Source organism: Agelaius tricolor, unplaced genomic scaffold, assembly GCF_023055355.1.
Source record: "Agelaius tricolor isolate 1412-34295 unplaced genomic scaffold, bAgeTri1.0.p SCAF_35, whole genome shotgun sequence".
In the NCBI taxonomy this organism is placed as follows: Eukaryota; Metazoa; Chordata; class Aves; order Passeriformes; family Icteridae; genus Agelaius; species Agelaius tricolor.
In genome coordinates this window covers 5,643,659-5,757,945 of record NW_027269295.1, presented here as the reverse complement: position 1 = coordinate 5,757,945, position 114,287 = coordinate 5,643,659, and the positions used below count along the sequence as shown (strand labels likewise).

At 52.7% G+C, this 114,287-nt stretch overlaps 7 protein-coding genes across 16 annotated transcripts; 3 read left to right on the top strand and 4 right to left on the bottom strand.

Moving 5' to 3' along the window:
- Positions 1 to 1,962: 1,962 nt before the first annotated feature.
- LOC139602623 (CMRF35-like molecule 2) lies at positions 1,963 to 6,911 on the bottom strand. 2 transcript variants are annotated; one of them, XM_071452599.1, is made up of 7 exons: positions 6,814 to 6,911; positions 6,378 to 6,713; positions 5,491 to 5,626; positions 4,424 to 4,527; positions 3,823 to 3,896; positions 3,111 to 3,248; positions 1,963 to 2,830 (listed from the first exon to the last, which is right to left on the bottom strand). In XM_071452599.1, the coding sequence occupies exons 1-7, from the start codon at positions 6,851 to 6,853 to the stop codon at positions 2,696 to 2,698; spliced, it is 963 nt and encodes a 320-aa protein (XP_071308700.1). In that variant the 5' UTR covers positions 6,854 to 6,911; the 3' UTR covers positions 1,963 to 2,695. The 2 variants fall into 2 exon arrangements, with proteins under 2 accessions (XP_071308700.1, XP_071308701.1); XM_071452600.1 differs by having other exon boundaries at positions 3,111 to 3,245.
- Positions 6,912 to 7,490: 579 nt separating this feature from the next.
- On the top strand, positions 7,491 to 31,846 carry RAB37 (RAB37, member RAS oncogene family). 5 transcript variants are annotated; one of them, XM_071452696.1, is made up of 10 exons: positions 7,499 to 7,632; positions 21,840 to 21,950; positions 26,035 to 26,145; positions 28,146 to 28,187; positions 28,334 to 28,400; positions 28,486 to 28,538; positions 29,019 to 29,084; positions 29,834 to 29,890; positions 30,150 to 30,226; positions 30,337 to 31,846. In XM_071452696.1, exons 1-10 carry the CDS (start codon positions 7,558 to 7,560, stop codon positions 30,440 to 30,442), a joined length of 765 nt encoding a protein of 254 aa, XP_071308797.1. In that variant the 5' UTR covers positions 7,499 to 7,557; the 3' UTR covers positions 30,443 to 31,846. The 5 variants fall into 5 exon arrangements, with proteins under 5 accessions (XP_071308799.1, XP_071308797.1, XP_071308800.1 ...); XM_071452697.1 differs by lacking the exon at positions 7,499 to 7,632 and adding an exon at positions 15,992 to 16,300; XM_071452698.1 differs by lacking the exon at positions 26,035 to 26,145 and having other exon boundaries at positions 7,491 to 7,632.
- LOC139602754 (protein CD300H-like) lies at positions 8,836 to 10,607 on the bottom strand. Its single transcript, XM_071452881.1, has 4 exons — positions 10,435 to 10,607; positions 9,718 to 10,050; positions 9,422 to 9,509; positions 8,836 to 9,211 (listed from the first exon to the last, which is right to left on the bottom strand). The coding sequence occupies exons 1-4, from the start codon at positions 10,571 to 10,573 to the stop codon at positions 8,836 to 8,838; spliced, it is 936 nt and encodes a 311-aa protein (XP_071308982.1). The 5' UTR covers positions 10,574 to 10,607.
- A 2,063-nt stretch (positions 31,847 to 33,909) lies between the features above and the next one.
- Positions 33,910 to 43,781, top strand: NHERF1 (NHERF family PDZ scaffold protein 1). Its single transcript, XM_071452689.1, has 6 exons — positions 33,910 to 34,375; positions 40,329 to 40,490; positions 41,243 to 41,396; positions 41,937 to 41,977; positions 42,495 to 42,593; positions 42,723 to 43,781. Exons 1-6 carry the CDS (start codon positions 33,983 to 33,985, stop codon positions 42,873 to 42,875), a joined length of 1,002 nt encoding a protein of 333 aa, XP_071308790.1. The 5' UTR covers positions 33,910 to 33,982; the 3' UTR covers positions 42,876 to 43,781.
- A 2,386-nt stretch (positions 43,782 to 46,167) lies between these two features.
- On the bottom strand, positions 46,168 to 49,606 carry NAT9 (N-acetyltransferase 9). 2 transcript variants are annotated; one of them, XM_071452761.1, is made up of 6 exons: positions 49,260 to 49,606; positions 48,465 to 48,574; positions 47,365 to 47,499; positions 47,085 to 47,144; positions 46,812 to 46,906; positions 46,168 to 46,725 (listed from the first exon to the last, which is right to left on the bottom strand). In XM_071452761.1, the coding sequence occupies exons 1-6, from the start codon at positions 49,334 to 49,336 to the stop codon at positions 46,579 to 46,581; spliced, it is 624 nt and encodes a 207-aa protein (XP_071308862.1). In that variant the 5' UTR covers positions 49,337 to 49,606; the 3' UTR covers positions 46,168 to 46,578. The 2 variants fall into 2 exon arrangements, with proteins under 2 accessions (XP_071308862.1, XP_071308861.1); XM_071452760.1 differs by lacking the exon at positions 47,085 to 47,144 and having other exon boundaries at positions 49,260 to 49,419.
- A 370-nt stretch (positions 49,607 to 49,976) lies between these two features.
- Positions 49,977 to 93,850, top strand: TMEM104 (transmembrane protein 104). 4 transcript variants are annotated; one of them, XM_071452587.1, is made up of 10 exons: positions 49,977 to 50,114; positions 51,394 to 51,518; positions 53,318 to 53,439; positions 55,310 to 55,391; positions 56,280 to 56,382; positions 56,773 to 56,853; positions 61,099 to 61,198; positions 61,978 to 62,083; positions 78,446 to 78,539; positions 90,282 to 93,850. In XM_071452587.1, the coding sequence occupies exons 2-10, from the start codon at positions 51,474 to 51,476 to the stop codon at positions 91,040 to 91,042; spliced, it is 1,494 nt and encodes a 497-aa protein (XP_071308688.1). In that variant the 5' UTR covers positions 49,977 to 50,114; positions 51,394 to 51,473; the 3' UTR covers positions 91,043 to 93,850. The 4 variants fall into 4 exon arrangements, with proteins under 4 accessions (XP_071308688.1, XP_071308685.1, XP_071308687.1 ...); XM_071452584.1 differs by having other exon boundaries at positions 61,975 to 62,083; XM_071452586.1 differs by lacking the exon at positions 49,977 to 50,114 and adding an exon at positions 50,290 to 50,313 and having other exon boundaries at positions 61,975 to 62,083.
- Positions 93,851 to 97,235: 3,385 nt separating this feature from the next.
- Positions 97,236 to 112,460, bottom strand: GRIN2C (glutamate ionotropic receptor NMDA type subunit 2C). The gene is made up of 13 exons (XM_071452576.1): positions 111,841 to 112,460; positions 107,325 to 107,748; positions 105,218 to 105,813; positions 104,554 to 104,668; positions 103,785 to 103,996; positions 103,501 to 103,669; positions 103,005 to 103,158; positions 101,546 to 101,671; positions 101,230 to 101,459; positions 100,861 to 101,021; positions 100,113 to 100,300; positions 99,358 to 99,590; positions 97,236 to 98,981 (listed from the first exon to the last, which is right to left on the bottom strand). The coding sequence occupies exons 1-13, from the start codon at positions 112,458 to 112,460 to the stop codon at positions 97,572 to 97,574; spliced, it is 4,638 nt and encodes a 1,545-aa protein (XP_071308677.1). The 3' UTR covers positions 97,236 to 97,571.
- Between the last annotated feature and the right edge of the window lie 1,827 nt (positions 112,461 to 114,287).

The following is a 114,287-nucleotide window of genomic DNA, read 5'->3' as shown; positions in this document are numbered from 1 at the left end:
GTGAGAGTGAATGAATGTGTGTGAGCTAATTAATGTGAGTAAATGTGAGTGTGAGCTAATTAATGTGAGTGTGAGCTAATTAACGTGAGGTGAACGAATGTGAGTGTGTTAGTAAATGAGTGAATGACTGTGTGTGAGTGAATGAATGTGTGAATGTGAGCCTGTGAATGAATTTGAGTGTGAGCATGTAAGTGAATGTGTGACTGAATGGGAGACAATATGAGTGTGAATGAGTATGAGTGAATACGAGTGAATGTGTGTGGGACTGTGAGTGATGTGAGTGTGCACTGGGGTGCACACATGGTTGTGTGTGGCCACCTGTGCACTGCTGTGTGTGCCTGTGCCACTGGTGTCAACTCCCCTGCCACGGCAGGGACACCTTCCACTACCCCAGGTTCCTCCAAGCCCTGTCCAACCTGGCCTTGGACACTTCCAGGGAGGGGGCAGCCACAGATTTTTTGGGCACCCTGTGCCAGGGCCTCCCCACCCTCCCAGGGAACAATTCCTTCTTAATCCTCCATCTAACCCTGCCCTCTGACACTGTGAAACCATTCCCCTTGTCCTGGCACTCTGGGCCCTTGTTCTAAGTCATCCTCCAGCTCTCTTGGGCCCCCTTTAGGCACTGAGGGGGCCTTTTGGGGCTCTGAGGTCTCCTTGGAGCCTTCTCTTCTCCAGGCTGAACACCCCCAACTCTCTCAGCCTTTCCCCTGTGAAAGCCCCTGGGGGTGGAAGTATTTCAGCAGAAGAAATAGGAAGCAGTGGCTGGGTGGTGATAGCAGCTCCTGGGAGTTCCATGACCTCCTGTGAGCTCTGTGGGCAGATTCTGCTGATAAAGCTGAGGGAACACTGCAGCCTCAATGGCCCTGAGGGTTTTAAGAGGAAGAACTTTTGATAACAGGGGCCTCCCCAGGCTGCACAAGGGTTCTGAGCAGCCTGCTGAGCTCTAGGAGGACTTCCCCTTTGATAGGAGCAATTTAGTCCATGCCTCAAGAGCTGAGAGCAACAAGATTGCATCAGCATCTCCACACCAGCAGGAAAAGGCTCCCTACCTAGAATTCTTTAGAATTCTAGGTGCAAAAGACCCCTAAGAACATCAAGATCATCCATTAACCCAGCACCACCAAGGCCACCACTAAACCATATCCCCAAATGCTACATCTACATGTCTTTTAGACTCCTCCAGGGATTGTGACTCTACCATTTCCTTCACAGCCCTGGAAGAAATTTTCACTAATATCCAATCTAAACCTCCACTGGCACAACTTGTGGAGTGTTTCCCCTTGTGGCATCCTGTTTCCTCTTGTCCTGTTGCTTGTTTCCTGAGTGAAGAGACCAACCCGCACCAGACTACAACCTCCCTTCAGGTATTTGTAGAGAGTGAGAAGCTCCCACTTCAGCCTCCTCATGGTTGTGGTATAAATCAGCATCCCTGCCCTGAAACCAGATGGGTTGCAAAAAGCTACAGTGCCCAAATTCTCATGGCAAGGGAGAATCCACCTCTTTGTGCAAAACCACTTGCACGGAACCATGTATGTGTAAGAGCTCAGGTTTTCTGCTCCCAGCCCATCACAAATGGACACCCATCCCTATGGCCTCTTTTTTGTGGGAGTGGATGGAAAAATTGTCTGGCACTGGGCTGGAGAAGAGTGAACACTCATGGGGAAGGGCACCAGCATGCCAGGGCCAAGACTGCATGGACTGTTCCAGCGGGGAGTGATGCTGCAGTAGCTGGTGGTGGGGCTGTGGGTTTGTGCTGGAGCCCCAAGAGTCCTTGTCCTTAAAGATCTGAGTTCTCACACTGCTGGGCACCAGCAAGGGGCAGGACCTGCTTTCAGGGTGACACTCTGCAACAAACCCTTTAGCAGGTGGGAACCTGCTGTACAAACACAGTCACACACCATGGCCAATGCTATCAGATTCTTGGTGTCACTGATAAAGCAGCAACAATTCACACAGAAAGTATTTAGTGGGTGCCAGAAAAACAGTTATCAGCAAAGCAGAGAAGAGCAAGATGATGGTTACAGCCCATCTGTGTGCTCCCAGGCTGGGGGTAGTGGGAGAGAAGGAGCAGGAGCAAACTACCTGGGGGCCTGTGGTACGAGGGGTTGGGGGACATGCCATTTCTGCACCAAGATCCTGATACACCTCACCCTCCACATGAGCATTCCACACAAATGCACTTGGATATAACATTTCCCCCTGTCCTGATTCCCAGGAGCTGCCAGCTGGCATTAGCATGAAAAAATGTCAGAGGTGAACAGTGGGTTTGGGAGCCTCAGCCCACATGAGCAATGCAGCCAAAGGAGCAAGTGGGATGAGTGGTGAGCAAAGGGAGCCAGCTCACTCACCAGCCCAGCCTCACCTCCCCTGCCCACCTCTCCCGTCCTGCCTGGTGGGTCTCTGGCCTGGACTACCCCACTACAAGGGGGAGAGCTTTATTCCCAGCACCACTGCTGTACGGATGAGGACTCCAAGTTGCATTTGCAAAGGCATGACTTTATCTTCAACCCTCTCTGTGCCTCCACATAACCTCATCCTCTCTGATGTCGCCTCAAAGAAACATCCAAACCTCAGAGAGCAACAGCTCTGCTATCGAGCTGGCTCCTACCTGAGCAGAACATCAACCCCATGTCCTCTGTGCAAGTCTCACTGGTGCTGCCAGCAGCAGGAGCAGCCCATGGGGCTGGGTGCTTGCTCATCTACCCCACACAGTGCTGTAGAGCTCTTCACTGGGCTGTGGAGCCGATGGCATGTTGGCGGAGATCTGCTCCTGCTGCAGCACGGGCTTCTGCACTCTGGCATATAACGCCTCTCTTTCCACTTCCAAAAGCTGGGAAAGGAGGGAAATAAACAAAAACATCCTTTGTGGGGCTGCTCCAGGCAAACACTGTCTGCTGGAACATCTCTGTGATGTTTTAAGCACTCAGGAGCAGCCACAGGGACCAGAGAGGGAACCCACATTAGCCAGGGTCACTTGTACCCCAGTTTGGCATTTCCCTTTGTAATCCTCTCCTTCCCCACCCAGCCCATCCTGCTGCTCATTCTGTCACCCACCCACTCCAGCTTTCCTCCCACCGCCTCCAGCTTGGCAATGCTTGGCATTCTCCTACCTGAACACTCTGCCTGACCTCCATGTACTCCACTGGGAGCGTTCCCAGGTGTTGGAAAGCCTCAGCATTGCTGTACTGGCTCTCAGCTGCGCCTGGGCTCTGGTTAATGTCTGCATAGTTCAAGGCTTCTGCTCCCTGCTGGAGAAGGATGAGCTCTTACCCTGCTGCCACTCCCTGTCTGCATCCACAGGGGTGGGAATATCTCCCACCCTGTTGCCTGTCCTGAGTGGTGGGTGCTGAGCTGGCTGCAGGTGCACTGGGTGGGAATAAAAATTGAAGCAAGGGCTGGCTCAACATTCCCCAGGGGAATTCTTGTGACACCAGCCCCTCCTCAAGAGCTGGCAGCAAAAAATCAGAAAATACTTTCCAAGCAGTAAGCAAGGAGCAGCTACCCTGCAGCACTTCAGGTGTGATTTGCTGCAGGTTCCCAAGGCTGTTTCACCCAGAGAAGTAACTCCCATGCTTGGAGAGGCTTGGAGAGAAACGTCTCAGATCAATCCTAAATTCCTTTCCCAGGAATACTCTGTGATAGTCACGGAAAGTCCCTGGTTGTGTCTTTCTGTTGGCAAGCAGAGCCCAAAGGATCCCTCCCAGCCTACAGCACTGTGAACCTGGCTGAAAGCAGCAGCTCTGGCAGCTCAGGATGCAATGTTTCCCCTCTTCATGTGAACTTGGGGCACAGAATTCCAAGAACTCATGAGGTTTTCCTTACTGTAGGTGACATGCTGCAAGTCCTGTCCATCTCTATGGCTGCTCCAGAAAGGGCTGGCTGAAGCATGGATGTGGCTGGACATGAGTGAAAACAGGAAAAGAAAGGTGTTGAGAAAATGCACTGCCACTGCAAATCTTGCCATAAAGCAGGACAGGAACGTGACACTCCATGAGCCATCTAAACTGGAGCAGCTCTTCAAATAAAGCCAGACCCCACCTGCCAGCTGGCAATGTCCTCTCCTGTCCCTCCCCATCCTTCACACTGGCTTTAAACTTTGCATCAAGCCTAATGTAAGCCTGGCCCATGCAAGTGATGATGCGCAGACAAACTCAAGCAGATTCTGTGCCCAGGAGCACCCACCCCAAGGGCTGTCATTCCCTGCTCCCAGGGGACAACACCCATGGGATAGCACCCATGGGATGGACCCACTGCTCCCTTGAGGGAAGGAAACCTCCTGGTGGAGGTCTCAGTGATGGACTGAGGAACTGGATGGATCAGGAAGGGAATGGGGGAGGAAAAAGAAACAGAGGGAAAAATAAGGGAAGCAGAGCAGGCTCTGTTACAGAAACAGGATGTGTGTGGCACTGACATTTTCACTCACCCTTCTTCTTTCTGGAGAGTATTACTAGAACACCAGCAGCCACTACAAGCAAAAAAAGGACCACAATGACGGCTGGAGTGAGGATGTGCTCAACTACGTTCAAGCTGCAAGAAAAAAAGAATGAAGAAGACAATTTATGTTGTCATACTTCTCAGGATGAACCAGCATGGAGCAGGGTTGCAGGAAGCAGCTGTGGGTGACATAGGAAGTAGCTGTGGCAGTAGAGTGGCAGGGCTTGCCCATCACAGCAGGCATGGGATGGTCAGGCTGCCAGCTAGGCATGGAGCAGAGCAAACCAAAAACTGCAGAAGCAAAAGGATGCTTGGGTCTGAGAGCCACTGTGTCTTCAGTGATTTAAGGATGGTTCCTGCATTTGCTCTGGTTTAACTCCACTCTGTGTTAACCTTGCTTGTAATGGGCAAGCAGGAAAAGTTGGTGAGCCAGCACACCCTTGAGTGTGCTGATGCAGAGTCTCAGCTTTGTCTGCTGCTGGCATCACCTCCCACAGGCAGGAGAGAAGAGGGGAAGATCTAACCCACTGGTTTCATGCTTTTTCAACTATCTCTACCAGGCTGTATGTAACTACAAAGAACAGGACACTGGGCAGCACTTGGCTTCCCATGAACAGTCTCACTGAGTTTTGGGGAAGGAAATGGGGTTGGTATTGCAGGCAGAAACCACTTCTCCCATGTGACTAGAGGCACTGGAATTACTGTCATAGAATTAGAGAATTATTTGGGTCAGAAGGGGCCTTAAAGATTATCCAGTTCCAACCCTCTGTCACTGGAAGGGACACCTTCCACTAGGTCAGGTTGCTCTGAGCTCCATCCAGCCTGGCCCTGAACACTTCCAGGGATGGAGCATCCACAACATCTCTGGGCAACCTGTGTCAGGACTTCACCACCCTCACAGAGAAGAATTTTCCCACATGGAGTGGTCTCTAAAGGCAAAAACAGGAGGTCTGGATCCTTAAGGGAGGTGTGAGGTATCCTATGGTTGCAAGGCTCCAGCTGCACCAGAGAGTTCATGGAGGAAAGTGGCTGCTGTAGGCAGGAGCTGCTACTCACAGTTGAGGGGTGGAGGGATTTGCTGTTGATTGCAAAATTTCCTCCTGGGAAATTGTCTGTGTGTGGCCTGCTACAGAGAGAATGAGATCAGAGGACATGGTGGTCACGTAGGTCGATGATGGGGGGATGGAAGAAGCTGTAACAAAAAGAGGAGAGGCATGGTTGATCTCTGTGGAGAAAGATGCTGTGGGTTTTGCAGTGAGTCAGAAGTGCCATACATGCTGTCACAGGAGGAGAAGCTGGGTCCCCTCTGCCACATCCAGGGGGCACATCTTGAGGTCAGAGTACTGTAAGATCCTTCCTCTGCCCATGAGGCTTTTCACAGTCTCAGTCCCCCCAAAAACATGCACAAAACAGATTCACCCTGCAGAAAGGGGTCTGGGCACCCCATGCCCAGTTTAGTACTAGCACAGCAACCACACATATATATATATATTGTCCTGCTCTGCAGGCTGATCCCTGGCAAGGCAGTGGCAAGGGATGTTTCCCAAGCCCAGGGCCTGGTGCCCAGACATGCTGCCTGTCCTAAGTGGGAAACAGGGCAGCACAGTGCAATGAGGAACACCCAGTGTTATACAGGAAGACAAGGAGGGCACAGAAAAGGCCAGCAAGAGCTAATGAGGAAGAAAAGTGGTCACAGAGAGCACAGTACACCTCAGTAATGGAGATGGCTGAACCAGGGGGGGCAAAGAAGGGTCTCTGGGTAGAACAAAGAGGGAATGAGTGGTGGTGGCACCTACTGCACTCTGGTGTCACACCCTGAGGCTGTCCCACCTGCATGGCACCCATCAGCTCCAGGCTGCTCACATTGAAGCCCCTGCTCCAAGCAGCTGGAGGAGGACACATCCAAGCTGGATCTGGGGGCCCTGCAACCCACAAGTACTGACCTGGGAGCACAATCACCTCCACATCCGCACTCTCATCACGAAAAAACTTTCGCACTCCACAGCGGAAGGTGCCCGCGTCCTCCTTGGACAGACCATCCACAGTCACCGTGAATGTCCGGTGTGTGCGGTCGTCCCGGATGGAGAACCGGCCCTGCAGCACCTCGGGCTGCGACTCCGAGGTGATGACGATGTCCTTACCACAGGTATAAATAAACGCACTTGGTATGCACCAGTATTTCGGGTACTTCTCCCACTCCGCCTGGTACGTGCAGGTGACCGACAGGGAACTCCCCAGGAATCCCCGCACGGAGCCGGGCCCCGTCACTGCCCCGCAGCCTGTAGAGACACACGGAGCCGCGGGAGTGCAGCCGCCGCAGCGGCACCCCCCCGCCCGACGGCGCCGCCCCGGCAGTCGGGGGCTCCGGCGCAGCCTTACCTGGCAATAGCGCCCAGGCGAGCAGAGGCAGGAGCTGCATGGCCGCTGCGGGACGCCGGGGCTCAGCGTGTGCCGCTCCCGGCTGCTCTCGGCGGAGCTCGGCCCGCCCCCGGGCACGGTCACCCAGTTGGGGTGGAGAAGAGGAACCCGGGACTGCTGGGCAATGGGGCCGCCGGGGATGCGAGGGGAGGGGGGTGCGAGAGCGTTTGTTGGAGCCGGCGGGGGAAGCAGGGAGGGCCCGGCGGGGCCCCGGTGCGGCCTCCCCGGCCCGCGCCGTCGGGACCGAGGCAGTCGGGGTCGAGCGGCGCCGGCCGGGGCCGTGGGGTCCCGGCGGGGGTTCAGCGGCCCCGCACGCTGACTCCGAGCACGGCCGCGCTCATGGCCAGCAGCGCCAGCAGCTGCAGCCCGGCCAACACTGGGAAGTAGCGGAAAGTGCCGCGGGACCCCTGCGGTGCGTCCGGAGAGAGCGTCGGGGTTGCAGACGCGGGGGAAGGATGGATGCAGCGGGTGCCAGACGGGCCCTGTGTTCCTGTCACTCTCGGGGTGAAACCTCCTCCTGCAGCGTGGTCCCGGGCCCCCAACGTGGGGGGTCACTGTTGCCGTGGGGGGAAAACGTGCAAGGACCGATCGGGGTTGTGATAACCTCCACATCAGCACTTTCATGGAAAGGGAAAAATCCCTTTTGCATCCCACAACGGAGCGAGCCCGCATCCTCCTTGGCCAGACCCTCTGCAGTCACCCGGAATGCCCGGAGCACGCAGCTGTTCAGGATGGAGAACCCGCCCTGCCGCACCTCGGGCTGCAATTTCGCGGTTACAGGTAACAGCAGTACGTGTACTCGCTTTGCCCCAGAATTTCGGCAACGTCTCCCGGCCAGGCTGGTGCGTGCAGGTGACCCGGCAGGGTTTCCCTCAGGAATCCCTGCACGGTGCCCGGGCCCTGTCACTGCCCCGGGGCCTGTGCACGGGCTCGCAGGAGCGCTGCAGCTGCCCGGACACCTCCCGCTTCTTCTGCTGGATGCAGCGTGGGGCTCCAGCCCAGGCGGTGCACTCAGCCCTAGCTGGCAGCAGTGCCGAGGCCAGCACCAGCAGGAACCACATGGACGCGCTGGGACAGCCCTGCTGCTCAACTTCATTGTGTCCCTGGAGCTTGGCTTCCTCTTTTGCCTCTGGTACCACCTCCATTGCTGCTGAAATCCAGCAAGATCATGGCATTTCCTGTTTCCTAGAGTTTAGGGCTTCTCCTGGTCACTGAGATTACTTGCTGTGCACTGTCCTCTTTGCCATCCCCCGGAGCCTCTGCTTTCTTCCTTCAGCCTGGCCCCCATGTCAGGACACAGCCTGCCTCTCACTGCCACACTGCCCAGCCCCTCTGGCCAGGCAGGGCACCCAGGGGGAGAGGTAGCTCAGCACAGCACAGGGACCACCTGAAGCCCAGACAATCCTCCAGGCTGGGCAGTGCTCCTGCACGGCCTCCCTGTCCTTCCCAGGGGAATGAAATGGGTAACCCCAGGGCCTTATCGTGGTGCAGCTGGACAGGAGCACCCACGTCTCCTGCCAGCACAGCCCCTCTGTGGCTCAGGAGCCCCATGCTCTGATCAGGTCTCTCCAGGCCTCCCCCTGTGTCCCCAGTCCCTGCAGCTGCTGAGTGGGGAGCAGAGTTGTGGAAGGACACCCTTGCCCGGCTATTGCTAAGCTGGAGATGGGGATTTGGTGGACCAAGCAGAGGTGGCAAGGGCTGAGGCTGCTGGGGCTGAGGGCTCCTCTCCCCATGAGGAAGTTCAGCTGGGCCATGGTGGAGCCTGCATGGCCCCTGTGACCCCATGTCGTCCCCACCCCTCCCCGGGCACAAAGCAGCATGTCCCCACACAGGTATGTGCATCAGCATTGGCTGCCACGGGCATCCCAGGCAATGCTGGCAGCTGAAGGAAGGAGCAGACAGACAGACAGACAGACAAGCAGACACGGCCCTGCAGGATACCTAGCCTTTATTGCAAAATTGTCTTTGGTTGGCAGCTGCAGCTCAACAGACACAGGCTCTCTGCACCTCAAACCCTTCCCTCTGCAGCGCAGGGGCTGCCAAGAGGGGCCGAGGCTTTCCAGGGCCAGAAGTTCCCGGATCCGAGCAGCTCCCGGCACGGGGCAGACGTGAGGGGTGGCATGGCCCCAGCAGGGTGGGGGCCAGTGGGGCAGGAGGGCGTCCCTGAGGCTCAGAGGTGTTTGGGATGGGTGGGCAGCCCTGTGTCCTGGTGCTGCTGGATGCCTCCAAGAGCTGCAGGATCTCCTGGTCACGGCTCCTGCCCCGGCTCCTCACCCAGGCTGCCCCAGCAACCACAGCTAATGCCATGGGCACCTTGATGCTGAGCAGAAGCAGCAAGTGGATGACACTGGGCTGGGACCTGTGTAGGAGAAAGGAGGTTGTGCTAGAGCTTTAGTAGGGTCTGGGGAATGAGGAACGGAACTGGGGCACTTGCGTGCCTTCCAGCTGCCCTGCTTGCCCCCAGGATGCTCCTTGGGAACTCAAAGCCAGGTGATACATGCATGGGAAATGAAGGTTTTGGCTAGGGGATGCTTCTGGGGGCTTGCCTGGATCCCAAGCCCTGACTCACAGCACTGGAGGCTCCCCACAGCCCCTGGGGCACAGAGGGTTGGTGGTCAATGGGCTCAGGTTGCTGTCCTCAGTTGTGTTTGAAACAGCTGGCAGAGAAAACAGAGTCAGAACAAAGTAGATATCGCCACACCCTCTGTCCTGTACCCTGCACAGGAGTCTCTGTCCCTGAGACTTCAGCAATGCAGGTTCAGGGTGTGGTTATGGAGGTATCCAGGCAATGCCCTGAGCACTGCAGAGGAGGAAGAGGAACAAGGGGGAAGTTTAATGGCAGCTTTGCTTCCAGCCCTGTTTTACCTGCAGAGACCATCACCTTGGTGCTGTGCCATCGGTTGATCCCCACTTTCTTCACCCCACAGGAGTACTGGCCTGCATCCCCTGGTGTGACACTGCTCAGTGTCACTGTGAAAGAATTCTCTGTGTGGTTGTCCCTGATGGACACCCTGTCCTGTGTCACTGTCACCTCTGAGCCGTCGGTTCGGATGATGGAGGTCAAGCAAGGCCAGAGGGAGCTTTTGCGACACCAGTACTTGGAGTTGAGCTTGTAGCGTGGCTTGTAGCTGCAGGACACTGCCAGTGAGCTGCCCTGCTCAACTGTCACCTGCTTGGGGCCTGTCACTGCCCAGCCACCTGCAGGGGACAGAGAGAGGAGCTGTAAACCCGTTCAGGCATTGCCTCAGGGAACCATGAAGGGTCTGAGCCCAGGGGCTGCAGCCCAAGGGAGGCTGTGCCTGTGCACCCACTATGCCCGTGAGCAGTGCTGAGGTGAGAAGTCACCAGTCATTAATAAAACAGCCCCCATCAATGGTGTATATTAGTAAGAGAATGAAAAGCCTTATTCCCAGGGTTCACATGGCAGGGAACAAGCAAATCTCAGAGATCACACCCTGTAACTACCAGAGGAAAAGTTTGGGGTCAGCTGGTCTTTTGCCATGACCACAGTGAGCTTCCTTGTCTGCCTCAGCCCCAGCCTTTCCACAGCTCTGCCAGAACCCCTGATACAGATTTGCTGACCTGTGCTCGTGGCTCTCATGAGGAAAAGGGTCCAAACCAAGAAAATCCTCATTTTCCAGCTTCTTGCTCCTGAGGTGGCATTTTCCCTGTGGTTTTTCACAAAAAATCCTTCAGGATGAAGCCAGGCCCACACACACATGGATGTCCTAAGAGTTTTCCAAGCTGTGTTCTCCTGTCACTTCTTTGGGCAGTGTTTACCCACAGATCCTGGATGTCTTCTTTTTAAGACAGTTACTTCCTCCCCTTCACCCACCACCCGTGACTCACCCTGGGGTGTTCCATGACAGAGATTCTGCTTTTTATCTGAAATAGTCACTGAGTTCCCAGGAAAATGCCAAAATGCAGCAGGTTCCTCCACCATGATGCCCATCCCAGCAGGGACCAAAAACCCTTCCCCTGCACAGAGCCCAAAGGATTTTGGGGAGTTTTGAGAGGGCCTGGCCAGAGCAGGATGCAGGGGCTGGGGTAGAGTGCAGCTCAGCCCCTGCTGATGGACTGGTTGGGATGCTGGGTTTCTCTCCCAGCTCTGATGGATTGGGATGATGGACTGTGATGATGGACAGCCATCCAACCCCCTGCACCGCTGCTCTCTGGCTCTGGAGTGGGCTGCCAGCTTGAGCTGGGCTGCTTTTTTTTGTTTTCTTAGGCAAAAGAATCTTATTTTCCTCCCCAAACCACCTTTTTTGTCACAGCTGTGGGATTTTGAGTGACAACGCTGTTTTTCCCAGAATTAAATTTAAAGTTTCAGAAACCCAAATACACAAAGCAAAGCTACTTCCCTGGCTTTCTTCCAATATGCCCTTTGGAAAGAGCAGAAAGCACAAACCTCAGAATCCCTTTCCCTCTCAATGCCTTGCCATGGCAAGAGGAAACTCTGGGTTTCCCTTTGGGTCATCAAGTAACTCCTTCCTTCCCAGCTGACTGGTTGTGAGCCAAAACGCTGCAAGTAACACCAAGATCTAAATTTAAAAAGTGGCTGGAGATGGCAAATCTGCTTTGTGCTGAAACACTTCCCACTCCAGCCACCTCATCTTCCGTGGGGATGCATCCCTGTAACTCCTGGAAAAATCACAGTGCATCCTTCCCACCCTTCCCTTGGCATGAGAGGAGGACTGGGACAAGTGGCTCGGAGGTAGAGACTCTGGATGGAATGTGTACAGGGAAGGTGCCTACAAAGGTATTTGCTGCATGAGGATTTTGAGGGCAGCTCAGTTACCTGAAAGCAGACAGAAGCACTTCTTCAAAGAGCCACTTTGGTTGAGTTGCTGGGAAATTTTTCAAGCCACATCCATGCTGTGTCATTACTATCACATCACCATCAGATGTGAGGTGTAATTTCCCTATTTCCCAGGTTTGTGTCCTGGGCAGGATGAGCAGCTGCCCAGTCCAGTGCAGGGGCTTGGACCCCCAGAACAGACTGAGGCTACTTCCTCCCCATCATGGCAGTCCCCAGGACTGTGTTATACCCCAGAGAGCTCCTGACTGTGTCAGTGGAAGATCTCCTTCCATCCCCTGAGGACACAGCAGTCATTTACAGCAACCCAACATCAGCACTGTGACTCCCACATGGGGTTTTACTCTGATACTTCTCCTCTCATCTGCTGTGTGAGACACTGTCCGGGGGCTGTCAATGAGGGGTTTGCAAAGGGGATGGCTCCAGCTCAGTGCCTCAGCCCCAGACAAACAGCAGTGTGTGAACATCCTCCTGGAGCGGAAGGTCAAGATGAGAGCAGGCAGGAATGAGGAACCCCAGAGTGCTGACACAGAAGTCTGTCACAGGAAGATCTGCCCAGTTAAAGTGAGTGTCAGTTGGAAGGCGAAACCAGAAAGGGAGTAGAGCAATTCAGGGACATATCTGTACAACAGAGCGTGATGAGGAATCACTCTGTCCAAAGTGGGGAGAGCCCTGCAGAGAGCCCCCCTGACACCCTCCAGCCATGGCACGGGTGCTGAGGTGCTCCAGAGGCCCGGGGAGAATGGATAAACAGGGCAGGGGAAGGCACTCTGCTCTGAACCAGCATCTTGGGGGGCTGTGGCAGGATCCTGCAAGCCAAGACCTCTCTCTTTAGGCAGAAAGAGGCCCGGGAAGCACAAGGCAAGGCTGCTCTGTTAGAGAAGAAGCATTGCTGGAATGCTCCTCAGAAATCCCGCTAACGCACCCTGACAGGAGCACATCCATTTGCCTTTTGGTCTGCGCTGATGCGGGGCTGGAGCGAGCACCCTCGCGTGGCTCGGTGGCTGCATCAGCGAGCAAAGTGTGTCAGAGCCCCGGCAGCACCATCGTGATGTGCTGTGGGCACGGCACAGAGGCTGAGATGAGCTGACACCTGGGCCCCTGCAGCCCCTGCCTGCCCCTGGGCAGCGCTCCCAGTCCCTCCCCTGCAGCAACGGGACACTGCCCGACGCCATCGGACCCTGCTTTCGCTCTAGTTCTGCAAGATTATGAATCTGGGTTTACTCTCTGGTGTTGGTCCTACGAAAAAGCCTCAAAGCCTTTCTGGGACAGGCAGTAATTGAATCAAACAGAGCGTGCATCTCCTTGGTTCAGGGCCCAGCAAGAACAGATCTTCCCCAGTTCTAATCTCACTATATTACCCACACCACAGCTGAGCCTTTCCAGAGTCCTGTCTTCCCTGGACTTCAATGATATTTCCAATCCCCAATTCTGTTGTTTAAACTAGGTCCTTTGAAAAATAATCAGGTCGTTTCAGTCTGTTCTTCACAGGCAGATTTTAAAATTTGGGGAAATTGTCCTTAGGAGATAAGGCTGAATATAATATTGTAGCTCCTTTAGTGCTGGCTGACTTAGCAGGCACTGTCTGATCTCTCTTTCCACTGTCATCTCAGATACCCAAGATAAGTCTGGATTATTCCCAGATTTCCCAATTCAGCAAAGCCAGTAAAGGTGGCAAAACATACTCACCGAATTTGTGGTGGTGGAGGATTTGCTCTGGGCTCCACCTGAGGCTGGACTTAGCCAGAAAGGGCCAAGGCAGGGGTTATTTAATGCAAAGAAATTAAGAATCCATACTCAGTGGACTCAGAGGATGAAATTCTGATTTCTGCCTAGCTCATGGGGAAGGAATGACTTCAGCAAGGCTCCAGTTTCCCCCAGATGTGTTGTACAGGCAATCCAGGGAGCTACTACAGCAGTTAATAGGGTTGGGCAGCAGAAAACAAGCAGAAGCAGGCCAGGAGGACAGTGAAGCAGAAGCTCCTGAGCTGGATTTAAGTCTTCCACTGTTAGAGCTGTACTTCTCAAGGCAAATACACAAGTAATTAAGCTACCAGAGATACAGTCTGTGAGCAGACACACTAAACAATGGATCTAAATTGCAGGTTTATTTGGAATCACTGCAATTTACAGGTCATTTCCTCTGATTTCATTGTTCTGCATTGATTTCAGCTGGTCAGCACTTGCTTGGGGCTGTAAACTGCTCACTGGCTGCCAGAAACCTCTGCCGGGTCTGGGGGAGGCTAGTAGAGCAAGTGGTTTGCTCTGGGTGCTGGGGAAATGCATTCCCCAGTGTGTGAAGGGAGGCAGTGATGCAGGTGCTGGGCTGCTGGGCTCTGACAAAGCTGCTGTTATCACTTATCTACGATGGGTCAGGTCCTCCAGCATGATAAAGTGGGATAAAGCCCTTGGAGCAGGGCCAGGGCATGCTAGTGCCTGTGTTTTGCCAGCAATCTGTATTGTCTCATTAGGCTGCAGTACATTTGGAGATACCATGACAGACAGGAGAATTGTCTTCCTGCTGAGTGAGGTTAAGCCTGCAGGGCCGAGTGTGTCTCTGGTGCAACGCCAGTGCCTGCAGAGGGAATGGACACATTAGCTCCGTGAAGCTCTTCAATCCCTCCCTGCTCTCCTTTGTCACTCAGGGTAGTTAACAAATGTTGCTTGAGCTAAAAAGTCAGAGAATGGTTTCCAGCCCCAGAGCTTCTTCTGCAGCAGGGACCTGCCAGAAATTCCAATCCAGGGAAAAACAGACCTAGAGCCTCAGACCTAGTGAGATGTTGGGGGCTTGTCCTTCTCTTCACCCCCACCTTCCAGGAGAGGTCTGTCTGAGTACCTGCCCAGTTTGGGTGTCCAGGGCAGAGCTGTGCAGTCCCTGCAGCAGATCTGGGTCTCTGGGGTCTGTGGGGCCCAGCAGACAGCTTGGGTCAGGCAGTGCCCCTGCTCTGGGGCAGGAGAAGGCTGAGCATGCACTCAGGATGGTGGCATGAAATCTCCATCCTCAATGGGCCATTGCAGCACTGGGACATCCACAGGAAGGATTATGCAAACATCAATGGGAGTTTGGGAGTTTTGACAAGTTCTTGGTGTGTTTAAGAGTTGCCCTGGCTTTGTTGAAGACCCCCTGATGTTTGCTGCTCTCTTCTTCTTGGCCCTGCCTGTGTGGGGTGTGTGCACTATGTTGAAGCACTTGTTTATTTTCTGATCCAGACACCAGGGCTTGTGATATCATTTGTTTTTGCGTTGTTGATTGTGTTCCAGTGCATGAGGCCATGGTCTGGCTGCAGGATGGTCTGGGTTAGGTTGGGTTGGGCTTTTTGACCTCAGGCAAGCCTGAACCCCACTGTCCCTATTGGTTTTAAAATTTTTTTCTGGCTATTGTTTCTGAGTCCAATCGTCTGACCCAGCAGAACCATCTCTGCAGTCAGAAGAAATAATGGGTAAATATAATTAGCAATGTCAGGCCCAGGCAGTCAAACAGCAATCGGATGGGTGCAGATGGCTCTTGGAAGCATGATCTGTTCCTCTGGCTTGAGGCCATCTGCTGCTCTTGAAGGAGGGAATTGGAGACTGAATCGAGTCTCTCTTAAATAAACTTCTGAGTAAAGATTAATTTATTTCCAGTGCAATGAACAACATCAGATTGCTCTAAAGGGAGTTGTAAAGAAAAGGATCTCAACAAGATATTGACTGTCACCCTCAGGTTCAGGCACAGCTTCATCCTGTTTCTAATAATTTTTTTTTACTCTAAGCAGGGGCTTAACTGGGCTCTGTGAATGCAGTGGAATCCCAAAGTGGACCTGTCGGGATAAACCAGGCACAGCACCAATTTGGTAAAGGTGGCCTGGCCAGCACGAGCTGCTGCCCCTCCCTGGGGTGACACGCCAGTGGCCACGCAGCTCTGTGCTTCATCCTGCCCTGTGCTTCATCCTGCCCGTGGGCTCTGTGGGCCGATGTCTGCAGGGCGTCAGCCAGAGCAGCCTCGGTGCGAGCAGGAGACTTCTGAAGCGCCAACGAGCCTGCTGTGAACCCGGGCTGGAGCAGGGCAGCGGGCCTGGCTCCGTGCTCAGCCCGGCACCGATCGCAGCTGGTACCGAAAATCTCTCTGCCAGGGCTGGCCGTGCCCCGTGGGTGCCTCCCGCGGCCGAGGGAAGGCCAGCGATTCCCGGCGGCGACGGCAGGGACCCCCGGGCTCTGCCCTGTCGGGGGGCTCTGTCGCGGTGCACAGAGATGGGGCGGGGAGCTGGGGAGGGACCAGCGGTTGTGCGGGGAGTCCGGCGGGCTCTGCCGGCGGGGGGGGGCGCTCCCGCCGCCTCCCCGCCCCCGGGCGGGACCGGCCTCTCCCCGCTGCCCCCCGCCTCCTCCGGGCGGGGAACCCTGCGAGTGGCGGCGACGAGCACCGAGCAGCGCTGTCCTGCGGGGCCGGAGCGGGCCGGGCAGCGCCGCACCGGGCGGGCGCTGCGGGGCCGAACCGGGCCGGGCGCTGCCCGCGGTGCTGAGCGGGACGGGCGCTGCCCGCGGTGCTGCAGGGGCGGCCCGGCCCGGCCCGGGCACCCCCGAGCCCCCCCGGCCATGGGGGCCCGCGCCGCAGGCCCGGGGGGGGACGGCTACAACGAGGCACTGCTGCACAAGGTGATGGGGATGGGGATGGGGGCACCCGGGAGGGGGCTGAAGAGGGGGGAGAAAGGGCAGCGCTCCTGCTTGAACTTCCCGACAAATTCCGTCCCTCTGCCTTCCTCGCTCCTTGTCTCCCGGTGGGGTCCGTCTCTCACCCTCACCCCGGTGCGGCCGTGGGGGTGCGGCGGCAGCTCTGTCCCCCCTGTGGGCATGGGCAGCCTCCAGGGATTGGCCCCGGTCCCAGCACATCCTGGCTGATGGTAGGCAGGGGGGTGGCAGGATTCGGCGTGTTTGGGAAGCCAGGACTGCTGGAACGGGGCCAGCCCCGCGGCACAGCCCGCAGCCGCCCTTCAGCCGCTCCCGCTGTCCTGGCAGGCTCAGGGCGGGTCGGGGGCAGCTGAACCCCGGGGCTCTGTTTGCCAGAAGGAGATTAATGAGCTGGAACTTTCCTGCCATGAAATAGCCGTGTCCCAGAGACGTCCATTCCTGCCCTTCTTGCTTTGAAATCCTCTTTTGCAGTATTGCTGGGACTGTGTTTTTGTAACTCCTGGGACTGTGTTTTGTAACTGCAATGGCACGGAGGGTGGTCAGGTTTGGTGGTGTCTCTGCAAGATGTGGGGTGCTCAAGCTTTGCTGTGGGGACAGCAGCAGCAGGGATTTTGCTCTCTGCAGTCAGGCACTGCCCTGCAACTCCTGGAGTGATGGAGGAGGTGCTGATTTATCACAGATCCACCCATCATTCCTTCCTGCTGTCCTCACACTGCTTTCCTGCAGTCCCCAGTGACTGTGCAGGAACTGCCACCCTCGGGAAAACCAGGGATGGGACAAGACAGGAGAAGGACTGGGGTTGGGGTTCTGTGGATCCCTCTTCACAAATCCCAGTCTGTTCTGTATCCTGTTGTATTCAGGGCAAGGTGCCCAGCCCTTGATTAGTAGAAAAATATCAATTACTAGCAGTTCTCATTTCTGTTGTACATGGAATACATAGAACATGCCTCCAGGGATGACTTGAGAAACTTTGATTCTTTGCAAAGCCTTAACTCTCTCTTCTCCATGAAGCAGCTGCAGCAGTTAAGGAATTACATTGGTGGAAATGAGGCTCTGGGCAGAAGACCTGCCCAGGCAAATAACCATTCCAGTCCCACATTCCCTGCTGTTTCCCTTGATATTTTTCTGCCTCCCCTGGCTGGGCTGCTTGTCTTGCAGAAACAAGGCTGCTCTCACTCCAGGGAAGTGAGGCAGCAAATACCTCACTAGATCTTGTGTCTGAGCAAGCAATCACGTTTCAGATGTGTTGAAAAACCTCAAGAGAGCTTTGCAGTCTGGAGGCAAGGAATAAATGATTTCTGGTTGGTGGCTAAACCCAGACCTGGGGGGGAAATGGGCCCAGAGCTAACCAAAGCAGGAACAGCAGAGGTTTATTCTGGGCTGTTCCAGAGAAGTTTTGCTTGATACAAAATGATGAATTCTGCTCTCAGGTGGTTTGACCCATTGCCAATTCATTCTTCCTCCTCTGTGATTCCTGGGTCCATTAGCTGGAGCAAGACCCAAAGGCAGAGGGATGTGTTCCTTGTCTATAGTTGATCCAAGGTGTCAACAGGGGTTGCAAACAGGGATCTCCTGCATTATCTGAGCCAGGTTTTGTTTGATACACAGCCCTAGAGCTCATGTCTGCAGGGCTGACATATAACTTCTGCCAAGGCAAGGGCCCAGCCAGGCTGGCAGAGGGCTCCAGGCTCTCTCTCAAGCTGGTATAAGTGTCTTGGCCATGGTGAAATAGTGTCTGGGGAGGTGGGGACAGCCCTGAACTGTTCCTGTGGCACATAGCAGCTTCTAGCATCATCCAACTCCATCCCTGGAGTACTGCTTGGAGCAGGGGAAAGGCAGCACAATTTTATATAAAGAGCAGGTTAAAAATAAGTCTCAGGGACTGAGAGTCTCAGCTTGAGAGGCCACAAGAGTGGGGCAGTGAGGGGCTGAAAGCAGACATGTCTTCACCCTCAGACCTCTCCCAGTGCTATGTCCCACTTTAGCTCTGCAGGCAGCGGTGCTGGGGGACGTACACATTCATCACAAATTGTTGTGATAAATCCTGCTCACCTGGGCACAAACCTGTGGGTCTGGGGCTTCATCAACTCCCTGAGAGCAACACCAGAGCCTGTGGAGGGCACTTCTCCCTTCCCTGCCTCCCCTGACTGGGGTTTTACCCTGCCAGGCTTCCATTAGCTATATTTAGCTCAGGCCCAGGTTGTGAATGTTTAATCTCGAAAATGAGCTGGGAAGACAACCTCAGCCCACATGCACTGTCCCAGATCTCCCATTTGGCTGGCACTGGAATTGCACCCATTGCCTCCCTGTGCTGCCTTGACAGCCGTGCAAAACCTCTCTTCCATCGGCAGGTTAGACCAAAATGTGTCTTTTCCTTGCAAGTATGGGAAGTTTGAATTATTTTGCCTTGTCCCTGCAGCCCATGCCGAGCCAGAAATGATTCTGACTGGAAGTGATCCATCCACATTAGAATTAGCCCCAAAACTAACTCAAGGTGTAGGGAGGGATATTTGCTCTTCCCCTAAGGCAGATCAGGCAGACAAGTCTTTTCAGGAGGGTCTTACAAGGTGGACCTGCTTTTCTCTGGCACTGTGGGGTGGTGGAGAAGTCAGGTTACCTCTGGCAAAGCACTGTTCCATCTCCACACCACCAGGCAGAGAGGATCAGCAGCACCAAAAGGAATCTTCCAACATTTTACTTAAGTTTTCCCTGAGAAAAACAAAAAGCAAACAAATCTACCCCCCCACCCAAAAAAAAGAAGAAACAAACAAACAAACAAACAAAAGGAAACAAAAAACCCAACCACCAAAAAAAAACCTCTGAAACAAAAAACCTGGGGGGGATGAGAAGGTGTGGAGGAGGTCTGTCTGTGGCTGAGGTTGGGGGAAGAGTCAGGACAGCTATGGAACTTTGTCTCTGGGAGACTTTTTACTATCATGACTCAGTCATGTCCAGCCTGAGATTTCAAGGGCTAATAAGCCACATCTTCCCTACAGTGGGCTTTTTGTTCTTGTTTTTTGTTTATTTGGTGACCAGCCACAGTGATTTCTACTGTGCTGTCCCTCCACAGCCCATGAGCTTTTCCTGAAGTCATTAGGAATATCTCTTGGTGGTTCCAGGCCAAATTTTGCTGTTATTATTAAGTCATGAAGCAATTCATGGGTTGTCTCTATTATGAATCCCATTTAAATTATTAATAGAGGAATCTGCCTTTTATACATGTTCTCTGTAAACCCTGGGCTCTGGAGGCTTTCTGGTGCTCATTCCAACCAGCTCTTCTCCCTCCATAATTAATGCTGTTCTCTGCATTAACTGCTCCCAAAGACAGCACTGCAGGGTGCACCCAGTCCTGTTGCACATCTCAGCATCAGTATTTTACCTGGAAACAGTATGTAACACCAAATTATACAGCACTGAGGTGCAGGAGCCCCATGGTAATGAATTCTTGGAGTGCTTTCCTATCCAGCTGTTCCTGGGCATATCCTTTTCTCTGCACAGGGAAGAGTTCTGGGCCCTAGGGAAGAGCCAAGGAGGATTTGGGCAGGGAAATTTCCCCCAGGAAAGGGGTGAACCAGTTCCTCTGGCCCAGAGATTTCTGCCTCCCAACATTCCCCCAGTGCAAGCTCCCAGCTCACGCGGCTGCTCTGAATGTACAAGTGACCTGCAAAGAGCCCAGGCAGGGAGGAGGGAGAAATCTCTGCCTGCAGATCTGGGCACAGGTTGCTGCCTCTCAGCACACAGGCCTGTGTGGCAGCCTGCATCTGGCAGAGGTGCAGGGCTGCCTCCTGCCAACAGCTCTGCTCAGCAGGTCAGCTTTTCCCAGGACAGGTTCAGTGTTTGGGATGAGTTCTCCAAGGGAAAGTGCTGATTCACTGAGGCAAGCACTCACTGAAGTGTATCAGTGTGAGCACACTCCAGGCAGGTTGTGGGGTGGTGCTTTATGCAAGGCAGGATGCTGATTTCCTGCCAGTCCCACATCCCTGCATGGTTTGGGGTCCTCAGGCTCCTTGGCTTTTGGTTTCAGCCCACTTCTTTGGGATCTGTGGGGTGCAGGAATCTTGGCACCAGGGGCTGTGAAGCCCACATGGCCTCCCAGTGTATGGAATCAGGTCTGGGGCTGTTCAGGCATTTGATTAAACATTCCTTCACACTCACCCTGTGTTTCACAAGGGAAAGTGCAGGGCCTGAAGTAGTGCCAGGATTGGTCTCACCCCAGGGCACTTCAGGACAGGAGAGAGATAGGACCAGATGTGCACAGCGGCTCCCCTGCATATTGGGGAGGTACTGAAGCACCTTCAGGCTGGAGTCAAAGGACTGAAGTGTTGCAGGATGGAGCAAGGCTGCTGGAGCTGCACAAACACAAACCAAACAGAGGTAAAACAGATGCAGCCAAGTGTAGCAGAGGTGGATGCAGAGGGTGGGGAGGTTTAGTCTCAGCACCTCGCTGCCTCATTCCTGCAGTCTCAGGAGTGACAGGGGACCAGTAACAGAGGGGACACACCATGATTGCCAGAACTGCAGCTTCAGGAACACCCCTGTCCTGGAAGACAAAGCCCAAACCACCAGAAGGCTGGTAGCAGAGTGTTTATTTTTAATTCGTGTCCTGTGAAAGGGTTGAAAGTGGCTCAGTTTCCTGAAAGGATGGGAATGTTTGCCAGTGGCTCTGTGAACAAAACCCAGATACCAGCAGAGGGAAGGGAGGGGTTCTGTGTGTACTGCAGGTCTCCCTTAGGTCAGGGATTTTGAGGGACACGGGTAGGAGCAGAAGGGAAGATGAGCTCCCCAGGGGTACCAGGGCCATGGGCTGGCAGTGTGGGAGCTGCTTAAGAGGTGACAGCTCTGACACCAGCACAGCTCCCTTGTTCCTTCTGCTCAGGGATGGGAGCTGTCTGGGGTTTCCCATGGAGGCCGGAGAGGCAGAGGGACCCCATGATTTCAAACCCATCACTTTGCCAGGATGGAGTGCTGTGGGTCCCTGACATTAAGGCAGCACAAGGGCTGTGACCTGGCGAGGTTGTGTGGCTGTGGCAGCAGCTGTGTGCAGTAGCTGCAGGAGATGCTCTCTTTAGTAAACAGTTTTGGACTTGATCCAGTGACTCCAAAGTCCTCCCAAAGAGGTTTTCCAACAGGCCTGTGTGAGCCAAGGCTGCTTCTGCCTGGCAGCTTCCTGAGCTGGGGTAGGAGCTTCTCTCCTGCTCACTCTCCATGACAGGCTGTGCTTTACTTTCCCTCCCATCTTTCCTCTCTTTGACAGGGTCCAGTGGGTTTCAGACCCGAAGCTCATCCCAGAGAACATTTCATTAATTATAGAGATGGACAAAGGGGTGGAAATTCCTCTCTGGGCAAGTGGCAGAACCAAATATGACAGATCCAGGGGCTGGGTGGGTCCTTCTTGATCCTTCTGCATTTGCTGCCACTTTCCCCCAGCACACTTACCCAAATGTCTGGCTCCCAGCTCCCCCATCACCTGCACCTGCACTGATGCCTCTTTATGTGGTCCTTGCAGACAATCCTGGTTGGAGACAGTGGCGTGGGGAAGACATCACTGCTGGTCCAGTTTGACCAGGGCAAGTTCATTCCTGGCTCCTTCTCTGCCACTGTGGGCATTGGGTTTACGGTAAGAGCCCAGTCCCTGGTCCTTGGTCTGTGCACTCACCCTTGGGGAGCAGCTTTATCTGGGGAATCAGGATCTGTGAATCTGTGGTAAGCACAAAGAATTGGATACTTTGCTTTGGTGCTGCTGGAGGAGGATTTTGGTTTTGCTGTGTGCTTCTTGGCATGCTTTGGACCACTGGGAGGGATGAAGGATGGGTAAAATTCCATACTCCAAATCCCTTGGTGGGGCCGTGTCCGAGTGCAGCCTTGTGCTTCACACACAGAAAGCTGCCTTTGGAGCTGCCCTGCTCTGCCAGGGAGATGCCAGCCTGTGTCCTGCCTGTGTCCAGCCTGGGGCCCTGGCAGATGGTGACGGTGCTGGGAAAAGCACTCGTCTGCCATCCAGAGCTATTTGCAGAGCTGCTGTGGGGTCTCAAGAGGCTCTGATGTGTGTGTCCCCTCTCCTGGGAGAGCTCAGGACAGGCACAGTGCTTGGGACCTTACTCCAGAGAGACTGTCATCCCTTCAGCCTTGTGACAAAGCTGGAACTTAGCAAGGGGCTGGTACGTATGGGGATGCGATTACCCACAGGAATTTTCTTTTTAGTCCAGGCCAAGGAAGCAGGAAAATGTGGCCCCAGTGGTGATGGTCTGGGGCCAAGCAGCCCAGGCACCAGCAGCCAAGGTGCCTCTGCTGAGGGCCCTGAGCCATGGGCAGACAGAGGAGGCTCAGCCACACCACGGATCTCCTCCAGCTCCCGGCTGCCTTGTTTCTCTGGCAGCAAATGCCAGTGTGTGGAAGTGATGCTCAGCCAGGCATTTTTCCTGCCCAGCACGGTTTTCCATATCCTTCCAGCCCCCTCCCCATCTTGCTGCAGGGAAGCTCAGCCACTTCCAGGAGCTCCAAGCTACCAGCCTCCATCTCTGGGCACTTTCCTGGCCATAGAGCACATATAAACTATAAATCCCCCAGCTGGGTCTGAGCGCAGTTACAGGACTGGAAATACAGGTTCTATTTCCCGGGGGGCAGAGGAGGGCTTGGCTGGTGCAGGAGGTGGATGCCATTCCAGAGGGCACCTCTGTCACTGGACCTCCTGCAACCACGTGTGGCCTTCACCTGGAGAGCAGAGAGGGGCACAGCACTGGAGCCCTGCACCCCTGGATCCCAGTGGTGTGAGCAGGGATGGGGGCTGCCCTGAGATTAGCCCTGATGTGGGAGAGATGAGACGAGTTGAGATATTCCTGGGAAAATAGATTGGGGAGGGCTCAAGGCTCCTATACATGAAGTGATGCCTGTAAGGCTGAAGACTTCGACCAGATGTAGTTCATGGATTTATATGAGGTTTTACGGGGTGGGGTTTTGGGTAACAAAACATCCCTCTCCAGGGAATTCTCCCACATTCCCATGCTTGGGCTTTTCCTAAATGAAGTGCAGTATGAGCTGGCCCCAGTGGCTGGTGTAGGATGCAGGGGGCTGCGAGCAGCCGGGGGAGCGGGAGGCCTGGCAGCCACCCCGGGTGAGGGGCAGGCGCCGGGGCACTGGCTCGGCTCGGCTCAGCTCACGGCTCCCGGCTCCACGCTGCTCACCCGAGCCCAGCTCAGCGCCGCTGGGGCTGCAGCAGAGGGGGCAAACCCCCACCCTGGGGTGGGCTGGGGGCTGGGACTGGGAGCTGCCATCCCCGCTGTCCCGGCGTGGCACGGTGGGATTTGGTAGCGCCGGGGTGTCCATCCCCACACTCTGTGAGGGACAAGGTGACTGTTCATGTGCGGGGTGAGCTGTTCCTCCCCGCGCCCGTGTCCGGAGGGACGTGCCGGGGCTCTGCCCGCTGTCCCGTGCAGCCAAGCCGGTAGCAAACCCCAGCACCGCGGGGTCCCCGCTGCGGGGGTGCAGTGGGACAGGTTCCCACTCTTCAGCCTCTTCCTCCTCCCCCCCCCCCCTTGTCCGGGCTGGGCAGGGAGGCGGCCGGGGCACGGCCTCGGGGGTGGCATCGGCCGGGGAGGAGGAAGAGGAGGAGGAGGAAGGCGGGTGGGGCCGCAGCTCCCGCAGCTCCCGCAGCTCCCGCGGCGCCGGGACTCGGCGGCTCCGCTCGGACGCGGCATGGGCGGCCCCGATGGGGCGGCGGGGAGCGAGACCCCGGGGGAGAGCGGGGAACCCCCGAAGAGCAGCGGGGATCCCCCGGCGCTGCCCCGGGATTACCAACTGTCCGGCAAGGTGGGAGGCGGCGCGGGGGGAGCAGGGATGGACCCTCCGAGCCCTGCCAGAGCGGAAGGTTTGGGTTCGCCCCCGGCTTGGGGGAGACCAGGAGGGGTTTAGGGTTTAGGAAGGGTCCCGAGGGCCGCCCGCTTCCTCCGCTGCTGCAATCGCGCCCAGGAAGCGGCCGCGAAACGGGGAGGAAGGCGAAGGAGGCGGCAGCCGCAGCTGATCCCCCCAGCCCTCCTCTGCCCCGGGAGCCCCCGATGCAGCAGGTGCCGAGATTGGGGTTTTCCTTCCCGGGAGGTGGAGATGGAGCGTCCCTGTCCCGAGGGTGCCGTCTGTGCCCCGGGGGTGTCCCTGCCCGGCATAGGAGAGCTTCAGGAACAGGAGTTTGGGGGGCTCCCGGGGGAAGAGGAGCGTGGCCGAACTCTGCCCCCCGAAAGCCCGTCAGACCTTTTCCAGGGCAAGGGGCTCCTGCCAGCCCCACAACAGTGCCCACCATGGTACAGGGCAGGGGGAGCAGGACCCCATCCAGGCCATCGCAGCACCCCAAGGGCTCCAAGGTGGGAACAGCATTTCAGCCCTGGATCCAGCCCAGGGCCCCCTTCACCCACACTTATGGGGTGGGTGCCACTTATGAATGTCTCTGCACCCCTGCCAGGCCTCCTTTCTGAGTGCCCCCCTCTTCCCCACCCCAGCCCAGGCAAGGGTTGCCCCAGGAAGCACCTTCCTCATCCAAGCAGCTCAGGGGAAGCACGGGACTGATGAACCTTTTACCCCCAAAATTTAATATACAGCCTCAGGCTGAGCCCAGCACTGATGGTGTCAGCCCCGACACCCCCTGCTCCCTCACTGAGCCGGTTCCAAAGTGGTTCTGCACGCTGTCACCTTCTCTAAACTGCTTTTATTCCTTTGCCTTTATCCTCCCCTCTCTGACTCCTCTTCATGGAGGGCAATTTCCATGTTTGAGGGAGAAAAACAGTTTTCAGCTTGGTCTAGAGTGAGGTGGAGGCAGAACTGAGCAGTGTCCTCAGCTCCCCACAAGTCCTGGGGAAGGATTTGGCCAGCAAAGTGGTAGCAGGACGCAGAGCATTTCCAGCCACCAGCTTTGTCATTTGCTGTGCCATCCTGTGGAAGGTGGCCATGGCCCACAGGGGCAGCAGGGCTGCAGAGGTTTACTTTGCAAGCTCCAGCATCCTGTCAGGTGGGTATGCAGGGATGGACCTTCCTGCTGAAGTCCTGCTCACTGCTATTTTTCATAAGGGTGAAAAATGATGCAGTCAGGTTAATGATTGCTGGGCAGGAACAGGTTGCTGCAGGAAGGCAGAAAGAACACAGCATTGGGAAAGGCTGTGCTTATGGAGCCCAGCATTGGTCTTGGCTGCTCCCTGCCTGAGTCCAGTGGTGCTGGAGTGGCTGGAGAGCCTGGGCTGATCCTGTTTGCTTAGCAGGAGGGGAAAGGCACCATGTTTACTTTGGTGTCTGCAGCAGGCACTGACAGGGAGAGAGTCCCGGACACGCAGGGTTTGCCCAAGCCATGCATCAGCCCTTGGGCTGGGCACACCCGGGTCAGGGGCATATGGGAGCTGTGGCTGGTTCTCTAGGAGCCTGCTGCGCTGGGAGATGGCCAGGGCGTGGCTAGGAGATATCTCTTCTTGCTGCAGTACTTGCTTTCACACCAGCTCTCCCCCTCTTCCATGGCTGGGGGCTGCCCTGCTGCCCTGGGGCACTGCTTGGCCGCACCCTCAGGGGTCCCACCCACACCCAGCCCCCACGGGGCTTTCCAGACACATCGGGACCAGCCCTGGGGAGAGAAACGAAGGGAGAGAAGGAACTGGGGAGGGCTCAGCACCAGTCAGGGGTGCTGCTCCCTCCCTGTCCTGCTGACATCTCTCCCTGCGCCCATCTTGCAGGTGATGTTACTTGGAGACTCGGGCGTGGGGAAAACCTGCTTCCTGCTCCAGTTCAAAGACGGGGCCTTTCTCTCCGGGACGTTCATTGCCACCGTGGGCATAGATTTCCGGGTGAGACCACCACAGCTGCCAGCCCCTCGCCCCCCTCCACCTGCACCTTGGCCAGGACAGGGTGCTGGGTAGGGAGAATGGGGGTTTCCAGCCTCTGTACCCCCAATTATCTCCCAACCAGCTGCAGGTTCTTGCTGGAACCCTTCCACCCCTCCCCGGGAGAGCAGTAACAGACAGAAGAGCCCACTGGTACTGTTGCCTCTTACCTTTAAATCAGCAAAGAGTCTAGGTTTAGCCCATCCCAGCTGTGTTCATGGTCTGGGGGTGTGTGCTGGACAGCCAGTACACTCCACCATGAAGGCCAAAGCCAACAGCTGGGGGGGACAAACACAGGTTGCTGTAATTTTATGTCTTGAAAGGGCTGAAATAGGCTGCTGAGAAGTTGCTAGGGTTACTAGATTCTGTTTAAACCTCCACACTGCTGTCTGCTCACCAAATTTCAGCTGCAGGATCTTTCTAAGGGTGTCCAGGGAGGCACAGCTGTTTGCAGCACAGGGCAGAGCAGGAAGGAAGTCACGGGCAGGGCTCTGCCCACAGCCACCGGCACCTGTCAAGTGCGGTCAGAGCTTCCTCTGCCCCCACAGCTGCAGCTGCTCCTGTTTGCTGCCACTTTTGCTGCCCTAGCTGTCTTTGGCTTTTGGTGGAACTGGGGGCTTGGTGATCAGGGGCTGGGGGAGAAAGATGGCTGTGGGTTTGGTTTGAAGAGGCCATGAGGCCTGTCCTTATGATAAAGTCATGAAAGGAGGAAAATCTGCTGTGTCCCACTGCTGGGCTCAATGCTGCTCTCCCCAGAGGTGTTGCCAGCCCGTAGGTGCCTGCTCTGCCTCGTGCAAGCATCCCCTCCAGCAGCTCATGGTTCACTGCTCTAGGTAATCTCCAGAGTCTCCTAGGGCATGTTTTTGTTTTTTGCTCAAATGCTGTCATCGCCACATGGGCTGAATTTCCATTTCAAACAATTCCAGGCAACCAAATTATTTATAGGGGTCAGGGGTCTTCTCTTTCCAGATTCCAAGTATGATTCTTTGGGAGTCTTAAAATAGCTTTTCAGTAGATTTGCTTTTCTTTTTTCTGGCCTCTGGAGAGAAGCCCCTGTGCTTCTGAGATGAGAATAGCGATTGCTTAAGCCTCAATAGCTGCCTTCCCAGCTCAGTTGGAAATGCTTATTTCCTTTCCTGGTCCCAGCCCAGCCTGGCTGCAAACCTGACCCAGGAGATTTCCTCCTGCCGTGCTGGATACAGCTGTGTCCTACATGCAGCCCCTCCAGCTCAGTGTTTTCTACCTCCTTTAAGAACCAAGCAAGGCTCCACCACCAAGAAAACATGAGCAGGACATCCAGCAGCACCCAGTGCACATGCCCAGGCAGTTTGTAGCATCCAAACCCCTTAAATTACTGCAAACAGGCTAAATTTTTAGTGCAGCAGTGGTTCCTGAGCACATGGGAGCTGAAGAGTCGTGTCAGAAAGAGCAGGGCTTTTTGGTGAGCAAACATAAAAATGCACCAACCTGTTATTAATAAATGCAAAATTATGTGTGGTTCATCCATGCTTCCCCACTTCCACAGCTCTGCCAACTTCCCGGGGGCTGCTGCAATCCCAGAGCTTCCCAGCAGGAGCCGGAGCAGGTCGGTGTTCCTGGGGCTTGCTGGGCAGCCAAGGTCATTAACTGACTCATTAGGGCACTTGGGAGCCAAGTGCAGGGACTCTGGCTGTAGGAGATGAACGAGGCACTGGATCCAAGGCAGGCTGGGATCTTGCTGTCTCCTCTCCACTGATTCTGCCTCGAGCGGTTGCTGCTCTGGGATGTCCCTGTAGCTGCCAAGCAATGAGGATCACCGTTTGTAGCAATGAAGCTTCGATGTCCAGCCCCACAGGCAGCCTTGCTTCTTTCCACTGGCCCAGGGAGAGCAACTGAGGGGCTGTGGAATGCCAGCTCAGTGCCAGGGCTGGCTGGCACATGCACATGCTTTGGGCTGATAAACCTGCTCTCCTTGTCTTCTGCAGAACAAAGTGGTGGCCGTGGATGGTGTGAAGGTGAAGTTGCAGGTGAGCTTTGGGAGGGGGGAAGAAACTTCCAGATGGAAACCCACCTCAGGCTGAGTGTGGTGGTCTGGCAGGGCTGGGAGCCACAGGAGCAGACCCAGCTCGGGGAGGTTGCTCTCCCTGCTCTCACCAGGGCAGTTTCTCAGCAGATCTGGGATACAGCAGGACAGGAGCGTTTCCGCAGCGTCACCCATGCCTACTACCGGGATGCCCAAGGTGAGTTTGGGGTTCAGCAGGGATGGGGAGACCATCCAGAGCACATTCCTGCAGTGCAGCAATGCCTCTGCCTCTTCCCCTCCAGCCCTGCTCCTGCTCTACGATATCACCAGCAAGATGTCCTTCGACAACATCCGCGTGAGTCCCACCAAGGGTTGGGGGAGTTTCTCCCAGGGCCTGGGAGCGCGGGTGCCCTGCTTGGCTGCCCAGCTGTTTGGAGCAGTTGGCAGCCTGCTTTACCTGTGAGCACTGGCTGTTCTGGCCAGACCCAGCCAGCTGGGAGCTCATCCCAGGGCACCTGGCTGGATGCTGCACGGCTGGGTGAGTTTTGTTTAAGGACACGGTGAATGCCTGAGGGAGAAAACATGGTTTGGGAAGGATGTGAACCACGGCTTGGGCTGTAGCCAGGAGACGGGGCGTTTTCAGGACTGCTCATCTGTGATGCTGGGATAATTCCTGTGCCAAGAAAAGTCATTATCCCTGTCCTTGTGGGGGAGAGATGGGGGTGCTGAGGGGATGTGAGGGCTGAGAGGGAAGGGAGGGGGTGCTGAGGGGTGGGGGCTGAATTGGGAGGGACAAGAGTACCCTTCACCCCGACACAGTCCTGCTGCCCTACAGGCCTGGCTGACGGAGATCCATGAGTATGCCCAGAAGAACGTGGTCATCATGTTGCTGGGCAATAAGGTGTGTGCAGGGTCCCCGTCCACCCTGGGGTTTGCTGTGCTGTGCCGTGCCCCTGCCATCCCCATGGCTGTGCAGGGATGGGGCTCTGCCTGCACCCTCTGCCGGGTTCTGCTTCTTTCTGGGCCCAGCCAAGCGCAGAGGTGGCTCCTCTGTCCCCGGAGTGGTTCCCCTGTCCCAAATGTCCCCAGGGTTTGGGGGCTCGGGGAGGGCAGTGTTCCCGGTGGCCAGCGGGTGGCAGCACGAGCCTGAGGATCCAGGTACGGGGTGCTCCTCGAACGAGACGCTTTGGTAGGGGATGCCCACCCAGGCCTGGATGCACCCCTGGACCTCAGGTAACCCCAAGCCCTAAAGGCCCAACAAGGTCCCAGATTCTCTCCAGGAGTCAAAGATGCTGCTGGGTGCCCAGTGCCCAACTGGATTTCCCCCTGGGACTGGATGTCCCCTAGATCCTGGATGATGCTGGGTACTTGATGCCCAGCAGGGTACCAGAGCCTCCCTGGGTCCTGGATGCTCTCAGGTACTGTCCCAGGTCTTCAGTGTCCCCAGGTCCCAGGTTCCCCCTGATATCCTCAATGCCACCAGGTCCCAGAAGCTCCACAGATCCCAGATTCTCTGGGCAGTGGATACTTCTGGATCCATGTTGCCCCTCGTTCCTGTCAGCCCCCTGAACACCCCACACTGCTGGTTTGCCAGATGCCCCAGGATGCCAGCTGCTCTGGTGTGTGGGGACATTTTTCTTCCCTTGGCAGGCTGATGTGAGCAGCGAGAGAGCTGTGAGGACAGAGGATGGAGCATCACTGGCCAGGGTGAGTTGTGCTATGGTCTAACCCAACTTAAGCCCCCCCAGACAATTTCAGGTCACTCAGGGTTCCCATGCAGCCGTACCATCCCCTCTGAGTGCCCAGGCCTGCCTGGCTCTTGCAGGGCAGCACAGCAGTCCTGCAAAACCTGGGACAAGGCAGAGAGGGGGTGACCCTCAAGCCTTGTCCAGGCTACATGGGTGATTCCGAGGGCCAGGAGGGCATCTTGGGGATGGCCACTGATGGGGTCGTGCTGCTCTTGTAGGAGTATGGAGTGCCTTTCATGGAGACAAGTGCCAAGACAGGCATGAACGTGGAGCTGGCCTTCCTGGCCATTGCCAAGTGAGTACCTGGGGCCAGGGCACTGAACAAGGAAGGTGTCCCCTGTAGCCCCACCACCTCCCACACCCCAGCACAGTGTGGGAGGGGGTAACACAGCCTCACCCCTCTAGGGAGCTGAAGCAGCGTGCGGTGCAGCCGCTGGATGAGCCCCATTTCCAGATCCACGATTACATCGAGTCACAGAAGAAGAAAACCAGCTGCTGTGCCTTCTCCTGAGGGTGGCCCAGAGGAGCTGGCAGGCCTGGGGGCCCAGGTGTGAAGCAGAGTGGGGCCCTATCCTGCCCTCAAGCACCGGAGGGAACCAAGCTCTGACAAGCCAAGGTGGATGGCACAGTACAGTGGAGCAGAGTGCATGAGGAGGGCCCTTGTCCTGGTGCCAGGATTCAGATCCTGCTGCCCTGCAGAGCAATGACCTCTGTGCCATCGTGGGAATCACTATGGTGTGGTGACTGCCAGCCTGGCCAGCATTCCATGGTGATCCATCACTTCCACCACATGAGCAGGGTGCAGGACACAGCCACACACCTCACTGAGGGATCCTTGGTGCAGCTGGAGGAGATGTGCCATGGATGAGCCTCCCTGCAGCCCCCAGTCCTGTCCTCCCTTGCAGCTATTCCTGCTCACTGTGCTGCTGTTGTCCAACTGGAAGGGCCTGGTCCAGCCCCCATGTCCCTGGTGCTGTCAGGCTCTGGCTTCCCTCCAAGGAACTTCAGCTCTGTCCCCCCAGGCTGCCCCACACCCCAATGCCCACGCTCAGCTGTGGCTCCTCATTTCTGCGGTTGCTGCCAATGGCTTTTATCTTCCTGCCACCACAAATGCAATGATGTCCCCATTGTATCCTGGCTCTGCTCGAGGGAAGGGCTGGGATGGGGAAGGGTCCAGCCAAACCTGCTCCCTGCCCACACAGCTGGTGTGAGAAATAAAATTCCCCTGGGAGCATCTGAGCAATGCTTGGGGCACTTCTGGTACACACAGCAATTTGGAAAAACTTTGCTTCCCCCATGTTGTAGCCACAGAAATTAGAGAATTTTTTTTATTTTTTAAATAAGAGGCTTTTTCATTTCAATGCCTCCACACTGAACCATCTCCAACCTCAAGCAGGAGATGCCCATGATGGCATCACCTGGGGCGATGCTTCAGCCCTGCTACCTCCCAGGCCAGGCTGGGTTTCTCTCCTGTCACTGTCCATATAATACAACTATGCCTTCCTGCTGCTGGCAAATAGCAGCTGGAACCCACTTTCAGGCATCTTTCAGATGCCTGAGAGCCTTCAGCCAGCAAACTGCTCTGTTGGGTGCTGGTGGGGCTCAGGGACATCCCTGGTGCTCAGCCCAGCTCTGTTGCTCCCTTGAGCACACTGTCCACTGCTCTGAGCAGTCAGATGGTGAATATTTGGTTGTGTAACTGAAGCATTGATGCAGAGAGCAGCTGTGGAGGGTATGGCACTGCACATAGGAGTCAGGGACTGTCCAGCACATCTGTCCCCATCAGCATCTTCTCTGGCTCTGCACCTGACTGCTTGTGTCTCACCTGCCCTGGTGCCTCCTTCATCTCTGCTCTGCTCCTGGGTCTCTCTTTGCAAGTTTACAGATTAAAAGCTGAGTATTTTTTGAGGCTTTGCATCTGCCTGATTGTTTATTGCGTGAGAAATCCCTGCCCTGGGTCTGCAACGTGGGAGGCTGCTTGCACACAGGCGCTGCAGAGCGGCCGGCCCGGGGCCCTGGGAGCAGCCGTGAGGAGGGGGGAGCACCCATGGCCCCTTCCTCCCTGCCTTCCTCCCGGGGGGAACTTTCATTGCACATTTCAGACAGACCAAAGGTGAGAGGGGAAGAGTAAACATGGCCTGTTAAATTAAAACCAACCTCCTCCCCTGCTGTTCTCATGGTGCGGAGTCCAGCATTCCCCAAATAACTCCGTCTTCCCACCAATGGCATTGCTGCTGCCGCTTGGCTGATGTCTGCAAAAAAATGCTGGATGGCTTCAACACAAACAGACGTTGGCTCTTTTCTTTTTCCATCCTCCTGCCTGAGCTCCTTTAACTTCACTCCAAGATGCAAAGGGCAGGAGGAGGCAGCTGGGGCGCGACGGTCCTGCCTGTGCCCTGCCATCCCGCAGGCACTATTGGACCCAAAAGTAGCTTTGGCTGTTTCCTTTGCTGCTGCCTTTCTTCCTTATCTCGGTCCCGTGCTCCAACCAGCCCTGCTGGAGCTGGGCTTTGTTTCCTGACTGAGCACAGGGTACCCAAGATGCGCTCTGCATCTGCCCTTCCAAAAAGCTCACTTGCAGGGCTGCGCTGCTCACAGCCCCCTTACCAAGGGGACGGCTGTGCCACGGGCGATAGATCCCCTGTCCTGGGGCCGTACCACAACACGGCTTGCCCTGGTTTTCCCCTCCGAAGGCATTTGCCGCCTGCTGCTGTGGGATTCCTCTCCGCCGTTTTTCTCAGCGCCGAGCGGCCGCGGGCGAATGCTCAGCCGAGTGGAGGAAACAAATGAGCCCACCCTCCGCTCCCAGCTGCGTCCCACGGAGCTGGAGCACGGCCACGCCGAGCACACAGGGAGTTCTTCGGCCGCTGGGGTCCCTGAGCAGGGTTTTGGAGCAGAGCGCCTTGTGAGAGACGTGTGCCACGGCATGCAGCTGTCCCCTCCTTGCTTGCGGTCTGCAGCTCGGTTAAACGTGATCCTGGCTGCCCTGAGGACCTTTGCCCGGGAACTTCAGCCAGGCCCTGCACTGGGAGACACCTCTGTGCTACCCTCTCTGGGACAGTCCCAGGACCCAGCTCTGCCTGGCACCAGCAGCCCTGCGGCATGGCCGTAGCAGCCCAGACTAGTTACTGCCTTGCTCTGTCCTGGCTGAGTCCAAACCCCAGGATCTCACATGCTCATGACCCCCTGCAGCTACCTGTGCTTCAATCCATGAGCAGAGAACATGGAGCCAGGGCAGAGCAAATCCCCTGGGGTTCCCTCCACCTTCCCCCCCTTCGGGCCATCAGATCTAGGGGGCTGAGCAAGGTTCAGGGGCGGCTGGGGGAACAGGGCTGGCATCTCATTTCCACTGCAAAACGAGTTACCTGCCCTCTTCCCGGCCCGCCTTCCCGCGCAGTTTCGATTTGGGGATTTTATTTCACTTATTTTTATTTTACTTCGAGCCTCCCTCCACCCTCTACGTCGGAGAAGCGCTGAGAGTAACTACAGCCTTCAAGGACTGGGCGAGGGTATGGGACGGATGTTCCCCGAGAGGCCACCCGGGACGTGCCGCGGAACGGGAACAACTGGGATCGTCCCGCCGATCTCCGGCCACTGTCGGGGCTGTCTCCAGGACGGTGGCAGAGCCGATCCCCGGGGTTGGGGGAAGTTCAGCAAGAATAGGGAGTTGCCGCGGTGGGCTCGGGTGGCACCAGGGGCAGGCGGAGGTGGCTGCGGGGGAGTGGAAGGGCCGGACCCCAGCGGGAGCGGTCCGGTCCCGCTGCAGGCACCGCGACCCCGCGGCGCCGCGCCCAGAGCGCCCCACCGGGGCGAGAGCACATTTGCATACTCGGCCTGCTATATTTGCATAACCGCACCTCTAAATTTTGCATAACCACGCCCCGTTACTGCCCTTATTTGGCGGGCATCATCTCATCCCAGGCTCCGATTGGCGGCCGCCGGCCCCGCGCCCCGCCCCCCTATATAATCTGTACCGCAGGCCCGTTGCCGCGCAGTGCGCTGAGTGCGGGTGGCGGGACCGGCCCGCTGCTGCTCCGCCGCTTCCCTCGCCATGAGCAGCGGCGCGGGCCCCGCCGCCCGGCTGTGCCGCCTGGAGCGCGGCCCGGATGGGTACGGCTTCCACCTGCACGGCGAGAAGGGCAAGCCGGGCCAGTTCATCCGTCTGGTGGAGGCGGGCTCGCCGGCCGAGCGGTCCGGGCTGCGCGCTGGGGACCGGCTGCTGGAGGTGGACGGCGAGAACGTGGAGCGGGAGAGCCATCAGCAGGTGGTGGAGCGGATCCGCGCCGCCGCCGGCACCGTCAGCCTCCTCGTCGTAGACTCGACGGCCGAGGATCAGCTGCCGAAGCAGGGCGGGGCGGGTGCCGAGCCGCCGGTGGTCGGCGGGCAGGCGGCTCCGGCGCCGGCGGAGCCCGCGGCGCGGGAGCCCGGTGGTGGCGACCAGCGGGTAAATGAGCGGCCGGGAGACTGGGGCTCGGAAGTTTTCGGGGCAGAGGGTGTTGTCCGAGGAGGAGGGGTTGCGACCGGCCGCGGTCGCCTTCCAAACGAGCGAGCGGGAGCCGCGGCTGCCCTGGGCGGTTTGTGTGGTTTCGGTCTCGATTCTTTTTTTTTTTCACTTTGCTTTAAACGCGGCTCCCCAGAAGCCCCGGGTCCTGCCGCGCCCGGCTGCTTTGCCTTTTTTATTTTAAATGTTTTTTTTTTTTTTCTCTAAATGGTCCTGTCTCCCAGCCGTGTCAGTGACGGGCGGGGGTAGGCGGGCGCACCGGGCTGGTTGGACCCACCACTGAACCCGTTGTCCTGTGCTGCGGGGCCGGTAAAACGGGGTGAGAAAAGCAACAGGGGGAGCTTTGACGTGCAGCTGAGCCCAGAACTGGGCTGAAGGGGGCCGTTAATAACCCCCCCCCCCCCCCCCCCCCGCCAAATACAACAAAAAACCCGTGGCAGAGGTTTTTCGGGGCTGAGGCTGCTGGTGTTGGTAGTAGTCACTCCTGCTTTGAGTGTGTTCAGTCTCTGCTGTGGAGTGGAGATAGCAGAGCTCTTCCCGGGCTGGGGGCTTGATGCTGGCAGTCCCCACAGACGCTTCCTAACTCAGGAATGTTGGCCTTAAGCACGCGTGGGAGTGAGCAGTTGCACAAACAAAGTGATGTAGAAAGGTGAGGAATTGAGAAACAGCTGACCTTTCATGCCCCAAGCGGTTCCTAAGAAACGCTCGGGGCTCCGGGAGAGAATACTGCTTTTTATTTACCCAGCAAAGACGTGTTTGTTGTTACAACAGACATGTGGATGGCTCCCTGGGCAGCAGCCTCTTGAGCTCCCACTGTGAGGAACCTTCTGGGGAAATCTTATGACCTGTTCCCAGAGAGGTTGGTGTAGTGGAGCCCTCCCAGTGTTGATGCTGAGCCCCAGGAAGACCTTGGTGCCTCGCTGAGCTGCTATCAACATAGGGTTTTGCTGAGGATTAGGTGGTTTTGAGCTGTATCTCCTGTTGGACTTTAGCCTGTGCTTGTTCCCCTGGTTGGGCTGATCCACTGCAGGCACAGCTCTCATCACTGCCTGGCTAAAACATCACTCCAGCACCTCCTTGATGGGCTTATTTGGGTGGGAACAGCAATGTTCTATCCCCGTGCTGTCTTGCTCGCTGTCCCCTGTATGATCCCAGGTCCCTCACGTGTGGCCCCGTGCTGGGCCCTGGAGCTGCCCCATGCAGAGAGAACGTGCCTGCTCTCCCGTATGTCACAGTGCCAGCACTCCCTCGGGGCTAGCCAGACTCTGCTCTGCTTTCTGCTCCCAGACCTCTCCATGGGCTGGGAAAAATAAAAGGGATGTTCTTAATGCAGCTCAGGTGAGTCCCCTGCCCAGCTTGGGGACTAAGGAGGTGCAGTCCCCAAAGAGGATGGAGCCCTCTCATGCTGTGGGACTGCTGCCTGCTCTCTGTGTTGGTTGGAGTGATGGAAAGAGCTTAGGAAGCTGCAGAGGCCCACAGGATTTTGGGAGACAGCCCCAGCTGGAGATACCTCATGGGCTTTGGGGGACAGTCTTGGCTGAAGGTTCCCCACAGTTTTGGGGAGCAGGCTCAGGGCACAGCCAATGCACGGTTACTACTGACGGTTTCTCTGGTAGCGGTTTCTCTCCTCACTAGATCAGGAAGCAGGTGACGTGGGGTGACATTGCCACAAGGCCCCAGACGGTTTCTCAACAGGTAGCAGCAGGAAATCTTGCGGCTGGGGGCAGGGCCCAGTGGAAAAGTGGGTTTGGAGACATCGCCCAGGCCAGGCACCCACCAAGCAGGGTGGGATGCTGAGCCAAGCCGGAGCAGGCAAAAAGGGATTTCTCTCCAGTGAGGCAGGAACACACTGGTGGCCTGTTTCTGGCCACTGGCAGGCAACCAGTGCTGGCTGCTCCATCCCCCTGCAGCCCCATCCCATCACTGTGGGTTGGTAGGATTTCCTGGGATCACAGAGGAAGCAGGAGATTTGCACGTGTCAGAGTTCTGTTTGCTTTATTGGGCTGGACTTGCCTTTATTTGTTTAACAAGCCTGGAGACGCTCAGGAGCTGGGAGAGCTGCTTGTGGTGAGCAATGTTTAATGTCTCCCACCTTCCAGCAGAATCCATTCTCTCCCCAAACTGTACTGGGTTCTGCATGATTGGTACTGCCAGGGATCTCAGATACCCCCACGGATCCCTCAGGCAGATGTAGGAGACTCGTCATGGGCTCCTTTTTCATTCCTATCAAACCTTGAGTGTGCAAATCCCCCTGATGCTGTGGTGGAGGTTCTGAGCCTCCCTGGGAAGCTGGTCCATGCATTCCTGTCTGCGGTGCTGAGCCAGTGTGGTGACAATTTCACACCCCTCAGGTCAGCCCCATTTCCTGGGGCCCTGTGCTGTGGGGGTGTCCCCCACCAAGAGCTGTGACAGTTTGCCTGCCTCCGTCTTTATTTCCGGAGGCTTCAGCTGCTCGAGAGTGTCTTGAGAAAGTTTCATACAAGCTGCACAGTGTTCCCAGGGCAGCACCAGGTGCTGCCAGCACAGTGCTCTGGTACCAGGGCAAGGCATTTGCTACCAGCCTCAGGCTTCCCTCTTGCAAATTTAGTGTTAAATTAGAGCCCTTCCTGCCAGCAAAGCTCATCCCTCCTTGTAAAACCTGGGAGAGCCTCCCAGGGCTGGGTTTCAGGGTGTAACAGGGAGCAGATCCCCCAGCATTGTGAGCGTTGCACTGGGGTAGCTGGAGTTTAATTAGGAAATGAATTAAATTTCCTCTCAAGGCAGCTGCATGAAAAGCAGCTCCAGTCAAACAGGACGTGACAGGGATGCTGCAAAGGAGGCTGCTTTGCATCCCCTTTGTATGAAGCTCGAATGTGTGAGCCAGATTTTGGGACCCGTGTGAATTTGCTGGCTCAGGCATCCTCAGAGCTCTTGTGTTTCTCTTTGAGTAACTGGGAAGGTTGCTGCCGCCAGCAGGCTTGATGCTGCTTGTAGGGCTGCAGGGAATTTCCTGGGACTTGAGGCTTCAAAAGCTGTCCTGAAATTGCTATTGAGTGCCTGGGAAATGGGGTGTGAGTCCTGACATGCTGTGCAGCTGAGGTCCCCACAATCCTGGGATTGCTGGTCCTGCCAGGTGGCTGAAGGTGCTGCGGGAGGAGAAGCATCTGGGTGTGCCCCAAATCCTGTTTCAGGGTAGGAGCAGCAGTGCAGTGCTCCTGAAGTGCTCATCCCAAGCGGGCATCTCTACAGACAGAGACCTCTCTGCCTTCCCTGGGTGTAGAGGAGAGGGGTGGCATGGGGATGCCTCTGCAGGGGCTGATTCCAGCTCCCCCCACTGCCCTCCCTGACTGAGGTTGTAATTGCTTGTAACAAGGCTCTGCCAGCTAATCCCAGCACGGCAGGAGAGCTGCTGGCCTTGCAGGACAGGATGCAGCAGCTTAGAGAAATTAGGGGCATTTCCACTGCCCAGCTCCCAGCTCCATAGCCACGGGTATTCTTGGGTTGTTGGCCCCAAACCCTCTTGCCTCATGTTGTTCAGCCTAAAGGGGACTTTGGGGCTGAAAGGATGCACTGCCATGGGGTGCTCACCCCATAGATGGGCAGGATACAGCTGCCGGACGATCAGATGCATTTGTTTTCCTCTCTGGATGGCAGAATGGTGGCTGCCTGCAGGGTTTTTGTGACTTGGGGAGGGTCAGGCAGCCTGGCATGCTGGGCTGGAGGAGCTGCCAGCTGCTGGTGGAAGGCTGCTGGGGGGCCGGGTCATGGCTTGGCCAGGCTGCCCTTGCAGCCAGTGCTGCTGCCCTGGCCAGCTGCCTTTGCAGGATCAGTGCCTCCCTCACTGCCATGACCTGTCCCTGTGTCCTGAGACATCTGTGCACCCTGCAGGACTTCCCATCCCCCCAAAAAATCATGGCACCAGCATCTCAGGGAGCCCAGGCTGCCAGGGCTTTGTTGGTATGGGTGGGAGCAGAGCCCTCCCTCCTCCTCCTCCTCACCCGGGAGTGCTGCCAGCCCCGCTTGCTGGGTGCTCCCTCTGGCTTTGTCCTGAGCTATCGGTGTGGAGCAGCCCCACAGTGCTGCCAAGGGCACCAGCAGCATGGGTGCTCCAGAGCCTGAACCCTTGCTCAGGGTTGAGCCAGGGCAGGGATCTGGGGAGGTGCTACCTTCATCCAGCAGCTCCTGCCTTTTGTCGTTATTTTGGGTATTGTCTGTTCCCAGCATTGCTTGGGATTTCTGCTGTCACACCCCGTGAACCTGCTGCCACCTGGACACGGTGTGGGGACGGGAGGGCAGAAGGGGCGAAGTCGAGGGGCTCACAATGCTCCACCCAGCCAGGGAATCCACAGCTGGGCTGTTGCATGGGGCATGTGCAGCTGACACACGTGGAGGCCAAGTCCTGCATGCCAGGGCTGAGGCATCTCGGGATCACCTTCACTCCTGGCAGATGTGCTGGGTGCTGCCTGCACCTCCCTTCCCAGGGCGTTGTCAGGTGGTGCTGGGGTGGTGGCCGGCCTTGACCATGAAGGAAGGTGTTGCGCAAGAGGATGGGGCTTTATCAGGGCTTTATTGCAGCACTGGGCTTAGCAATTGTAAATGTGTCATCCCAGCCCGTGGGGGACCTTGTGCCACACCAGTGTGTCAGCACCCCAGGACGCAGGTTTTCCCTGCTGTGGGCAAAGGTGATCTCATGGCAAGATGCAAGAGTGTTGTACAGGGGGTAAAGAGCACCCTGGTGCAGGTGTGGGAGGGCAAATTCCTGTAGTGCCTGTCCTCAGTGATGCTATGGGTACCCACAGAGAAAAAATTATCTCAGATGAAAGATTAAATACACCCCCTTGGTGAGGAATATTCCAGCAGTTTGAGTGAGCCTTGGCTGCTGGGAGAGCCCAACCAAAGCCCAGGTTCTGGTGGTCAAGGTGGGATCAAACCATTTTATATATAAATTGTAAAAGTGGTATTGGGTGCTAGGGTCAGAGCAGTTCTGACAGTGTGACCTGCAGGTGTCTGGTTTATGTCACCTGGTTCCTCTGATGCTTCCTGGACATCCCACTCCCTGCTGGGTGAGTAAAGGCAGTTCCTGTGTGCCAGGCTCCTGGGGAAGCTCCTGCTTCTTCCTGCTGCTTACCATGTGGGGAGCTTAGAGGGCACCTAGGGGGCCAAGTCAGTGGCTGTGGCTGCCCCAGCGGGGTTGCTTGGCTCCAGGTACTGGTGGATCCACAGGTCAAGGTGAAATCAGGTGCAGATGAGCTGGGTGTTGCCTTCTGGAGAGGTGAACGTCCCAGTCACACTGCCCCAGTGGAGCTGGTTTCTGTTTTGCAATTCTGGAAGGTCATGCTGGGGCATGGAGGTGCCTCAGCATTACAGCTGCTCCATCTGGGTTCCAGCTGCCTGCCCAAGCCCTGTGTGCCCTTTCCCTGCTGACAATGGCTGTGGGGTGCTCTGGGGTGGGGCATCTCCCTGAGCCCATGGCTGGTTTGCCATGGGGAGGGGCAGTTGGCAGGGGGGTGATGCAGGGGACCTGTGCCAGCACCTCTCCAGTAGCCAAAGCTTCCTGAGTGGGATGGGGTGGAGTGGGGGTGCTTCCCAGCCACCTGGGCTGTGTTTCCTCCTCCACCTTCATGGCAATTGCAGTCCTGATCCCAAAAGGAAGAGCGTGGTCTGGGAATACACACATAATAACAAGTTTCTTCAATGTTTCACTGCAATTAGTGTGCCCTGAACCTAATTAATTAATTAGAGCCCAGGACCATAGGGTGTTTGGCACCCTGCATCCTGTCTTGAGGTGTCAGTGCCCACAGGTGGCCACCTGAGGATGGTGTCTCTGGTGCTCCAGCAGCTCTCTGGGGTTCCTGGTGCTGTCCTTGGTTGTTGGGGGGTCCAGTAGCAGTTCACCCAGAGATTGTTCCCATTGCAGGAGGAGCTAAGACCTCGGCTGTGCCACATGAAGAAGGGCCCTGATGGCTACGGCTTCAACCTGCACAGTGACAAGAGTCGCCCAGGGCAGTACGTGCGCGCCGTCGACCCCGGCTCGCCGGCTGAGGCAGCAGGGCTGGCCCCCCAGGACCGCATCATCGAGGTGTGCTGGGCTCAGGGGAGGTCAGAGGGGGCTCTCTGAAAGGCTTGGCACTCCCTCACATCCTGGTGCCTGGGACACAGCTGCCCTTGGCCAGGAAGGCACACAGTGTGCTTGGTGCTGCTGGTGACTCACGGCACAGCCGCCCAACCTGCACCAGCCTGCCGGTCCCCACCCACGGGTGCAGCACTGTGGAGGGCTGGGACTGAGCATTAATTAGCTGTCTGGGGGTTAATTAGCAGTAGCACTGTCCCTGCGGATCCCCTGGGGTAGCACAGGCTGGGACGAGGTGCATGATGGTTGCAAGTCCTGCTGTCAGGTGTGACCGGGGTGGAGATGAGCTCAGGTTTGTGCCACGTGGGATGATGATCCATGAGAGCAAGGACCAGCTGAGCCCCAGCCCTGCTGCTCACCAGGGTGTTGGGACTGCTGCCTCTTCTGAGGTGAAGCTTGTGGGTTTCTGGAGACCATCACTTGACACAAAGGTTTTGAGCCAGCCCCGGCTCCATGTGCTGCTGGGAGTTCCCTGCCAGCTTTGCCCATTCAACCCCATGCCAATTACTCAGAGGAAAATCTGCTTTTAATGAGGTTTTTCTGGCTTCACTGCTAATCTCTGCGAGGCCATGAATGCCTGTGGGGGCTATGGGGTGGCTGTGCTGGGATTATGACTGGTACCAAGGCTGGTACCTGACCCCTGCCTGGTGCCTCTGCGGGATGGATGTGCCCCAGCTCCAATGGTGATGTGGTACCTGCAGGTGAATGGTGTGTGCATGGAGGGCAAGCAGCACAGTGACGTGGTGGCAGCCATCAAGGCGAGTGGTGACGAGACCAGGCTGCTGGTGGTGGACGTCCTTACAGATGAGTTCTTCAAGAAGTGCAAGGTGGTGCCCTCAGAGCAGCACCTGACAGGTGGGCTGGGGACTGTGCTGCTGGGAGGGGTTTGTGCCACCTCTGGTGGCTCTGTGTCACCTTCTCACCAAACCTAAGGGTGCTGAGCCCTGGGAGGTGGCCTTATCACCTTGGGACCAAGCAGAATCACCTGGCTTTGGCATCTCCCTGCTTAGCCAGGGGCCCCATGCAGGGCTGGTGGGGCTGACGTGGGCAGGTTTATGGCCCTGGGTTGCACTTTGGCAGGGTTTATGGCTTGGGGAGCAAACAGGCATCAGCTGCCCTTTGCTCTCCTCTGCTGTCACAGTGGTCCCCAGGAGGATGGGGAAGGGGTCTCACTGGGCTCCACATCATGGCTGCCATCATGGGGATGTGTCTGGCAGCATGGCACCATTCCCCTGTGCCACGGGGCTGGCTGCAGTGGGTGGTTAAAAAACTCATGACCTGGCCAGACCCTGGGCAGTGTTGTGTGAGCATTGGCCATGTACAGCCTTGGCTTGCCCTCCACTGGCAAGGGGACAGAGCAAACACATCTTCACTGCCTGTGTCCTTATCCCACAGGTCCCTTGCCAGAACCAGTAGCCAATGGTGATATAGGGAAGGTAAGAGCCTTGTCCTGATTTTAATTCCATGTGTGCCCATGTCCAGTCAGAGACCCTCCTGTTCATGTTCCCTCTGCCCATGGGTGGGGGTTGCCACCAGATACCGCAGTGGCCTCAGCCTGCCACACAAGAGCTGGTGCCACTGGGAAGGGAACTGGCGTCCTCCAGGAAGGGGGATGCTTGTGGTGCTGAGTTTCATGGAGGTGGCTGTTTTCCTGCTCTCTTTTGCCTTCTGATACTCCAGGGCTGGGAGCCCTTGTGCTGCAGTAGGGAAGTAGCACCCAGCCCTGCAGCCACCCTCCTCCTCCTCCTCCTGCTAAAGCCAGGGCAGTCAGGCCGGGGTTTAATCCTTCCCCGCCCTGATGGGCAGCGCTAGAGGTATTTATGTGCTTGGGGCTTGCAGGGGATTACGTGCAGGAAGGACGGATTTCATGGCCCCCTGGGTGGGACTTGCAGCTCTGGAGGCTGTTGTCAAGCCCCAGGGCTGGAGCTCACACTGCCTCCCTGCTCCCCTCAGGAAAACGGGGCAGAGCCGCGGTCGCAGTCGGTGTCCGAGAGCCCACCCAGCCCCGCGACGCCGGCCGTGTCCCCCTGCTCCAGCGAGAGCCGCAGCCAGGTAGGGCTGGGAGTGCTGGGGGGAGGCGGTGCCTGGGAAGCAGGAACTGGGCTGAGCCCCCACCATGGGGCTGCCCAGGGGACACACAGTGGGGCTGACACCCCCTCTCAGCCCCAACCTCTCACACAGGAGGGTGACAAACGCCATTCCGCATCTGGCTCCCTCCTGGACCTTGACATCCCGCTGGCTGTGGCCAAGGAGCGGGCGCACCAGAAGCGCACCAGCAAGAGGGCACCCCAGATGGACTGGAGCAAGAAAAATGAACTATTCAGCAACCTGTGAAGGCCCTGAGGCAGGGTGGGTGTCTTCTAGCCCCCCCAGCCCCTTACCCACCTCTCCTGCACTCCTCTCCTCCCTGCCATGAGCTCATGGTAGAAATGTGGGGCTGCTCCCTACCACCCTTACCGAAGTGCTGGGCTTTGGTGGCCAGTGAGCATCCCTGCAGAGGGGTTCTGGCCCGGGGGTGCTGGGGGTCCCCCCTCCCGAAAGCTCATCCCCAGGGTGCTCCTCCAGCCCTGCCTTGAAGCCCTGCACACCCTGGTAAGCACAAGCAGGGGTTTGGGAGGGATCAAGGGTTTGGGGTGGCCTGATGCCCAACACTCCTGGTCCCCACTGTTCCCTGTTTCTTCCCCCACCCCAAACCTCATCTCCATTTGAGATTTCCCACCCAAAATTACCCTTTAGCTGTAAAACCTGAGGCTTTTAGTGTCTTCTCCCAAACCCCACCTGCCCAGCCACTGACCACAGCCAGGGTATTTGACCCTGGCCTGGCAAGCTCCGTCCACAATGACCCTGTCCCTTTGCCTCTTCAGCTGCAAGGAGGGGTATGGGTGCCCAGCACTGCGGAGTGCCCAGCACCCTGCCCTGGGGCAAATTTTGGGAGAGGAGAGGGTGTCTGGAGCCAGCACAGCAAGCAATAATAGTCTCCTTTGCTCCTGCACACTGCTGGAGACAGAGCCAATCAGGGTTTGAATCCAACACTGTTTAATTTAAAAGCTTCTCACAGACTTTTTGGTTTTTTTTCTTCTGAAATGAGTGTTTTTCCAATCACATCTATTTTTTTTACCTGTATTTTGTGGAAATTCTTCCTGTGGATGTTTTGTTTTCATGTGCTGCAATCAGGTGTTGTTGTACTGTTGAGCTCAAGAGAAATTCTGTTTACTGGAATAAACCTTTCTGACTTCACAAGTCTGGTTTAAGGCTAAATCCTTCCAGAGCCTGGGGGGCGCAGGGGGTGCAGAGGGCTTGCTGTGGCCCTCTGGGGCTTGGGGGAAAAATGGGTAACTGGTGGACACTGAGCCTGGTTTGGTACCCCTCAGCACGTGATGGGGACAGGTTGAGGGGGTTGAGGAGGCACCGGCTGGTCCCAGTGGGGGTTAATGCCTCGGGGTGATTAATGAGCTTTAATCCCCTGGGGAGTGAGGGGGGCAGGGTGGGGGAGGGGGGTGATGCAAAGCTCTAATCTGGGTCTGCTGGCCAGGCTGGAGGGCAGTAGCTTTGTTTGGGGCAGCCCAAATGTGCCCCCAGCCCCTACAGGCGTTTTTGGGATGAGTCTGGGTTGTACCTGGGTTGAGGGAAGGCAGGGGGATCAATGAGGGGAGGGGTGCTTGTCCCTCTGAATGAATGGATGTAGCCTTGGGTGGCTCAGTGGGGCCAGACTGGTGGCACAGTAGGACAAGGCAGGGCTGTGCCTGGCCTCTGTCTGGTATCTTTGCTTCCTCCCCTTCTGCACACTCTTGTTTTGTGCTCCAAATCTGCAAAGAAGCTTTTCCACGTGAGCACACAAATGGTCACAGATCTTTGCACCTCAAGTAACACCTAGGTGACAAAGTGCCACCAGATTCCTGGAGATGTGCAGGCCGTCACTTCCTCCTGGAAGCTGGGGGAGCCCATTCCAGCTTGTCTCATCCTCCAAAGACGTGTCCTCTGAGGGAAGGTGAGCCCTGTTTTCCCATCCTCATCCCATTGGGGCAGCAGGACACCCCAACCTGGGATGGATGCCACAGGGAGCAGGGCAGGAGCAGGGGCACCCAGTAGGTCCCAGCAGCATCTTTTGCCTCTTGGCCTCGTCAGAGCAGCTGGGCACTGGTTCCCTGTGGGAGCCCTGTTTGAGCCCTGCCAGGACTCTTCTCCCCAGCCTTTGGGGTGGGCAGAGCTCCGGGACATACCCAACTTCGTTGAGGGTTGCCAGGGAAAGGCTGTTCCCAGCCGCCTGCAGAGCCCGGGGATGCCAAGCAGGGCCCTCACTGGCTCCAGAGCAACCAGCTGGGCACAGGAACTGCAACAGGAGATCACCCTGCCCCTTCCCCCTGGCAGCAGAGATTAAAAGAAATTATTTTTCCCACGTTGGTCGGGTTTTAGGGGAGCAAATCCCAGCCCAGCTACATCTCTCCTGCCGGTTTGGCCTTGCTCCTCTGGCAGAGAGATGAGACACTTCACGCACGCACGGAAGGAGCACCAGAGCCAGCAGTTCACCCAGCAGGTTCTGCAAATCTGAGGGGCAGGAGGATTAGTAGCCCTTGTCATGGTAATCCCAGCAGGAAGTAGAGCAGCTCTTCACTTTATTACCACACAAAGCTTTCACTACAACTAAATCCACACTAAATACTTGTTTAAAATGCCACAATACACTGTTCCCATACTTGGCTTTAATATTAGTCACAGGAATAATGTATTTAAATTAGCTAAAATTGGAAAACTAAAGCCCCCAGGCCCTAAAAACACAGGCACAGCAACAATAAAAATTCCACAGACTGCCAATCTCCAAAACATCCCTCGGCAAATCTGAAAGTTATTACCTGATCTTCTATCACTGAAACAAATAATTTGTGGTCTAGGACTAGAGCTGCTGTTACAGTATGAAAACACACAGGAACATCAGTTATCCTTCTTACCTTCTGTTCTCTCCTCTTAGCAGCTTCCCTGCTGTGGACAGTGTGTAGGGCAGGACAGGTCAGGCTGAGTAACTGCACAGGGAAGTTTGTCCAGTGGGAGTCAGGCAAGTGCCTCTTTTTCATCCATGGATCTCAGATCTACTGCAACAGAGGCTGGATAACTCCTGCCCTAAATATATCTGCCCCCCAGTAAGAGATATTTCCCCCACATTCATCTTTATCTTGGTAGAGAGCAGCAAATGGACCCTCCAGGCTCAGCAGAGCGAGTCCTGAGCTGGTGGAAGAAGGGAGCTGTCTCCTTTCAGTGTGTTCTCCTTACTTTCATCAAAGCAACCAAGGAAAATGAAGTGCAACATCACTGCTGGCCTGAGGTTTTCAGACCTGGAGCACAGCCCTGAAGCTGAAGGGGTTTTGTCTCAGAAGCCTCCTGCAGCTCTCAGCCCCCTCATAGTGGTGGGGCTCAGCTCTAGCCTTGATCAGCCAGTATCAACAATTTCCATCATATTAACTTGCCCTTTGTTTGTGCTCACCCACATCTGAGCTTCTCCCTGCCAGGACGCAGCAGTGCCCCCTGCAACCTACCACACCTCAGGAAACTGGGTTTAAAGAGTCTCTGCTATCCTTTACAACTTCTAAGCCACTTTTTGAGCTGTCAAAGAAAGCAGCTTAGCCACACATAGTGCTCAGGCACCTCAGATCTTTGTGATTTTTTTTATTTTTTATTCAAGAATAAAAAAGAATGAGCTGCCAGTATATGAAACCTCCTCGCTGATGAATCCTGATTTAAGAGCAGTGGGAGAAGTTTCTGCTTGTCCAGGAATCAACTGCTGGTGATTTTAGGCTCTGCTGGAACAGCAAATCAAAGTTAGAGTCATTCCTAGCTAAACCTGTGAGTTAGTGGCTGTTCTCCAGGTCCAAATTTCAGGTAGTAATCCTGACTGGTGGAGCAAAGTGCAAAGTTGACAAGATGATAAAGCAGCTGAAGGAGACAGGACAGTTTCAGTGTTGGCTCTCTGGTGTCCTCCACACCCAGACCTTGCAACAAGGTCCAGCTTCTCCCTGGAAACCCAGCTGGTGTCTGGAGGTGTCTGTCAGGTGTCCAGCACCCCAGCTGGCTGCTTCAGCTCAGCATAACTCTTCTCCTCCACGTGGTTTGTCTGCTCCAGGAGCCACTGTCTCTCCTGGTCACTGACATCCAGCCTCAGCGTCACCTCCTGGAAAATGCTGTTCACAGCAACCTGCAGCACACACAGAGAAAGCAGCTCAATCCCAGCCACATGGCAAATGCTGCTCACTTCTCTGGGGAGATGGGCTGTTACTGCACCTCCTTAAAGTGAAGCTTTTTGAACATGCAGATACTGGCTTCATTTTCCTGACCAATCTTAGCCTCAAACTTGGTGATCCCCAGTTTTCTCACTCCTGCAGGAGAAATCAGAGAGAGAGGCACTTCTATTACGTGCCACATCTGTAAAAGCACAGGACTCCTGTCCTGTGGGGCAGATGCATCCCTTGCTACCCTGCCTGTATCACTGGGAATTATGTGTTCCGAGACCTCAGCCCCCCACACTCCTGTTCCTGTGCACTGAGCCACCCTCACCATAGGCCATCATCAGCAGAGTTGCCTCCTTGCCAAACCCTCTGCCACGGCAGCTGGGCTCTGAAAGAGACAGCACAGAGTCAGCATCCAGTTGGGCGAGACACACCAGCCACACCAGGCACTTCTCAGAAGAGGCTGTGACCTGGACACGCCATGGGCTGATCAGGGCTGAACAGCCATGGTAAAGCATGAGAATAAAAATCTGATGCAGGAACATCAACACCTCTCTGCAGCACACAGCCACAGTGACAGAGCCCCAAGCTGTGAAGCAGAACTTGACCTGCAATCATGATTTCGATCTCGCCCACAGTCGGGTCCTCGGTGTTGGTGAGGAAGAGATTCACATCCCCAACCATGGAGTTCTCCTCCACCTGCCCAGGCCAGCGCTCTGAGTCCAGCACGATGAAGGTGCACTCTGGGGAAAACAAGAGTGTGGCAGCATCTTCAGAGTGTGCTGATAATTATTCATAAATGACCAAAGAATGAAATTAAAGGTGCGTAATGGACAGAGGAATAATAGTTTCCACATGTTAACAGCAAGGAAGGGTTAATAATTTGGCTTCCCACACCAGGTGTGCCTGTTCCCACCTGCAGAAAGGAAAGAAATACTTGGAAAAACCTTTTGTGAGGGTGACACAGACACCAAGACTAGAGACAGCCTGTGGAAGAAGTGTGAAAACTTTCTTCCCATGTCTGAGGTCTCCTTGCCTTGTCTTACTCAGCAGCAAGTTGGGGCAAAGAATTGTTTTGGTGCACAAGAGGCTGAGACTGAGTGATTCACCTGGTCCACATTATTGCCGCTTTGAGTAAGGTTTTTTTTATGCCACCTAAGACAAATGCTCCAGACTGAGCCCTTTGCCAGCTTCAGTATTTTTCAGCTCACTGAATTTCTACCAGGCTTTTATGGGCAGTGATTCATTACCTGTAGGAGAGTCAAGGAACCAATTTAGTCAACACACCTCAACCAGGAGATCATAAAATCATACAATTTATCAAGGAGAAATACAACCTTTGTTGTATTTCCTTCTACCTTTTGTATATCCTTCTACCTTTTTGCAACGATCAGACCTGGGGAGTGTTGGCTGTGCAGGAGTGATGCTTAATGATTTTTAGCTCAGCACAAAATGCTGTGTGAAATTAATCACTACAGTCTCTGGAAAACTGCATAAAAAAGACACAAACAGCTCGAGGAAGTGGATATTCTCCACTTCCCTGAATATATACCAGCTGTAATGAGAAAACCTGTTCAAGCTGCTGTTGTAGAGTGTCACATCCCCTCTGGCTTACGGGAACTCACTCACAGGGCACTCACAGCTCACTGAGAGTGAGAGACCTGCTCACCACTCCCACCCTCCATCAGAAAGCATTCCAGATGCTCACTGTCAGCATCATCCCGCCAGCTGCGCTGCATTTCGTACTCCTGCTCCAGGCTCAGGGGCTCCGAGGCTGTCAGTCGCTGCAGCTCCTCCGACTGCATCCACTCGTGGTACCTGGCAATGGACCCAGCCCCACATCACTGCCCCAGCTGCAGCACCTCAGGAGGATCCCTCCCAGGGCTCTAGGGGTCAGCCCATCACAAGCAGCTCTGGAAACACCAGCCCAGCTTTTGTGGCAACTTAAAATGTATCTACAAGCCTCTGTCCTTTATGGAACACAATGCCCTCTGGAAATTTAGGAAGTTTGCCTGTCCTGTGGCTTTGTCTGGAGTGCCCAATGCACACCTGATGTTTTGGAGTTCTGGTGCATTTCATCCTGAGCAACACTGACACAGCACCTCCTGGACACTGAAAAAACACTAACGCTGGTATCTTTGTGCTGATTTACTTTACAAACGGTTGGCATGCCTAATTCATCAACCATCCACCTGGCTTTACACGCTGAAGCTTTGCTCTTCCACCGTCACCAGGGAAAGGCCTGAATGAACGGAAGAAGTGCCGTGTTCCTTCAGAGCCGGGGATCTCCCAGTGGCACAGATGCTCTCCCTGCCAGCACAGAGCTCAGTGGTGACAGGGATGGAGCTGCCATCCCAGGGCACTGAGGGCACCTCGCTGACTGACTCCCGGGGGAAGCGGGCACTGCGGCTGGCAGCCACCTGTCCTGACCCCAGCACTGTCTGCAAAGGGAGAACTGGAATCGGACCCTGCAGGAGCGTCCGAGGAGGGCACGGGCACGTACCGGGGCACGTGTGCAGCGGTGTAGGGCACCAGCGTCACCTTCTTGCCCCGCAGCACCGTGTCCTGATTAATCTTCATGGCCTCTGCACTGAGGGGGAGACACCGCACCCCGCTCCGTGTCTCCGGCGAGGCCAAGGGATAGGGCAACGCGGCCTGGCGCCTTTCGGGAGCGAGAGGCGGCTCTCACAGTGCGGATCTCCCAGGTCTCACCAATACGGCCGCATTAACAGGCCCGAATCCCTGCTCCGACATCCCGACGGGGACCCGGGACCGATGGGAACCGGCACCGGGCAGCTCATGAGTGCCCGCCCTACGGCCTTCTACGCATGCGCACAGACCCCGGGGCCGTCCTGCTACGACATGTGTGGCGTCATGGCTCGGCTCCGTGCGACCCCGCCCCTTTCGTGCCCCGTCCCCGCCCCGCCTCTCCACGACTCCACCCCCAATCCCCCGCCCATGTTCCCGCGAGGCCCCGCCTCTCCCTCGGCCCCGCTCCTCCTGTGGCCCAATCATCGGTCGGTGTCTTCCCCCTGTCCCCGCCCCTGCCATCCCCACCCCGCCCCTGCCTCTCCTGGACGCGCCCCTTCCTGATACGGCCACGCTCCTTTCTGCCCTACTCAATTTCCGTGTCGCGCCCCCTTCTAGGCCGCGCCCACTCGTGATCGCGCCCCTTGGGGCCCCGCCCCGTCCCCTCCCATGCCCCGCCCCCTACCCTCACCCAATCATGATCGCCTCCTTCACCCCGCCCCGCGTCTCTGTCACGTGCGCGGAAGGCCCCCGCGCTCGCCCAGCGCGTGCGCCGTGAGTGCCCCCGCGCGGCCGGGGGCGGGGCCGCCGGCACGAGCTGCTGGCGCTGGTGAGGGGCCGGGGGTCCCGCGGGGCCCGGGCGGGACGCGGCTCTCACAGGGGCTTTGAAGCGGCCCTGTGTGGGGACAGCGTGGGACGAGGACTAGGAAGGGGCTGGACGGGCGGGGACAGGCCTGGGGAGGGTCCTGCTGTGGGGCGGGGTGTGCACCGTGAGCGGAGGGACCCCGGCCTGGGGAGACCGCCCTGGGGTGAGGATGGCTGCCGGGGTTGTCGGCGCTCTGTGGGGCGAGGGGAGTTCCCCCGGAGAGGGCAGGGGGTGCGAGCAGCGTTCCGTCTGTGGTATAGGCCAGGGGAGGGCCGGGGGGCTCTGGTGCCCTCGGGGCTCCTGGTGACGGTTTCCCCCGCCTGGGCTGGGGACCTGCACAGGGACACGCTGGCCCCGGCCGCGTCCTGGAGCGTCCGTTGTCTTTCTGCTGGCCCTGTTTTTACCAAGCTTGGCTTCAGTGTTTTGAGCCGAGGTTTGTTGTAAAAGGTGGTGTTTGATCTCTCCTTCTGAGGCTGGTCCAGTTATGACCTCAGTGAGTTATGCTGCCTGATTCGTTCCTGGCATTCAGCGTAGGTGTACAAGCTTATAACTGGGTTTTGTAGTGGAGCTCAGCTTGTGCTGATGGTTTGTCCCAGCTGGTGTGGCTGAGTAGGAGCACATGTAGAAATGTGAAGCCCTTAATGCAATTATGGCTAATTATTGACACTGAAACCTTCCAGAAGGCTTCAGTTCCTCCATACACGTCTAGTTTTTTAGAGACAATGTAAAGCTTCCCAGATACTTCTGCTTTGGAAATGTTGGTGCATGAAAAGCATCTTGGTGTGTCTTTAATAGGTCAAATATTTTAATTTGTCTACTTATTTCTGTACTTGAATTTAGGAGGAGAGGCTTTAGGCTGGTTTTTTGATTTGTGGGAGGCACATGTTTGCAAGGAGTAGTTGCTGCATGAGAAGCAGCAGTTTGAGATCATCCTCAAGGTAGTAATTTTTCCTCTTGAGGTTTCAGTTGTCTGGAACAGCCCCTCTGGCTGTTTGGAGAAGATGAAGTTTGGTCATCACATGCTGTGAAAGGGCAGGGCCTTTTGGTTGCTTTTAAACCAGTTTAACAGGTATGAAAACTTCTCACAGAGTTTTGAACCAAGTGGTGCTGCTGAGTGGGGTCTGTGTGAAGGGCAAGATCCTGCTGAAGTCTGTTCAAATACCAGAAAACTGATGTGCCAGAGCTAACTTGTGAGTTCTTCCTTTTTCCAGCAAAGATAACACAGTTTATGATGTTTCCCTAGGTTAAAGGTGACAGAAGTTGAAAACACCCTCCCTAAAACACCCTTCTGGCTTTGCTCCGGGGTTTCCCTCCCTCTCCAGGATGGCAGGTGGCATCACTGACACTGGAGAGCTTTACTCTCCTTATGTAAGTTCCACTGCTTGTGGGTTTGGTCACAAGTTTTTTTTCAAAATCCTCTTTCCTCAGCATTTTGCTTGCAAATCCTACTTCCTCATGGACATAACCTCAGCATTTCAAGAGATTATGGGGGTCAAAGGGTGGTTAAAGATGCTTAGTGTTTGTAGTTATATGGGGTTTTTTTTTACATCACAGATCATTTTTCATAAGGTAAAGGGATGATGTGTGCTTGAAGTATAGATCTAAAAGTGCTACAAAAAGCTTCATGTCCCATACCAGCTCTTCATCCTTCTGCCCACTTTCTTACATTTTGTTAATGTTTTCATCAACCCAAATTGTCATTGGAATAGACAGGGGGGGACTTGGATATTGAAACTATGCCACTTTCTTCCCTTTTGTTGCTTTATGTAAACATTTTCCCCTGAATTTCTCAAAGTTTACTTAGCTGCAGCTGTTGCAGTAATTTGTTTTATACCACTTCAGTGGAAGTGAGTAATTTAGAGGTTTCTTCCCTGTAATGTGGTGTCCTGTGCAACTGCAGAGCCAATTACTGCTTTCCTATATTACTGGAAATACTGGTTTTCATAGCCACAAGTCTTCACAAAATGTCAGCTTTTAAAAACACCACTTTGTAAACACTTTTTTCTTTTTAAGTCAACTCAATAAATTTAGAACCAGCCCTGAAATCTGTGTGTTGGATTTTAAATGCTTTAAAATTTTCATCTCACTGTTAATGATTAAGTGTAGGAGAAGTGGATATTAGGCTGCAGAAATAGGTCACAACTGAGAAAATGGAGAAGACAGTAACTGGGATGTCTGGACCCTCAAGGATTAGTGTCACCTGCTCTTACATTGTTATGCTGGTGCTGCATGAGTTTCCTAGAGCAATCTCAAAGGCTGAGCCTCTCCTCTTTCCCTGAAGATATCTAACCTGGCTGAACATTCCAGGCACCATTCTCATTTCTGCTTGACCAAAGGAAAATCATGGTTCTGGGATGTTCACCAAAAGATGAATTTGTTGTGCTTATGCCAGTGAAGTTCTCTCAGGGTCACTGGGGAATTGTTCTCCTGATGTTAATTGCTCCACACCCAGAAAAGTCTGCTCATACACAGCTCTTTACTGGTATTTCTCTGGAGGGACTCTGACCTATCTTAAAAAAAGGCCCCACTAAGCACAACAACTTTGGCAGTTTTTGATCTTTAAATGAGCTAAATTCTTAGCCTGGGGGGTCTTGTCCCCGTGCAGAGTTCTCTTTTGTCTCTGGACACTGAAATAGCTCATTGCCAGAGAAGATAAAATTCTTTCACTTCAGGAAGTAAAATCCCTTCTTCACAATATGCTCAGCTTCTTACTGGTAAAATAGCAAGCAGGCTTTGAATTAGAATTCTTTTTGGATATTTCTTGCTTGACTGAGAATAAAAGGTCCTGAAAGGTACATAGCCATAACTGCTTGTGTTCAGGTCAGAAAAAAAGGAGAGACCCCAACCCACTGCACAGACTTTCTGGTAGAAGGCAGTGATTTGAAAACAAACAAATCTCATGCACTTTATAACTTTACAAGCTAGAGAGAAAAAAATAATTTAAAATAATTAGAAAAATGCAGGGGAATAGCTGTTTTTCCAGAAATGTGCTGACACCTACATTGTTTTTTTTGGATTTCAGTCCCTTCCTCCAGGTATTTCTCACCTGGACTTGTTCCCACCCTGCTGGCTCAGGGATTGCCCTCTCCATTTACATTAGGGTGAATGTGGGGTGTTTTGGATGATTCCTGGCACACTCTGATGCTGGATCATGTGGCTGGTTGCAGGTTGGCCTGGTGTACATGTTCAACCTCATTGTTGGAACAGGAGCCCTGACCATGCCCAAGGCCTTTGCCACGGCAGGGTGGCTCGTCAGCCTTGTCCTCCTGATGTTCCTGGGATTTATGAGGTAGGATGTGTGTTTGTGTGTGTGTGTGTCTTTAGGGGATTGGGAGGTTCAGCTGGATGAGGACAGTGCAAAGACTTTTGCTGTTTTTCTGTGTGCTCTGTCCCTCTGCTCCTTGAGTGTTGATTTCTGCAGTGGTGTTGTCTGATTTGGAAGGATGCACTTCCTGACTCTCTGGTACATCCCATTTCCTGACTGACGGGAAGGACTTTTCCTCCAGTCCAGAGTCTTCTGGGACCTTTATCCCCACTACCTTTTTAAAACATTGTCCTCACTGTGGATACATTCCATGCTCACTTCTGTCACAGATCAGTTCCCCAAACACCAACCAGGTCGCAGGTGGCACTGGGTCAAGTCTTTGCTTTGTGACTTGCAGATGTGTAAGCTTTCTCTTGGCTTCTGACAATGCTCTCACAGCTGAAAGAGTGTCAGGAACACAAATTCCTGTATAGCCAGGCCTGTCTCAGACCTTTGCTGCTCAAGACTCTGGAGATGGTCTCCTGTTTGTCACGCTGTTTCACTGTGAGCCCCTGCCCAGGTACCTCCCTGCTGGAGCAGCAGGTGGAGCTGAAGGCTGTGGTTACAGCACTGATTTCTGAAGAGTTGCTGCTCCAATTGCCATCTTCTTGACTGGCTTCAAAATAAAATAAAGCAAAATTCCCTCCTGCCATTTGTGCAAATGGACTTTTGAAGTGCCAGCCTTTTCAGTAAGCAGTTCTGCCAGCCTGAATGTGCCTTTGATTTGGAGGCAGAGCTTTTGGGATCTGTTCTGTGCTGCTGTGCAGGGAGACTGAATGGTCAAATGTTTGTGACTGCCCCACCTCAAAGCTGGGTGCTGCAAAGGCTTGGTAAAATTATATCTGTGGGGTTACCAGTAACTGTGAACTTTAGGAGCAATTCCTTTTAGCTACACTAGTTTAAAAGCATAAATTCAGCATATGGAATTCAGCACCAGCAGACAATCCTTCAAGGTCAGCAGGAGAGCACAAACCTCCAAATCTGTGTACCAGAACTGCAGTGGATTAAACTCAGAAGACACAGCTCAAAGTGCTGCATGCCTTGGGAGCTCTGTTGCTTTTGTTCTGGTACTTGTGACTTCCTCATGCCCACTGGGCACCTTTGGTGCAGGAAAAGCCTGGGCAAAAATTGCTACACAGGGCTCAGCACTTCGTTTTATTCTTGCAAAACTCATCTCTTACTTGAACTCAATAGGCAAGTCCAGTTCCTGAAGCAGTGAGAAACCACTTTAAAGCCTTAAATAAGATTGATTTGAGGGGGGTTTTAAAATTTATTGATTAATATTACAGGACTGGTTTTAGCTGAGATAATGATATTCATTCCATCAGTGGCTCTCCCTGTCTCCCTGGACAGCTTTTCCACTGGCCTCCAGCATTTGCCTGCATGTGCAGTGTGCTTTTTCTTGTGTTGCTGCTTTGCTTCTGATGCCATTTGTGTAAGATTCTTTAAGGGACCAGAGTATCTTTGCCATGAACTTCAGAGAAGAACTGGGTTTGTCCTAGGTTCTAAAAAGAGAAAGGAAACTTGCTTTCTAAGATCAAAGTTCTCTTGCTGTCTTCAACCCACAGGAACACCAGGAATGTGCCTTCCAAATATCTAAAGTGTCTTATTATATCTGAAGGTGTGTTTTATTTTACTGCATATTGTGCTCTGCTTGAACACCTGAATCTCAAGAACAGAAGGAAGCAATAAACTGAGATGAAACACTATCAAAACAGTGTGTGGGGAGCCGGCAAAAGGATTGTTTTGGTTTGTTTGTTTTCTCCTACAAATAGATGGGAATTATTCTCCATCTCTGTTCAGTGACAGTTCTTGACTATTACTGATGATATCAATTGAATTCTTCTCTCTGTAGCTATATGACTACAACCTTTGTGGTGGAAGCCATGGCTGCTGCAAATGCCCAGCTGAGATGGAAGAGAATGGAAAAACGCAAGGTTTGTGTGGGGTTTAATTCTCCTTTTCCTCCTGTTGTTTTATCATGTAGGATTTTTCTGGCATTCCCTTGCATCTTTGCCTTGTCTTGTTACTAACTCTAAGGAAATAAATTTCTACTGTACTTAACTTTGCCATATAAAATATAGCTGTTAGTTCCCTGTGGGGTTGCTCATTAAAGACAGGCTTTTCTGTTCCTGCTTTGAAAAATCTCTTGTGCTGTTCACATTTCTTACTGATCACGCTCTCCTTGCCCAGAAGCGCTGCTCAGTGAATGTGGAGAGGTGGCAGCCAATATATTGGTGCTATTTGGAGTGTGCTGAGGACTATAAATCCTTACTGATCTCAGGTCATTTAACTGGGACAGGCTGGGATGTCCTTGCTGCTACTTGGGCAGTATCCCAGGTTGTGGGCAGTTCTGAATTATGTCCTTGCTGTGAAACTTACTTGTGGCTTTACTGGATCAGAGGGAGGCATAATTGTTTGCACTGATTTAGACCCCTGGCTTGGTGTTAGTGGGATGGAGTTAGGAACTAGATCTGCTTGTGCTAGCTAAATATACTTGGATTATTTTTTTTCTCCCAGTTCTGCAACACTGCAGATCTTCCTGAAGTTTCCAACTTCCTTGTGCCACTTATCACTACATGAGCTGGGCAGTGTTGCTGTGTGTGTGGTCTGGGGCTGGTACATGTCATTCACTTCAGCCTGCTCTGCTAGTGTCCTCTTCTGCCCTCCACAGCATCCTCTGGGTTCCCTGGTATTGCCTTTGCTTGCATGTCCTCCCTTCCTGTTTGGGACCTTCCTTTGAGTGTCTGGAAGTAACCATGACATGGGGTGGCACAGCCTGTACTGTGGGTAGCAGATATCTCAGCAGTGATCTTTTCATCCAGGAGGATGATGAAGATGAAGATTCTTCCTCTGGAGTGTCTGACAGTGATGTTCTCCTCCAAGATGGCTACGAGCGAGCAGAGACACGGCCTATCCTGTCAGTTCGTGAGTACCCGGTTCATGCTTGCCCTGGTATGAGGCCTCTTCTCTGCAGACAGTGTTCCAGTGGACTCCTCTGTCCATTTCACCCTTACTTCCACATGCTCTCATCCCAAAGTCCTCAGCACCTGTAAGATAAGACTCATTGAGAATTCAGTTTGCCTTCTGCAGCCTGATAGAGATCTTTTCCCTCTACATCAATAAGATGAGAACATCTTATTTTCCAAATACCCTAGACTAGCTTCAGCAGAGTAATTGGCCCAGTGACTCTGCAGCTGTGGAGTTGTACATACTGTCCTTCAAACTGCTGCTAGAGGTTCCCAAGTATCCAGGTAACCTGGCCTTAGGGCTTATTGGAGGGACTGGTTGAAACACTTCTTGCTTTTTAACTTGCAGAGAGACGTGGCTCAGCCAATATCTTTGAAATCACTGAGAGGGTGGAAATGGGCCAGATGGCTTCCATGTTCTTCAATAAAGGTAAGCGATGAACATTTTCAAAAATCCCTTTGGGTCCTCCTGTATGTTGTGTGTATAGCTGTTCTGTAAGTTTGCATGCTTCTCAGTGTGGGTTTGCATCTTAAGTTTGTGATAATTCCACCTAGATGTGCTGTTCCTTCTCAGTGTGGACTATATTCATCCTCCTGTGTGGTGTTTCCAAAAGGTATTTATGGGCCAGGTGGGCCAGAACCTGCTGTGTTGGGCATGGAACCAGCAAAACATGCAGGTTATGGGAGCAGCCTTGATAAAGGCAAGTGCCTTTTCTGACTGCAGTTCACCTACCTCTGAACTGCATGTGTCCTCTGTGATCTCCACTTTCTGAAGCTGTAGAGCCCAGCTGTAGTGTTTTCCAATTGCATTTTGGTTGTAGCATTTGCGAATAAAGCATTCAGGCTTCTCTGAGCCTTGTAGATAGCAGTCTGAAAGAGAGAGACTTCTGATAGGAGCTTCTAGGAATTGTCTGCATCTGGGGAATTATCAAGAGAGCTGGGACACAAACTGCTGAAGAGGTCCCTGCTGAGGATGTGATAGGCAGCTGCCTTGTCTTCTTGCTTTTAAATGTCTTTTGTATGCCAGGGAACAGTCTTGTAACCCTGCTCTAATAAAGCCCCATCCTATCACATCCCTGCATGTGATAGAAATGCAAACCACAGTGATGAAGATTCTGAAACCTGGAAAGCAGGACAATGAAATGCTGTGCAGAGCCAGAATATCATCAGACACCACGGCTGTGCAGTTTTGAGCCTGTCAGGCCCCATTTTTTGTGGAAAGTGATGTTTTCCCTTGTCGCTGGCTTGCAAAGAGGTAATGGAAGGCTGGGTTTTTTCCACTACATTACATCGGTGTTGTACCAGTGTAAAGCTGTTGCCTCTGAAGGACAGCTGGGCTTAAGGAGCAAGTATTCTTTGAACTTTATTTTTTGCTTTTAAAGTTAATTGAAAAAACTTTTAAATTTTCCTGCATGCCTCTTCTGGGATTTTGTAGATTTGAATCACTTAGGACTATCAAAATAATCCACCTTGGACTAGGCTGCCACATTTTTAGTCAGAGAAGTGATGTGTGTCAGAAACATCTTGTTCCTGGTCTTGCCTGTACCACTGAGTTGTTATGACCTGAGGCAAGTTTCCTTGCTTGTTTGCTTTGCTGTGTGTAAAATATGGTGAACACATCCCTGTCTCCTGATGCTCATCTGAGTAATATTTGAGAAGTGCTTTGAGAGCAATCATGTAACAGGGTTTAGCTGTATTGCTGAGGATTGGGCTATGGAGGATGGGCATCACAGGAGTCACAGCATTCTCATCAAGTTTCAGGAGGCCCCTTCTCTGCAAGTGCTTCATAGGGGAGCTGGAAAGGACCCCCAGGAGCCTGGCAGGTTCTGGGCCTCTCTGGTGCTCAGCCAGTAGAGGGTGCTGGGAATATGTGTCCTCTCTCCATCAGCACTGATGTAGCTTCCAAGCAAAGTGAAATAAACTGCTTAGTACTCTTAAATCTTAATCCCTCTTCTTAATGTTGCTTTAGCCAGAGTTATCTGATTTCTGTGTTAGGGATCCTCCCCAGGGTCTGCTCAGCCCATCACAAGGGGATGAATCCATCTGCAGGAAGGTGGCTGGAACAGCTGCAGGCCATGGCCTGACCCTACTTGTGACTTCCAGAGGGGGTGAGGTACCCACAGTAAAGGACCTGGGGCAGGTGTAATTCATTTGCTCCTTTCCCTGTGTCAGAGCTCAGCAGTGAGGCTCCATCCCTGTCACTGATTCAGAGACACCCCAGTGGCTGCAGAGACAGACAGGTGAAAGACTTCCCTCTGCAGGTCCCTGCTGAGGTGCTCCCTCCCCACAGCTGCACAGAAAGGCCTTCAGCAACTGCAGGCAGCTGCTCGGTGACCACTTAGTGCTGAGAAACTGGGCCACACTGGGGAATTCCCAGCTCCAAGCACCAGCCTGTGAGGTTTCACAGCTGGCAAATGTCTGGGTGTTTACTGATGATATACAATGTATGGATCCAAACCCAAGGTGATGGAGGGCTTTACAGCCTCCAGAGGGAAGGCTGATGAAAGCTGTGCAGTAGACCTCAAAACCCCTGATTTCTAGTGACTTCTCTGCTCCTTTCCCTTGACTGATTTTTATTTTCAACAATCTGACAGGAGTTGAATCTGCAGTCCTAGGAGGTAAGCTGGGGATAAATCTCAATTTCAGATTGTCTGCTTTCTTAAAGGGAGCTGACTTAGGTTTAGGATGTGAAGAGACTGTGTGCTCTTTTGAAAGATCTGGCTCTGAAAAACTACTTTTTTTCTTGATTTGATTTTTTTATTTTTTAATGTTGGGTGCTTTCTTCTGGAACTGAGCAGTCATTTATTGCAGTAATAGATTCTAGGCACATCTATCACGCTATTTCCTCACAGGAAGTAATTGCTTTTTTTTTTTTTTCACCTCGTTTTGTGCCAAGTAATGAAAGTATTGATCAGGGAGGGTCAGCAGCAGTTTATAAAATAACTGATGTTAAAGTCTTCCTGTCTTGGAGAGAAGTGTCACCTGTGCTTCCTGCAGATAGAGAGGTCTGCATTGGATGGGGGTGCTGCTGGGTACTGGCTGGTGTTGCTGAGGCTTAGCTGGTCATGTCAGCTTTATTTTGGGGGGGGGGGGGGTGGGGAGCTGAGTCCTGACACCAGTCACAGATCCCAAAACAGAATGTCTATCTGAGTCTGTGTAGTCCTCAGCTTTGTGTCTCTGCTGCTTCTGTCCTGTATTAGATATTTTTTAAAACCTTCAACCCCTCTTAATGGGAAGTTGGAAAAGACTGGTTGGTAGTTTGTTGCTGTCTCCAGAACAATGCAGAGACTCCCTAACTGTGAAGACATCTTTCACAGAGCAAGAAAACAATGGGAGAACTATATAGAATGATCTGACAGTTTCTGTAGCAAGTCCATTTGTCTCCAGGAACAACTCTAGAGCACTCATTTAGAGTGCTACTGTACAGAAGCAGGGCAGCTGATACAGCCCCTTTCATGCTAAGCAGGCTCAGCATATGGAATAATTTATTTAAACAAAGGAGAATGCCTAATAATGTTTCCTGACATCCAGAGATCCAGGGGTAGTAGGATGGCAAAACATGGCAAAGCTTTCAGGCACCCAAGCACTGTAGGAATGAGTCTTCAGTCCTGCAGTAGTGTTGTTCTTGTTTGATAGTTGTCACAGCTGTGAGTGTGAGGTTTGCTCAAGCTGCACTGGGATTAAGCATCAGGTGGCATCACAACTTGAAACTATGGGCAGGTTTCTTGAGCTGTTTTCCTTCAATGTCAACTTCCTAAATTAAATAAATTTGAGGCTTTTATTCTGTAACTCATCTGACTCTGAAATAAAATATCTTCCTGCTTGTTGGTGAGATTTGTACAGACTTGCTTGCAAAAAGAGAAACCTGGAATCTCATCAAGGATTTCTTTATCCCTTTAGATTTTAGCTCTTCACAGTGGTGTCTTCTTGTGCCTCAGTAAGACTGTTCTGTGCACCCAGTTAATTTGTGTAAGATTTTCTTTTAATCTCATTGGTGAACGCAGGGCAAGCTTTAAATTAAAAATAACTTTTAAAAAAGCAGAAAAAAATTATCACAAAAAATGAGTAGGGGCAGAAACAGTGTAAGTGGGATACAGAAACAGTTTTAAAGCTTTGCAGGATTGTACCTTGGCTCAAGTTGCCAGTGGTAGGCAATCTCCCAAAGCAGCGCCATTTCAGCCCATTGGAATCTGAGCTCTGAAGGGCTAGATCCCAACAAGTCCATATTGTGAAGATCCTGCAGGTTTGCAGTCAGAGGATTTGGAATCAGCAGAGCCTAGAAACATTCTCTCTGCATTTCACTTTGTCCAGCTGTGCTCACACTGAGTCTGAGAGCATCACCCGGATGTTTGTCTGTGGCTGTTCAGAGCTGACAGCTGTGTCTGTAGGTGACTTATGTGAGACCTGTTGGTCTTGACTGCAGGATGGGCTTGAATTAGAGGGTTTATTTAGTGTCAGTACCAGCTGTTGAAGGTGGCAGAGTGGAGCTCTGAGACCCCTCATGCCCCATCAGTTCCTCTTCCCTGGTAAGTTCCCTGAGCTTGGGTAGTTTGCTGCAGAAACTATGGAGGCAAATGGTGATTTAAGATCTTAAATTTTTTGTATATTTGAAGTGCAGAGAACAAGAGTCTCTGTGTACTCTGCTGAATCTGGACAATATTTTCTTTTTCTGCAGTGGGTGTCAACCTCTTCTATTTCTGCATAATTATCTACCTCTATGGAGATCTGGCAATCTATGCAGCAGCGGTGCCAGTCTCCCTAATGCAGGTGACCTGGTAAGTGTGCTTACTCCTGAGGGGCTGTGTGCTGCCAGGGGACAGGGCAGGCTTAGGGTTTGATGGGGTGATAAGTCTGACTAGGATCAGCTGTACTTTCCAGAGCATGGGGTGGAGAAATGACTCAAGGACAGCTCATCTCTTGTGGGTGGGTGGTGAAGTTGTTTTGTATTCCCCACCTGTGTGCCTGCTGCCTGACTGCAAAGTAGCTGACCTGATTCCAGACAAGTGCTCAGGTGTGCAGAATTTCCAGCTTCAGCACTTGCAGACATGACACTTGTTGCTCCATAATTAGATTGCAATACTCTGCAACATGTTGCCTTGTCTCTCCCTTTGGGTAAGAGTTGAGGGGTGCGATGCTTACTAAGCCTGAGGCCAGTGAATGATGATGGTACATGGACTTAGTTCTAGACTGGGAGTGGTGCCTTTCTGAAAGAAACAGATAATAAAATAGATTGGTTTGATCAAATCTGGTCTGGATTTGTACTTCAGTCTTGAAAATGGAAAACCTCAGTGATCCATAAAAGATCTAAGCTCACCAGCTTGATGATTAAATGGCAAAACTTGCAAATAACTGCAGGCAATCCAAGAATTTGCCTTTAAACCTCTGGTACTCAGCAACTTGCTGTGTTACACTGTCCAGAAAATGTAAGGAAGTGAGTGTGACCAGGGACAGAGAGGAGGATTGGCCTCCTCTCATTCTTCTTTCTTGCAGGAGAGGGGAAGACATCTGCTAGGAGTTAATTATTCTCTTTTGTTTCTCCCTCCTTTCCCAGCAGTGTCACTGGCAACCATTCTTGCAGTGTTGGAGACAGCACAAAGTACAACGACACAGACAAGTGCTGGGGGCCAATTCGAAGGATTGATGCTTACAGGCTGTATCTGGTGAGCTTCTGGAATTGGGATGACCACTGTTGCCATTTAAACTCTGCTTCTAGTGCACAGGGAGTTTTTTTTCTTGTAGAAATAATGTAGTTCAAGTGAACAACAGAATATTAAACTTTTGGTTCAGTCTGACTTTTTTGCCAAAATACCCTCTCCCTATTCTTGGTGACATGGCTGTGTTTGAACTTGTTGGCCATCAGAATGGTTCTTATGGTTTTGAGTTTGAGTCCTGTCCATCTTGGTGTGTAGTTTTATATTGCTTAAGCAAGCGAGATATTTTTGCCAAAGGCTGGGTTTTTCTTCACTGGTTTTTTCAGTGGCTGGCTAATTAATATTTGCTTGGGGGTAATTGTTGTCAAGATACTGAAGTATATTAAACTCACTTGAGTGCTTTAGAAGGAACGGACTCACAAGGATCATTGAGTCCATCCTTTATGTGAATAAAATTGTTAGTGCTACAGGAGAATCTGCTACTTGAAAGATGATGGAAACAACCAGCTTAGACAACATCCAGTGGTATACGCTGCCTTAGTAATAGCTTTGTCTAGTTCAGGATTGTCTGTTGCATCTAATGCTGTGCTGGGGTTCTACTCTGACCCCAGGGCTTTTCCCAGAGGATGATGAACATGGCTTCTTTAGAGCCTGGGGAGTGCTGAGCGCTCGTATTTGGAGACAGATGTCGGTAGGGGAAAATGGGAGGAGGGAAGGATGCTAGTGCTGCACAGTGTGGCTTCTGTTAAGGGTCTCAGTGAGAATTTTAAGTAAAAGGAATGAAGGTGGCTATGTGTGTGCAGAAAAATCCAGAGGTAATTTTGGAGTCAGTACATTTTGGAGATGCAGTGGATCACATCCAGTGTCACTGCAAAAGTAAGAGCTGGGCCTCAGAAATATTAGTGAGTGTCAAAGACTAGTTAATTATTTAAGAGAAATATTATTGCTTTATTAAATTCTGTCTTGGTCTGTTTCTTTAAAACTTCTAGAAGATTGAAGATTTCCTTCCTGAATTTCAATAACTCTCCCTGACCCAGCAGAAGGAGCTAGTCAGAAAAGGCAGACATGCATTAATTACTGCCTGTGTCTCTCAGATATTGTGTCTATAATTCATGAAGATAATTGTTGTTAGGACTTGCAAAATTAAAAAAATTAAGACTCTGTAAGCATTAGACTTGAAGTCTGTGTACATAACTCTCAGAGGAGCTTTTCCCTCTGCTTGTCTTGTGGATTTGGAGAACAAATATCTGCAAAGTCTTTGCTAGTGGTTAATCCTTTTCTGCTCAGTAACTGGGATGAGGCTTCAGTGTTGTTCTCTACGCCCTCTTAGGTGGAGGGTGGGATTGTTTGTGGGAGAACAGACCAGTCTGTAGTGGGTTACTGGTGGGGGTCAATTCTCACAATCACTATTTTCAGGATACTTCTGGGTGTCAGCCTTATCTCTAAGTTCTGCTTTTCTGTTAAAAGTCTCTAATGCTTCTTACTGAGTGAAGAAGGGAGTAAAATGGAACTTGTTCTGCCTCCAGCTCTTCTGGTCCCACTCCCTGTTTGACCTGTGTGATTTCATTCTCCAGAAAACAGAGAGGATGGTGACCTCTTTAGAGAGGGATGAGATGTAATAATTTATAAAACACTCAGATCACAGTACTGACCCTGGCTTTGAGTTTGGGCTGCCTCCAAAGTGGCTATGTTGGTTAATATTTTCCCTCTGTCCTGTTTGTAGTGTGGACAACTAGTGACCAGTTGAGCTCTTAAACTTTCTGAGAGAAACCTGGGGAGGGGAAGACAGGGCAAGGAAGTCATTTGACTTCAAGCAAAAAAAATTAGTAGTAAAGCACTGTAATTATCTCTACACATTTTGTCCAAGCTTCTTGCGTATAGAAGTAGAGTTTTGAACATGCCAGAAAAGCTGAGACCTGCCTGTCTGAATGGGAAAATGCAACATGAAAGTGAGGAGAGGAGAGATGCATCAAGAGCACAGCTTCTCTTGGTCCCAGGAGATCATACCCATAGAGAACTATTCTCTTTTCTTAACTTTCTATTTTGAATTCTTGCCTGATGGAATAATTCAGGTTCCATGTCTCAGTGGACAAACAAGGTCTCTTTTTGCAAACAAGTTCCCCTGTGGCAAGGGGACAGATGGACACTGTGATCCCAAAAGAAAGCAGCTGAGTTTTGGATCAGCCCTTTTGTCCTAGATGGCTGCTTCTAGTTTTCCTACCTTATCTTAGTACTGTATTTAGGTTTAAGTGATCTAGGAGGAAGATGTGTGGATGTAACCTAAATGTCTTGCTTGTTCCAGTGAAGCAGTTCTCTGGAAGTAGTGTTATATTTCACACTCTGTGCATGACCCTACAGAAAACCTATTTTGGAGGAGAATAATCTATTTGAGGTTTTCTGGACAAATGGTGCCAATGGGAGCTGCTTTGTGCCAAGTCCCACCAGTCTGCCAAAGACCCGTGCTGCCTTCCTCCTGTCAACTTTTTCTCTCCCAACACTGTGTCTTCTTTTCGACAAAAACCATTTCAAACATTGACTCTTCAAGCTGGGGATGAAGAGAGGAATAATGGCTGACGTAAAAATCCTTTTTCATGCCTTATTGTCTAAAAAGGCTTCTGGAAGCTGTCTCTGCTCTGATTACTGTGAATGGAAGCTGAAAACTATGTACATAATGAGAATATTTAGACAGATTAAATTCTTCTCTTGAGACTTTCTTGTCTGTGCAGCATCTTTATTGCTGCTCCAAGATTTCACACCTAAATGTGTCTGCAGAGTCTTCAGAGACCGCTAGGCCCCTATTAACCTTTGTCTGAACAAATGGTTGTCTCACTTCTTGTTTATAAATTGCTTTGGAAAATAAAAACTTGCAAAACAAATAAGTGACAGCAGGTGCACGAAATATGTAAATAGACTTTTGCTCCTGTCCCATCACCTGCTGCTAATACTTGCCTCCTTTTTGGGACCATAAAAGACCTGGGAGGTTTGAAGGGTGAGCCTTGCTGTGCTGTTCCACTCCTGTGAGGGCAAGACCCTGCAGGACAAATTTTCTTCCAAGAAAAGTGTGTGTTGGGCAGCCCAGTGACCTTGTTTAAGGCAGGCAGTGATCACAGTTAAAGCAGATCGATGGCTTTCTATCTTTGCTTCCTACCCGTTACCACCCTGCCACGTCCTCAACAGCTGGAGTGACTCCCAAGTCCCTTGGCTGTCTCTGGCAGTGCTGAGGAGAGGGTCACGTTCTCTCAGTGCTGAATTCACACTTCAGTGCAGCTGCTTTATCATGCTCTCTGTAGGTTCCACCGGGCTATGCTGGGGAGGTCATGGGGACGGTGCAGCAGATTTAAGTTTCAGATCTTTCATTGTAACACTTCCTTGTCTTTCTGTCGAAGTCATGTGGGAATGATATGATAGTCCCTGTTTCTAGAAAGCAGGTACTGAGATAAAGAAGAGATTAAATCCTAGGGATCAGCAGCTATTTAGAGTGTCTGATCCAAACTGTGTTCATGACCTGGCAAACAATGCTTCTGTTCTGCATCAGGGCAGCCGTTGAGGCTGAAACCTCTACTCTGTTCTCAGCCCTCCTCTTCTGGCAATCTGGGACATGGTGTCTTCCCACGATGGAAAGGAAATGGCTTGAATTCTCAAGGGGAGCCATGTGCCTTTCAGAAGAGGCACTGGCACAGGTACTCCTGGTAGCCTGGCTCGGTAGAGCGTCAAAGCCACCAGGTGCATCTGTTCTGTCTGAGTCTCTGTTGGTTTTTTTAGCTGATTGGGAAAGGGACGTGGCATCCGCTTGTGCCGGTTCACAGATGCTGCAGTATCGCAGGCAGCCCAGCGGGTGCAGGCCAGGCGAGGATGGGAGCGCAGATGGTTTAATGGAGATTATCCCAGTTGGAAACGTGCTTGTGCAGTGAATAAAATGAGCGGGCTCACAGGCGCTTACTGTCCCTCTTCAGGAGGGGACAATGTCACCCCGGCCCGATGCTCTGATCGGTGACCAGAGCGGGGCCGGGCTGCAGCTGCAGGAGGCTGTGCAGGGGGGGAGGGGGTGGTCTGAAGACACACGTGCTGTTGTACCATTGCTCAGGACCGGCAGAACTTAATCAGCAAATGCAAAGGCTGAACTGGTAAGTGTTGATGTGGATCCTGTCGGCCTCGGCGCGGTGCTGCCTTCCCCGCCCGCTCCGGCTGCAGGCTGGAGTGCTGGGCTTTGTGTGCCTGCTGTACGTGCTCTGCTTCCCTCCACGGCATTTCTCCTTCCTGGCTCTGCCTGTGCCCTGCTCTGGGTAACGGTATCTGAGATTTTTATTGTCAAAATAGATCTTTCCAAATGCATTTACCTGCACTAGGGCAGTTTTATCAGCTTGCTTGGTACATGATACTCTTGTGGCCTCTCAGTCCATTGTTGGCTTCTGTTGGTTTCTCTTTTTTTTGGTTGTTTTTTTGTGTTTTTTTTTTTTTTTTTGTGTTTTGTTTTGTTTTTGTTTTTTGGGGTTTTTGTTTTTGTTGTTGTTGTTTTTTTGTTTTTGTTTTGTTTTATATTTTGCCTCCCAGCAGTGATATGAAAGAAGCCCTCATGGCAGTACTTGAACATCCATGCTTGATCTAAGCTGTCTGTTTCCAACTGGGAGCTGGAGCAACAGAGCTGGAGCAGTGCTGCAAGCAGAGTGCTTCTTCCAAGGGCACCTGGGTTTTCCCCACTGTTCCCTTTGCAGCAAGTGCTTTTCCTCTGCCCTGCCTTCCTCAGCTGTGCCCTGCAGCAACATTCAGTAATAAATGGGTCACAGCTGCTGTCTCCTGGATATTTATTCTTACAGGTCTTAATGTCTATAGACCTTGAGAACCTGTGGTGGGGAAGAAAGCTGCCTCAGAGTTAGGAGCTGGACCAGGGAGGGCTGATTTCACAGCACATCAATCTAAAAGGTTTGGGGCGCTTGTCCTGGGCTCCCAAAGTGAGCCAGTAAAAAGGAAGGAAAGCTGGTGGTAGTCTATCCTGATGGTGTGAAGTCATTATCTTGTTTAAAGAAATTGCTTAAACTGTAGCATTGTTGTGTTCTAGGTTACTTCAGCTTGCAGTAAGGATGCAGCAGGACTGGGGCACTATTAGCTTGTCACCCTGCATATCCTATAAGAAGTTATTCATGGTAAGACCTTCTTGCCAAAAATATTGCATTATATTCCTTACCACAAATGCTTTGATGTGGTTTACTATGATACTGATATAGAAATATAAATAAATGTACAAAAAAGGCAGCTGCTACTTCTGTGCATAAAGGCGGTTCTGAAAGCCTTCAAAATAAGAAAAAAAGCTTTTCAATAGTCCAGAATATTGTGCCATTTTTGTGTGTACAGGGCATCTGAGTTTTGAAGCATTGCTGTGACATGAGAGGAATTAGTGCTGCATTAAGTATCAATATCAGTAGGCCAAATTGTTACAGGTGCCCCTGAAATACAGCTTTCCCTGGCTAAAAGCCGTGTCTCAGAGGCTGACTGGAGTCTTCTCATGCCTCTTGTCTACTCAGCCTCCAAAAAGTAAGGTCAGTTAAGTTGTTGCTTTGGTCTGAAGTGGTTGAAGAGGGATAGGAGCCAAGTTCTGCTAAAATAAATGGTGTCTGGATGTGGGATGTGAAGGCAAGTCCCAGCTCTTTTTATTGTGCAACTAATAGGTTGAAATTGGCACACAGCCTTGTTAATATGGCATAAATCCTGCCTCCTTCATCCTGGTCGTTTCTTCTGTGGACTCATCAATAAATCCTTTCAATTGCTTGCTCATCATATGCCTGTGACAGATAAACTGGCTTTACTGGAGGTTGCCACACTCCTTGAGTTTCCTAATGCAAAGGGAATGCAAAGAGATCTTCGGATAATAACTGGACTTGTGAAACAGAGGTTCATCCTGAGCCATCAGGAGGAGAGGCAGATGAGTGTGGTGTTGTGGAAGTGAAATATAAACGTGTTGTGCCAGTGACCTAAGAGCTGGAGTTCAGCTTCTGATGGGTGATTTTTCTTGCTTCCTTGTAATTGATGGCATTTTGAGTAAAAGAAATACCAGCCAGAAGGCAAACACTGGGTGAGAGAATCAGCCTTTGGGACCAGACTGAAGCAACTGCAAGACCACACTTTGAAGCAACTAACATTAATGGATTAGCTTGTCTCTTTTCACTGGGAAATCAATAGTGCAGGGAACTGGAATGTGTTTTCTGTACAGAGCTGTCTGTTCACTTCACAATGAGAAGTGTGTTTTCCTAAGTGGAGCTTGGGTTGTGCTTGTCACTTGGATGCTGAGCTTTTCCAAAGGACCAATTGTGTCCCTCTGGTACCTTCAGCAGGCTGGCAAGGGCTGTCTGGAAAGGAAGGGTGCTGTGGTGCTGCTTGAATGCATGGCCAGGTGTGCTGCAGGTACTACCAGCCCTTCAGAGAAGCAAGGTGCAAGAGATGCAATGGGCAGGGGCCATCAGTGAGCTCAGACACTCTTGGCTTCCCCAAGGAAGAATGTCCTGTACACTTTAGTGCTTGGTTTGACTTAGGTGGTGTTGGATGGTGATCATGAACCTTGGAAACAAACCAACTAAACAAACTGGGTGAAGAAGTGACTACATAGATCTCTGTTTGCTTTTCTGCACATTCTGCAGTTGGAAGCTCACCAGAGGTGATGTTGGCCTCAAACCACAGCCCTGCTGCACAGCACAGCCACCCTGCCAAGGCTGAGAGTCCATGCTGCTGCTTTCCCTGAATAAAGCTGTCCTTTGGAGTCAGCTCACTTGGGCAGCAAGGCACCAAAGCTGACACTGTTCTCTCCTGATACTGGAGACCAATCTCTCCCGAATAGGGCAGGTGTCAGAACTAATATATGTGATCACCCACTCCCTACACCGAGTGGTAAAGGTTTAAAAAGGGCCTTTTAAAATTCCTTTCTTGGGCTAGACTGTTCCAGAAGAGCCACAAATCTTAGGTTTTCAGAACATTGGTAGAAAATAAGTAATAAATAGATTTCCCCTGTGCGGTGTTACTTTCTGCAGTGATTGTGACAGCATCCTAGGAACCAGAGCTGAAGAAGATGTGTTAAGTCAGCTAAACAATCCCCTGGGAAATGCAATATAAGCCTTTTTCTCAACAGCATATTTTCCAGTATTCTGTTTGGTGCTTTAGCACCAGCTTTGTTTTTAAACAGAGGTCTGACCTTGCTGCCTGCCTGATTCACATCATTGTTTTCATCTAGTAAGACAGCAGTCTTCATCTCTCATCCCCTGAAATTACCATTAATTCTTTAATATACAGGTAGAAATTATCAGGACTGCAGAACTGTGCAGTTCTGCTGCTATGAACATTATCAGAAGCTGTGGAGGAAAGCTCTGGACAGACCCATATATCTTTTTACTCCTAAATAAGCCTGCAACTTAATGCCATCCTAAATTGCACTGTATGTCTGAGTGAGATCACTGACACTCTTGTCCAAAAATGTGGATTTTTGGTCTACATCAGCAAATCCCACACGTAGCTCATGCTTCTGTAAGCAGGACTATAAATACAAATAATGCAGCTGGGATTTATCTTGTAAGTTGAAGTTGGTATAATGCTCTGGGGCAGAGCTGGTCTCCCAAGCCTGTTGCACCTGTTTGGTGTGCACTGTGCAGGGAAGAAGGCTAGAAGTGAACAGACACCCCAGTAGCCCTGGGCAACAAGGCTTTATCTCTTCCTTTGTCCTAAGTAGTTTTAAAGTGAGAGACTTTCCTTCCCTTCAGGCAACTCCTGCATCACACAGTGGGCAGGATGCTGCTGCCCCTGAAGCTACATCCTCCAGGCAGCTGGAGAATCCTGAGAAACTCAACTGAGAAGTTTGTAGGGGAGAAAAGTAAAGAGAACAAATAACGGCTTAGTGGTGAAAGCACTGCTGGTGTTGTGGCAGACAAGGGCTTAGTGGCCGTCAGGAACATTCATCCTTGCTGAACCCAAGTACCTCCTAACCCTGGCAGCTTGTAGCTTGACATGTTTGCAGGGCCCTCTGTGCATCCGTGTCATGCTGGTCCACATCTCCCTTGCTTTGTGCTGTCTAACCCAGGGGCTTTTGTAGTCAATATAAATATTGTTGTAGTTGCCAATGCCCTGCCGGGAGAGGCTACAAATATGCAGAAATCCGGGGCTGTATTTGTGTATAAAGATGATGCCCTCACACTTTCTTGGAGGAAACTCATTAATCTCTCATACCATGCTAATGAACTAGGGAGGCAGAGAACAACTCCTCAAGGTCACCCAGTGTCAGGAAGGAGGAAAACTCCACTTTCATATGCTGTGGGAGATCAGAGCAAGCTGGTGGTGGGGGGTACTGCCAAATTTGGCTCTGCACCTCCTCTGCTGTCCTTCCAAGTATCACAACCCAAGCATTCAGCTCTCCTGCATCTATCCACTTTGCTGCTTCCCTCCTGCTTGTTCAGATGCAATTAGGAGATGCAGAATAAGGGGGAGCCAGGGGTCAAGGAGGCGGTAAAGTGATTACAAGATGCTGCAAACGGCTGTGCCATAAATACTCCAATGATGAAAAATTAGATGCCAGTCACCTCGGCGTTATTGCTGGCCTCTATCTCTCTCTTGTTGTGAAAAATGATAATGAAAGTGTATTTACCCCAGAGAGTGTAAACTTGCCGCTGGCTGTGATCCTGCACACCCCAGGTATGCCAGGAACAGAATCCTTGCACCTAATGACTTTCTGAGAACACTTTGTGCCTGAATTCCTTCAAATTAAGTGGAAAAAGAACTGGTATTTCAGGGTATTCTTTCCAAAGTGGAAAGTTCCTGGTGCTCAGAGATTGACCAGCTTCAGAAACAGGCTGGGGCCCTGAGTAAGGACAGGGAGAGGAAAGGAGAGCAGCACCCTCAAGTGCTGCCTTGCTGTCCATGTGCTGCTTCTGCCTTGGCCTCCCAGAGCTGCATGTGGAGGCTGCCCATTTCACAGCTGCTTTTTGGTGTGTTGGATCACCAGCAAGATCAGAGCTTAAGGAGCTGGGATGACTACACCTTTTTGCTGGCTGGGCAGTTAGAATCAAATGCTGGTTCTCAGCTAGAGCCTTTGAAAACTTCTAGATAGTATTCAGATCCACTGAAGTTGGTATCTTTGGGGATACAAGCACTTATTTTCATCCCTTGGAGGAGGTCTTCCATTTTGGATGAGGCATTAGGATCACTGTGGCACAGGAACTGTAGGAGGCAACATCCAGCTTAAAGGGTGCTGTGGGTGAAAGGCCTCTTTGCTACACTGGCAAAAACCAGCCTGGTGGCAACCAAGGTCTTAATTCCTGGAGAAAAACTCCTCCCTGCCTGAGGGAACTGGGGAGGAAGGTGGGTGAGGGCTCCTCAGTGCCAGGAATATGCCTGATGTGAGTTATGACTGTAGAGCTCTGCCAGGTGTCCCGAGAGCAGCACGTTAATTACCGGAGCTGCTGTGGCAGCTGCCTGCTGTACCCAAAGCATAACTGCCCTTGTTTCTTCAGCTATAAATATTCCTTGTGGATTGTCTGGTGGCTGTGGCCTCCCTCCATTGTGACTTCCTGACTCTGCAGGGGATCTGGAGGTTAAAATCCCTCTTGCCTCTCAACTTCTTTGAGCAATCCTTGTTCTGTGGCTGGTTTATCTCTTTTCAGCCAACTTTGAGCTTCATAACAGCTTGTCTGCTGATAACTTACTGCCTATCAGCATGGCCCCTGCTGCAGCCCTGCCTCCAGCCTTGAGAGGCTGTGGATTTTCAGCTTTTTTTTTTTTTAGCTCTCTAAAAAGCTCCTTCCCGAACAATCAGACTCTTTCCATGTATTTATATTTGTACTGTCCGCTGCAAGGGGTAAAGCTTTACCAGGGAAAGCTTGGATTGCCGCCCTTGCTGATGGGCCATCTGGCTCTGTAGCTTGAGATATGAGCTCATGTAGGACAGAAACATGGCCTTGTTACCCTAGTGAAGGGGATGAGAGATGGCAGAGGGGACACCACACTCAAGATCCTTTTCCCTTAAGATGTTTCAGCTGAAAAGCCCTGGGACCCTGACAGGAGTAACTGGAGCCCACCTTGGGGTAGTACTGCAGTAGCTACAACTTGAAGTGGGTACAGAAGAGCTTGCAGAGGCTGCAGGTGTGTGCTTGGGGGAGCTGCAGGTAGGTCTGAAATGCCATGAAGCTGTTTTCTTTATCTAGGAGTTCCAAACAAGAGTGGGGAATGCACCATGCATTTAACATTTCTCTCCAAAGTCAGCCCTAAAAATTCCCTGAGGATGTGAACAGAACACCAGTTCTTAAGGAATTACTAAAGGTGATAGGTTGGGTTCAGCCTTCCAACCAGGAATAAAAAACCTCTGACCTGCGCCCATGCCAATAAATGCAGGTTTGCTTTTTGGACTTCTTTTTCCCTACATGTGACACACTCTAGTGGAAAGCACCTGAGGTGGGAACAGAGTATCCCAGTTCCCTGACATCTTGTTTGCTCTCTGTACTTGCGTAGTCTGGTTTTGTTGGATTGTTTCATCTGTCCCTTCTAGTGCTCATCTGAGTTGTGAAATAGCTCTGAGCTCAGGGATGTCTTGCGGAAGCAGAGCAAGTGTCAGAGTTGCCACTTCTGACAGCATGTAAGAAATGTCTGCTTTTTCCTGCCATGCTCAAGGAGACTTTCCTTGCATCTGAGCACTGAATCAAGCAAAGCTTCCTTTGGGAAGTGCTCGTCCAGTCAAGCCTGTGTCTTATTGGTGTCAGGCTTTGCTGTGGAAATGTTGTGTACCCACAGTCCTGTATCAAGCACTCAACCCTTGGCTTCCCTGCAAAAGTGTCAAAGTCTACCAAGGAGAGTGATCCATTTTCTTAAACCAGTGACTTTTTTATGAGCTCTTAGCTTACCCCTCTTTAGAGCAGGGTTATTTGCTGTGCTGTCTTGTGAGGCAGTGGTACCATTGCTCAACAGCTGTGAAATCTAAACATCAGTATCTGCAGAGATGGAGCTTGATACCATCCTAAAGTGAAGTTTGTCTGAGATGTTGTCACTTCTGTCAAAGGGGAGCAAGAACTCCAAGGAATTATATGGTTTGGGGTGGGTTGTAGGTTTGAATGAGGGTGTAAAAAGCAGGAAGGAGGAAGGGAAAAGGTAGGGTGGCTGGGGGCTCAAAGGGAGATGGATATCTAAGGAGTGAGCGCTACAACACCTCCATCTTCACATTAAAACTGAGGGATCATCTGTTATTTGAAACTTAGTAACTTCTCATTGGTATGATAGCCCTGTGCTGCACAAATTATTTTATTCAAAAACTCTTGCACTTTTTGCACTGCTTCTGGCACATTTGTTGCATTTAACAGTCATGGTCTCAATTTGCTCAGGTACATACCCTGCTTCCACACAATCTTTCTGAAAGTTTCAAGGCTCTGAATCAATAAGAAGCAATAGCTACTGTTTTTAATTTGCTACTTGGCAAGCACCAAAAACAGATGCAATTCTTACAGATGAGTTTGTGTAGCATGAAAACAAGCAAGTTCTGATGACAGTTATGAATGAGGCTGGTTTTTCAGATGGTCCTCTTGCAAATGTATGCAGGCACTAGCCATAATGCTGTAACCACTGTATCTAATACATGAATCAGACACATTTTGGATGCTAATTGTGCTTCCTGAGCTATATTGGCTGCTGCTGTAAAAGCCACATGCTGAGTAGCAGATGAAAGCTATTGAACTGTACTGGTTCAGAGTGATGGATAGACCCTTCAGGTCAATAAAGACCCCGTTTGGTCAAACAGCCCTCTGACTGGCTTAAAGCATGTTTGTATGGTCTGAAAGGCTCCTGGCATTAGCTGGCCATCACTTAGTGGTTAAGAGCTGTCTTGGTGGTCCTCTTGGCTGCAACTAAGCTGATAAAAACCAACCAGATGTCCTATTAACGCTTGATCTTACTCTTGCTTTTAGAAGATAATCCAATAAACAAGGTTACGTAACCAAGTTTTAACATAAGAGCTTTAATAAAATATACTTTTAGAAATATATAAATATATATAAAAATATATTCCAGGCAACGGTAAGCCCTAGTTAGTTCCCCTGTGGCAAGAAGACTCGAGTTGACCAGCCTGCTTTTTCATTTTGAGATACCGAGAGCTGACAGGTGCAGAGGCTGGGAAAGTGCTATCAGCTGAGTTACAGCTCAGGGAAGATCCCAAACCTTGGTGCCTGTGTTGCTGTGGTTTGGCTTGGTGGGAGGAATGGATTTGAAGACCCTCCCAGGGGTTGAGCAAGCTGGTGTGCTGCTTGTGGCTCCTACTAGCCTGCAGGGAAGAGTGTAATTCAGGGTGACAAGCTGCTGTTCTTTCTTCTGCCCTCACTGGTTTCTCATTTTTTTTGACTGGAAATGTCAGTAAAAGCAACAAAACCACAGTCTTTTTTAGTCCTTAGTGTGCTGGATTTTCATGCTGTTTTTTAGCAGGACAAAGGAAGAAAAAATAAATAATTTTACATTTACTTGCTGTGTGTGGATTCCACATACCCTCCACTATGAGCCTGGTGATTTACCTGGCCTTTCCATTTAATGGAGGAGCTTGGAGGGAAATGAGGGAATCATTCTTAATAGCCAGCCCTGTGCCAAAGCACTGTAATGGTTTCTCTCTGCCATCCTGTGAATTTAGACAGCATTTAATAGATTCAGTTCTCCTCCTTGGCTGAAAGAAGCATTCCTTTACCTTGTTTCAGTTTAGTAATGAATCAGCCCCCTATGCCTGCTTGTTTCTAATAAACCATTTCACTAGCAGAAAAATCTTAATCAAAGTAGACTATGCCCATTCTGCCTTGGATCGGTTTATTTGCTGAATCTTAGGGAGAGGATGATAAACTCCTAGAAAATACCTCAGCTGACTCAAGAGGTGAACTGGAAAATTTGGGAGGGTTTTTTCATGTGCCAGGCCTCTGTATATTTGACTTCCGACAGGGCCGACTGGTACAGTTTTCTATGTAGGTTTTAGATTGTTTAAATTACATGTGTAACGAAGTACTTTGTGAATTATTTCCCTCTGGGAGAGACTGAAGCTTGGAAAACATCAGATAGAAAGTTTAGGGATATGTCTGAGGTACTTATTTGGGCTTACTTTTTCCTTAGGGAGAAGTTATGAAACTAATTAACTTAATGGGTTGGAAGAGGATTGAGGTGTCTGGCACAGCAAGGTAGAGGAAGTAGACACTCTCCTGCTAAGCACTGTGGTCTCTTCTCATCCTTTTGGGGATGTGTTTTTAAATAGAGTTCCTGGCCTTGGGACTCCTGATGGTTGATGGTGAGATTAGCTCTAATCCAGGGACTGAGTCCTTGTCCTCATGTCCTGGCTGTTGGTGAGAAACTGGCCCCTTTTTCCTGCCCTGTGTTCAATCCTGTTGAGCTGCACACAGTTTCACTTCAAAGTGATGTTGATCTGGATGTTTAATGTTCAGTTCTGCTCAGGCTTTCTTCTTCCAAGCAGTCCAGTGTGTTCTGTAGCTTCCCTTCCTTAACAGTGGTTGGCACAAATTCCTGCAAAGCAAGGCAACCTCATCTCATTGCAGGTCTTAGCATTGTTTGTATTGATCCATGGATATTCATCTTTGACCACTAATGGGTGTCAAATGGAGAAGGGAATAAATTTCTGTTGCATTAGAATTAATCTCTCACTTGGCTCTTTTGGACCAGGATCTGGTTGAGAACAGAAGACATTGATCATCCTAAAGGATGGGGGGGACATTCAACCATTCAAGCGCAACTTGTATCTCTTCCCCATGAGTTAAGCAGTAATGGCCAGAGAGGAGGAGAGTTTAAAACCTTGCTGAATGGATTTGGTTGTTTAAGGTGCTCTGCAAAAAGTGAAGAACACTCAGGTTCTTCCAGTACCTCAGGATGCTTTTCAGCAGCTGAGCCCCAAATCCACCTTGACGTGTCTCCTTTCCTCAGTGGGTGAGACAAATCTGGGTTTCAGACCCAGCTGCTTTGGTGCTCGATGATTTTGTGTCAATCCTTGCTATGGTTTGAGGGGCTGTTTTGCCAATTGGTTCTGGAGCATTCTCATTTGCAGCAGACACCTGTTCCTTAATTATTACATCCTCAGTCCATCTCTCTGTGTTCACAGCTTTCTGACACAGGAGCTATGAACTGATTTGAGGGGAGGCTGTGTTGAGCAGTGTTGGGAGAGAAAGTTGAAAGAGATTAGTCACAAACTCCAGAATACTTGTTAATAAGACAAGTTGGTGTCAACTTCCATTTGCTTTGGGCCCTTGACCTACATCACTTTTTAGTCAAAGGTTTCTTTAGTCTGTTGGGGTTTGTGCATTGCTCTAGGATAGAGTGGCAGTCCTTAGTGGAGAGGTGTCATGGTTTAACATAACTTGGTTTTTTATTTAAAGAGAAAAGAGTGGAGTTAAGGTCCCAATTAGAATAAAGGAACAAGAGAGAGAAGAGTAAAAAAAGGTTTGTAACTGACTGGTTTGCTTCTATGTTAGAACCTCAAGTCTCATAACTGTTAAACCTGATTTGGCTCTTAGTCTTGCCAGTTATGCCTGTGGCATTGTATTCTGTGTGATTTCACCGTTTCATCCAACAGCTATCAATTGCTTCACACATCTGAATTCTGTGCATGCTTCCTGTCCTTTTTTTTTTTTTTTTTTTTTAATCTGAGCAGTAAAAGCAAGACTTGGTGTAAGCAAAGGTCTTGGATCAGAATATATCCCCACCAAGCAACATGTCAAACAGAGACTTCTCTCCCCTGCTCCCCTTCTGGGTTTACTTTCATCACCTGAGAATACTTCTGATGCGAGGCATTTCCAATTTGCCTTGCAGATATTCTGAAACTGTCTCAAAAAAGGTTTCTTGGGGTTGTGCTAATCTTAAAATAGCTTGGATTCTGTTCTGTCCTGACTCTGTTGGGGTTGACAGAGACCTTGAGGCTTGGCAGACCTGCCCCTCTGAGTCCCAGTTCTTCGCTTCTGGTGACACCTTTTCTTGAACTGCTTTAAGAAGTCATGGAAAAGAGCAATGTGTAAATATTAATGTTGAATATTTGTCTTTAAAAATCTCTTTGGGATGCTCTACAAACCTATGCTGTGTGTGCTGTGGCTTTCTAAGCACTGCCTGCTTACAGCATTTGGACCTGTTAGCGTATTGCTAGCTGGTGCTATCCCATGGAGGACAGGCAGGGCTCTCTTCTCTTAACACCCATTTTGTCTCCCTCTTACAAGTGGCTTCTCTCAATCTCAATGTTCAGATTGCAGCCAGGGTCTGTTTCTTCTTGCAGTGAAGCCTTTTCTCTTCTCTCTGGGGTAGGTAAGGCTTGAGTGCTGCTTTCAGCAGAGGTGACAGTGCTGCACAGGACATGTCACCTCAGGACATGGGCTGATAGTATGGTTGCCTTGTGTGCTCTAGGAGGTGCTAGAAGAAACTCTCATAGGAAGCTGTATAGTCCAGATTCCTAGGATGGATCTTTGTTGGATGTATTTTACAGCCCAGCTGGAAGAGATGAAACAGACTGGTGCTGCAGTGTACCCCAATTTAATTTTCCCCATCCCTGGAAGTCTTCAAGGCCAGGTTGGACAGGGCTTTGAGCAACCTGGTCTAGAGGAAGGTCTCTCCCCATGGCAGGGGTATGGAACAAGATCATCTTCAAGGTCCCTTCCAACACAAACCATTCTGTGATTCTATGAAACACTGGTCTCTTAATAGACATCCAAGAGGGGAGTGAGGAAGTTCTTCGTTGAAGAACCTTTACTTTCCACCCTGAATTAAGTTCTCTGAGTATCTCTTTTATTACTTTTTCCGTCATTTTGCACAGGTTTTTAGCTTCCAAGAGCTGAACTGTTACACTGTGGCTTCCCACTATCTGTTTTTAGGGTTATAAAAAACCATGTATGTTTTACACAGGTGACTTAAAGCATGGGGGGGAAAAGTTCCAAGCAGACTTGGCTCCATTGCTGTTGAGCGTGGGATACCCCGAAGCCACCCCATCAATGTTAATAGAAGTAGACTGGTGAGGGCTATTGCTATTCATACCTAAACTGAGCATGTACTTGGGCAAAGAGGCCAGAGTTTAATATTTAATGTTCTGTAAGGCTGTACTGAGAGCTTTTACTGAAATGTGTCAGTAAAGGAGTGCTGTAGCAGTGATAGCAAACGGCTGAGAGCCAAGAGGATCCTGAGCTCTTCTTCTGCCCAAGGCATGTTCTCTGATACCCAGCAGCTTACTTGACCCCCTGTGTCTCAGCCAATTTAGCTGTAAAATTAAGCAACAAAGAAAGCTTCGTGACAAACGGACATGTCTGGAGGTGAACTTTCAATGCAAGCTTTGCTCTTCTGATAAATTCATCTTGCTGGCAGAATTTCTGGTTTTTAATCTAATGTGGGATTTTGTTGTCCTTCCAGGCAGCGTTCACGCTCCTCCTGGGTCCTTTCACCTTCTTCAATGTGCAGAAGACCAAGTATCTTCAAATCATGACGTCCCTCATGAGATGGATAGGTGAGTCTTCACAGAGGCTCGGCCACCTCTTTACCATTGATGGAACCCGAGTCACGCCACTGATGCTTCTCTTTGGCAAGATCTTTGGAAGCAAGTGCTTGTCAAAACAACCTCTTTGAGGACAGTTGTGCAGGCCTAATAAATCTTTGAGGGGAAAGGTTTTAGTCTAGGATGAAATTTCTGATTAAAACAAAACAAATTGTTCTCCATCAGACATGGCTGGTAAATGAGATTTTAGTCTGGTTTATGTGAGAGGCAGAAGATGTTTGGCAGAGTCTCCTGCCTAGGTGCTGGCTGTGATACCCACCAGTTGGAAGTTTCTTATTCTCACACATATGCATGACAGACTTTGGACAATCTTTGTTTTGATCCAAGAAAAAAAGTAATTTCTTTCAGACTTTCCACCCTTAGTTTTATCATCTGCTTGCATTTATTTTCCTCAGTCTTCCTTTATGGTAAGATGTGCTGCATTGGAAACCCCCAAACCAATGTGTGCTGTCCTTGGGAAGTCCTGCTCCCATAAGTTCTTTCCAAAATATTGCCACGAACTTCTGGGAAGACAGATCATTCCCTTAAGGGAAGTAAGACATCACTCTTGTTTTGTTTTTTTCCCCAATGCCATTGTCATTCAAAGATGCAGCTGCCTCATGTCTGGTGTGTGTGTGTGTGTACATGCTGTTAAAGGCTGAGAGGTGTGTGTAGGTTGTGGAGGTTTATGTTCAGGTTTGTCTATTTTTGTGTCACCTGACAGAGTGACTGATACTCAGGGCTAATAAAGAGCATTTCTGCAGGTTAATGATCAGCATTTCTGCAGGTTAACAGTCTCCTGGTTTGGAAATCCAGACCATTCAGACACAGAATTAGCTCTGTTTATACCTATCACTGGAATAAGAAGAAAAGCTGCATCTCTATTTCCCATTACACACATACTCTTTGCCAGACTGCAGCTGGGTATTGTCCCTTCTCTGTGAATTCATCCTGTTTGGAGGTGGCTGGCAGTCACTGCAGAGAAATAGAGATCCTCTGTTCTAGAGAAATCCTGAGATGGGGTTAAGCAGTTGACACCCAGGAAAATTAAGCTGGATTTTAAGCTCTCAAGTCTAAGATGTTGAACAGTTTGAGTTAATGAATCCTGACTTTGGATGGTGTGAAAATCCTGAATGCCCGTTTTTCTCCTTTGTTGTCTGAGCACATGAAAGGTTTGAAAGTCCCCCCCCATTCTTCAGAGAAAGAAGTTATCTCATTAAGGGGTACTAAAGGAAATGAGGAAGTTTTGATGGGGATTTTTTGTTGTTTTTTTTCTTTATGAGAGTGATCTCTGCTCAGCTGACTGGCCTGATTCCAATCACCGTGCCTCCTCTTTTCTGGTAAAGACATCAGTCAGACCTCATCCTGTCTCTGTGACAGGCTGATGCCTGCCTCATCTGCCATTGGTTTCCCTTTAGCCAGCTCCTTCCAGTACGAGGATTGCTAAACCTTGGTGTGATGGCAGAACTGTTCCTCTCTTTCATGGCTTGATGGAGAGGGATAAAGGCAGTGTTTGGAGAAGTGTAGGGGAAATTCATGTTTTAGCCTGATTGATTCCTGCGTCAGCACGCTGGGGAACAGCTGCCCCAGATAATGATAGTTAATGACCCTGACAGCACCTCGGTGGCTACTTAGAAGAACAGATTCCGTATGTGTACAGTGAGGGATAGATTTATTGGGAAAGACAATTTGTCAAAAAGCCATGTGATGCAGGGAGCAGAGAAAAAGCTCTTGCTGCAAATCCCGGGGTAAGGATCAGTCCCATACTGCTGAGATTTGTCAAACTGGCTTCTCCCATGTCCTCACATCACTGCTGTCCCCTCCTCCAAAAGCAGGGTTGTGAGTTAAACACAGGTTGGTGTTTAGAGAGCTTAGATCCTAAAGAATGGTCTTGGGTAATGTTTTGTGGTCTTCTGGACTTTTCCTGCCTGCATGCCAATGGCCAGATGTGAACTCTTTGTCCTGGTATAAACTGTGCCTTTCCTTCACCTTCCTTGTGTTGGTTTTAGCCATGTGGTGCTGAGGGTGGTTCTGCAAAGCACTCTGAGCAGCAGAGCAACACTGCAGCTTCCCACATACCTGTTTATTGTGTGGGGGAAAGAAAACCTTCCCATGGACAGTGGCTTATTCAGCTTACCTGTGCTCATTGGCTTGCTGTGGATGGGAATCTGACCCATGCTTTGCATCATGATTTGAAAAAAATCAAGCCTCCCTAAGCTGGGAGGTCAGTACAGACTTTGCAATGTACCTCTCACAGGACCCACTACATACCCTTCTCCCCAGCCCGGTGGAAAGTCCCTGGATTTCTGAGCAGAAGAGGCTGATGTAAAGCAGCACTGCCCCAGGTGTACTGGTGATTCAGATGATAGCAGCTGAGAGGATGGTTCTTGGCAGCAGAGAGAGCTAGCTGTGTGTGAAGGTCATTTCTGCTGGTGTTTGTAACAGTGTCAGCCTTGCCTTTGAAAGTTGCTTCCCCTCTTTCTCCTGATCTAAGTGATAATCAAATGTCACCACAGCCTCTTCCAGAGCCTTATGCTCATCACAAGCAGCACATCAGTTATCAAAGCCTACAGCAGTCTTATTCTACACCTCACAGATAAAAAAAAAATCATTCTCTCTCTGAAAAATAGGCTTAAACACTGGGATCTGAGCTGGAAATTAAAAACGGTCCAGTTCAAAGAATGTGGAGATGTTTCAGGGATCAGCCCTTTATCTGGCATCCTCCCAGGATAAGGGACTAAGCCAGGACAGGCACCTCTGAAGCCTCTATAAGGAGAAAGTTGAAGGAGGAGCTTGGAAGCCCAAGTGTTATGCTGCTAGAGAGCCCAGACAGATGGGCTCTCCCTGTCTGGGCCTGTTGATCATGGACAGCTCATCTGGAAGGAAGGCTGGCATGGCAAGGCACTTCCCTGCCAGGAGTGATAGGAGCACAGAGGGTGGATCTGTGTCTCCAGGTGGAGTGGGGCTGGTGGCAGAGAGGGCTTCCAGAGGAATCGAGCTGTTGCCAGTCTTGGCTGCAGAACTGATTGTCACTTGGCATTGCTGAGTGCCAATGGTTAAACTCAGTGCAGCAGTTGGTGCTTGAACTGCTGGCCTTACCCTTGCTTAGAGATCTCTGTTCTCCAGGAGCTGGCAGATGAGTAAGGCTCTGCCTACCCAAGTTCTCATTCCTTTCCCAGTGCAGAAGCTTCTCAGAATGCTTTTCAGCCTTTTGCAGGTACCTAAGCTGCCTTGGGAGATGGAGCAGAGGCACCCTAAGGGGTGCAACAGGGAGCCTGCCTGCTGTGCTTCCCTGGAGAGAGGGCCAGTCATGAAATATCATTTGGTTTAAATCCTGACAGTGGTGGCTACAGTGAAGCCTTGTTTTGATTTGTGGTTAGAACCTTGTTGGCTTACCCAGCTCTGGGGCCATGTGAGTACAAATTGTTGCGGGGTGAGGAGGGTCCTTCCCCAAAGTGTAATTCCTGCCTTTTTTCAGCTCTCTTCCACCTCAGCCTCAGAAAAGTGTAGAGCTGTTATTAAGTCAATTCCTTTACCAGTTTTGGAGCCTGTTTCCAGGTCTCTTACAAAGTTATTGGAGCAGAGCTTCCTGCAGAAGGCTAAACCAACTGAGCCATCAATAAATTTAGAGCTGTTGGTATTTCCAATTCCATTGTTTGGATTTCAGAACCTTTTTTTTTCCTCGAGGGTTTAAATCTGTGGTAGCAATGGGTTGCTCTCTAAAGAGACTTGCTTATCTAGCTGGTTTTTTTTCCTCTCATTTCTTCAATCCGGATCAAGTGGGTACTGTTAGGGGTAAGCTGCTAAAGGGCACGCTGTGCTGCCAACAAGAGAGACTGATCCAGGCAAGTCCCATACACCTCTCTCAGCAGAGGGGATGCAGCTCACTGGGGCACAGCCCTACCTCTTTATTATTGGATAAAGTTGGATAATAACTGACTAGCAGCATCATGGGATAGGATATGGATTAGGAAAGATAACAAAAGGACAAAGCTTGGTGGAGCTGAGCAGCAAACACTGGCTATTGTGTATTAAGCAGCTAACCCGATTAATTGCAGCCTGTTGCAGCCTGAGATGTCCATCTCTATAGGTGAGGACTGCTGGCTCTAAAGACATTGGTAGTGTGATTATTGCTGCTGTTATTAAATTGTCTCTGCCAAATGTTCCCAGACAGCTCCCACGTGGGACCTGTGCTCTGTGTGCTGCTCATGATGCTGTATTGTAGTTATTAGAAAGTATTGTATTTTAATGAAGAGATAGTTCATAGAGTAATAAACTTCTGGGTTTGGTTGAACAGGCTCAGTTCTCTCTCCCTATTGGATCACACCACATCTATTCAAGCCCTTGAGACAGAGCCTTCACAACTCTGCCCAAACAATGATCTCACAATTACATGCACAGGAATAAAATCTCTACCCCAGCTCTTTCCCCCGGCCAATAAGGTGGAGGGAAAGCAAACCAGAATTTCTGGGAAGTCTGTGTTAAACCCTTCTTTTCTCCATCCCATCCCTTTCCAGGATACTTGGTAGAAGGCTTCTGGGGCAGGAACTAGAAAAGGGCTGTCCAGAGTGTGCTAGTGGGGCTGACTTTCTGTATCTGGTGGTTTCTCTGGTAGTTCTGCTCTTTCCACCAGAGCTCTGCTGTTTACAGCACTGCTCTGCGGAGAATTGGTCTCAGACCATCTCACCTTGTGAGCAGTCTCAGGTAACTGGCACTGCCATCCTTAGCAGCAGAGTTGTCTGTGCTGGACTTGACTCACTGCAGAAACCTGGAGTCACTATGCTGCATCCCTTCAAGTACTGAGATGGAGAATTACAGAGGAGGCTGATTTAGGAGGGGGTGACAGTTATCTGAAGTCCTGCATTTCCAGTCTCCTGCTGAGAAATTAGTCTGCTAGTGCCCACAGTCCTCAAGGTGGGTGGCCTCTTTGCAGATCAGAAATTGAGCTTTCTGCAAATAGCTTAAGGAGGGATCATTGTGATCTCTGCCCCTCTCCTTTCACACTGCAGGGCATACAGGAGGATGAGGGAATTGGACTGTAAATCAGGACACTGTTGCATGTTCATTCTGACATGCTGCTTCAACAAAGTTACTTCATGTTCTTATATCCCTTCTGGAACAGATGAAGCTGCTGCTAGAGCCCAGGGTAAATAATTCACTAAGAGAAGTGAATATATTTATGAAGAGTTAGTTAAAATGCTGTGCTTCTGTCATGCCTGCTTTTGGGATTGTCGGCTGAGGAGCTCATTTCAGTGCTGTTTCTGGGAGGCAATGGGGTGAAGCAGTGCCTGTGTGAGAGGAAGAGCCTTGTGAGCTTCAGACACAGATGGAGAGTGATTTGCTCTTCTGGACAGGACCACTGAGATCCTGCCTGAGGAGCTGATGCTCCTGAAAAGAGCACTTTATTCAGGCAGCAACAGACACTGATGGGCCTGAGCTGAAGAAGGGGAGCTGGACATGTAAGGGCATATTCAACCCTGCAAAAGGGTCTGGATGATGGTGCCCACTCTGGTTTTCAGAGTGGGGCTGTGGCATGAAAAGCTGCTTTCTGTTCAGAGTGGACATTGGTGGAACAAGATGATAAAAAACTTTGCTGTGTAGGGCCCAAGGCAGGATGGGCAAGATGTGGCTAAGTCTGCAGAGCACCTGGATGTTATGGGACATGGGTGCTCTGCAGCCAGTACTTTCCAAAGCATGCACAGCTGTAGTTTGGGCTCACAGGGACACCAAAGTGTGTATTATTCCCTTCTCTCAGAAGAATAAATAATGACATGGACAGAGAAGTGACTGTCAGAGCTAATAGGCCAAGCCAGCAGCAGAGCTGAGAGCAGAGTCCTGGTTGCAGGGGTTTTATGGTTCTTTTGCCAAAGGTGACTGGCAGAGAGAGGACCATAAACTACATGGGCAATTTTCCCCCAGAAGCAAACAAGCCTCACTGGCTCCTCTTTCCTTCCCATATGTTGAGAAAAAGCATCTGTGATAAATGCCCGAGTGCATGGCCATTTTTCTGCCCTGAGCTGTTGCTGGTGTGCAGATGTCTGTGGGACCAGCTGATGTGGGCTGAGATGGGGCAGCTGTGCTGGTTTCATGGCAGGTGTTGTTACCACTGCTGGGGAAGCTACTTGTAAATCTTGGTTATGGTATTGCAAGCCTGATGAAGAAAAGCAGGGATATGATGCCCTTAGAGCAGAGAAGCTCCACTGAACTGCTTTTGGTTGCCAAAAAGTCCTGGCAGTACTTTTTAAATGGAATTTGCCTTTGTGAAGAAAAGGGGCTCCACCTGGTCCAAAGCAGCAGTGTCTGAGATGGCTGCAGCAGGAGCAAGCCAGGCCTGGAGGAGTGGAGGTGCCTGAGAGGCTTTTTCTTGCTTTCTTGGTAGGCTGTGTCACACTTCTCTGTATAAGCAACAGTCCTCTGCCATGTGGACCCTCCCTCAGGCTTTGGGGCAGGGAGGGTAACACTGTTCAGACAAGTCCCTGCTCCCCATTAGAGGAAGGAGCCACAGTGATATTCCACAACTTTTGCTCATACCTTTGTTCTGGGAAGTAATTTCCCTCCTCTTTTCGTTCTGATGTTTCTCTCTGGAGAATTCCTGTCTTCTATGAACATATCCATCTTGTTTCCCCACAGTCTCTGCACTCATAAATCCTTCATCTTCCTAGAGATGGTGTTTTAGGCTCTGTCATTGTCAAATCCGATCCAAATCCGATCCTTAACTACTCCAGCTCCCACATCTAATGGAGAAAACCTGGTTTTCATGTTACCTCTTTACTGTCAATTCATATAGAAATCCCCTCTGAAGGTTGGAGAAGTTAATCAGTTGCTGCTCTGGAGTTTGTGGAGAACTAGAGGTCATGAACAAGTGGCAGGATATAGCTTCTGCAAGAGAAACTAGCTAAATGAGTTTTAAATTTAAAAATCAATGTCTTAATTTTAGGTACTTTGTTCTGCCAGCATGTTGGACTCCAGCTGTGCTTTAATACTTCAAATGACAAAGAATCCAGAATGCCTGGTGATTCCACAGTTGTAGTGGGCTCTTCAGCTTGCCCACATCACTGCTGGAAGCCAGATGGCTCTGAGAAGGGCCTCCAACATCCTAGAAAGACATCAGCAGGGAAGTAGACAGCACAAGTGTCAAGTGGGGATGCAGAAGGTAGGGCTGTCTTGACGTGTTCCTTGCCCATTCAGTGTGTACAGAGCAGATGCTCCTGGTTTTGTGCCCTTTCTATGAAAAAACTGCCTAATGTTAAACTAAATGAGATCTATTCCTCTGTTTAAGAGTGGCGTGCTGTGTTTTGACTTGATAAAGGATTGAAGTAGGGAGAAATCTTCCCCTTTCCAAAGAGACTGGGTTTAGGAAGCTCCTGAAAATGTCTTCTTCCTGGAATCCATCATTGTGCCTAATGTATGAAAAGGGAAGCAAGCGGCCTGCACTGGGATAGGGTGATCCATTATCATTATTTCCTGGCATATTGATTCTCTGCCTGGACAGGAAAGCTCTGTCACGCCGTCAGCCGGCGGTGACGGATGGCCCTGCCACAAACGTGTCATGGCACCAGCTCAGACAAATGGCTGGGGGGTAGGGGAGCAGCCAGGCGTGGGGTGGCTGCACACCACTGCCTCTCTGGGCCCTGGAAAGGGGGGCAGGCAGGTGTGCTGATGTTCTCTTCAGACTTTCCCTGCAGAAGGAGGAATGGGAGTAGCGACAGGGCTGGAGAAGATGTGAACAACTCACAAGTACCATGTCTTGCAGGGATGCAAGGGGGGCTAAACCAGAAGCTCATTCTGAGCATCAGTTCTTGCAGGAAGCTACCATGACAGGGGAAAAAAATGTGTTTGAGGCTTGGACTTATTTTCTTTTCTGCAATAGCCTTTGTGCAGAGAGATGAAACTCATGTACAAACACCATTTTTCATTTACAGAGGTGTTTTCTCTGACTCTGTAAAATGATCCTAAAACTCAGAATTGCTAAATTATCTTCTCTGCTTCTCTGCAGCTCTGTTATGTTTCTATCAGAATGCACAAAAATGTATTTCTTAATATCCCCAGACTCACATATTTCCCAAACTGTACTACTTTGGACGTCTGCTCATCCATATTCATCCTTACTTCACCTGCAAGAACCAGAGCAGAACTGCCCTGTCTCTGAATCAGCATCTCCTGAGTCAAGCAGGAGAGGAGCAGTAGCTGACTGCAAGGTCTGCTTTATCTGAGAACATTTGTTCCTCAGATAGTGAGGGGAGCAAAGAGAGTCTGCAGGAGAGGCAGTTGGATGGCTGGGATGAGATTCATCACAATTTTCCTTTATGGCATACCCCCTCTTTATTTTTTTCCTCAGGCTCACTTAAATCCTTCACTAAAAATGATGCTTGAACATCTAGAAGAGACAAGATGAGACAAGAAGTGGCCTCTGTGCCTTGCTGACTGCCAAGCCTGTGGTGTGGGGGCTTGGAGTGGGTTTAACACTGTGGAAAAATCAGGACAAGCAAAACCCTTGATTGCTTTTTAAGAATTTATATAAAACAAGGCTTAAAGCAAATTTTTCATGTAACTATCTAACAATCCAAGGTGCCATCACTGTCAACCTTGCTTTGTGGCTCTGGGTTGTTGATCATGGTCTGAGGGTGTTTCATACCTGGAACACATTGCTTGTGTCCTCTGTTCTGTGTGGAGAAGAATGCATCAAGGGTTTTTTTGTGAATCCATGTCTTCACCAGGATTCTTGTGGCGAAGGAATGCTTTTGGACAGCTGATGTGACAACAGTAGGTGACATGAAATAGTGTCATGTGGCTTTGCCTTCAGCCTGCTGTCCCAGGTAGGGGAAGTGAGTGGGAGCTTTGTGTGTGCCTGAGGATCTTGTGCTGCCTCTTTTCTGCTCAAAGCTGCCTGTCCGTCAGCCTGTCATCTTCCTTTCATTTTGACTTATCATCCAAACCATATCTAGGTTTCAGAGTTTCATTTTTTGGCTCGCCTCCTCTCAGGGACAGAGAGATAAATTTGACAGGCAAGTGTTTTAGCTCTTCAGTTCCAGGAGTGAGAAACTCTTCTGCCTCAGGGACTGAGAGAAAACAACCATGGGGCAGCGCTTTTGTTGTCCTTTCTGAGGCTGGAACTGTGCAGGGGGGGTTTCCAGTTTACTCAGCACCTTTCCTCTCAAGGGTCTTGCATCTGCAGTGCACCAGTGCTCAGGCAGGGAAGCAGAGCTTGCCTTGTTGGAAGCAAAACTAGTTTGGATCTTAGTATTGGATCCTCACTCCTTGTAATTATAATAAATTTCTGAAATGCATATTTAATGAAAAACAAATATATTTAATTCTAGCTGCATAAGCCAAAGACCATCCATCATTTAGGGAATCCACAAGAATTCTGCTCTTTTAGTGTTCCCTGCCAGAAAAGCACATGTCAGGGCAGAGGAGAGTCTGTGGGAGATGCTTCAAGATTGGGGTGCTGCCTGCCTGAAACAGGACCTTCCCTGGTCCTGTTGGCACTGATGCAGAAAATGGGGCTTTGAGCCAATGGTGAGAGTGGGTTTGGGGGATGGAAATAGATCACTCATTACTGTGTTGAGCAGAGCATGAGGAGATCCACTGTCCTAGTGTGCAGGGGGAGAGGTGTGAGACTTTTAAAACACATTAGCCCAGGTACAGGACCAGCTCAGGATGGGGCTGCAGAGCCTCACCACCTCTCCCAGGAAAGAAGAAAAGGAACAGTCTCAGCCATTTCCAGAGCTGCCCAGCCTGCTTTGTCTTATTACTCAGGGCATCCTTTCCTCTTCCTTGTAGCCTGTGCAACCCCAGGGAGTGCAGCCATGTCACATCACCTGGAACACAGCTCTTTCTGGGTCTCTTGCTGAGCAGATATGGCTGGCAAGCATCTCCCCTCCAGGGAGCAGTGGGGAGGCACAACAGCTGTACCCCTGTTCTCAGTGCCCCTCACCTGCTGGGCTTGAGTGAAGGCAAGGGGAATTGCACACCCCCAGAGCAATGAGCTGTTGCCTTCCATAGCTCTGTGTGACTGCCCTTGGGGGAGGAAGTAGAGCCTAGCACTCCCAAAACAACCTGGCCTCGTGGTATCGTGGAGGAATGGATCTGCTGCTGTCAGTGTGGTGTTTGGGGAGGGCTGGTAGACGTGCCCTGTCACTGGGAAACAGCTGGAAGCAAGAGGTTTCCTGAGGCAGCACAGGGTGAAATGCAGCATGTGGCTTGGGAAGAGTTCAGCATGGAGCTGCTGTTTGCTGCAGGAGAGCGTGAATTTCTGAGAGAGGGTTTTGGGAAGTGCTGGGGATATATGGGAGGCAATGTTCAGTGAGAATAATCTGATATTTTTGTGCACAAGAGAGGCAGTATTCACTCACTGGTCTGTAACTGTTTTCCCTAGTCCCATCCCTGGCAGGGTTTCCCAATCTCCCCTGTTGTGGGGAGCAGGACTGAGCACAGAGCAAGCCCGTGATCTTGTCACCCCATGGTGAGCCTGCCCAGCTCCTAGCACTGGTGCCAGCCTCCTATGGACTTGAACTGTGCACTGCTCTGTTTAATTCCTCTGGATTTATATTAATGACATTCAAAGGTGTCTGTAGTAGTTGTTTCAGCATTTTGTTGATTTTTTTCATTACCTGATAATTCACAGCTCTGTTCCTGTGCCTCAGACTGGTGCAAGGACAGCTCTGTGCAAGCCACCCATTGCAGCACCAGACTGTAAATCTCACTGCTTACTGCCTTGCCAGGCAGGTCCTTTTCTCCCCATTACTTGTTAACTCCAGCAGCTGATGATCATCTTTCCTAGGCTGATGCAATTTTTGTGACACCAGAATTAGTTTTCTACTGCTTTTATATGCCATGGTAGGAATGAGAGTCTCACAGTAACTGCTCTGGCTCAAATTTCCGCCCTCAGAGTAATAAGGGCATTAGCCCAATCTCCTCAATTCATGTTGTCCCTGGCATGTTGTTATTTGTAATAAGCTTTGTAAAATGTTGTTAGGCTTTTTCCTGACATAAGTGAAGGGTAGACAAGCAGACTTTGTGTCTAGAAATGATGAATTTTAATAGCAGTCTTTCAGTGCTGCTTTAGTCCCTTCCAGACTGGCTTCTCCACCCTGGGATTAGCTACAGACAGCCTGTTCCTTCTACCCAGGAAATGGCTGGCTAGTTCTTGCTCTATCATGCTTGACAGATCCCAGGGACAGGAAAGCTTGCTAGTAGCTGCTGCTTTTGTGCATGTAGGGGAAGTCTTGAAAACACTAGTCCAGTTAGAAATGGGTAGGACTGTTACTGGGGTTGATTGGAGCCAAACATATTTCAGCCTTTTTGAAATGACAGTATTTAACCAGTGTGTGTGTGTGGCAGAAGCATCCACGGACCAAAACCCTTGAGGGCTTAGGGTTCACCAGCCGTGTCAGCCTTCTGCTTCTGAAGGGCACAGCACAGCCCTGTGCTCTTGGGGGTGGGAGGGTGAGTCCCTATGGGAAGGAGACTGGAGGGAGATGCCTGAGCCCATTCCCTTATCTGCTGACTGGCACTGACAGCACATCACGATTAATTCCTGTGCACCTTGCCTTTAATGTAGCACCCTCAGATAAGGTGGTGCATCAAAGAGATAAGGAGATGCTCTTGCATAGCAAGAGAAAGCCGGTGCCAAGACTGCCAGTGCTGTGGGAGGAGGTCATGAGGAGCATGGGCCTGGGCTTGACCTGAGACCTTCTCTCTCTCTCTCTCCAGCTTTCATCCTCATGATTATTCTGGCCCTCATCCGCATCAGCAGAGGCCAGGCTGAAGGTCACCCGTCCATGGCCGAGCTGTCGGGCATCCGCAATCTGTTTGGGGTGTGTGTCTATTCCTTCATGTGCCAGCACTCCCTGCCATCCCTCATCACCCCCATCTCCAAGAAGAAGCACGTCAACAAGCTCGTGCTGCTTGATTACATCCTGATCCTGGCGTTCTACAGCCTCCTGTCCTTCACTGCCATTTACTGCTTCCGCAACGACACCCTCATGGACATGTACACGCTCAACTTCACCAACTGTGAGATCGTCAGCGTGGCCTTCATTCGGTACTTCCTGGGCCTCTTCCCGGTCTTCACCATCAGCACCAACTTCCCCATCATTGCAGTGACCCTGCGCAACAACTGGAAGACCCTTTTCCACAGAGAGGGGGGCACCTACCCGTGGCTGGTGGATAGGATTGTCTTTCCTGCCATCACGCTGATTCCCCCAGTGCTGGTGGCTTTCTGTACCCACGATCTGGAGTCCTTGGTGGGGATCACAGGAGCCTATGCTGGGAATGGGATCCAGTATCTCATCCCAGCTTTCCTGGCCTACTGCAGTCGGAAGGACACCCAGCTGGTCTTCGGCAGTGGGACGGTGAACAAGCACCTCTCCCCTTTCCGGCACAGCTTCTGGATTGTGTTTGTGCTCATTTGGGGTTTCTCTTGCTTCATATTTGTGACTGCAAACATTGTCCTGAGTGAGTCAAAGCTCTGATGAGGGTAGCAGCACACTCCCTCTGGAGCTCCAGAGACTCCAGCATTTCAGCTCCCCCTCTGGAGCTGTGCACTGAGGGGGAGAGGCAGTATGAAGGGAAGTTTCCAGGCCGTTGGCTTGGTGACACAGACTTTCTTCACTCCACTTTGAGTGTGGGTGGAGTGGATTCAGCCTTGTTACAGTTCTGGTTCTCAGACAAAGCCCTGGGGCTGAGCCCTTGGCAGTCTGCACCGTTAACCAGTGTCCAGCCATTCCTGCCTTTGGCTCTGTCAGAGCAGCACATTCTCTGTCTGTCCCTCTGTGGTTCTCTGTGTGCTGCAGGTCTCAGCACACAGGAGAGAGACAGCCTTGGCTGCATCACTAAATGTCCCTTCTCCCAAAGGCAGGAATGTGCTGTGCAGAATCCAGCAGGAGTTTGGGATAACTGAGTCTCTTCTTTCTGCTGAGACTCCTTCAGAACAACCTCCTGTGCCAGCTGAAGGAAAGCATAAGGGTGGAAATAGACCTAATTCAGAAAGAAGTAATGTTGTGCTGTTACATTTTCTTTTTCTAGAAGCATTATCATGTTTGTGCACATTGCCTGGAATAGGGGATCTTTTGCTTAGAGCTGGATTTCTCCAGCCTGGGAGTTTACATTCACATTTCCATCCTGCTCTCCTGTGCTGTGACAGCTCAGTTGGGCAGAGCAATGCCCCTCTGCGTGCAGGGATACAGCTCTTCCCACTGGAAGGGAAATCAGCCTTGCTTCCCTCAGCTCCAGCAGGCGACTCGGAGCCTTCCACTGGCAGAGCCCTTCTCCCTTTCTCAGCTTTGCCCGGGGCTGGTACAAGCAGCCAGGCCCCGAACTCCAGAGGCCGGGATCGGGATCGGTGTGGGCTGGGGAGGTGCTAATTACCCAGTCCTGACACGCCAGAGGCTTCGGCTGTGCACACTGAAGCGTTCCCGGCTCCCGCGTTGGGTAATTAGCCTTGAAACAAGGTGGGTGTTAACTCAGGGGAATGAGCTGGTGCCAGGAGGAAGCGGCTGTGCCCTGGCTCAGCCCTGCCTGCAGCAGCAGAGCTCCCAAAACAAGGGAGCAAAACCTGAAACCCTGCTGGAACTGGGCTTGACCCTGTCTTGTCTTTCTGCACAGGGTTAAGGTGGGCTTGGGACTGCTCCTGCTCTGCTTCTTTCAGAATTGGGCTGCTCCTACCTTAGGCAGCTCTAGGAGAGGCTCTGCTTTTAGGATGACTATGGTCACTGTAAGATCCCACTTTGTCACCAGGTCCTGTGTTCAGAAGCCCTAGGGCACAGATAGTAAGGGGTTTCCTGACAGAAGAAAGAACTTTAAAAGTTTTCACCTGAACTATTTTAAACCCCCTGTTATCAAAGCAGGTTCAAAGCCAGGTGCATATCAGATCCTCCTGCCCTCTGCACTTACTGCAGTATTAAATGTCATCGCTCACTAAAGCAAGCTTTGAACTGCAGCTCTTTTTAATCAAGCTCTGTTTTCAAGTAGGACTTTCTGGTTTCCATATGACCTGAAGTGCTCCTCCTGGGGGAATATGCAAGTACCTGGAGCTGTATAAAACCACTTCATAGCTTTTAAAGCAAAACCCTGCACCTCTCAAGCCTGAGCACCGCCACTGTGTCCTTGCTGAGCTGCCTGCAGAGAATCTGGAGAGACTGTTCATCTTCTCTCCAGCTTGATCCTAAACAGGCATTTGCAGCCCCTGCTAGTGAGTTTAAACATCCCCAAGTGCTCCTGGAAAGCTGATGTGGTATCTTCAGTACCAAATTAAGAAGGTATTTTAGAGGTATCTGGTGCTGGTGTCTTTTTTAGGAAGCAGTAGTTTGGAGGGCAGATTTATGGGGCAGCTGAGCTGGGAGCCACCTGCGTGGCAGCTGGGAGCTAGGCAGAGCTGGAGGGAGAATTGAATGATGATGAAATAAGCCTTTGGAAGCTGGAGAGGCTGAGGGTGCTGTTCCTCTGCATGAGTGTGCAGATGTGGTTTCATGGAGGGGCTGAGGGCTGTCTGCCCTGAGCTGCCCATGCATTGCAAGGCCCTTGGCTCAGCTCCTGCCCTCCACATGCCCATTTCAGTCTCTTGCCTTCACATTTCATTGCAGCCAGGAAACAGGGCTGTTCTCTGTTATTTCATCTCCTTTCACCCTCCCTTCCCTTCTCAGGAAGGAGGGAGCCCAGCCTGGCACCCTCTTTCCTGCCATCTCTTACATTTAAAGATGTGCCTTCTCTTCCCTGGCCTGTGTGTCCCCCTCTACCCCTCAACAATGTGTGACAGTGACCTCTGAGGGGCTGCACCACCAAGAGCTGCTTGGATCCAGGTATTGGATGGAATGGGATGCTGAGCGCTTGTGTTCCAGCCCCAGCCTTTGCCATGGTACCTTACTGTGCTCCCCAAGGAGCATGAGTGCTTCTCAAATAAATAACCATGAATTCCCAGACACCTGCTGTCCTTGCACAGCAGCAAAACAAATATATCCGAGGAATTGGGGTGATTAACAGAAAGAAGCTCTACAGCAGAGAACATTTTTTATATAAAACATGATATAGCGATATAGCCTTAAAAATTACTGGAGAAAACAAGAAGGGAGCGGTTCAGTGCAGCCAGCACTGGCTGAGGAGACACTGGGTGACCCCATGGTGCAGGGCACAAGCTCTCTCCTCTCACTCATCGTGAATAAGTCTATTTTTATTTGGCCATTATCAGCAGTAACAATTCATTATTGCAGATGCACACTTGATGCTTTGTCCTGACTGTAATTAGTTTTTTAAAAATGGGATTAAAACCAATACAATGCACATTATACATCTGGTTTAGTCTGACTTCTTTTTCCATCCCTTTCTTCCTCATGCTTAGGCACGGAGCAGCTATTCCTGGAGGGGATGGCCATGACAGATGGATCTGCAGGCCAAGGAGAAATGGCAAGTGGAGAGGGTAATGGAGACCCTCACCTCTTCTCTATTAGCCTACTGCAACTCTGGGTGCTAGCTGCAAACTCAATTAAAACATCTGTACTTCCCCCTTCTCAATTACGGCTCCTTACACTTAAAGCCAAACAAATTGAATTGCTCCGCTGCCTCAGGCTGCAAAGGCAGTTTCTGCCAGCAAATTTATTATCACCATAAAGCGCAGCTTGATTTATGTTAAAATATTAAAGCAGATCTTTATGATGGAAATAAACACTTTCTACTGTGATTCTCTCGAAGGACCTCACAAGCAGCAGCGGATTTTGGGGCTTGGGCTGTAAATCTGAGGCCAAACTGGCATTGGGGAGGAATTCAGTCTATTGCAGCACTTGGAGGAGCAATGGCCAGGGAAAGAAAAACTTTGAACCTAAGAAGAAGCTTTAGGTAAAGCTTCACCACCATCAAGGAGCCATGTGTCCCTGAGGGGATTCAGCTGTTTGAAGGTTTGAGGAAAGTGCTCACCAGCCTTTTCCCTGGATGGATTTGGTCAGCACAGGAGCTGTCAGTGGGTCAGGAAAGGGCACCTGCTGCAGGGTCACAGCTGGGGATGGTTTTGTGCCATGGCTTTGCCTTGGCAGGAGGCAGGAACCAGGAGGTGGCTGCACCTGCTGCTCCCTCAGGCATCCTTGGGCATAGGCCTGGCAGCTGTCCCCAGCACCTTTTTGGCCCCATATGTGTCCTGGTTTGTGATTTAACCAGTTCCCTCTGCCCTAACCTGAGTCACCATCTCCCCCCAGCAGCAGCAGTATGTCCTTGCTATTGGAACCCCTTCCCAGTGGCTGACCTGTGCTGGCCTGCTTTGTTCCCCTTCTCCTCATCAGGATGGGTCTTACGATGCTGAGCAATGGGGCAGTGAAAATAGGATGTGCTATGGAGATGTCAGAGCTGGCAGAGGTGGGGGGTGGGTTTGGGAGGACAGTGCCTGCTCCCCTCAACGGGGCTGAGCCCCAGATGTGGGTACCCAGCAGTGATCCAGCGTTATTTCTCTCTGCATAGCAGCCCACAGCCTCCCAGGGTACCCTGGGTGCCAGAGCAGGCTGAATTAAAAAGTGATTGATTAGACAATTTCACCAAAAAGAAATAATATTTCTCAACGTCTGTTAAACACTAAATTACCCAGCCCCTCTTTGGAAAGCCTAGCCAGAGGGTGCTTCCAGACTGCTGCTTCCCTGAAGGTTTGTCCCTGGTGTACCCACAAGCAGGGAAATTCTGCAGGAGAATTCGTCCTTCCTTGGTCCTTGAAGGTCACAGATCTCACCTGCACTGGACTGGTCATGCCCCAAACACTTCCTTTCCCACCAGTCCCTAGCACCTGGCACAGAAATGGGAGAAAAACTCTGCTTTTCCATCCCAATTGGCATGTAAAGATGATTATGCAAATGCCACCATGGTGGCCAGGGACCAGGGCATTCACATGGGGCACCCAGAATAGCCCTGGCCGTACACCAGGTGCTGACACCCAACCCTGGGGCCACCTCTCCTGAGAGCACCCCCTGCACCCCTTTTGCCCTGTCCCTTGCTGTCCTCAGTCTTCTGCAGCAAAGCCCTTCCATAAAACATGAAGCAGCTCCATTTGGCCTCTGCTGAGTCACCAGGGACATCACTAATTAATTTAAAACGTGGGTTGGGGATTTTTGCTATTTTTTTTTTCTGCTCCCCTTTGCTGTCACAGCCCCAACCTCAGCTCAGGTTTGACTGCAGCTGTGTATGCTGGCTTCCTCAAGACAGAGAGCCACAATTTGAGGGAAGGTTCCCAAGGCCACACTGAAGCTTTCTGGGGACCAGCCCGTCACTCCAGGGGGCATCTGGGGCACTCGGCTGGGAAAAGCTGCCCGGGTGAATGGGTGCCATCACCTGTGGCAGCCTGGATGAATACCCTCCTCTCCAACTGGATTTATTTACTTATGGCTTTTATTTATACATTGGCATCTCCCACCCTCGCCAGGAGGCTTGGAGGGGCTGCCAAAGCCATTAAGAGACAATTGCAATGATAAATAAGAAAAGGGAATTAAAGCACCGGCACCATTGTGTGATGGCAGCCAGGCTGGGGGATGGGGGGATTGGCTGGATTTAACCCCAGACAGATGGGTTGATGCATTGACGGACAGATGGATGGACAGACAGATATTACCAATGCTTTTGAGCCTGGACCACATGTGGCCAGGCCCTTCTGGACCTCCTCGGGGTTTTGCAGCCATCCCTGGGGCAGGGCTGGGTGTCCCAGAGCAGTCCCTGCCATCGTCCCCTCACTGTTACCAGCCCCAGCTACTTGGTGGCTGCCAGCAACCCCCAACAACTGTGTTTTAAGAGAAAGGGAAGAAAAGAAAAGAAAAGAAAAGAAAAGAAAAGAAAAGAAAAGAAAAGAAAAGAAAAGAAAAGAAAAGAAAAGAAAAGAAAAGAAAAGAAAAGAAAAAGAAAAAAAGAAAAGGAGAAAGAAAAGATAAAAGAATAAAAGAAAAGCTCTGCTCTAGAGCAGCTTCCCAGGGAGACATTTATGGAGGAAGGTGATGCCAAAGCAGGAAAGAGGGGCTGAGGGTTGGCATCTCCCTGGGACAGCCTGCCAGCCAGTCAGGGCAGCTCCGTGTAGTCCTGGTGGTGCTACTCTGGGATGGGGCTGGAACCGCCCGGGGCTGGCTTTAGCCCGGGGCCCCGGAGCCTCAGTTTCCATTTCCCAAAGACCCTCTCCCCTGCCTGAGGCTCCTGTGAGTCACGGCCGCCTCTGGTCGCGCTCCAGCCCGGCAGGGAAAGGGCTGTGTCAGACGTACATGAAGAGAAGAATTAAACCCGGCTCATCTATCACACCTGATTTATGGCTCCATCAGCCTGGGAAGGTGGGAGGAATTTTTCCCTTTCTCATTCCCCACAGCACACCTTCCCGGGGCTGCTGTGCCGAGCTGGAGATCCCGGCCAGGCTGCCGTTTGCAGCTGTGACAGCATCACTCACTGACCCGAGCCCAGGGCCATCAGTGCCCGGCGCACCAAAGCCTGAGCAGGGGGCTCCAGTGTTCGGCTCCAGCCTCTGCACAGGCTGATGGCTCCTAATTAAACCCTCGGAGCAGTTCCCATTTTTCTTTTCCATCTTTCCCTTCCCGGTGGGACGAGCCTGTGCCACGGCTCAGCAGTAACGGGACACGGACGGGGAGGGGGTGCACAGGACAACGAATATTCCTGGGAATCCATGATGCCAAGGGCAGCCCCGGAGGATGGAAGAAGGGTCCCCAGGCAGCTGAAAATGTCTTTTTTAATGACCTGGACATGGCGTTTCGAGTCCTTTAAATGAAACCAAAACGTGACGGCAAAACGGCGGCGATGCGTTTGGCGTCTCCGATGCCAGCCCCGCCTGTAGGGAGAACTCGACCCAGCATGTACCAGCCCTTGCCAGGCTCCTCTGACCCCCTCAAAGAGCGCACCGGGACCCGCCGAGCCGCTTGGAGCATCCCGCTGCCGGCGGTGCAAGACCCCGGGAGGCCGGAGCCCGGCCGGGAGCCGCTGGCTGGCCCGTGGGGACACCCGGGCAAAGGGCAGGCAGAGGGGTGCGGACACCCCCCTGTCCCCCCATCACACCTCCGACTCCAGGCTGGAGACCCGCCGCCAGGACCCGCCGGCGCAGGGACTCGCCACCCCGCGGGCCACCGGCGGGTCCCTCCTCTCCGCCCCCACCGCCCGCAGCAAGGCCAGCTCCCCGCGCCTCCCACAGTCTCTGCAGGCGCTGTCCCAGCGCCCGGAGCCCCGGTCACAGGGCTGCACCCCGGGGTGCTCCCGGGAGGGCGCGGACCCCCGCGAGAAGTGTCTGGCGTAGAGGGGCAGGTTGGCGTAGGAGTTCATGCAGGCGTGGGGAGCGCACACCGGCACGGTGAAGGCGGCCCGAGGGTTTTGCCGGCAAGCCTCCCGGTAGGACGGCAGCCTGGTCACGGGCGAGCGCGGTGGCAGCCGGCCAGCGGCCTGCGGGCAACGGGAGCCGCAGCCGTGGCCGGCCTCGGCTTCGGGGAAGAGGTCGGGCACGTCGGCGCGGGCGGCCGGGCGGGGGGCCCCGCAGCGCCGCAGCCCCGCCGGACGCCGCTTCTCGCCGCGCTCCCCGGGCGCCCTGGCCGAGCTCGCCCACCGGCTCAGCTTCTCCCGCTCCATCCCCGCCGCCTCCCGCCGCGCCGGCTCGCCCCTGGCTCTGCAAGTCCTGGTGACTTTCGGGAAGGCTCCGCGAGAGCAGGATGGAGGCAGGAAGGCGCTGCCCACCTCCCGCTTCTTCTCCGCTGCCGAGAGCAGCCGGGGCAGAGTCTCTGAGCCCCCGTGTGCCCCGTCCCTCTGGAGCAAGGGGTTGTTTTGCAGCCGGTCCCCCCGTCCCGACGGCCGCTTATGCTCCCTGTAGATGTCCGGTGGTGGGAGGTCCCTGGGGGATGTGGAGGGCGGGAGGGGAGCCCCGACATGGTTCCCCACCAGCATCTGCTCCCCATAATCCCCTCCTGGGGAAGTCTTCACCAGGAGGTGGGGGAAACCTGTGAGAGCTTCATCCCCTAAACAGCCACCCCGAAACTTCAGGGGGTGTAGCAGGTGGGGGTGTTCGTTTTCCCCTCTCCAATTCTCCTCCCCGTGCAGACGGGAGTCCATGGGGATGGGCTGGGGCAGCGGCAGCCCCAGGGGAGCACCCTTGGGAGCGTAGGCTCTCCCCAGCCTCTCGGCGGGGTGCGGGCCAGAGGGCGGCCCCCGGTGTGCGCCGGTGCTGTTCTGCACCACGAGCTGGGGTGTCCTCAGGGAGAAGGTGGTCTGGAGGCGCTCGCTGTGGTTGCTCCAGTCCTCAATGGTGCGGGTGGCCTGCTCCAGTGAGCCGCCCACGCTGGCCGTCGTCACCATCTCTTTGGCCGCCTGCAGCATTTTCAGCACATTGGCCTGGGCTGAGCTGGCAGTGACATCGGGTGTGGGTGCCTGCCCGGGGCTCGACAGGGTCTGCACCCCATTGAAGCAGCTGTAGATGCCCTGTGGGGAGAAATGGGGACCCCCTATCATCAGCAAGGTCAGTGGAGTCCTGCTCCCCTGAGCCCACCCTGCTGAGTCTGAGGTAGCTTCAGAGCACTGACCCCCCCCTCCCCAGGATCCCCAGAACTTGTCAACGTGGGTGACACTATCCTCTATCTCCCCTTTCCCCAGGGTTGCTGATAAGGGTGTGGGGTCATTCCCAGGACTGAGCCCTTTCCTCAGACCTGGCTTTTCTCACCAAGATCTCATATCAACAAGAACATCTCCACTCCTTCCCATTCAGGCCAAAGGACAATGCCCACCAGGCCATGTCCATCTCTGTGACACCGTGTGAAGACATTTGGGCCCCTCAAAAGCCCCTGTCAGCATCTCTCACCCTGCTGATGGCCAGGAGGAAGTCAAGCTTGTGGGACTTGGGGACGGAATGACGCAGCTTCCAGTAGACGAGGTGCTCCCAAGCGAAGACCAGCAGGCTCAGCCCCATGGCCACGAGCAGCATGTAGAAAACCCCAGCCATGTTGTCAATGTCCAGCTTGCTGCTCATCACCTCATTCTTCTCATTCTGGCAGATCCCTGACAGCCAAACCGTCTCCAGCTTCTGGGTCTCACCTGGAACATGCATAACAGGCAGGGGTTGAAAATCCACCCCAGGGAATCATCTTCCCAAGCACATCCCTGACCCTTTCCACCCTACTGTGGGTGGAGGAAGATAAAGAGACCCCTAAGCCTTTGGAGCTGGAATCACTTAATGTTGCTGCTGCCATTGGCCTGGGTATCCCTCCAGTCACTTATCCTTCTCCAGGGTCTTCTCCTGACTCTGTTCCCCACCCATGACCAGCCAGCCACGTTTATTGTCCTCTTCCCAGGCTTCTCCTCACGACCCTCAAATGTTGTGCACAGCCATCTTCAGGATTTTACAACCCCAGAGGGAATGACACTCACAAGATCCAGAGGATTTCATACCCCTGAAAGGAGCTGGTGAAGTCCCTCAGTGCCGTCCTGCCATGAGGATGTCAGCTGTGAAGGCTGCACAGGGTTTGAGGACCAAACCCTGTTCCCTGGGTTAATCTGCAGGGCAGGGGTGGGGCAGGATGGGGACAGGGCTGAGGAGGAGCTCGCTCAAACACCCACCATCTCCCAGGAACTGGAGCAGGGCCAGGTCAATGGCCCGCTTCCAGCGCGAGTCCTTCTGCAGGGCGATGCCGTAGCCCGTGGTGGCAAACACCTTCCCACTGCCGATGGTCACCAGCTTGCAGCCCTCATCCTTGCCTGCCATGTAGTTGAGCACCGCCGCGTCGTAGATGAAGGCATCCAGCTTCCTGCCCACCAACAGGAGGAAGGGTGAGGAGGGGTCTGAAAGCCTGTTAGTGGGGGAGGGCTGTGCCTATTTGGGGAGCTCTATCCCTTTCAGAAAGCTGTAGCCCATCTGGAGGGGGTTCTATGTTCTCTTGGGGTCCCTGGCCCATCCTGGAGTGCTGTAACCACACTTGGAGGGGAAGTACCCAATCCTGGGGGGAGCTGTACCACCTGGGAGAGCCATGCCCCCTCTGGGGTGAGCTGCATCCCTTTTGAGGGGAGCTGTATGAAGCTGTACTCCATCTGCAGCAGGTTGTGCCGTGTTTGGGGCTCCTGTACTTCATCCAGGGAAGATGCACAGAGTCATACCCTGTCTGGGAGAGCTGTACCCAGCCTGGGGGGCTCACAACTAACTTCAGGGGGGTTGTACCCCAGTTGAGAAATCCCTTCTCCATCTGGGAAGTCCTGTACCCTATTCCAGGGAGCCATAGTTATTTGGGGGTGCTATATATGGGGGTCATTTGGGGGAGCTCTGAGAGCCATACCCCATCTGGGGGCCATGTCCCATCTTAGGGAGCCATACCCCATTTTGAGGCTGGTGAGGGCATCCTCCACAGAGCGCTGGTTGTACTTCACCATGTGGGTGTGCATGTCAGGGTAGTTGCTGCGAATGTTCCTCTCGGTGCTGCCATTGGGGACAGTGCCAAAGCGGAAGGGTGGGTACTGCTCCTGTGGCCTCTGGAACTGCAATGGGGAGCCCCAGGGGGTGGCATCACACAGTGCCCATATCTTTCCATGTCCCCAGCATGTCCCCTCCCCACAGCCAGCCCCCTACTCATCCACTCACGCCCAGCCAGCTGGCAGTGATGTGTAGCTCCACACACATCATTGCCGGTAACTTCAAAAAAGGGGTTTTTTAGGGATTTTTTAGGGTTCCCACCCCAGTGATCACCTTCCTGTCACTCAGCCCTGACACAGTGTCAATGTACTGCTCCTGGATCATGAAGGCAGCCAGGTTGGCCGTGTAGCTGGCAAGGAAGATGACAGCGAAGAAGGCCCAGATAAGCACCATGATCTTGCTGGTGGTGCCCTTGGGGTTCTCGATGGGGACTGAGTTGTTGAAGACCAGAGCCCACAGCAACCACACAGACTTGCCAATGGTGAAGGAGGGACCTCCTGGCCCTGCAGAGATAGGGAACAGAGGGGAAGATTTGTCAGCCCAGCCAGGGACGTGTCCCCCTCTCCCAGCTCCCACCTTCCCAACTCACTTTTGCCACTGGTGAGGTTCTGGTTGTAGCCAACGGGGCTGAAATACTCAAACACGAAGACAGTGATGGCCACCACAGTGAGGCACATGACAAACATCATGACCCACACGGCTGGGCTATAAGGCTCTGCAAAGCAAGTAGAACTTTGTGAGCCTCCAAGGACACCCCCTGGTCCTCTGAGGACTGCCAGGAGCCCTCCTGGATGGATGGGGCTCATCCTGAATATTGCCCCTCCTTGGAGAGGAGTTGGAGGTTGGCAGCACCATGGCCAAGCAGCTCCACAGGGAATCAGGAGAGAAGAGGATTGCTACAGAGCTTAGGGGATGCAGCCATTCTTCCCTGCCTAGACCAAATCAGGTTCTCACTAACAGGGAGATCTTTACAAAATGCTACCATCTCCAGGGTCACTGCAAGAGGGTTTCCCATGGGATTACAGGTTGTCCCTCTGATGGTTCTGGCCACAGGACTGTGCCTGCATCAGGCACAGAACCAGCCCCCAAGCCCTGCTCAGCCCTGGGGAGGGCCCCCCGTGACTGGGGACAGGCAATGAGCCCCTGCCTTCCCAAGATGATCTGGGATGGAGCAGCGGGAGCACAGGATGGAGCAGCAGGAGCACTGGGGATGCATCCGAGCTGTCAACATGCAGCCACTGAGGTCCATTTATCAGCACGTCCTTCGCTGTCAGGGAGGAGAGGCCTCCCCTGATGGGGATGTGGCTCACTAGCGCAGAGGCAGGAGACACAGGGACATGGGGACAGCAGACCCCAGCCCTGCCAAACCGGGGCAGGATGCTCCATCTGTCCCTGGGGCTGGTGAAGGTGACCCTGCTTCCATGGGAGTCTGGGCTTCGTGGTGTGGGGGGGACAGGATGAGGAGGATGTGCCCAGGCTGATGGTCCCAGCTGCCATGGCATCCCCAGCACCCTCCTGCACCCTCCACACACAAGAGCCCAGCGCCAGCTGAGCTGGGACATTGATGCTGTGCCCTTGCCAAGTGCAGAGAGCCCTGCCTGAGCTGAATTTCCTGATGACATTGGCCCATCCTCCCCTTCCTAGGCTGCAGCTTTGCTGGTGTAAAACTCATTAAATAAAACTTGTAGCACTGGTGGTTTCCTACACTTGGCTTAACCACTGGCTCTGGTGATGGTGGCAGAGATGGGTGCCCAAAGCAGAGCTCCAAGCTGGCAAATCCTCCCACGTCCCCATCCTCCCTCCTCCACACAAAAAATGAAGAGGAGAAAACCACTGAGCCCAGCCTTAGTCTCCAGCCTCCATCTCCATAATAAAAGGATTATTCAGGCAGGGAAGAAAGAAGCCCCAAAGCCAACAGCACAATCTCCTTCCCTTATGACTTAGTCTTTTTTTCCTTGAAAGTTGTTAAAATTGAACAATATTTCCAATTTGCATTTGTAGGAAGCATGGGATGAATCTGCAGAAAGACAGGGGGACACAGGGCTCACCCAGGAAAGCGGAGGGGGACACGGTGCCGTTGCTCCGGGCCACCATGACGCTGATGCCCGTCTCCACAAAGGGCACGGAGAAATCCACAATCTCAGACCGCTCCTCATTGATGGTGAGGGAGCCAATGGCCATGTCTGCACGCTTGTAGTACACCTGGAAAAGGGGCAGGTGAGCTTGGGATGGGCAGAGGGACAAGCAGAGGGACCCAGACCACTTTCCCCAGGCATTTCCTCATCTCCAGCATTTCCAGCCTTAATTTCTGCCTTTTTTAAAAAACAATATTATCTTCCTAAGTGATCAGGGGCACAGACACAACCTGCTGTGCAGTTGTTAAGTGTTCATCTAATGACTCCTCCAGGGAGGAGCTCATGCCAAGTTGTCCCCTGCCCACAGTCCCACCACAAATCCCATCTTCACCAGGAAAGCCCCAGGTCAGGAGTGAGTGGTGCCCTCCAGGGAGCATCGAAGCGGGGTCTGAGTCATGCCCATTCCTACCTCACCAATCATTCCGTTCCAGACCCCACGGACGATCTTGCCGTGTTTGCCATTGGTCACCAGGTAGAGGTCATAGGAGAACTTCACTGCCTTGGCCAGCTTCTTCAGGATGTCGATGCAGAAACCTTTGCAGCACAGCTTGGTGTAGGGATCCACTAGGCCATCACCACTGGAAACACACCAGGAAAGATGGGTTGGACCAAACAGAAATGCTCTGAGCACCCTGGACACCATGTGCCAAGGGAGTGGTGGCCAGACTTGCTGAGCTCCATGTCCCTGCCCACCTCTGGGAGGAGTTGGTCTGCTTGCGGCAGGGCACGGTGTTGCGCACGCAGACCCCCGTGCTGGGGTCCGTGTTCTCCACAATGACGAAGGGTCTCTCCTCCAGGGTGGCCACTGTCAGGTGGCGGTTGTCGACCACGGGCTGCATGAAGGAACCGTAGCGGGGCCACACCGGGTACTTCATGTGGATGATGCCTTTCTCCCACTTGCCCACCTGCCCCCAGGGGAGAGCACATGGTCACCCCAGTGAGGGGCTCTGGGGGTCATGCATGATCCCATATCCATCCTCCCACCTTTGGGGCTTATTCCTTGTGAGCCCCATCTCAGCATCCCTTTCCCCACACACCCGTGGACCACGGAGTGAGGTGTTTCCTCCTGAGCCCCGAGCTTCACACTCGGGTGAGCGCAGACCTGGCCAAACTTTACCCAAAATACTTTCAAACTACAAAAAAACGCTCCATGCATTTTGTTTCAGATCTAGGTGTTTGGCTGCTGTTCTCCAGAAGTGGGCATCTGCATTTCTGACTTTTTTTTAACTTATCAGCCAAATTGCAAGGAAAAACTGTCAACTCCTGCCAGAGCTTTGGTGCTCCTCATTGCTGCAAACCCCCACCATGGCACCATGGGTACTTTTGGGACCAGCCATGGTACTTTTGGGTTTTGCATGGTACATCCCACCGCAGGGTGGGACCCCAGCCTGTGCATGGCTCCAGGTTCACCCTGCCCAGCCACCCCGCAGTGTGTCCATTTCAGGGGGCCTGGGGGTCCTACCATCTCCCAGAGCCGGTGCTGGTTGAGCGTGATCACCACCATGGTGGGCTTGACCAGATAGCCACCTTCATTGAAGGAGAAATCCCTGTGCTCCCATGTCACATTGAGAAGGTGCCTGGTGGGACACAGAGCCTGTAAGCCCTTGGCTGTGCAGCCCTGCACTGTGCAGCCCTCCTCTTCCTCCTCCTCCTCCTCCTCCACCTTCACCCAGGCTGCCACAGGTCCCATGGAGACATGTGGGGCTGAGAGCTGGGGACCAGCTTTAACACCCATGCAAGGGGCAGAGGGAAGATGGAGAAAGCTCTTCTAGCAAGGAGGCAGCAAGGATGATGGCCCACTGCTGAGGCTCATCCACCCAGGGCTGAGGATGCACAGACTGCCAAAGCAGCCCTGAGGTGCCATAGAGCTGTGATAGCCCCGCTGAGACCCCCAGGGGTCCTGAGTCACCAAGAAACATGGGAAAAGGCAAGGGAGATGCTGGGACATCTCTGGGGAGATGCTCCAGGAGAATTGCAGCCAAGAGGCGTGGACTACCAGCTGTAGCCCTCAGTGAGCATCATCCTTGCTGCTCGCCAGCTCCATCCCCCTCCTCCCCTGCCCTCTCCCTCACCTTTTTGCCACTCTTCCCATTTCACACCCACCCCAGGGGGTCCCCAGTGCTCACCGGTAGAAGCTTGTGTTGGTGGCCGTGGCCCTGGTGGGGGCCCAGCAGTCCCACCCCACCTCTGGGAGGTAGCCATGGGCACGGAAGAAGCTGGCAGCCCCCATGGCAATGATGGCCACGCCGTCCCGCACCTTCTGCCGCAGGCTCAGCTTCCAGCTCTCCGTCACCACGCTGATGAGGCCCACCGGGAAGGAGGAGGGTGGCACCTCCATGTTGCCCACTGTCATGCTGGGCACGATCCAGATGTATCCTGGCCCCACAAGCCCGGCTTGTTCTGCCATGGAGAAGAGATACTCGGCCTCCTCTCGGGAGCAGTAAACAATGAGGACCTGGGCATCAATCTGGCGCAAGAGCCGCTGCGTCCTGGAGCTGCTCTGCTCCTGGCTCATCTCGAAGGTGAGCACCTCTTGCAGCTCCCAGCCAAAGTAGCTGGCATCCGTGAAGGAGCGGATGACGTCCAGGAAGATGTTGTAGCCTGGGTAGAGGCTGGTGATGACAGCAAAGGAGCCCCAGTCGTATTCCTCCAGGACCTTGAAGATCACCTGGATTTGCTGCTCGATGGAGACACCCAACTGCAGGAAAGCTGATCCAGGCTCCTGAGGGAGGAGAGGGATCACGGGCTGCTCTGGCATCATGATCCAGGTGTCATGCACCCATGCAACCCTCCCATACATTTGCCATCATGAAAAGTTCAAGATTGCCATGAACTGGTGTGGTCCATGGGCTGGAGATACCCAAAATCACACTAATGCTCCTCCAAAGAACTTCACCCCATGAAAAGGGTCAACTCCTGCAGCCTCACATCCATTTCTTAGCATATTGACCAAAAATGTCTCCATCCTCCAAAGGAGATCATCAGTTTCTCCTTAAACCAGGAGAAGGAGGTGGGCAAGACTTCTGCCAGGAGCAAAAATCCCATCCCTGCTCCATCTCACTACCTGCAGTCAGAGCCTGTGTGGCTCCTTCCCTCCCGCTCCACCTCCCTGGCCATCTGGCCTCTCATTAGCAAACCTTAATTGGTCTGATTCTGTCTTAAATGATTCAGCAAATGGCAGTTGCCGAAGGTCACGTGCAGGCAGCAGGTTTTGCCACCCAGACTCCAGAGAGGTAGTCTGGGGTGGGCCTCAGAGAATCCCAGACAGGGAGGAGGTGGAGATCCCTCCACTGACCCCGAAATATGCAGCCCCTGGAGAAAGCTGCAGAAAATCGGCCAGACAGCAAAGCCATGGATATTTTTCCATTGCTCTGGGCTCCATCTGAACCCTCTACACCCATCTGAATCCACTGCACCAACCAGAGCCCACCACACCCACTGCCACCCACCTACAATGCGCTCGAGGTGCTCCATGAGCACCAGTGAGTACAGACAGGGCTGTGGGAGTGCAGTCCAGGGAGATTGGACCCCAAGCCACTATGCAAGAAAAGCACAAAATCTGTTCCCTGAAAAAGGGCAGGATCTCCAGCCACAGGAAAGAGCAAGCACTGAAAGCTCTCCAGCACCCAGGCCAGGCAGGCTGAGGAGATAGCCCAAATCTCCATGCCCAGGAGCCTCCAGCCTGGCTCCAGCTCTCCCTGCCACCAGCAGTTCCCAGCAGGCAGGTGATAGTAACTGACAGTGTCTGATGCCAGTGAGGAGCAGAGAAGACAGAAATCCTGTGTCAGTCACAGTGCACCTGAGATCACCGCCACAGCTGAGCAAGGCTTCTTCATGCTGCCCACGCAGCCATTCCAGGGCTGGATCCAGCCTCAGCAGGGCAGGAGGAAGATAAGGTTGTGATAACTCTGCCACTGCCCCCATAGCTGCAGTGCAACCAACCCAGCATCCCGTGGTGGGCACAGGAAGCAGCCCACCAGGGAAGGTCCTTCCACTGGGTATTGAGGTCCTCTCACACACCCCATTAACAGGGCCCCTCCTTGAAGTCCCCACTATGTCCCACCACCCCAGTAAGCCACACTGCTACAGCCACTGATCCACCATTCCTGCCCCTGATCCCAAAGGCTGCAGTCCAGCAGTTCCCTTGCCCTCCAGCATTCCACATCCCTTACCTACACCACTCTAACAGTTCCTCATTTCTCTCATCCCCCCTGGAAATAGTGAGTACCTCACCTTTGGGGTCAGGACCACTGCAGACCCTCCACTGATGCTGATGATGGGGACCTGGGTCTGGGATGAGATGAAGTCAAGGATCTGGGCCACGGCCTCCGTGCCCACGTTGTCTTCAAAGACAATGCCGTGGATCTTGTGGCCAGCAAGGATGTTGCAAATCTGGGTGAGGAGGGTGCTGGGATTGGTGTTGTTGACGACAACAGTGATGGGGCGGATCTCCAGGGGCATGTCCAGGAAGCTCTGGGGGCTCAGGCGGGAGCGGATGTGCAGGGGGTAGGATGTGCCCCCAAACACCACGGCCACGTTGACCACAGGCTCCTCGGGGCCCGGCAGCAGGATGTCCGTGAAGGCAGCCGAGCAGCCCAGCACCATCGACAGTAGCAGAGCGTGCGCCAGCGCTCTGCCCATGTCCACCAGCGTGTCCCTGCCAGCACAGGACACAGCCCCTCGCATCCAGCTGCACACCAGCACCCCCAACCCCACTCACCCCGCCCTCCCCACTGCCCTGGGGCATCACCACTGAGGGTTGACCCCAGGGAATGTGGGGACCCTCATCCTTTGGACACTGGATGTGGTGAAGAAATGACCACGGGTTTGTACTCACCACCCACTGTACACCTCAGTGCTGTGTCACTTGTCTCCAATCTTATCAACCACTAACCCTTCACAGCCAGTCCCTGCTTCCCACCACCACCCTGTCCTCATCTCACCATTACCATCTCCCTCCCACTGCCCTCCCACCCTATCCAAAAGCCACCACTGCTACACTGGTCCATATCATCCCTTCAGCCAGGGACAGAGACATCTGCAAGAGATGCCAGGAGGGGCTGGGAGCTCTTTGGTGCCTCTCTCTGCAGCAGACAGCCACCTTCAATATTCAAAGGCTTTGCCCTTGACGGATGGTTCAGCTCTGCACCCTGCTTGTTGAGATTTTGCAAATCACAGTCACTGAAGTAGCTGGTTCCCTGCCTGTCCCGCTGACTGTCTCCTGCCCATCACCCTACTTCAGCCCCTTCTCTGCCACAAAATCCCAACCAATGCACCTATCTGGCTCCATATCTCCAAGTTTTCCCTCCAAGTATTCCACAGCATCCTTCCGCTTTCCTTCTTTTCTTTGCCCCCAGTGTGTGTCCCCTGCTGGCAGTGCCCACCCCGATGGGACAACTTCACACTGTGTCTGTGCTGGCTACAGCCCAAATCCAGGCTCTCAGGGGTTGTTTGGGCACACGGTCCCTGCCAGGTCCCCAGTTCCCCACTGCCAGTGGGTGCTCACGCCACAGCAGTTTGAGGTGACAGTCCCCTGAAGTGGGACACATGCCTGCCCACAGTAATGCACCCCTGTGCTGGAGTTCACCTCTCAGAGACCACCAGCAAAACCAACCTGTGGCCAGGGGTATCCAAGCCCCTCTGGGCCCTATTTCCCCCAGGGCAGTCACCCTTGTGCCAAGTGGGGCAGCAGGGAGGGGACAAGTAGCCCTCCCCAGTGGCACCAGCCAGGCACCAGTGTTGCTTCATGCAGCAAGGTGCCAGCTGGTGCTAAGAAACGTCACTTGCAATTAAAAGCTGCTGTTGCTTAATGTGTCTCCAGCACAGCCAGATGCTCCTCTCACTGAGTCCCGGCTGGTTTTGGGGTTGGGGCTGCCCCGGTGACCTGCACCCCAACACTCCTCCATGCTGCAGTGATGGAGACCCCTTCAGCACACTGCAAAAGCATTGCCAGCACATTGGACTGAAAATGCAGGATATAAACCCAACAGCTGCTGGGCTAGGCACCCTGCAAGAGCTGCTCAGTGCAGATTTGAGCACTGGGGCTGTTCCCACTAGGGAACACAAACCACACATTTCCCTCCTGTACCCCATGGCTACCAGGAAGTCTTGGGCACCTGTCTGGGCACTGATGCTCACCAGGCAGCATCTCTCTCAACCAGCTGCATTTCATGAGGGAATAATCCACCCCCAGCACCCACCACCACCCAGGGGTTTCACTCTACCTAACTGCATCTCCCACCCCACTCCACATCACAGCTGGTGGAGCTGCAGGAGCCACAACGCCACAGCGATGGCCGCAGCCGGGGCCCCTTGGCCAGAGAGGGCAGCAGGTGAGTCATGCCATGCTGGCAGCGTCCCATGCTCCGGCACGGCCAGCTCAGTGGCAGGGCAGCCTGCACTGCCTGCTCCTCACTGCGAATTCCCAAGTATTTTTAGTCCTGTGATAAATAATTCATTGGGAATCCGGCATCAGCTACCCAAGCAGAGAGGAAGGGGAGCAACACGCCACCCAAAACAAACAGAACCGCCCTGCCAGCAGCACTGCCCGTCTGAGCCCTCCTCAAGGACATTTAAATATACTCTGAGCTCTTGTGGTGATTGATTGGGTTTGCTTGTGCCAGCCCTGGCACCTTAGCTACTCCAGGACCTTATCCTCCTCTTCCTCAACTCAGTCTTGCCTAAGGTCGGGAGCCTCTTCCAGTACCGAGTAATCCAGGCACAGACCAGTGGTTGTCCCTTGTGATGCCAAGCTCTGCCACCCCCTGCTCCTGGCTGTGACTGGGGACTGGGCTCAGCAATCTGGTTTCCCATGGACCAAGCCGCAGGTGGAAAATGTCCCCATCCTTCACAGCTGAAATGCAATGGCAGCAGCAGAGGAGAGGTGGGCATGGGCTCATCCCATCGTTCAGCCAGTGCTGAGAGAACCAGGGCAATGAATTTCCATCCTTCCGAGGAGCCTGGTGCCTCCATGCAGAGTCAGGCTGGCTCACCACAGCCTTTGGTGGACATGGAAGAGGATGGAGGGGTTTAAGGCCAGAGAGCCTGTGGCTGGCAAGGGCTGCATGTGCAGGCTGGAGATGGGGCTGCTCCAAAATGGCCGAATTTGGGAGGCAAAGGGCAGCCAGCTCCTCCAGCCCAGCTAACACCATGTGTTTCCAGCCCACTGTTTCTCCTACTGAGCTAGAGGGGTACAGGAGAATTTTGGGGCTTTTTGGGGGGAGGTGACAGATTGCAGGAAAGTGGTGGAGGCTGAGGAGAAACTGAGCCCATTCCGGAGCTACTGCCGGAGCTGGGGCTGCTCTTGGGCTCAGCACAATGCAGCAAAGCCCCTGCCAACTTCAAAGAAAATCCACATTTTCCAACCCCTTGTAGGAAACAGTGCAGAATTGGTCCCTTGGGAAAAGACTTTCCCAAAAGGGAGATTTTCCAGACAGGTGAAGGGCCAGTGGCCAGTCAGTGTCAGGAGGAAGGTAGCCATGGCCAGGAGCCTGGGCAAGGCAATGCCACCTCCTGGCAGCCTCCCCAAGGACCAGACAACACCACAAAGCTCCTTGGTGTCTTTGGCACTTGTTTTTTGTTGCTTTGGGGTAGTTTTGAGCAGGTTAACCACCTTCCTAGGCACAACTTCCTCTGGTGCACCCAACTCACAGAAACCTTGTGCTAAAGGCACCAATAGAACCCTTACCTCTCACCAGGCCCTGAAATGCCATTTTAATGCAACAGGGAAAGTTTGCTCCTCATTTTAAACCGCCTTTTTTTGCCCTCACTCCTTTCCCTGCTCTGAGAAAGGGAGAGCTCATGCAGATATTTTGACCTCAGGAATGGGAAAAATAAAATTCCAAAATGCAAAATATCATCCAGGAAAGAGAAACCTTATGTCCCCAAAAAAAGCCTCCGAGCCTGAAATCAGAGGGAAAACACAGCCTGCGCCAGGGGATGGGGAACTGCTGCTGATGGACGGAAAGGACAGAGCAAAGCCAAACCTGTCGGGAGCCCTGTGGGGAGGAGAGGGGGCACTGAGGAGGGCACCAGGATGTGCCATTGCTTGTCATTGCCCCGATGGGGACATCCCTGCGGAGCAAGGAGACCTCGATGAAGCCCCTCAGAAGGGGAGAAAGCAGCGAAACCTCCTCAAAGACAACTCGTCACCATCCCTGTGCCCATGCAGGGGGGATGACTCGGGACAGAGGCACTGGCAGCCCTCGGCAAGCACTGTCTCCTTTCAACCTTCATCTGTCGCCACCCGGCATCACCCTCCTCTTCCTCATCATCCTCCCCTTCCTCGCCCGCACCTCTGACAGCAACAGTTGCGGGCCGGGGGCTGCGGGACGGGGCGATGGGCAGGGCCCCACACGCACGCACCGAAACGCAGCTTAAAAAGGTCGAATATGGATTAACCAAAAATAAACGCCAAGTGTCCTGCCTGCCGCTGGGTTACGCAAGGTGGCGGCGGGGGACACAGGGTTGGTGGCACCCAGGGAGGTCTCCTCAATTTTTCCTGCCACCCATTCCCCCCAAAACCCCCCAGAACAGCGCCCAGGATTAGGGCTCATTTCTGTCCCGTGCCCAGGATGGGGAGCAGGAGCTCTGGGGATGCAGGGGGATGCTGAGGTAGGGGAGGACGGACAGGGAAAACCCCCACTCCAGAAAAAACAACCGCCTCATCCCGAAAAGTTGCTGGCGGCGGTGGCGGGGCGGCAGCGGAGCCCGTCGGGCCCCGGATGCCCCCAGCCCGCCCGGTACTTACGGGACCGCCGCTGCTCGGTGCCTACATGCCCCGCGGCTCCGGCGGGGCTTGTCCCACCGGGGGCTCGGCTCTTCCAAAGCTTCTCCTCCTGCGGGGCAGGCCCCCGGGGCAGGGTCGGCCCCCGCCGCGGCTGGCGGGGGGCTCCGGCGGCCGCCGTCGGTCCCGGCTCGTCCTTGGCGGCGGCGGCGGCGGCGGCTCTGCAGCGGCGGCTGGAGGCAGGGACGGCAGCGGAGGAAGGAGGGAGCGGGAGCGGAGCGGGTGTGCACGGGGGGGGGCCCGGTGGCAGCAGGTGTCTCGGCGACCTCCGAGCCCCGGCAGCCATCTCCCCCCGCCCCGGGACCGGCGGGGCTGCCCGGGCGGGACGGCCGGGAGGAGCGCGGGGGAGGGATGCGGGGATGGAGGCTGGGGGGAGCCCGGGGGCGGTGGAAGGACAGGACGTGTGTCCTCCCGCCTCGCCGCAACTTCGGGGCTGGCCGCCAGCCCCGGTGGAAGGGGGGGAACGGGGGATAGGCAGCCCTCCCTCCAGAAACCGGCCCGCCTCTCCTGGCACCGCGGCCGGCCCCGGTGCCGGAGAGAGAAGGCGACAAGAACCCCTCTTTTCCTTCGCCCCTCTCCTCCATCTCCAGGAGGGAAAACCCATGGTAAAATGGCACAGACTCCCTCTCTGGGCAGTGCCCGTCCCTAGCCCCGGTGAGGGCTGGAGGAATGCGGTTGGACTCATTCCCTCCCGCCAATATCTTCCATCCCTTTGCTGACTGAACTGGTGGACAGCGGCCAGCTGCCCACCGTGGTGCCCCTCGGCCGGTGCAGGACAGCCTCAGGGTCCCCATCGGTCACAGGGAGGGGGGTGACACTGAGCAAAGCCCCCGCAGGCAGCAGCATCCTCCAGCTGTCGCCAGTATTAAAGCATCAGCTGATCCCGCAGCACTGGTTTAGAGCAAGCCAGACTGGGGGACCTGGGATGGGGCGGGGGGGTAGAAAAGGGGAGAGATACAGTAAAGGAAGGGGGGAGACAGGCAGGGGCCCTGCTGGGGCTCCCTTGTCCTTGGGTGGTGTCCACTGTGCCCCAAAATGAGCCCATGGCTGCAGGCAGATGGACTACAGCTCTGGCAGGACCTGGCAGGAGTTGGAGCTCAACTCAGACCCCACTGTGGGGGGCAGATTCTCCCAAACCTCCCCATGTCCCGGCTCAGAGCCACCAAAACCCTGGGCATCACCCCGAGAGCACAGAGCCAGGTGCCAGCAGTGCCTGTGCCCAGGCACTGCCCTTCTGCCTTCCCTGGGGACAGATGCCTGGCTCAGGGACAGGGCCACCCAAATGGGTTGGTTGGGTGTTGGGCGTCTGCCACCCAGGCTGGCCTTGCAGCCACCTGCAGCAGCATCCTTGTGGCTGCTGGGCTTGGAGAGGCCCTTTCCAGAGAGGTTCCAACTTGCCTAAAAACCTTCTGTCTGTGCTTAGCCATGAGCTGCCTGATGCAGGACTTCCACACACCATCCCCAGCCCCCGAGACAGCCTGGCCACCTTCTGTCCAGGTGCTGTAGGTGCCTTTGGGGCACCTCAGGGGTGGAAAGGTATCAAAAAAAAAAAAAAAAAAGGAAAAAGAAAAATGCATCTAGGGCTACATTTTAATCCCTGTAAAGCAGCACCCACTCTCTGCAGGAGAGCTCAGCCAAATCCCTCAGGTTGCTGCAGTGTGAGGGCTCAGGGCAATGGAGGATGCAGAATCGGTCCTGTCCTGGGTACCTGCTGGCCATGTCCTGCTCCTCCAGCCTCAGGCTGCCCACCTCTGCCTGATTCTGGCAGCACTGTCCACTCTCTTGCCCAAAGGCAGATTTAAGGGCTGGCAACAGGTCCTCAACACCTCAAATTCTCCTCCCAGGTCGACAAAAGGGCCGATCTTGGGTTAAACATTGAAGGAGGCAGTGGCTGCATTTAACCTTTTCTGCTGCCTTCATGATCTGGAGTGACAGAGACTGTGGGACAGCATTCCAGGGATCTGGGCCAGTGTTCCAGGGATCTGGTCCTTTGGGTCTGGCATAGAAGCACTGAGCTGTTCCCATGCCTTTATTACTCCTCCTGCAGCTCAGGGTCTTCATTTATCTCTCCCAAGACTGACTGCTCCATGGACTGGATCCCTCAGAGGGTCTTGGCTCACAAATATTTCCCAGCAGAGCTTCCAGGTGGACTGAGGGGAGCACAGCAACCCCACACCTGGGACAATACCCAGCTCCACCATCACATCCATGACTCCCCAGCATCCCCATCCCATGGGGATTCCCATCACAGCCCAATCCCCACACGTGAGACAGAGACAACCCCAAGTCTGGTCCACAACTGGGCATAGCTGGAAGGTGTCTGGAAGTGGGCACAAGCGGTGGAGGGCTTGGTGGTGGCACTCTCATGCCAGGCCCCCCAGCCACATCTCCTCTCCACTGGGTGCAGTGGC

Coding starts and splice junctions, on each gene's coding strand:
- LOC139602623 (XM_071452599.1), bottom strand. CDS start 6,853: ATGCAGCTCCTGCCTCTGCTCGCCTGGGCGCTATTGCCAG. Junction 3,897..4,423: donor ACTCTCCAGAAAGAAGAAGG/GTGAGTGAAAAT, acceptor ACTCATGTCCAG/CCACATCCATGCTTCAGCCA. Junction 3,249..3,822: donor CTTGCAGCATGTCACCTACA/GTAAGGAAAACC, acceptor ATCCTTCTCCAG/CAGGGAGCAGAAGCCTTGAA.
- RAB37 (XM_071452696.1), top strand. CDS start 7,558: ATGCCCGGAGCACGCAGCTGTTCAGGATGGAGAACCCGCCCTGCCGCA. Junction 28,188..28,333: donor GTGTGAAGGTGAAGTTGCAG/GTGAGCTTTGGG, acceptor GTTTCTCAGCAG/ATCTGGGATACAGCAGGACA. Junction 29,085..29,833: donor TCATGTTGCTGGGCAATAAG/GTGTGTGCAGGG, acceptor TTCCCTTGGCAG/GCTGATGTGAGCAGCGAGAG.
- LOC139602754 (XM_071452881.1), bottom strand. CDS start 10,573: ATGTGTGTGTGGGCCTGGCTTCATCCTGAAGGATTTTTTGTGAAAAAC. Junction 10,051..10,434: donor CATGAGAGCCACGAGCACAG/GTCAGCAAATCT, acceptor TGTCCCCTGCAG/GTGGCTGGGCAGTGACAGGC. Junction 9,212..9,421: donor TGTGGGGAGCCTCCAGTGCT/GTGAGTCAGGGC, acceptor TCTCCTACACAG/GTCCCAGCCCAGTGTCATCC.
- NHERF1 (XM_071452689.1), top strand. CDS start 33,983: ATGAGCAGCGGCGCGGGCCCCGCCGCCCGGCTGTGCCGCCTGGAGCGC. Junction 40,491..41,242: donor CCCAGGACCGCATCATCGAG/GTGTGCTGGGCT, acceptor TGGTACCTGCAG/GTGAATGGTGTGTGCATGGA. Junction 41,397..41,936: donor CTCAGAGCAGCACCTGACAG/GTGGGCTGGGGA, acceptor CTTATCCCACAG/GTCCCTTGCCAGAACCAGTA.
- NAT9 (XM_071452761.1), bottom strand. CDS start 49,336: ATGAAGATTAATCAGGACACGGTGCTGCGGGGCAAGAAGGTGACGCTG. Junction 46,907..47,084: donor TCTGCTGATGATGGCCTATG/GTGAGGGTGGCT, acceptor TTTCTCCTGCAG/GAGTGAGAAAACTGGGGATC. Junction 46,726..46,811: donor AAAAGCTTCACTTTAAGGAG/GTGCAGTAACAG, acceptor TGTGTGCTGCAG/GTTGCTGTGAACAGCATTTT.
- TMEM104 (XM_071452584.1), top strand. CDS start 51,474: ATGGCAGGTGGCATCACTGACACTGGAGAGCTTTACTCTCCTTAT. Junction 56,383..56,772: donor ACGGCCTATCCTGTCAGTTC/GTGAGTACCCGG, acceptor TTTAACTTGCAG/AGAGACGTGGCTCAGCCAAT. Junction 62,084..78,445: donor ATGCTTACAGGCTGTATCTG/GTGAGCTTCTGG, acceptor TTGTCCTTCCAG/GCAGCGTTCACGCTCCTCCT.
- GRIN2C (XM_071452576.1), bottom strand. CDS start 112,460: ATGGAGGAGAGGGGCGAAGGAAAAGAGGGGTTCTTGTCGCCTTCTCTC. Junction 105,814..107,324: donor CAGTGGTCCTGACCCCAAAG/GTGAGGTACTCA, acceptor CTCCTCCCTCAG/GAGCCTGGATCAGCTTTCCT. Junction 98,982..99,357: donor TCCTCCTGGCCATCAGCAGG/GTGAGAGATGCT, acceptor TTCTCCCCACAG/GGCATCTACAGCTGCTTCAA.